Raw genomic sequence first — 144,179 nt, forward strand, 5'->3', positions numbered from 1 at the left:
CTAGAAATGGACCTACCCTATGACCCTGCAATTCCTCTCCTGGGGATATATCCTAAGGAACTCAACACATTCATCCAAAAAGACCTGTGTACACATATGTTCTTGGCAGCACAATTTGTAATAGCCAAAACCTGGAAGCAACCCAGGTGTCCAACAACAGATGAGTGTCTGAGCAAGTTATGGTATGTATACACAATGGACTACTACTCAGCCCTAAAAATGGTGACTTCACCGTTTTCAGCCGATCTTGGATGGACCTTGAAAAATTCATGTTGAGTGAAATAAGTCAGAAACAGAAGGATGAATATGGGATGATCTCACTCTCAGGCAGAAGTTGAAAAACAAGATCAGAAAAGAAAACACAAGTAGAACCTGAAATGGAATTGGCGTATTGCACCCAAGTGAAAGACTCTGGGGTGGGTGGGTGGGGAAAATACAGGTCCATGAAGAATGATAAATGACGTAGTGGAGGTTGTATTGTTAAATTGGAAACTGGGTAATGTTATGCATGTACAAACTATTGTATTTACTGTTGAATGTAAAACATTAATTCCTCAATAAAGAATTAAAAAAAAAAACCACCACTAGTATAGCTACAGGCCCTTTGAAATATAACTAAAATATGCCTACTAGCTATTTACAAAATGGAGGACCCCTCATGATTTACATGCACTATTCCAGCCTTTAGGTCCATGATTGTCCAACAATTTGTTTGGCTTTGTATATTAACTCTCTTTTCAGCCACCAGGTTACAGATGCTAGCAGGATGCAACCAGACTTCCCTGGACAGACAACCCCACCAATGTGCCTTGGAGCTCACTGCTTACCCAGAGCCCTTCCTCACTAGGGAAGGAGAGACAGGCTGGGAGTATGGATCGACCTGTCAACGTCCATGTTCAACAGGGAAGCAATTACAGAAGCCAGACTTTCCACTTTCTGCATCCCACAATGATCTTAGTTACATACTCCCAGAGGGTTAAAGAGTAGGAAAGCTATCAGGGGAGGGGTTGGTATACGGAGGTCTGGTGGTGGGAATTGTGCAAAGCTGTACTCCTCTTATCCTATGGTTTTGTCAGTTTCCTTTTTATAAATAAAAAATTTTTAAAAAATCGATGTTTGTTCTTTATGGGGCTAGGTGGTGGTGCACCTCACACATTACAGTATCCAAGGACCCAGGTCCTCACTTGTAGAAGGGAAGCTCCACAAGCGGCAAAATAGTGCTGCAGATGTCTCTCACTTCTACCTCCCCTCTACATTTCAATGATCTCTATCAAAAATAAAACTTAAAAACATCAAAGTTTGTTCTTTACCCTGTAACATTCATTTGTAGTTCCATAAACCTGTTATACTTAATAAATAAAACTGCTGTCCAGTGAAAACATACCTCAACTTGCGATTTCATAGGTTACTTGGCACAAAGACCTATTTATCACTGGGTACCGGGTCTACAGAGACCTACTCAGAAAGGTGGTAACGTTAAAGGAAGGGGTGGGGGGCTTAAGGAAATTCTTTGCATTTTTTGCCTCCAGGGTTATTGCTGGCTCTCCGCACCAGAAATCCACTGCTCCTGGAGGCTACTTTCCCCCCTTTTATTGCCCTTTGTTGTTTTATCGTTGTTGTGGTTGTTGCTATTGTTGGATAGGATAGAGAGAAATGGAGAGAGGAGAGGACAGACACCTGCAGCCCTGCTTCAGTGCTTGTGAAGCGACCCCCTTGCAGATGGGATGCCTGAGGCTCGAACCGGGATCCTTATGCTGGTCCTTGCACTTCACACCATGTGCGCTTAACTCGCTGCACTACCACCTGACCCCCCCAAAACCTGCAGGTGTTAATGTACTTTCTGGCACAATTCAGCTATAGCTCATCTGTTTTCCCCAACCCCAATTCTATTTTATTTGATAGGACAGAGGGAAATTGAAAAGGGAGAGGTAAGTTAGAAAGGAAGAGACAGACACTTGCAGACCTGCTCCACCCCTCATGTCAGGTGGGGAGCCGGGCTTAAGCCAGTGTCCTAGCACATGTGCTAAACTGGGAAAGCTTTGGCCCCACCCTGCTCCTCTGCTTCTAATAATCTTTAACAAACTATTAGGGACCAGGTGGTGGCACACCTGGTTGAGTGCAAACATTGCAGTGAAGCCCCTGGTCCCCACCTGCAGGGGGAAAGCTTCATGAGTGGTGAAGCAGGGCTGCAAGTTTCTGTCTCTTTCCCTCTCTATCTTCCCCTTCCATCTCAATTTGTTTCTATCCAATAATAAATTTTAAAAATTAAATTAAAAAAACAACACACTATCAGTCTTGGGCTGGGGAGACTTAAATGCCTGGAGCTCCAAAGTGCCAAATTCAATCCCTGGCACCACCATAAGCCAGAACTGTGTAGTGTTCTGACAAAAATTAATTAATCCTATAAATGCCTTGATGGAGCTAGTCTTTCAGTGCTTCAAAGAACTGCTTTTTAGTGGTCCAGGAGGTGGCACAATGGATAAGGTTTTGGACTCTCAAGCATGAGGTCCCAAGTTCAATCCCCGCCAGCACATGTACCAGAGTGATGTCTGGTTCTTTCTCTTTCTATCATTTCTCATGAATGAATAAAAAAAAAAACTTTAAAAAATGTACTCTATCCATTAAACCACCCCCCTTGCCCACCTCTTTCTATCTAATCCATCTGAGGAAAACCTGGGGCTGTTCATATAACGAAAAGGTATGATTTAGGCAGTTTCATTTGAGTGGAGAAATTTTCTACTGGATTTGATGTAGGAAAGTAGTTTGGGGCCAGGGAGACAGCACATTGGTTATAAAAAGAAACTTTTATGCCGGAGGCAACAAAGGTCCCAGGTTCAATCCCGGCACCACCAGAAGCCAGAGGTGAGCAGTGCTCTGATAAAATCAGAGAGAGAAAGAAAGGGGGGGGGGCAGGTTGAGAGGAAGGGGAGAGAAGATGATGATGAACAGGAGGAAGAGAGTGGATAGTAGAAGTAGGGAGTCGGGAGGTAGCACAGCGGGTTAAGCACACATGGCACAAAGCACAAGTACTGGCTAAGGATCCCAGTTCAAGCCCCCGGCTCCCCACCTGCAGGGGAGTCGCTTCACAATTGGTGAAGCAGGTCTGCAGGTGTCTTGTCTTTCACGCCCCTTGTCTTCCCCTCCTCTCCCGATTTCTCTGTCCTATCTAACAATGATGACAACAATAGTAACTACAACAATAAAAAGAAACAAGGACAACAAAAGGGAATAAATAAATATATAAAAAAAGAAGGTAGTCGGGCGGTGGTGTAGTGGGTTAAGCGCACGTGGCGCAAAGCGCAGGGACCGGCATAAGGATCCCGGTTCGAGCCCCCGGCTCCCCACCTGCAGAGGAGTCGCTTCACGGGTGGTGAAGCAGGTCTGCAGGTGTCTATCTTTCTCTCCCCTCTCTCTGTCTTCCCCTCCTCTCTCCATTTCTCTCTGTCCTATCCAACAACAAAGCAACGTCAACAATGGCAATAATAACCGCAACGAGGCTGCAACAACTAGGGCAACAAAAAGGGGGAAAAATGGCCTCCAGGAGCGGTGGATTCATGGTGCAGGCACCGAGCCCAGCAATAACCCTGGAGGAAAAAAAAAAAAAGTAGAAGACAGTGGAGAGTGGTTTGCACCAGAGGCAATTTTGGTTCACAGTGGCAGTGTTTTCAGGCATTTTTGGTTGTCAAGAGTCTGGAGGGGTTACCAGCACCTAGTGGTGAATATAGCCTGCTAGTGTATTTAACATTTACAAATACAGGACAGCTTCCCCCTGCCTGCCCAAACATCTTATCTGACCTAAAATGTTAACATCGCAGTGTCTGATAAAATGATTTAGGTTAAAAATTTATGAGGGATTACTGGCAATTACAGTATGGAGTTCCATCTATATACAATATTTTTTGAAATTCACCCCACTTTTTCAGTTATCTAATACATTTATAGACAGTGGGGTTGGAGGCCAGTTCACCCAGTAGGGTGTGTTAAATGTAATATGCAAAACCCTGGGTTTGAGCACTGATTCCGGAAACTCCACAGATGGAGCAGTGCTGTATTTCTTCCTGTCTCTAGCTCACTGACATTAAAAATAAGAACAGAAAGAGGCCCTGGAGAGATTGATGCTTGTGGAAGAAAACAAAATCCACCATACTGTAGACAACTGGTGCAGTTGTGAAGAAGTCATAATGTGAAGGATAATGTGAAGAGTCATTATCTTTTTCCAGAGAGACTTAATTAAAATCCTCAAGTTTAACTAGGATTAAAAAAAAAAAAAGACACCACAGCACTGAAGCTTGGGAGGGGAAGATAGAGGGAGAAAGAGAGACCTGCAGACCTGCTTCACTGCTTATGAAGCGAAGCCCCTACAGGTGGGGAGCTGTGGGCTTGAACTGGGATCCTTGAGCAGGTCCTTAAGCTTTGTACTGTGTGTGCTTAATCCGGTGCGCCACCAACCAGCCCCCTTTAAGATTTTAAAAATTTATTTATTAGAGACAGAGGAATTGAGAAGGAAGAAGATCGAGAAGGAAAGAGACAGACACCTGCAGCACTGCTTCACCACTCATGAAGCTTTCTCCCTGCAGGTGGGGACCAGAGGCTTGAACCAGGGTCCTTGCACACTGTAATGTGCACACTTAACCAGATGTGCCACTACCTGGTCCCTAATCTATTTTTCAGTGTTTCTTGTTTTCAGTGGTTAAATAGAACATGAATAAAGTTTTTTTTTCATGTTACAGTCACACTCTCTTCTCAAAACTGACCTAAATTATAGTATTTAATGCTAAGATATGTAGACAGGCATTAGAGTGATGCAGCTACAAGTTGAGGAACAGCAAGGATTGCCAGCAATCACAAGAAGCAAGAAAAGAGAAGGAAGATCCTGTCCCAGTCATTATCTTGATTTCATACTCTAGTTCTCAGAACTGTGCAACAAAATTTTTCTGTTGTTAAAATCACCTGCTTTGTTATTAAAGTTCAGGAAATTAATGTATAGATTTCTGTTCTTACTTGACACACAATTGTCTTTGATGTTTGAAAAGTTCAAATTTAAAGATACAAAAAAAAAACCCTCCAATAAATTTAACACTACATTAAAAAATTTAGAAATAGGTTACTTTTACAAATAAGTCCTTCAATGTTTTGTTATATTTGATAGCAGCTTTTTTTTTTATTGGTTACAAAACCTAAGCCCATATACAAAATTAAGAACACATTTAGATGCCTCTTTTGAGAGAATGTTTTAGTCTTATATAACTGAGTTAAAAAAAATAAAAACAATGCAATTTTCAACACTGTTTTGAAAACTTAAAAGTGCAGCAATGTACTTTGTTTTCTTATCTGAGAAAAGGTGCAATTCCAAACTGATAAGGTCACAAATTGAATCAAGCAAATGCACACATATGTCTGCACTACTTGATGCTATTGTTTACTTGTTAGACTGCTTTTAAAAAAACAAGAAGAAATAGGAATTGGCACAGTAGAGGCCTAATTTAATCTCAATGTGTGCAAAATTTAAAAGGTAACTGTTAGCAAGTATGGACATTCCAGGAGAAACTAAGCTGGAAGGGGTACAATTCACAATATCAAGAAGATTTGGACTTTAAGGGTTTCACTGAAGTTTGTGACCTTAATAGATTTGACTGTTAGTCCTAGTTTTAGTGAACACCACGCAGTTGCAAAATTTTAAGACTACAGTATCTGAACAGGATGCAGTTACCATATAGGAAGCTTTAACTCAAAAACTGGATAAAGAAAAAAAGGCACAATGAACTTCAACTCAATTTTATGTGCACAAGAGTTGAAAAATCTGAGCCACCTTAAAGAGAAATTGATTCTAAAATTTATAAAACCTATAAATAATCAGAGGCCAAACCACTATATTAAAACAGATTCTCTAGCAAGTAAAAATCTTGCAGTTTTAACATACTCTTGTATCTATTTTAGATACAAGACAAAACTCACTCTTTAAAGTGGCTCCACCGTGGCAGATACATATATTTGTAATGAATGCACACCTGCTATGTGTTGTTTATCCGTGAAAACACCCCAGCTGATTCACAAAGCTCTGATGGCATGTGTCTCATCTTCCTCACAGTAAATACACCCCCCTCACTGGATAACTAAATTAGTTTAGATTTTCTATCCCTTCACATCAATGTGTTGGGAAATTTATACTCAGTAAACAATAGCAACAAAACCATTTCTGTGATAGCACAAATAATTCATTTTAAAAAAATTCAAATCCATCCTTTCATTAATAACTGGGTCAGACAATTTATCAAAAGCAATGACTAGACAGAAATATCAGATTTTGCAGAATTACTCAAAGTTCACTGCAAATTAGGTTTATGTTAAATAAGTGTAGATTATTCCCCTATATAGATCCTTGTCTGAATCTTTTTAATATGTGAATAGCCTTTTAGAGTCAGATCTGAATTAATTTTCCCAATACTCAGAGAATGAAGTTTTATGACACTTCTTAATAGTTGCTGGTTTGTTGCCAACCACATTATCAAAAGCACTGGTTACTAAGTAAAAAAACATTTTAAGACTAAATTACAGTAAACATGAAAGCTCCACAGTTTAAACCCAATATAAATCAACCATATCCAATTATCAATTTTAAAACAGAAAATATTAACTACTGAAAGCTGAAAGCAAGATTTTCTTTATCATCACCAATGAGTACTTTAGACCTTCCCCCCACCCCCTCTATAGTCAGGGACTCTTGCTTTCAACTTTAACAGAAGTTCAAGTCCGTAACACGTTGCAGCTCAGGTAAAATACCATGCACAGCATTTAATTACTTCAAAACAGCAGGAACACACAGGCTGAAGTGAGTGGTCAAATAGGGCTTGCTGTTCTCAAAATTAGGTAAAATGGCGAAAGCATTACCAACCATCCATAGCTAAAGTTCTCCTTCAACCCTGGCTTCTGAGGCAGATAATAATAAACACATCAATCACTGGTAGATGAAGTATAGTTTTTTTCCCCAACTTATTTGTTTAATCAATAACCAAGTTTATTCATTTTTTAAGTTACTTTTTGCATGTGTGTGTCAGTTCCACCAATGAAAATCATTTGGCTTGTACTTTAAAATCTATTCTTCCACATAAAGATTATGAAAATATGTTTGTGGAGGATGATGGAGGCTCAGATTAAGACTGCACCTCTTTAAAGTCTTCCAATGTGTATATGCATCATACCAAAGTGTCTTGATCCACAGTGCACCATTTTCCAAAGGAATATCAAGTGGGCAGCTGACATGCCACCACTATGGAATATTCTAAACCGGAAACTGCAGTTGTCATCGTGTGGCACCAGGGAACAGGGGAAAATAGGGTAGTTGAGATTGTTAAGGAGAATTCTAAAACAGTTTAGGAAATCATGCATATGCATTTACAGTCCATGTGATAGTGACTTTTGGCAACTGCAAAGTGACTGAGACATGGCTTGCTTTAGAAGCATCAAAACGAAGAGGCATGTATGTTTTGGAGCCTTTTACTGTTGTTCTTGTCATTTGGTAGCCATCTGGTGGTGCTTCATATTGAACAAAGGAAAGATGCTGCGCTCAACTTAAAAATTAAATTCTTTAGTTTGAAGGTTGGCTGTTGGGTCAAAGTTGTAAGTACCTCCTTGTGTTGCTTCAGGAATGAGGCTAGGATCTTCATCAATCTATAAAAAGCAAGGGAAAATCATTATGCTAATATGCTACATTTGGTACACACAGAATTGTTTTAATTCGCTTCTTAGAAGTTCTTTTATGAATGTTTAACTATATTAAAATATTTAAGTAAATCAGTATTACAAAATTATCCTAGATTTACTTTAAATAAAGATCAGTTATTAATTTATTTATTTGCCTTCAGGGTTATCACTGGGGCTCAGTGCCTACACTATGAATCTACTACTCCTGGAAGCTAATTTTTTCCCTTTTTGTTGCCCTTGTTTATCACTGCTGTTGTTATTGTTTTCATTGTTGGATAGGACAGAGAGAAATCGAGAAAGGAGAGGAAGACAGAGAAGGGGGAGAAAAAGACACCTTCAGATCTGCTTCACTGCTTGTGAAGCGACTCCCATGGTGGTGGGGAGCTGGAGACTTGAACCGGGATCCTTGAGCCGGTCTTTATGGTTTGTGCCATGTGCACTTAACCCACTGAACTACTGCCCAGCTCCCTCAGTTATTAATGAGAAAGATAGGAGAGAGAGAAAGAACCAGCCATCAATCTGGCACATTTGCTGCCAGGGATTGAACTCGGGACCTCATGCTCGAGACTCATTGAGAGTCTAATGCTTTATCCACTGAGCACCTCCTGAACCATGTAAATCAGTATTACTAGAAGTATAACAATTTAAAATTAAACAGATATTTAGGACTTGCCATTTCCATAAGTTCCAATATCTGAACTTACATCATTTCTTTTTTTTTAATTTATAAAAAGGAAACATTGTGGGAATCAGGCGGTAGCACAGCGTTAGCTTAAGTGCAGGTTGCGCAAAGCTCAAGGACTGGCACAAGGATCCTGGTTCGAGCCCACCTGTAGGGGAGTTGCTTCACAGGCGGTGAAGTAGTTCTGCAGGTATCTTTCTCTCCTCCTCTCTGTCTTCCCCTCCTCTCTCCATTTCTCTCTGTCCTACCCAACAACGATGACATCAATAATAATAATGACTACAACAATAAAACAACAAAGGCAACAAAAGGGAGTAAATATTTTTTAAAAACTTACTTTTTATCTTTTAGACTCCAGGGTTATTCGTGGGGCTCAGTACCTGCACTACAAATCCAATGGAGGCCATTTTTCCCCTCATTTTTGCTCCCCCTGTTATTGCTATTGTTATTGTGGGATAGGACAGAAAGAAACTGAGAAGACAAAGGGGGAGAAAGATAAGACACCTGCAGACCTGCTTCACCACTTGTGAAGCAACCCCCTGGAAGTGGGGACCCAGGGGTTTGAACTGGGATCCTTGTGCCGGTCCTTGAGCTTAGTGTCATGTGTGCTTAACCTACCGCGCTACTGATCCCCCCTCCATTATTTTTTAACCAAAGCACTGTTCAGCTCTGGCTTATCGTGGTGCGGGGGACTGAACCTGGGACTTTGGAGCCTCAGGCATGAGTGTCTGTTTGCAGTAACCATTATGCTATCTATCCTCCACCCCCACCCCCTTCATTAAAAAAATTTTTTACCAGAACACTGCTCAGCTCTGGTTTATACTGGTACTGGGGAACTTGAGAACTTTGGTGCCTCAGGAATCAGTCTTTTCTTTCTTCTCTTTTTATCTCCAGGTTTATTGCTGGGCCTTAGTGCCTGTACCACAAATCCACTGCTCCTGGAGACTATTTTTTTCCCTTTTGTTGCCCTTCTTGTGGTTGTTATTATTATTGTTGTTGTTGTTGTTACTGATGTCATTGTTGGATAGAGAGAAATGGAGAGAGGAGGGGAAGACAGAGAGGGGGAGAGACACCCACTTGCGAAGCAACTCCACTGTAGGTGAGGAGCCAGAGACTTGAACCGGGACCCTTATACCGGTCCTTGTGTTCACGCCATGTGCACTTAACCCTCTGTGCTACTGCCAGATCTCCAGGAATCAGTCTTTTTGCATAGCCACCATGCTATCTCCCCAGTTCCAATTTTACCTTAAAATATTTAGACGCAGTATTTAAGAAAGCTTACTGATAAAAAATAACCATTTTTAAAATTTAGACATTTATTTACTTTTGCCACTGGGGTTATTGCTGGTGCTCAGTGCCTAATTTCATTACTCCTGGCTATTCAACCAACTGAATTTGCTAAGCTGATGCTAAATGAAAAATAAGGTGATTAAAACAGCCAATACCACATCCTCAGCTTGTCTGGCTTCTTGAACCCCCTTTTTAATCGTGTTAACATGATGAACTTCACAGCTAAAATACTATTTTTCTAAGACTTGGTCCAGTGGATGGTGCCCTGCCCTAGCCTGCCTGCAGCCTGTGGCCTCATTTAATTGTGGCTGAGCTCTTGATCAGCCAAAGACTGGCTCCCCTTTCTTAGCATGGAAGCCAGGATCACTTAGTGATGGAGCCCACCACATTTTCTCTGGCAGATGGATTATATGTGAAGTTGTTCCCAGGGCTGGCCTGATGCCAAGGGCCCATGCCAGCACTTACCTCACTAGTTTTCACAATAGAAAATTCAGATAGAATATATAATATTCAGTTTAAGATTTGAGGGGGTAGCGGGTTGGACAGTGGCATACCTGGTTAAGCACACATAGTATTAAGCACAAGGACCCATGCAAGGATCCCTGTTTGAACCCCCGGCTCCCCACCTGTAGGGAGGTCACTTCACAAGCGGTGAAGGTCTGCAGGTGTCTCGTCTCCCTTTCTAGATCCCTGTCCCCTCAATTTATCTCTGTCCTATCCATAAAAATGAAAAATGGCCTCTAGGAGCAGTGGATTTGTAGTGCAGACACTGAGCCCCAGTGACAAACCTGGAGGCAAAAACAAAGCCAAAAAAAAGATAAAGGGGTTAAAAAAAAAAAAAGAAGAAAACTTTGTAAGATTACTTATTCTATTTTAAACCTTCTTTTATTTATTTATTCCCTTTTGTTGCCCTTGTTGTTTTATCGTTGTAGTCATTATTGATGTCGTGGTTGTTAGGACAGAGAGAAATAGAGAAAGGGAAGACAAAGATAGACACCTGCAGACCTGCTTCACCGCTTCTTTTTTTTTTCCTCCAGGGTTATTGCTGGGCTTGGTGTCTGCACCATGAATCCACCACTCCTGGAGGCCACCTTTTCCCCCCTTTTGTTGCCCTTGTTGTTGTAGCCTCGTTGTGGTTATTATTATTATCACTGCTGATGTTGTTCGCTGTTGGATAGGACAGAGAGAAATGGAGAGAGGAAGGGAAGACAGAGGGGGAGAGAAAGATAGACACCTGCAGACGTGCTTCACCACCTGTGAAGCGACTCCCCTGCAGGTGGGGAGCCGGGGGCTCGAACTGGGATCCTTAAGCCAGTCCTTGCGCTTTGCACCACGTGCGCTTAATTCACTGCACCACTGCCCGACCCCCGCTTCACCGCTTCTGAAGCAACTCCCCTGCAGGTGGGAAGCGGGGGCTTGAAATGGGATCCTTATGCCTGTCCTTGTGCTTTGTGCCATGTGCGCTTAACCTGCTGTGCTACCGCCCAACTCCCTAAGCCTTCTATTCTAATTCCACTTCCAAGTGGCCAGGTGCTGGCACACCTGGTTGAGTGTACACATTTCAATGTGCAATGACCGAGGTTCAACCCCTGGTCTCCACCTGCATGGGGAAAGCTTCACAAGTGGTGAAGCACAGCTACAGGTGTCTCTCTGTCTCTCACCCTCTCTACCTCCCCCATCTCTCTAGATTTCTGATGGTCTCTATCCAATAAAGATAATATAAAAATAAAAAATAACTCCACATCCACTTGTATGGTTTCATTGGTGCAGCTTTTTTTCTTTTTCGTTTTTAGATTAAAGGGTGAAAGAGGGAGAAGGAAAGATATCACAGCACTGCTCTCCACCACACAAGAAGTTTTCCCCCTAAGACACTTACTTACACGTGGCTGGTGAGAATGTGAACCTGGGTCCTTGAACATGGTAAAGTGTGTGCTCTACCAGATTGAGTCTCTACACTTTTGGAAAAGAGAGAAAAGACCTGCAGAACTTGGTTTATTTTATTGGAGGTGTGGGGGAGAGAGGAAATGGGAGGGGAAAAAAAATCTACAAACATTACTTTGGTGCAGACAATGCCGGGAAGCAAACACTAGAGGACGTCAAGCTTGAAAGTTAATGCCCTAGTGGTCCTAGAGATGACACAGTGAATAAAGCACTGGATTCTCAAGCACGAGGTCCTGAGTTCAATTCCCAGCAGCACATGTACCAGAGTGATGTCTGGTTCTTTCTCTCTCGTCCTATCTTTCTCACTAATAAATAAATAAAATCTTAAAGAAAAAAAAGTTAATGCCCCATTCACAGTGCTGCCTCCTGGGCCACCTAAGACTGAACACACATGCAGATACAGCATAAGCTTATACTTACATCATCACCAGAGAAATACTGATCTATGATTTCAAATGCTAACTTATAGATGTCTTCGTTTTCATGTTGCTGTAAAACGTCAATTTTCTCCAAACCTAGTAAAAATGAAATAATCAAGATAAAGTAGGTGCCAATCAAAATTAGGCACTTTTAGTCACGGAAAATCCTAAGAAACTCAGAATACCCACACCCCATCCCCCAAAGATGATAATTTGTCTAAAAAACAAGATAAAAACCTGAGCTGCTCTGGTTGGAGGACCAGCATCCCACTAATTTCTTCCTCTTTAGAAGCCCCGAGGTACCCTGGTCCCTGAAGCAGGCAGTTTAAAAAACACCTAAACACTCCATTTGACAGATGAAGAAGCTGTGGCACAGAGATGTAAAGGGATTTATTTCAGGTTGCATGGCAAGTTAGTGACAGAACTAGAACCAAGATCTCCCCAGAATACTTAAATATAATCATAGGTTCTTAGAAATTAATGATTAACTGGTAGCAACAGAAAATAAAACTAAGTTTTGAAGTAATTCCTTTCTTAAAAAGTGAATAGGATGCTTATATTCTATAGTCACAAAAACTTGGGAAATAATTTTTCAGAACATGTAACTATAAAATGCCTAAGCTTTATGCTCAATATATTTATTCCATTTATCAGATGATCTGAAAATATTCTTCCTTAAAATGCATTTTCGGGCAGAGGGTAGATAGCATAATGGTTATGCAAACAGACTCTCATGCCTGAGGCTCCAAAGGCCCAGGTTCAATCCCCTGCACCACCATAAGCCAGAGCTGAACAGTCCTCTGGTTAAAAAATAAAAAATATGTATAAAAAAATGCATTTTCAGTTTGGTTATTGGGTTCAAAGTTACTCCATTATATAATAAAAATATGATCCTATTACTCTCATAGACACAAGAAACTATATTGATATATAAAGCAGAGCAGGGTAAATAGCATAATGCTATGCAAAGAGACTCTCATGTCTGAGTCTCCAAAGACCCAGGTTCAATCCCCTGGTTTATGCATCACCATAAACCAGAGATGATCTGTGCTCTGGTAAGGGGGAAAACAACAACAACAACAACAACAAAAAAAAAATGTTGAAGAGTAACTGTGTAGCTCACACTTTCTGTGTTAAGCTATTCTGAATCAGCTTAAAAGATAAGTTATTATAAAATCAGAACAATAAGTACTCCCAAAATCTGAACCTGAATTATGCTCCTATCCATTACTATTACTATTTCTATGGCCATGAACAAAAATCCTTAACATCTCTAGGATAATTTCTTTCGTTCCAAGCTAAAATTTTGTTGATTTGCCACTGGTTTAACATACTACATACATTTTGGAGTACAGCTTCACACCTCCATATATGTATAAATTGCACTGTAACCCACCGAAGCTCTCGTGTCATCATCATATTTCATACAGTAAAACTTTGATGATTTAACAGCTTTTAGAATTCTGGTGTTCAATTAATGATTTATCTCTAGTCAATTCGCTCTTACCTCCACATTCTTCTATTATTTCAGCTATTGTGCTTGCTTCATCACCAGCCATTATCAGAATGTTTTTCAGACCATCGAGAACCACCTGAACAACTTGAGAATCTTTTACAGAGAGTAAATTACAGAATGGAGGTATTACATTCTGCTGAACAAGGTACTCAACCTAGACAATAAAGGAGAATGTTTTTGTTATATAATTATCTCCCCCTCTCAAAAAAGCATAGTACAGGGTTTATAAATCAGCAACAACTAATCACAAAGAGAATAACCTAGGGTACAGTCAGGTCCTGCATATATAATGTAGATTAAAAGTACTCTAGCTCTGTGACTTAAGTATGGAGTTAATTCATTGTATACTATGGAACACCTCCCCCGCAATGGAATGTAAGTGTTATCAATAACAGGTAATATTAAAATTTTCTGTGAGTTGGGTGGTAGCGCAGCAGATTAAGCACAGGTGGTACAAGGACCAGTTCAAGGACTATAGTTCAAGCCCCCTGCTCCCCACCTGCGGTGGAGTTGCTTCACAAGCGGTGAAGCAGGTCTGCAGGTGTCTTTCTTTCTCTCTCCGTCTTCCCCTCTCTCCATTTCTCTCTGTCCTATCCAACAACAACGTCATCAATAATAACTACAACAATAAAACAACAAGGGCAACAAAAAAGGAATAAATAAGTAAGTATTAAAAAAAATTTTTTTCTGGGTTCGGGCAGTAGGTAGCGCAGTGTGTTAAGCACATGTGGCGTGAGCGCCCGGCTCCCCACTTGCAGGGGAGTTGCTTCACAGGCGGTGAAGCAGGTCTGCAGGTGTCTTTCTCTCCCCTCCTCTCTCCATTTTTCTCTGTCCTATCCAACAACGAAGACATAAAAAACAATAATAATAACCACAACAATAAAAACAAGGGCAACAAAAGGGGGAAAAAAGCAAATTAAAAAAAATTTGTTGATTTATTATCACATGCCTCAACTGCTAGGTTGGTTTTCCAATTCTACCTTCCTCTCTACCCTTAACTTAAAAAAAACAGTTGTAATTCAATTTGGGAATAATTCTGGGGGAAAATTTTTTTTAAAACACTTGTCTATTTTCTAGTATTATTAATTTTTATTTTATTTTTTGTAGTTTTTAAATAAGTAAATAAATATTTATTTATACCCTTTTGTTGACCTTGTTTTATTATTGTAGTTATTGTTATTGATGTTGTTGTTGGAGGACAGAGAGAAATGGACAGAGGAGGGGAAGACAGAGGGAGGGAGAGAAAGACAAGACATCTGCAGACCTGCTTCACCGCCTGTGAAGCAACTCCCCTGCAGGTGGGGAGCCAGGGGCTCAAACCGGGATCCTTACGCCAGTCCTTGCACATTGCGCCACCTGTGCTTAACCCGTTGTGCTACCGCCCGACTCCCAATTTTTAATTTATTTACTGGATAAAAGACTGTAAGAAATGAAGAGGGGGAAAGAGAGAGGCAGACTGGGAGTATGGACCGACCAATCAACGCCCATGTTCAGCAGGGAAGCAATTACAGAAGCCAGACCTTCTATCTTCTGCGACCCACAATGACCCTGGGTCCATGCTCCCAGAGGGCTCGAGAATGGGAAAGCTATCAGGGGAGGGGGTGGGTTATGGAGATTGGGTGGTGGGAATTGTGTGGAGTTGTACCCCTCCTACCTTATGTTTTTGTTCATTAATCCTTTCTTAAATAAAAAATTTAAAAAAAAATAAAGAAATCAAGAGGGAAGGGGAAGATAGAGACGGAGAGACAGCTGCAGCACGACTTCACCACTCGTGAAGCTTTCCCCCTGTGGGTGGGGGCTGGGGCTCGAACCTGGGTCCATGTGCTTTTTAACACGGGCACTCAACCAGGTGTGCCACTACCAAGTCTCTCAATTCTGAAACATTTAAGTAAGTTTATAAGAAACTGTTAATCAGTTCGAGCTACCTGCAGGGGAGTCACTTCACAAGTGGTAAAGCAGGTCTACAGGTGCCTTATCTTTCTCACCCCCTCCGCTTTCCATTTCTCTTTACCCTATCCAACAACAATGACATCAACAATAATAACTACAACAATAAAACAAGGACAACAAGAGAGAATAAATAAATAAAAGAAACTTAATCAATAAACAATTACCACCGAAAAAAAGAGTCTACTTTACAATATTTTTTATTTTTGCCATGAGGGTTATCACTGGGACTCTATGCCTACATAATGACTCCACTATTCCTGGTAGCCATTTTATCCTTTCTTTTCCGGAAGAAAAGAAAGTGAGAGAGAAAGAGACATATCTGCAGCACTGCTCTGTTAATTATGAAGCTTCCCCAATGCAAGTAGGAAACAGAGGCTTGAACCTTGGTATTTGTATGTGGTAACATGTACACTATACTGAGGGTGCTACCACTGGGCCCTTATATTTCAAACACCCCCACTCCTCCTTTTTGACAGAGAAAGAAACACCTGTAGCACTGCTTCACTGTTCATATGTATCTTCCCCACTTACAGGCAGAGACCATGGACCTGAACCCAGATCCTTGAGCATGGTAATGTGTGTATTTTACTGGATTGCACTAGTGCTCACCATCCCTCTTCAGTATCAACAACCACTGATTCCCCAACTTACTTGATCTTTTCTACCACTTATCGTTAAGTTGCTAATTGCCCATGCAGCTTCTTTTTGTGTTCCAAAGTCCCCCTAAAATAAGAAATCATAAAATAAGCTAATAAAGAATTATTGGTGATATGTTAAGAGACAACATATATATGTTACTGACCTTAGCAAGCTGATGAATAATCATAGGGATTAATCCAGCATCTATTACAGCTTGAACTTGTTGTTGGTTGCCTGCTGTTATGTTGGAAAGGAACCACACTGCTTCCTGTAATTAAATTAAATATAGAAAACCCTCATTTAAGAATTAGACCAAGTAGATCAGAAGCAACCAATAGCACGGCTATATATACAAGATACTGGGTACTGTACAGCAAACCCTAACAAAAGGACTTTTTAAAGTTAACCCAATTACCAAATAATGTGATGATAACATTAACTATCCATTGTCTTTTTGAACCCCAAGACAGCAGGAACCTCACATCTTCACTATAGAGCCTTTACTTCCCCCAGTCCTGGAACCACTGGATAGGGCCCACTTTCCCGTATGCCTCTCCCAGTCCATATCAAATAATATTGCATCTGCCAATCACAACCTAACCAACACAACGATTGCCACCTCAACATGCTTCACTTCAGACTGTGTCCAGAGACTTCACGTGTAGAATGACAACCCTTCAGCTTCATTACTCGGGTGAGACCTTTCCTTTCATAGTATATTCTAATTCCATCTCAGGTGGTTCACTTTCTAACAAAGTCCCAAAACCTAGATATATACCAGTTTCTGTGAGAGAGAGCATATGTTCACACGTATCCGTAAACTACTGCAAAATATATACCTGAAAGCAGAAGTACACTAGAGTTTGCAGTGAGTACCCCCCTAACACTTCCTCTCCACTATTCCAAGCTTTGGGTCCATGATTGCTTAACAATTTGTTTGGCTTCGTATGTTAACTCTCTTTTCAGTCACCAGGTTCCAGATGTCATCAGGATGCCGGCCAGGCTTCCCTAGACTGAAGACCCCACCAATGTGTCCTGGAGCTCCGCTTCCCCAGAGACACACCCTACTAGGGAAAGAGAGAGGCAGACTGGGAGTATGGATAGACCAGTCAACGCCCATGTTCAGCGGGGAAGCAATTACAGAAGCCAGACCTTCCACCTTCTTGTGGAAGCCAGACCTTCCACCTTCATTGTGGGTCATTGCAACCCACAATGACCCTGGGTCCATGCTCCCAGAGGGATAGAGAATGGGAAAGCTATCAGGGGAGGGGGTGGGATATGGAGATTGGGTGGTGGGAATTGTACCCCTCCTACCCTATGGTTTTGTTAATTAATTCTTTCTAAAATTAAAAAAAAAGAATTTGTATCTTTAAGGCTGAAAGATAGAACACTTCATAAAACTACATGTGCTAATAACTAAACACAAAGCTCTGCATCCACACTCAGCACCATACAGGAAAACCATGAATAGCAACAAGGGAGGTCCATAGATGGTGGATAGCACTGAGTTATTTCTCTTCTCTTTCCTCCCTCTAAAAATAAAAAAATTGGGTTCAAGGAGGCTGCTCAGCAGTAGTGAACATATATGAAGCACTAAGTGCATCCTTCTCCATTTGCACTAAAATATAACTTTAATGTATATTTACTTTAATATAGTAACCTATTTTAATAATATTATTATCTGAGTCACATTAAGTGAAATGCACACCTAAACACTGTTAAGAGATTGAAAGAAGAGACTCAATTAGATACTTGTATGTCAATATTCATGCCACATTATTCAAAACAATCAGAAGGTAGAAATAATTCAAGTACCCACCAACAAATAAGTGAATAAACAAAATATGGCCTGGGTTTCAGGTGGTGATGCCCTCAGCAGAGTGCACACATTACTGTGCACCAGGACCTGGGATCAAGTCCTGGTCCCTATCTGCAGGGTATGTATTACAAGTGATGAAGCACTGTTGCAGGTGTCTCTCCTTTTCTGTTTCTTTCTCCTACTCTATTTCTCTCTCTTGCCCTTTGAGTCAAAGGAGGGGGGGGGAGGTGGAAGGAAAGTGGTTACCAGGAGCACATGTGCATCCTGAGCTCAGGAACATAGAGACATTTAAAAAAAAGTACCCTATATATAATGAAATACTCTATATATAATGAAATATTTATTTAATCATAAAAAGAATGTTCTAATATAATCTAATTTCATAGTAATATTAAATTATAGTCTGTAATAAAAGAAATCAGCCACCCAATGGGTGATTTTGTAAGCACTCTCACCAACTGGCCACTAACTTACTAATTATTGCTACTAATAAGCTATGTTCGGTATAAATTCATTTTTTTCTTACTCAATCAAGAAATACTTGTAATAAGCAATTAAAAAGTGCAAGAAGCAGCCATGAAAGTGGTAGAGCACTGGAACAAGAAGGTAGAGTCCTGAATTTGAAGTCTAACACCACATATACCACAGTACTTCTCTCTCAAATAGTCTCAGCATGGTGGCTCACCTAGTAAGCACACATATAACCATGTGCAAGGACCTGGGTCCAAGCCCTTGGTCCTCCACCTGTAGGGGGAAAGTTTCATGAGTGGTGAAGCACAGCTGTAAGTGTTTCTTTCCCCACTCCCTTCTCAATTTTTCTCTATTCTATCAAATCAAATGAAAAAAAAAATTTAGGAAACAAAAAAAATTTAAAATAATAAATGTTTTTTTAAAAGGTGAAGTAAGGTAAATAAGAGGTAATCTGAAATGATTTTCATGTTTTAAAGTTGATATTAATTTAATTGCTGTGATTTTGAAGAAAATCACAAACAGTAACATAAATGACAGGGTAGCTACAAATGAGATCAGCATAGAAAAGTGAATGATATATGCCTTACCTTATTTATCTTTTCTTTTGGGTGTGATAAGAGATTTGGGAAATGTGAGAGCACATCACAGTTGAGTACAACCTGGGTCTGTTCATCAGTGCCAGTCACAATGTTGCCAACTGCTCTGAGTGCTGCTGTCTGGGATGAAGATAAAAGTATACCCTATAAAATTATTTGTTTATAATAAAACTAAATATACATTTTTCATAATTCAGACAAAATGTAAAAATATGAAACAGTAATATTTACTTTATTCTGATCAAAGCAGTACTGAGAAGCAATTAAAAAAAAAATCTTGTGAAGGGAGATGGGCGGTAGCGCAGTGGGTTAAGCACATGTGGCACAAAGTGCAAGGACCGCCATAAGGATCCCGGTTTGAGCCCCCTGCTCCCACCTGCAGGGGGGTCTCCCTACAGGCGATGAAGCAGGTCTGCAGGTGTCTATCTTTCTCTCCCCTCTCTGTCTTTCCCTCCTTTCTCCATTTCTCTGTCCTCTCTAACGACGACGACGATATCAATAACAATAACAATGAACAAAGGGCAACAAAAGGGAAATAAAGTTTAAAAAATTTTAAAAGTCTTATGAAAAATGGAACTATATGGAAAGATGTGTAAAACTATTGATTTTTTTTTTTTTAAAACCAGAGTACTGCTCATGGTGGTGTGGGGAGCTGAACCTGGAATTTTGGAGTGTAAAACTACGGAAAAAGTGTAAATAAAAAAAAGCTAAAAAGGTATTTTTTTATGTAAAGGTCCTATTTTAACAGTGATTTTAATCTATTGTTAAAGTGCAATTACAGAAATATTTTAATAATGAATAGGTACACACTCATATCTAGAGAGTCACTTTGTCAGAAGCTGGTGAACAGATTAATCAGTCACCAGAGAGATAGATAGGAGGAAAAGCAAGAAGGAGGCTACTGCAGTTAATTGGAGAAAAGAAATCTTGAAGTAAATGAGTATCTCTAGACACATAATGAGAATATAAATTTGAAAACTACATAAAAAATTTGGGGGTTGTGGTCTAGGAGATGGTGCAATGGATAAAGCATTGGATTCTCCAGCATGAGGTCCTGAGTTCAATCCCTGGGAGCACATATACCAGAGTGATGTCTGGTTTTCTTTTCCTATCTTTCTCAATAGCAATAATAACTACAACAATAAAAAACAACAAGGGCAACAAAAGGGAAAAAAAATATAAATAAATTTTAGGGGCCAAGTGGTGGTGCACCTGGTTAAGACACATAGTACATTAACTACAGTTCAAGTTTGCATTGTTTTCTTTCTGTCCTTGTTTATAGAGTAATTATGAAGAGATTTACTTACTAATAAGATAGAGACCAAAGCATTATCCTGCTATAAATGGTTCTAGGGCTTGAACTCAGGAACTCACACATGCAAGTCTGTTGCACTAGCTACTGTGGTTATCTCCTAGATAACTTAAAATAAATCTTTTAAATTGAAAAAAAAAATTCACCTAGCTTTAGCACATAGGCAAGTATTACTTGAAGAGCTTATAATTTGTCTAATTAAAAGTTAATCTAACAGGGGCTGACAGAGGTACACCACGTTAAGCACACATAGTACAAAATACAAGGACCAGCATAAGAATCCCAATTAAAGCCCCCTGCTCCCCATCTACAGGGGAAAAGCTTCACAAGTGGTGAAGCAGGTCAGCAGATGCCTACCTTTCTCTCTTCCCTCCTCTCAGCTTCTCCCTGTCCTATTCAAGAAAGTGGAAAAATTGGGGGCAGGCACTAAGCCCCAGTGATAATGCAAAACTGGCTGCCAGGAGTAGTGGAGTAGACTCATAGTGCTGAGTCCCAGCAATAACCCTGGAGGCAATAAATAAATAATAAAAATTGATGGAGAAGATTGGGGAGTAGTGTAGTGGTTATATAAAATGTTTTTTATGTCTGAAGCAACAAAGGCCCAGATTAATCTCCATCACTACCATTTAAATAAATAAAATTAATGCAGAATTACAAGGGTCCAGATCACCAAAAAGACTGTCTTCCTCTGACCCTGCAGTAACAACAAAGCTACAACATATAAGGAAAATGCCACACAGCAACAGGCTTGGAACTCCAACCAGAAATGTAAGCTCATATAGAAGGTGAAGATATAGAGTTCCATTTATAGAACTTAATCTGTTGAAGTCTAATCTTCCTCTAGACTGAAGAACTCCTGCAACTTTAAACTTCTGGTTCACTCAGTGCTAGTATTACGGCCTTATTCACACACTTTTGAGAATTCAAACCCCTGCACTATTCAGGCCCACTCAAACACAGACCCTGATTCTGATCCTTACAGAACATCATACATGAGAAGACAGAGGAAATCTACAACACTAATGGACCAAATAGCAGCATGACAAAAATCCCAAATTTAATAGAGGCATATACCTCCTAAACAATACTTCGAAGATATAGTCTAAGAAAGTTTACTGGGAGGGGCCAAGCCATATTGCACCTGGTTAAGTGCTCACATTACAGTGTGCAAGGAACAAGGTTCAAGCCCCTGGTTTCCACCTATAGGGGGAAAGCTACACAAGTAGTGAAGTAGGGCTGCAAGTATCTCTCAGTCTCTTTTCTCTTTTGTATCTCCTCCCCCCCAACAATTTCTGTCTCTACCTAATAAAAAAATTAAGTTAAGAGTTGCAAACAAAATATAACTAACCAGATGCACACTAAGACATAATATAATAATTAATATAGCAAAGACCAATGACAGAGAATTTTTTAAAAAAATATTTATTTTATTTATTTATTCCCTTTGTTGCCCTTGTTGTTTTATTGTTGTAGTAATTATTGTTGTTGTCGTTGTTGGATAGGACAGAGAGAAATGGAGAGAGGAGGGGAAGACAGAGAGGAGAGAAAGATAGACACCTGCAGACCTGCTTCACCGCCTGTGAAGCAACTCCCCTGCAGGTGGGGAGCCAGGGCTCGAACCGGGATCCTTATGCCAGTCCTTGTGCTTTGCGCCACCTGCGCTTAACCCTCTGCTCTACAGCCCAACTCCCGACAAAGAGAATTTTATAAGCAGCAAAAGAAAAAGCAGAGTCACATAGAAGGAAACTTCCATAAGGCTATCTGCTTTTCAACAGAAACTCCAAATACTAAAAAAATTTGCATATTAAATTCAAAGTACTGAAGGGAGAAGAGGTCCAAGTTGATTATCACTCAGATCTGAAGGAGTAATAAGGAGCTTTTCAGATAAGACAGTTAAAGGAAATGATTATTAGTAAACTGGCTCTACGAAAAAACATTAAAAAATTTTTTTTATATTTGTGTTTGTTTATTTTTCCTTTTGTTGCCCCTTTTTTTATTGATGTTGTTACTGATGTCGTAGTGGTTGGATAGGACAGAGAGAAATGGAGGGAGGAAGGGAAGACAGAGAGGGGAAGAGAAAGATAGGCATCTGCAGACCTGCTTCACCGCCTGTGAAGCGACTCCCCTGCAGGTGGGGAGCCAGGGGCTCAAATTGGGATCCTAAGCCAGTCCTTGCACTTCGTGCCACGAGCGCTTAACCCACTGCTCTACCGCCCGACTCCCTCTACAAAAATACTAAGGAACTTGTATAAAAGTAAAATACTAAAAGATCTATCATGTCTCAGTCAACAAAGCAAGGGAATGATGTAAAGTGGAAATGAACTCTGACTCAAGACTACAGAACTAGGGTCACCAAAGGGGGAGGAGGAGGGAATAAGCTGCAAAGGTAGAGATGATCCAACAGATTTGGTGAAGAGATATTGGTTCTTTCACAGTGATTATAGTGTGGTAAAATATTTTGAAGAATTGTGAAATTGCACTTCTAAGGCATACAGTTTTATGAACCAATCAAAACAGAAAAATCAATTTTAAAAGGATTGACAAAATCTGTAATGGAGGGCAAAGAAATAAAAAGTTTTATCCTGGACTACTACTTAACTGCTCACTGAAAGAGGATAAACAGGAAGAGCAGCAGTTTGTGGAAAAAAACTTACTTCACTTTTGGCTGCTTCAAATGATAATCAAATACCTGAAGGGCATCGTAGAGAGGATATATCCAAAGGCAAGGGATGTAGGTATTTAAAACTCTAAAAAGAACCTGCATAATACAAACTCAGATTCTGTAAAATATCAAGAGAAATAATGTGGCACATACAGACAAATTTAAAGCCTGGCTGAAAATGACTATAGCCAACACAGTTTTATACAAGAGAAACTTTGAAAGACTTACTTGAACTTTCACCTCCTGGTGGCTCAGAAGGGGCACTAGAAAAGGCACAACTCCTGAATCAATAACCATCTGTATTTGTTCATTGCCTCCATCTGTCAGGTATGATAGAGCCCAAACAGTATCTACAAGAATCTAAAATAGAAGAATTACCAGTTTAATATATTTGTCTGAACACATACATTATATATCATGAAGTTATCTAAATTTATTTTTAAAGATTTTTTTTCTTTTTAACATTATATTCATTTATTATTGGATAGAGACAGAATTGAGGAGGGAGGGAGTGGAGGGAGGGAGAGAGAGGGAGAGGGGGAGGGGGGGAGAGAGAGACAGAGACCAGGACCAAGACCTACAGCCCTGTTTCACTACTTGTGAGACCAGGGGCTTGAACCCAGGTACTTGCATACTTTATGTGTAAGTTTAACCAGGTGTGGCCCCAAGTTATCTAAATGTATGCTTTAGCTTATCAACAAAAAGTTCTAGCCACTTGAGAAATCTATTATGTAGTAGACAATTCCCTTAATCCCTACTGCGGAAAAGTGTTCATGAGAATGAGTTACACACGTCTGGGACAACTTTTATCCCAACTTCTGCATTTATATACTAGTTAGGTGAATTAAAAATAGGTAGGGGCTGTTCCCTTGTTCCTATAAACTAATTATCTAAAAATTACTAGGTAATACTTGATATACAAAATAACTGAAATATACTATACTACTTCCCAAGTATGGAATCAAAAAGATTATCTATCATGCTAATGGTTTTCAAACATGCTTAGCAATATATATGTATATATATCCTATTAAAACCTTCCCTGTGCTTTCAGAGACTGTAAGCACAGGTCTTAAGTGAAATCATAGGAAGTACATAAACTTAGTTGTCCTAAGACTGAATTCTTAATACTTACAATTTCTGAAACTTTGCGTTAAAAAAAAAAAAAAGCTAAAAATTTTCCCGAGCTTCATTTCTTTTTATTCTGTAAATGAAATATCGACTTTACCTTTTCTAAGAATTAGATAAGATTAAAAACTAGTACTCAGACCACTACCAATATAAATTACCTATATGATCATTTCTCTAAAGTTAGCATTTCTGCTATTTGGATAACTTAAGCCATAAACAAACAATTCTTCCAGTTCCATGAAGGAAAAAATTCAAATATGAGTTACTTACGTTTATGTCTGTATGGTATATGAGGACACATAATGCTGGCAAAATCTGAGGAAAGATAAAAAGTAACACTAGAGTTGATGAACAGGTTTTTGTAAAAATGAATTACTGATTTTCATGTCTGGCTCTCAGGTCCCTGGTTCAATCCCTAGTACCACCATACCACCATAAGCAGTTCTCTGATAAAAGTAAATATTTTTTAAAAAAATTAATTGCTACGGTACCAAAAAGTAGTGATTACTATTTGCAGGGCAAGAAAGACAATGTTAAAATTTGTTTTCATATTAGGAAAATAAAAGTTTAATATGAAAAACCAAAAACCCATCTAGATGTCCAATTAAAATAACCAAAGCACCTATCTAAGATTAATGTATCTTACAGGAAATAGATTTGCCAGTGATATTTTCTGTATAAACTGTATTTATTTTATTTTCTGTATAAACTGTATTTATTTGATAGAGATGGCCAGAAATCAAGAGGAAGAGGAATATAGAGAGGGAAAGAGACAGAGAGACACCTGTACCATTGCCTCACCATTTGTGAAGCTTTCCCCCTGCAAGTGGAGGCTAGGGCCTTGAACCTGGGTCCTTGCGCACTATAAAATGTGCACTCAACCAGATGCACCACCACCTGGTCCAATCAGTGATTTTCTTTATAGCATAATTTCAAATAGAAAGTTATAACATGTATATAGCATAGCTATTGGATTATCAGTCATGATGCATTTATGCATTAAAAAAAAACCCAAAAATATCTTACGGCTTTTCCCTTATTTTTAATAAAGTCCTACTCTTAAAACTGCCATTATTGTTTTTACTTACCTGTTTAAAGTAAAAACATCTTACTTAGTGAGCTACATGAGTCAGTTTTTATTTTTAAACCTCAGATTTAGTCAAGAAAATAGAATTAGTACAAAGCTGTTTGTTCAACTCAGCCCAAGAAATGCATAAAAAATAAAAAAAAAACCATAGAAGAAAGCAGTCTTGGAGATGGCACAGTAGCTAAAGTGCTGGGACTTGCAAGCATGAGGTCCTAAAGGTTAATTCCTGGCATGACAGATGCAAGAGTGATGCCATGGTTCTCCTTCCTCTATAATTAATAAATAAATGTTTTGGAAAACTAGGAAATGTTATGCATGCACAAACTATTGTATTTTATTGTCAACCATTAATTCCCCAATAAAGTAAGTTTAAAAAATCATAAATAAATAAGTAAATAAATGTTTTGGTTTTTTCCCAAAACTTGGGTGAAAGAGAGCAGTGGGAAATAGGGGAAATTACCCTAATTTCTTTCTGTTATAGCAAGAAGTAGCAGAAGCTGGCCAAAGGTCAATTTTTTTAAATATTAACTTTCCCTTTTGTTGCCCTTTATTGTTGTCGTTATTATTGTTGTTATTGATGTCGTTATTGTTGGATAGGACAGAGAGAGATGGAGAGAGGAGGGGAAGACAGAGATGGGGAGAGAAAGATAGACACCTGCAGACCTGCTTCACCGCTTGTGAAGCGACTCCCCTGCAGGTGGGGAGCCGGAGGCTTTAATGGGTATCCTTATGATGGTCCTTGTGCTTTGCCCTCCCTATGTGTGCTTATCCCACTGCCCAACCCCCAAAGGTCAATTTTTTTTATAAAGGCAAGGAGGCCAGGAGATAGCTCACCCTGTAGAGCACACACTTTATCATATGAAGACCTGAATTTGAGACCCTGGTTACCAAATGGAAGGATAATATAAAGGGGAAGCTTTTTGTGCAAAGCTATGGTATCTCTCTCCTGTTCTGTTTCTCACCCTTTATGGGAAGCGGGGATAGGAAGGGCATGTCAGTCAAGAGTACAGAAATCATGTATGCAGGCACAAAGTAAACATTTTCTACAGTCAAGTGATTAAAGGTTACATAGGATTTCTTGGAACTTAAATGCTCAGATAATTTACAAATTAGATTTAAAGTTCTTATTTAAAATCAGTAGTATTATTGATAACACAAAGTATGTCACAATTTTAAAAACATTGATTTTTATACAAAATTTCAAGTGGACTAAACACAAATTTACTCAAGAATATGTCCATAAAAGTACAATAATTTTTATCTGTAGTAATTCTTTGTCTCTGTTTTTAAACCAAAAGTGTAATACATTTTTAAAATACAAAACTAAATTGGGATTTTATTTTCTCTTGTATTTTTGTTTTCTCTTTATTAAAAGAGTCATTACAAGAGATTAGTGTGGACTAATCTTTTAGGTGCCATAAGACACTCCACTATCACTTCACAGGGAATCAAAATTCAATACAATGAATTATTTTTTAAGTCTTAAACCTACAAGGAAACCAGTGTATGCTATTTCTTCCTCTGTGCATGAAAATCTAAAGCATAAACATAAGGGAAATATATCATCTGGCCTTTGTAATTCTTCATTTACCTCCTGAACTGTCTCCATAGGCGGTGGGGGGTCCTTATTCCTGCAGAGATTGACAATGACCCATGTGACGTTCCGAAGGAAGGTGATGGGAATGGAGGGATTGATGAAGGACAGAAGAGGTTTGACAACTCCCAGTGATATGACATAATCTCTACATTGAGGACCATCACCTACAGAAATGAAAATTGTATTTAAAAAAAAAATTACATTCAGGATGAGAAAGTCTGAAATGTATGCAATGGCTTATGTTGGGGACACTGATGTTCTATGTTTCCTCACCAATAGTCAAGGGCATCAAGTGTTGCTGTTTCTCCAGATTTTGATTGGGGAACACAAATTTAACCTATTAATCTTGATAGCAAATGGCATATCCATTTTAAAAGTTAGTATTTTCTCTAAGGTAAGAAATTAGTTAACCCACATTAACATTAGAGGAAACATAGTGTGTAATGGCTATGCCAATGTAGGAAAAAAGTTAATTAATATTGCTATTTGGAGTCTCTTCAAACCTAAATGCCAACTTACCTATAATGTTTCCTAAAGCCCATACTGCCTGTTCACAAACATTCTGGTGTGGCGAGTGAAGCAGTCTCAGAAAAAGAGGTACGGCATCTATAATAAAGAAAAACCATTATTATTTATGTTTCAAAAATGATGTCATTTGCATATTTCAGCCTATATAGCTTAATGAAATATTCTGAGCCTGGCACACAGATAATCCCTCAGCTGCAATTTACTGGATGAACAAATGTGGTAAATATTTTTATCTTAAAAAAAAAAAAGCCAATGTTAGTACTTTCTCCTAGTAATATTTAAGTAACAAGCCCATTTGAGGATATCTAAAAATTGCCACTATTACTAACTAAAAACAGTGGCATGACTGATTCTTGAGTCATGTAATAAAGTCAGTTATTGGGTTGTTGGAAAAGTCATGATGCATTATTGCCTAAAAAAAACATAGGAATAATACATTAAGACTTTTCCAGCAATCCAATATATCTCTTAATATGGGGAGGCAGAATCATATTTTTCTATAATGCATTTAAAATTTTTCCTACTGTAAGCGTGTAAGTTTGGATATAATAGTTTATAGTCAATGTAACCCCAAATGCCAATAATGGATAAAATAAAGAACTAGCTATTGTTACTTGAGGCCTACTTCATATTTTAAAATAATATTATTATAGTCGATATTCACTTATATATCCCTAAACTCTAAGATACTGGTGGTTATACCCATTTCTAAGTAGATAACTAAACATAAACTAGATTACATTCTTAGATTTCAATCAATTGTGTACTAGTGCTAGACTTTTTTTTGCAGTGTCTGCACTAGCTGTTTATTTACTTAATATTTAAATTAAAATTAGCTTGGTTTAGATCAGAAGAGATAACACAAGTAGAACCTGAAATGGAATTGGCGTATTGCACCAAAGTAAAAGACTCTGGGGTGGGTGGGTGGGGAGAATACAGGTCCATGAAGGATGATAGTGGGGGTTGTATTGTTATATGGGAAACTGGGGAATGTTATGCATGTACAACCTATTGTATTTACTGTTAAATGTAAAACATTAATTCCCCAATAAAGAAATTTTAAAAAATTGGCTTGGTTTATTGAGATGTAATCTAATATAATAAAAGTGATCTAATGTACTGTTTTGATGCTTTTTAGTATTTAAACAGTTGTGTAGTCATTTGTTATTTCTATCATTTCTTAGAGAATCACCCACTCTTGTAGAACTAGACAGAGACAAAACATTTGCTTTCTGTCTCCACAGATATGCTTATCCTAGATATAAAAATGAATTGTACGATATATGGTTTTTGTGTTAATGTTACATCACATACTATCTAAAAGTCATCATGAATATGTGAAATCACTTAAGTATTCCAAACTTCAAAGGTACTTATCAATATCTAGGTTTGCTTGTTATTGATGTTTTAATTTTTTTTCCCATTTTGTTGCTCTTGTTGATGTTACTATTATTGCTGTTGTTGTTGGATAAGACAAAGAGAAATGGAGAGCAATGGGGAAGACAGGGGGGGAACAGAAAGATAAACACTTGCAGACTTGCTTCACCGCTTATGGAGCTACCCCCCTACAGGTGGGGAGCCGGGGGAATCAAACTGGGATCTTACTTCGGTCCATGCACTTTGCACCTTGTGCATTTAACCCACTGTGCTACCACCTGGCCCTGATGTTTAATGTTTATTTATTCACTAGTGAGGAGGGGAGGGAGGGAGAGAGAGAGTGCTGCTCAGCTCTGGCTGATGGTGGAGTTGAGAACTGAACTTGGGACCTCAGAGCCTTGGACATGAAATCTTTGGTGTAACCATTATGCTGTCTCCCCAGCACAGTATCTAGTTTTTTCAAAGAGGTTTTGTCAGTTTGGGTCAATTCACTATTAGCTGATCTACCTTGTGTGGGAGTAGTAGTCACTGTGCAGGTACTGAGCCTAAAAGATAACAGGAGGTGGGGATGGCCTGTGTGGTGATGCAGTGGATAAAGCATTGAACTCTCAAGCATGGCCCTGAGTTTGATCCCTGCCAAAGCTCTAATACTCTCTCTTTGTCCATCTCATTTCCCCCTCCCCAATAAATAAATAAATCAACTCCCCTCATTCCCACCATTACCGCTAGGGTTGTCCCTGGGACTTGGTGCAAAGAATGTACCACTCCCGGAAGTCATTTTTCCCTCTTCCCACCCCCATTTGATAGGATAGAGAGAAAGTGAGAGGGGAGGGGAAATGGAAGAGACACCTACAACACTGCTTTACCACTTGTGAAGCTTCCCTTCTGCAGGGAACTGGGAGCTTGAACCCAGATCCTAGTGCATGGTTATATGTGCACTCAACTAGATGGCACTACTGCTGGGCCCCATAATAAATCTTTTAAGTAAATGTATGTCGGGGCCAGGTGGTAGCACACCTGGTTGAGGGCACATTACAATGCACATGGACCTGAGTATAAGTCCCCAGTCCCCATCTGCAGAGGGAAAGCTTTGCAAGTGGTAAAGTAATGCTGCAGGTGTCTCACTCCCTATCACCCCCCTTCCCTCTCAATTTCTGGCTGTTTCTATCCAATAAGTAAGTAAAAATAATTTTAAAAAAAACTTAAAAAAATGTATGTTAAGGGCTAAAATGTATGAGCTATTTAGCACCTTTGAGGCATCAGAAAGCAAAACTTGAAAACCTGTTATTAGGAGATGGTCTAAACTAACGATAAACCTAGAAGATAAAACATTTAAAAAAAATAAAACTAACATCATTAAAAGTCACTTATAAGATTCATCAGTTTAAAAATGTCAAAAAAATTAGTTTTCATGATAAAATTCACTTGCCTTTATTTTTTTAAAATGTTCGGAAAGGATTGTTAATTTACTTACTAGACTGTACAACAGCTTGAGTCTGTGCAGAAGTTCCTGATGCTATATTAGTTAATGCCCAAGCAGCTTCAAACTGTAACGAAGGGCTGTAAAAATAAATAAATAAATAAATAAAAATCTTTTGGAATATATAAATAAAAACTTAAGTTTCTTACCTGAAGATCTATATGGGTACCCCTTGTCCTTGAACTTCATCTAGTTACTTCTATCTTACAATTGGATATTTTTACTTGATTGTCTCACTGGTTCTTTCTTTGTTTCCTTTTTTTCTTGAGAGAGATTCAGGGAGAGACACACACACACAGAGAAACACCAGAGCACTGGTCAACTCTGGTTTATTGTGGTGCAGGGGACTGAACCTGGGACTTTGGAGCCTCTGGCATAAAGAGTCTGTTTGCATAACCATTATGCTATCCCCCCCCCCACCTGATGGTTATTTAAAAAAAAAAAGATTATTATCTTTATTTATTAGAGACAGTTAGAATGGAGACAGTGGAGATAGGGAGAGAGAGAAACACCTGTGGCCCTGCTTCACCATTTGAAAGCTTTTCCCCTTGCAGGTGGGGACCAAGGCTCAAACCTAGATCCTTGAGCATTGTAGCATGTGCACTCACCCAGATGCACCACCACCCAGCCCTCCTCACTGGTTCTTAAAAGTCAGTTACATTTTTTTAAAATACCAGAGCACTGCTCAGCTCTGGCTTATGGTGGTGCTAGGGATTGAACCTGGGACTTTGGGAACCTCAACCATGAGAATCTCTTGTGTAACCATTATGCCATCTACCCCTGCCTCACAATATCTTTTTTTTATTCCTAGGTAACTGTATTTAGTCAGCCATTACTTTTTCTTGACTATTCCCTTACCCAGACATTTTTAATCAATGTCATGTCATTTCATATCTCCTACTAAATATTTCTTACTGATTGCATCAGTCTTTAGGTTAATGGGCTTATTGAGTACTTTTATCATCTCACTGTTATATAGCCTTACTCATCTTAAAGATGGGACTCTGACACTAGATGTTTTAAATAAGTGGAGATCTTATAAGGCTGAAAGGACAAGAGCACTATAATTTGGACTAATAACCCAAGACCTGACAAAGAAAGTAAAACAGGCCTGCAGATACCTATCTTTCTCCCTCTCTATACAAATAGTAAAAACAACAAAACAAACAAAAAAAACAAAACAAAGGAAGTAGACAATATGAAGCAAAAACTACCAGAGGCTAGGGACTTAGAATATTAATATCAAAAGGTTAGAGAGTTCCAAGAAAGAAAAGGTTTTAAGAAAAACAATTATCAGAGATACAGCAACCAACAAACTGAAAAAGATGAAACAGATGACAGAATAGAGGAGCATACAAGTACTACATGATGCATTTTGACAAAAGCAGTCAACAAGAGGGTATCAGAGGCAGTAGAGAAGTGATAAGGACAAACAGAGATGATGAGCACTTGATATGCTGTACAAGGATGGAAGGAGAATCATTTAGTCAGTCTAGGTAGTCAAGCAAAATACTGGAATGAGGCTCTAAGAAAGAAAAAGATGTAAAAAATGAATTCACCAAGCTATGTGGGGACCAGGTGGTGTTGTACCTGGCTAAGTAACCTAGGTTCAAACCCCTCAGTCCCCACTTGCAGGTGTCTCTCCTGCTTTCTCTGTATTTCTCCCTTCTATCTTTAACAAATAAATCTTGAGTGCACCACTGCCATGTGAAAGGACTGAGATTCGAGGTCTCAATCCCCACCTGCAGGGGGGAAACTTCACAAGTGGTAAAGCAGGTCTGCAGTTATCTCTCTTTCTCTCTACCTCTCAATTTTTCTGTCCTACCAAATATAAGAGGGAAAAAATGGCTTCTAGAAGTGGTAGATTCATAGTGCTGCTACCAAGACTCTGGTGGCAAAAAAAAAAAAAAAAAAAAACCACATATCTGAAATATTTTGTATATATTACATCTACTCTTCACAATCACCTGATTTTTATAGGTGATGTCTCTGAGACTCAAAAATCAATGGATTTTAGTTAAAGTGAATCCTAGATTTAAAAAAAGGTCTAGGGTGGGGGGTAGATAGCACAATGGTTATGCAAAGAGACTCTCATGCCTGAGGCTCCAAAGTCTCAGGTTCAATCCCCCACACCACCATAAACCAGAGCTGAGCAGTGCTCTGGTAAAAAATAAAACAAAGGGAGAGTCGGGCTGTAGCTCAGCGGGTTAAGTGCAGGTGGCACAAAGCACAAGGACCGGCATAAGGATCCCGGTTCGAGCCCTGGCTCCCCACCTTCAGGGGAGTCGCTTCACAGGCGGTGAAGCAGGTCTGCAGGTGTCTATCTTTCTCTCCCCCCCCTCTGTCTTCCCCTCCTCTCTCCATTTCCCTCTGTCCTATCCAACAACGACAACATCAATAAAACAACAAGGGCAACGAAAGGGAATAAATAAATATTTTAAAAAATTTTTTAAAAATAAAAATAAAACAAATAAAACAAAGGGAGTCGGGCTGTAGCGCAGCGGGTTAAGTGCAGGTGGCGCAAAGCACAAGGACCGGCATAAGGATCCCGGTTCGAACCCTGGCTCCCCACCTGCAGGGGAGTCGCTTCACAAGCGGTGAAGCAGGTCTGCAGGTGTCTATCTTTCTCTCCTCCTCTCTGTCTTCCCCTCCTCTCTCCATTTCTCTCTGTCCTATCCAACAACAACAACAATAATAACTACAAGAATAAAACAACAAGGGCAATGAAAGGGAATAAATAAATAAATAAAGTAAATATTTTAAAAAAATAAAACAAAATAAAAACATTAGAAGTCTTATTAAAAAAAAAAAGGTCTAGTTGGCCCCAATATCTGTAACTTTAAAAAAAAAATACCCTCTTTTAAATATTTTTAAAATTATCTTTATTTACTGGATAGAGACCAATAGAAATCAAGAGGGAAGGGGGTGATAGAGAAGGAGAGAAACAGAGACACCTGCAGCCCTGCTTCACCACTTGTGAAGCTTCCCCCCCCCCCCCCGACAGGTGGGGACCAAGGGATTGAACCTGGGTCCTTGCACACTGTAATGTGCTCAACCAGGTGCGCCACCACCTGGTTACAAGTCTATAATTTTTTTTAATATAATTTTCCATGATAAACTTTTTATAAAATCTAATTCAAACTACTACCAATTTTCTTGTCCCCTCCCCTTTAAAAAATATTTATTATTGGATAGAGATAGAAGTTGAGACAGAAGGGAAAGATAGGGAGAGTGACAGAGATACCGGCAGCCCTGCTTTACCACTTGTGAAGCTTTCCCCCTGCAGGAGGGGACCAGGAGCTTGAACCTGGTCCTTTGATGTGTGCACTTAACCAAGTGTGCTACCACCTAACCCCTCAACTTTCTACTTTTGTTTTGAATTGTACTTACTTAAGTCTATCTGTACATAGTTCAGTATACTTTTCTATAGTTGCTATTTTTCACAAACACACCTACACAAAGAAGCCAATGTCAAAGGCTGCTAAGAAAAAGAATAGCACTGCACCAAAGTAAAAGACCCTGCGGTTGGGGGATGGGGGATGGTTTTTGGGTCCTGGAACATGATGGCAGAGGAGGACCTAGAGGGGGTTGAATTGTTATGTGGAAAACCCAATAAAGAAAAAAATAAAAAATAGCTCAAAAACAAAAAAGGGGCTCCTAAAGGTGGAGGTTGAATAGAATGTTTTTTAAAACACCTGAAATAAAACTTACTTAAATATTGTTACAGAAAATACACGTAAGAGGAGGGTGGGGGAGACAGTATAATGATTAAGCAAAGAGACTCTCATGCCTGCAGCTACAAAGTACCAGGTTCAATACCCAATTCCACCGTAAGCCAGTGCTGAGCAGTTTTCTGGTAAAAATAAGTAAATGAGGAGGTCAAGCGGTAGCACAGCGGGTTAAGCATACATGGCAAAAAAGTGCGAGGGCCAGTGTAAGGATCCCGGTTCAACCCCTGGCTCCCCACCTGTAGGGGAGTAGCTTTACAGGTGGTGAAGCAGATCTGCAGGTATCTATCTTTCTCTCCCCGTCTTTCCCTCCTTTCTCCATTTCTCTGTCCGATACAGCAAAGACGACATCAATAACAACAAAAATAATAACTACAACAACAATAAAACAACAAGGGCAAAAAAAGAGGGATAAGCAAAAAAAAAAAATACATGACAGTACTATAGAGCATAATCTGTAAAAGTAGTCAAAAAAAGTACACAATGGGAACAAGAAAAGTATGTTTATTTTTATTTATTTTTTTAGATAAAGACAGAGGCAGTGAAAGAGACAACACCACCAAAACTCCATTCAATGCAGTGGGGTTCAGGCTCAAACCTGAGCTGTGCATATGACAAAGCACACTATCCAAGTATGCTATTTTGCTGGCCCGAGAAAGTATTATTATTATTATTATTAAATAATAAAAATATTTGGGGGAAACAATTATACATGACAATTTTTATCTAGGCAACTGAAAATCCCTTAGAAAACATTTAACAAAACACTTCAAATTTTTGTCTAAATGCTCCTAAGTGCAAAAACAATTTGTTTTGAAGTATTCTGGAGCCCAAACTTACATTGTCCACAACTAATTCAAGTTGATGAGGTTCAAGATATAGCATACACACTATCTTAAAGCACTGGTACAGGACTACTATAAATACCAAGAAGTGTTGTTCCTTTTGTGTTGTTATAGACATGGAAAGAAATTGAGATGGGGGGTGTCGGGCAGTAGTACAGAGGGTTAAGCACAAGGACCCGCATAAGGATCCCAGTTTGAGCCCCCGGCTCCCCACCTGCAGGGGAGTAGCTTCACAAGGGGGGAAACAGGTCTGCAGGTATCTTTCTCTCCCCCTTTCTGTCTCCCCCCCTTGATTTCTCTCTGTTCTATCCAATAACAATAACTACAACAATAAAACAAAGACAACAAAGGGGAATAAATAAATAAAAAGGAAAAAAGAAGAAATTGAGAAGGGGACTGAAAGGGGGAGAGAGAGATGAAGAGGGGAAGAGACTGCTCATGAAACTTTTTCCCTCTCCCTTTAGGTAGGGCATGGGGGTTTAAACCTGGGTCCTCGTGCAAAGTAACATGTATTCTACAGGGTACACCACTACCTAGTTCCAAGTTCTTCCTTTTATTTTGGGTAAGTAAAAGTTACCATTTTAGTTTTAAGTTATCACAAATCAAAAGCATGATGGCAGACAACTAATCATAGCCGGAGTTCTATTAAAGACTTTGCAGGAGATCTGTGGATCAGTTGGAATTTTTTCCAGGTTAAGAAAGGACTGCTCAGATCTGGAAACAATTCATGTTGACTCAGTCATGAGGCTAATCTATATATAGATTGATAGGCAAAAAGTGACTCAAACACTGAGTTGTTTTAAACAATTAATTAAACAAAACCTAAAATATATTTCAGATAAGTTAAAAGAAAAACAGAAATATAAATAAATTTTGTAAGCTAAAAAAAAACCAATTTATTTAGGTCTGTCTGATTCGAATCATAAGAAATGTAAATTAAAATGTATGACAATAATAGTGTAATAAGTGTAAAACTAAACCAAACCCATAGTTAATTTTCCATTTTAAGCTAACTGGAAAAAGTGAAGAGGGAGCCATATCCATACTTACTTATCATCCCTTTCTAGACATTTGACTAGAATTGGTAAAATGCCAGATTTTATTAGGTCATCAATTGGTGGGTTTCTGTCACTGGATAACAGCTTTCTATGAAAGAAATATTAGAAATTAGTTGTTATAATATTCAAGCCACGAGCAGAAGTGACAATGTACTACTTTAGCTAAGAGACATTAAGGTGACAAAATTCTCTCTGTATAAATTAATATTTACCTTGCAGCCTGAACAGCACTCAGCTGGACCACTGGGTTATCACTTGTGGCATTCTGCAATATCAAGTGTGAATTTTAGAAATTTAAAAAAAAATTAATTTCAAAATACTTCTAAGTGAGATTAAATTAATAACATACCTGCAAGATAGCTTCTAGTGTTACATTTTGCTTAAAAAGAAAAAAGATATTTTAGTAGAGAGTTTATTATAAAGCTAATCTTTTATTTAAAAAGAGGTTCTATGGTTATTACAGAAACTTTTTAAAAAACACTTCAACAAAAAGGAAACCTACTGCTTTAAAATCAGCATCAACATCTGAATCTTCCAAACTCTCTTCTTGAGGAACATTTCTTTTTTTCAGTAAATGTTCATCTCTTTTGTTCTGAAAAGAAACCAATATAGTTCAGAATTTATGACAGTTGTTGTTAATGAAAAATACACTTAAATTATTGTTATTTATCAGATAATTGTGCAATAAACATTGAATCTTTATATAAAGAAAGTATTAATTAAATATGCATACTGTAAAGCAGTGACAGGATACATTCTGGCTTTGAGAACAACAACAAAAAAGTATATAGTCCAGATTTTACATGTAAGCATATAATTTACTAAGCACTAATTCCACAAATGGCAGGACTGGGGACATCAGTGCTTCTATGCCCTTGCTTCTCTTCATCAAAATAGCAAATAAAAATTGGGCCAGAAGGGGGGGCAGTGGTGGCACATCTGGTTGAGCCCAGGTTCGAGCCCCCGGTCTCACCTGCAGGGGGAAAGCATTGCAAGTGGTAAAGCAGTGCTGCAGGTATCTGTCTCTCTCCCTATCACCCCTTCCCTCTTGATTTCTGGCTGTCTCTATCCAATAAATTTAAAAAATTTTTTTAAAAAAGGGCCAGAAGGCAATTCAGTGTCATCATGAATATGTAATGCTTTTAATTAATTCCCCTGCACTATATAACAACAAAAAATCTGAACTAAAATGCCCCTTTGTTTGACAATACAGATTTTTCTTTTTTATAGTTGATTTAATATTTCAAAGTAAAAGTCATTAAATGCTTAGATTGAAGAAGTATATACTCAGAACAGGGGTCTATGCATCAGAAAGTTTGAGACATTAAATCTATTTTCCTCTCTCCTATTGATTAGTGATTTATAAAACTGTAAGTTAATATGAGTGTCTATTAACACCATTCCCACCACCAAATGTCTATGTCCCTACCCCTACCACCCTATAGTGGAGCTGGAAATCTATTCACCCTCCACCCAAAGTTTTTTACTTTGGTGCAATACTCCAAATTCAGTCAAACTCTGCTTTGCATTTTCCTTTCTATTCTTCTTTCTTAACTTCTGTTTATGAGTGGGATCATCCCATACTCATCTTTGACTGACTTATCTCACTTAACATAATTCCTTCTAGCTCCATCCACGATAGGTTGGAGAAGGTGGGTTTATTATTCTTAATGACTGAGCAGTATTCCTTTGTGTATATATACCACAACTTTCTCAGCCATTCATCTGTTAGGCACCTAGGTTGCTTCCAGTTTCTGGATATTACAAATTGTGTTGCTATGAACATACGTGTACACATAATCCTTTTGGATGGGTGTGGTTGAGACCACAGGATATATCCCTAGGTGAGGTATTACTGGGTGATATGGAAGGTCCATGTCTAACCTTATGAGGGTTCTCCAGACTGTTCTCCACAGAGGTTGGACCTATTTACATTCCCACCAGCAGTGCAGGAGGGTTCCATTTCCCCAACAACCTCTCCAGCGTTTGTTGCTGCTTTCTTTTTTGATGTATGACATTCTCACAGGGATGAGGTGGTATGTCACTGTTATCTTTATTGACAAAATAGATTTTTACCCTTCTGGAGATTACATAATAACAAATTCATTATCTACAGCAAGTGTACCTTTCCATCAAAAGGGGAGCTCAGAGGACATAGGAACTACTTGAGTTGCAACATCCAAATAATCTCCACACACAATGAAATTAGATGCATTTCTTCAGTTTCTTAAAAATCCCTAATTTAGTGGTCTGGAAAGTTGCAAGTAGGTCAAGTCTTGGATTCTCAGAAGTGAGGTTCTGAGTTCAATCTCCAGCATATGTGCCAGACTGATGCTTTCATTTGCTCTTTCCTCCTCTCATATTTTTAAATTTATTGTTTTTGCCCCATATATATTTATCTAATCATTTCCTGACTACAAGGTTGAACCACACAACAAAGACCAAAACATTCTCTATCTCCTCTCCTCTTTCTTGAAATACATCTCTTTTAAAAACTGATATGAAGGTCCAGGTGGTGGCATACCTGGTTGAGCACATATGTTACCATGTACAAGGACTCAGGTTCAAATCCCTGGTCCAACCTGCAAGGGGGGGGGGAAGCTTCATGAGTTCTTTTTTTATTTCTTTATTGGGGAATTAATGTTTTACATTCAACAGTAAATACAATAGTTTGTATATGCATAACATTCCCCAGTTTCCCATTTAACAATACAACCCCCACTAGGTCCTCTATCATCCTTCATGGACCTGTATTCTCCACACCCACCCACCCCAGTCTTTTACTTTGGTGCGATATGCCAATTCCATTTCAGGTTCTACTTGTGTTTTCTTTTCTGATCTTGTTTTTCAACTTCGGCCTAAGAGTGAGATCATCCCATATTCATCCTTCTGTTTCTGACTTATTTCACTCAACATGATTTTTTTTCAAGGTCCATCCAAGATCGGCTGAAAACGGTGAAGTCACCATTTTTTACAGCTGAGTAGTATTTCATTGTGTATATATACCACAACTTGCTCAGCCACTCATCTGTTGTTGGACACCTGGGTTGCTTCCAGGTTTTGGCTATTACAAATTGTGCTGCCAAGAACATATGTGTACACAGATCTTTTTGGATGGAGCTTCATGAGTTCTGAAGCAGTGCTGCAGGTGGTCTCTATCTCCCCCTTCCATTTGTTTCTGTCTCTGTCAAATAAATAAATGTATACATGTAAAACTAATATGAAAAGGGGCACATACGGGGAACCAGGTGGTGGCGCACCAGATTAAGTGCACATTGTATAAAGGACAAGGACCTGCACAAAGATCCCGGTTCAAGGCCCTAGCCAGTTCCCCACCTATGGGGGGGGGGGGGTTCACTTCACAAACAGTGAAGCAGGTGTCGATCTTTCCCTCTCCCTATCTCTCCCTCCTCTCTCAATTTCTCTCTGTCCTATCCAATAAAATGGAGGGAAAAAATGGCTACCAGGAGCAGTGGATTCATAGTTCTGGCTCTGAGCCCCAGCGATAACCCTGGAGGGAAAGAAAAAAAAAAAAAAGGAAACGAAATGAGGGGGGGATGGAAGGGGCACTGGTAAGTTTGGGGCTTATGTTAAAAACCTGGGCTAAGAGGTTTAACTACAGGGAGATAAGAGCATACAGTTTGTATGCTTGTAAGATTCCAGTCTGATCTCTGATATTGCCAATAGCTAGAGTAGTGCTCTAGTTTTAAAGGGGGGGGGCAATAAAATAACTCAATACAATTTGTGAGGACCAGGTGATGGCGCACCCATATTTCCAAGACCTAGAAGCCCCGCCACCCCCTGCAGGTAGGACACTTCATGAGTGGTAAAGCAAATCTGCAGGTGTCTATCTTTCTCTCCCTCTCTCTATCATCCCTCCCTTCTGAGTTTCTATATATCTTATCCAATTAAAAAAAGTGGGGGGGGTGGTGGCTGCCAGGAGCAATGGATTCATGGTGCTAGCACCAAGGCCCAACAACAAAACCCTAGTGGCAAAAAAAAAGTGATTTGTCATGTGCACAACTCAAGTTTGAGTTTGGCCCTCAAGACATTGAAAAAAACTTCGATGTTGTGGTCTCTCTCTGCCTTACTGTCTTTATCTTTTTTTTTTTTTTTTTTTTTTTTGGTGGGAGGATAAAGGGGAAGGAGAAGGGGTGAAGGAAAGGGAGGAGGAGAAGAAGAAAAGGGCTTAGGAAGCTATCTATAGTAGTTATGCGCTAGATTTTCACATCTGAGGTCCCAATATCCCAGAGTCAATTCTCAGCACCACCATAGGGCAGAGCTAAGTAGTACTCCTTCTCTCCTCTCCAACCAAAAGGGGGGAAGAAAAAAACAAAAAAACAGATGGGGGCCAGGTGGTGGCACACTCAGCTGAGTGCACACATTACCTAATATGTGCAAGAACCAGGGGGAATATATTGCACCAAAATAAAAGACTCTGGGGTGGGAGGAGTGTTCAGGTCCCGGAGCATGATGACAAAGGAGAACCTAGAGGGGGTTGACTTATTATGTGGAAAAATGAGAAATGTTACACATGTACAAGCTACTGTTATTCTACTGTTGACTGTAAACTATTAATCCCCCCAATAAAGGGGAAAGATGATAAAAAAAAAAGTAAAGTGGTCTTCAGGTGTGCCCCTCTCTCTCCCTTTTCCCTCAATTTCTTTCTGTCCTATCTAATAAAAAAGAAAGGGGAAAAAACAAACAAATAATGACTGCCAGGAGAAGTGAATTTGTTCTGTAGGCATCAAGCCCCATTAATAACCCTGAAAAACAAAACAAAAGAGAGAGATGGTTCTGAATAATAACAGGGCTTGAACAAAAGCCTTATAGTTATAAAACAAACATGAAAGTTAAGGAACATTCAAGGTCCACTGACAGGGGTTGCCAGTATAATGTTTAAAGGATGACAATAAATAACTAATTCCAATTATCTTCATAAAAATACATTAATCTATTTATATACATTTAAATACACTGTACTATTTAGAAATTAGGATAGTAATTGCTTTTGGTGAAAGCAGTAATTGGGAAGGGACCTTGGAACACATATAATACTCTGTCTTGATTCAGGAGCTAGCTACACAGATGTGGTTACTTTGTGAAAATTCATCAAGTTGTTTAAGAAGTGTTGGCTTTTTTTGTATGAATGTCACATACTAACAAAAAGTTTTGATAATATGTTATATACTAACAAAAAGTTTTCATAATAGGGAGGAAAAGGAGGGGGAGAGTGGAGAGGAAGAGAAGGGTGGGAGAGGGGAAGGGAGGGTGGAGGAAGAGGGAAGAGAGGAAGGGGGAGGAGGAGGAGCAGCTAAGTCAATAGTGTTAAGATTGTCAAGAAGTTCACCTTACTTTTTTAAAGCTAGGGCTGAGGTCAGTCCTCTGGTCCAAATGACCCAAGGATCTGAAAAAACTTAAAATATTGCTGAATCACTCACTTAAAAATATTTATTATTTATTTATTTTCATATGAGAGATCAGGGCACTGCTCAGTTCTAGCATGTAGGAGTTCTGGAAACTGAACCTCGGACCTCTGGTGCCTCATGTATCCAAGTTTATTGTGCTGATGCTGTCTCCTCAGCTCAAGCTGTAGTTTTCTTTATCTTGAACTATCAGAAAATGCCCCTTCCCCAACTTTAATATCATTTTATTGAGGGAAAGTTGATGTATAGGACTTCTGTCACAGACTATCAAATCATTCATATTAATATGTAACTCTACATTAAGAAGTTAAGGAATTGAAAGGAGACTGAATTGGGGTCAGCAAGATATCCCATCTGGAAGAAAGTCTGCTTTGCTATGCATGCAACATGGGTTTGAGCCCACAACACAGCACATGAGAGCGCTACAGTACGGGGAGAATATTCAGTGTTGTTGTCGTCTCTCTCCCTCTCTCATCTGAAGAAGTCAGTCTGGAGTAGTGAAGCCCTCCTGATGATAACCCCTACCACCTAAGAAAAAGAAACAAAACTATCCCAGTAATCTTATAAATCATTATTAAATCATTAATATTTTTATAATTTCTTCATTTGGGAATGTTGTACATTTGACAGTAAATACACTAGTTTGTACATGCATAACATTTCTCAGTTTTCCATAACAATACAACCCCCACTAGGTCCTCTGTCAAAATCACTAATTTTAAAAAGAGCACTAAATTGGTATTTTTCAAATTTAATTTATAAGTGAGGGTGTTCAGGTATAACAGAATTACAGGTACTACACAAGACCAATGAGTATAATGCTGGTCAAAAATTCATGACACAATAAAGGGTATTATACAAACATGCATTAAGAAAATAAACAGGTCTATACTTAGTTCTAGTGACTCAATGAAAAAGGTACTCTTTAGAATCAAGACCCTACTCTTCTCTGAAGCTGAAAAATTGCTAATTTAACGCTTTTGAGAGTGAATTACATATAGGGTCTAAGATAATCAAAAAGATCTAACAATAAGATTTAAAATTTATTTAAATGTATACGTTGGCCAGGAAGAAAGCTCAGTAATAGAGCTTGTGTTTCTGCATGCACTGAAGTTATGATTTGATCCCTGGCATTATACAAGAACTAAGACAAAAAATTTAAAAAGCACACGAAGAGCTCCATGGATGGAAGAGCATGCATGGAGAAGCAGTGCTTTGTGCTTTCTCTTACCCTCTCTACTATATTATTCTCTCATTAAAAAAAAAAAAAAAAAAAAGGAAAGAAGGGAGGGAGGGAGAGAGAGGAAGGAAGGAAGGAAGGAAGGAAGGCAGGCAGGCAGGCAGGCAGGGAGGCAGGGAGGCAGGGAGGCAGGGAGGGAGGAAGGGAGGAAGGGAGGAAGGGAGGGAGAGAGAGAAGTTTAGCAGAAGACCATAGAACTTGCACACATAAGGCCCTATGTTTGATCCTTGGTACTTCATATGACAAAATGTAGTGGTACTCTGTCTCTCTTACTCTCAAATTAGATAAATAAATAAACATATGTTATTATTTTATTTATTTATTTATTTATCTAATTATCTACCATAGAACTTGCACACATAAGGCCCTATGTTTGATCCTTAGTACTTCATATGACAAAATGTAGTAGTACTCTGTCTCTCTTACTCTCAAATTAGATAAATAAATAAACATATATATCACTTTATTTATTTATCTAATTAAATAAACATATCTATTATTTATTAGATAAATAAATAAACATATATATCACTTTATTTATCTAATTAAATAAACATATCTATTATTTATTAGATAAATAAATAAACATATATATCATTTTATTTATTTATCTAATTTGAGAGTAAGAGAGACAGAGTACCACTACATTTTGTCATATGAAGTACCAAGGATCAAACATAGGGCCTTATGTGTGCAAGTTCTATGGTCTTCTGCTAAACTAGCTTTCCAGTCACTAACTCTTCCTTCCTTCCTTCCTTCCTTCCTTCCTTCCTTCCTTCCCTCTCTTTCTGTCTTCCTTCCTTTTTTTTTTTTTTTTTTTTTTTTTTAATGAGAGAATAATATAGTAGAGAGGGTAAGAGAAAGCACAAAGCACTGCTTCTCCATGCATGCTCTTCCATCCATGGAGCTCTTCGTGTGCTTTTTAAATTTTTTGTCTTAGTTCTTGTATAATGCCAGGGATCAAATCATAACTTCAGTGCATGCAGAAATACAAGCTCTATTACTGAGCTATCTTCCTGGCCAACGTATACATTTAAATAAATTTTAAATCTTATTGTTAGATCTTTTTGATTATCTTAGACCCTATATGTAATTCACTCTCAAAAGCGTTAAATTAGCAATTTTTCAGCTTCAGAGAAGAGTAGGGTCTTGATTCTAAAGAGCAGATATTCTTTTTCATTGAGTTATATTATTTTATTCATAAATAATATATATATGTTTATTTATTTATTTTTATTTCAAAGGTCAGTCCAGGACAGTGGTTTGGCAGTAGAGCATACGTATGAGCTTAATCTCTGGTAACACGCAAAATACATGTATATAGAGAGAATTAATTAAGGTTCAAAAACCTATTACACACAAGAGAGTTTGACATAGGGTAGAGAAAAGGAAACAGGAGGTGGTGCAGTGGATAAAGAACTGGACTCTCAAGTATGAGGTTCTGAGTTTGATCCCCAGCAGCACATGTACCAGATGTCTGGTTCTTTCTCTCCTTCTTTCCCTCCTATTAATAAATAAGAATATTAAAAATATATATTATTGTGTATCGCACCAAAGTAAAAGATTTTTTGGGGGGGAGTACAGGTTCTGGAAAAGGATGACAAGAGGACCTAGTGGGGGTTGTATTGTTATGTGGAAAACTGAGAAATGGTATGTATGTACAAACTATTGTATTCATTGACAAATGTAAAACATTAAGCCCCCAATAAAGGGAAATATATATATATATATATATATAAAAAAAAGAGAGAAAGAGAGAGAAGGACAGAAACAAACCAAAGCACCACTCTGGTACCTGCACCACAGGAGATCAAACTGAGAATCTTAGGCATGAAAGTTTAATGCTCTACAATTGAGCTAATGCTCTAGCCAATTATGAGCTTTTCTAATCAACAATTAAAATATATGCTTTAGCAAGACATACTTGGATAAAAACCCTATCTGATGAGGTTGCTCTAAAGTTCGTCAAAAATAAATGAATAGTAAAAATTATCAGCAGTTTCTGATAAGATAACTGATAAGGTTATTCTACTTCCATTTACTTAACAAAAGGATGTTTAATAACAACCTAACTTTCACATGGAAAAGGCAGAGGAATCCTGTGCAGCATACATCCACAAGAAAGTAAATTGGGGGGGAAGCACCTCGCTTCATTAGATATGAAATCTCAATAATAATGGTGGTAAAATACTTCACACATTACCCAGTACCTCAATTAATAGAAGCTACCACTATAAACTATTTAATGATTTATTTTTACACCGTGTTTTAGGGATAACTACTAATTTGCAATAGTATTTTCATTATTCAAGTTAAATAGAAAATAAATAGTTATTTATTTTTTAGTCTTTATTGAATAGAGACAGCCAGAAATTGAGAGGAAAGGGAGTCATGGATAGGAAGAGAGACAGAGAAACACCTGCCAACACTGCTTTACCACTTGTAAAGCTTCTCCCTGCAGGTGGGGACTGGGGACTCAAACCCGGGTCCTTGAGCATTGTAACACGTGCACTCAACCAGGGGCACCACCACCGGCCCCTTAAATATAATTTTAATATGAGAAAAAAACCTTTTGATTATTTTTACTAAATACAGGTCAACCATACCTTTCGAAGTTCAACTGTTACTTCATTTCTGTGTCTTCGCATTGTCTGCAAAGAAAAATAAAGATTACATAAATATCTAAATATTGATATTGCTATCATGTAGTAAATTGGGATCTCAGAGACATTTAAAATGTAGAATTTCTTGGGCAGGAGGGCTAACTATTGTTATGCTAAAAGACATTTGAGCCTGAGGCTCTTAAGTCCCAGGTTCAATCCCCAGAGCACAATTAAGTCAAAGCAGGTGTTGTGGTGAGAAAAAAATTTTTTTCTTTTTAATTCTTATATTTATTCTTTTATTTTAATTTATTATGTTTATTTATTTTCCCTTTTGTTGCCCTTATTTTGTTGTTGTTGGATAGGACAGAGAGAAATGGAGAGAGGAGGGGAAGACAAAGAGGGGGAGAGAAAGACACCTGCAGAACTGCTTCACCACCTGTGAAGTGACTCCCCTGCAGGTGGGGAGCTGGGGGCTCGAACCAGGATCCTTAGGCCAGTCCTTGTGCTTTGCACCATGTGCGCTTAACCGCTGCACCACCGCCCACAACCCTTATGTTTAATTCTTTTTTTTCCCCCTTGTTGCCCTTGTTGTCATAGTTATTATTGTTGTTGTTACTGACGTCGTCATTGTTAGATAGGACAGAGAGAAATGGAGAGAGGGAGGGAAGACAGAGAGTGGTAGAGAAAGGCACTTGCAGACCTGCTTGACTGCCTGTAAGGGACTCCCCTGCAAGTGGGGAGCCAGGGCCTCGAACCAGGATCCTTACACTGGTTCCTGTACTTCATGCCATGTGCACTTAACCCGCTGTGCTACCGCCAGACTCCCGTCTTATATTTATTCTTAATGACTAAGAATTTATCAGTTTTAAACTTTAAATGAACTATAAGAGATTAAAATCCAAACTGTCTGGGGGTGGGGTAGATTGCATAAGGACTACAAAGACACTCTCATGCCTGAGTCTACAAAGCCATAAATCAAATTTCCCCCCCTTCCATCAGAAACCAAAGCCGAGCAGTTCTCTGATAAAAATAAATAAACAAATGTCTAGATTGGGGAAAAATTACAATGAAACAGTGGCATTAAATGAAGACACAGAAAAATGGATACAGCCTATCAATACAAAGTTTTACCAGATAAGAAGCAAATATATAGGGCAACAAAAGGGAAAATAAAAAATAAAAAAATAAGTAAGTACATATTCTTCTCAAGTGCACACAGAACATTTCTTAGGGATGATCATATGTTGGGACACACACACTAAAAAAAAAAAGGCTTTTATAAGTGAAGACTGATATAATAGTCTCAGATCATGATAGTGTGATGCTAGAAATCAACAACAAAAATAACCTCAAAAATGTGGATATTAAACAACAAGCTGGACCTGTGTTGATGAAGAAATCCAAAGAGAATAAAATTAGCCAGAGGTTAATGAAAATGAAGAGACAAAAGTACCAGACAGTATGGGATGCCGTGAAAGCAGTATAAAGAAAGAACACAAAGATTCTAGTTTTACAACTGAGGAACTAGAAAAACAGCAACAAAGAGAACCAAAAGGCAGCAGAGTGGTGTTCTGCTATTCTCTCTCATTAATAAAGTCTTAAAAGAAAAAGTCTGGGAAGTCAGGCAGTAGTGCACAGGTTAAGTGCACATGGTGCAAAGTGCAAGAACCAGCGTAAGGATCCCGGTTGGAGCCCCTGGCTCCCCGCCTGAAGCAGGTCCGCAGGTGTCTATCTTTCTCTCCCCTGTCTTCCTTTCTCCATTTCTGTCCTATCCAACAACGGCGACATCAATAACAACTATAATTATAACTACAACAATAAAAAAACAAGGGCAACAAAAGGTAAAATAAATAAATATTTAAAAATAATAATAAATAAAAAGTCTGGGAGCTAGGCAGTGATACACCTCCTTAAGTGCTCACAATATGAATGCAAGGACACAGGTTCAAGCCCCTGCTCCCCACCTGCAGGGGGAAAGCTTCATGAGTGATGAAGCAGGGCTGCAGGTGTCTCTCTGTCTCTTTCCCTCTCTATCTCCCTCTTCCCTCTCAATTTCTCTCTGTCTCTAATAGTAAATATAAAAAAATTAAAAGTCCATCCTATTTCCAACCCTGACACTATCTCCCCAGACAATACCTTTGGCCCACCAGCATGTTACCTGTCAGGCTCAGGCAAAAATTAGTAAAGTCATGGGCCCAGCTTCCAGTGGAAAGGATGGGATGCAGAACTCTGGTGGTGGGAATTATGTGAAATTGTACCCTTCTTATTCTATGGTTTTGTCGATATTTTCTATTTTATAAATAAAATTTAAAAAAAATAAACAAAAATGGAGCTAGGTGATAGTGAAGCAGGTTAAACACACATGATGCCAAGCGTAAGGACCAGTGTAGGGATCCTGGTTTGAATCTCCTGCTCCCCACCTGCAAGGGGGGTCGCTTTACAAGCAGTTAAGCAGGTCTGCAGATGTCTTTCTCTCCCATCTTCCCCATCTCTCTCCATTTCTCTCTGTCCTATCCAACAACAATGGCAGCAATAGCAACAATAATAATAACAACAAGGGCAACAAAAGGGGAAAAAATGGCTTCCAGGAGCAGAGGATTCGTAGTGCACCGAGCACCAGCAATAACGCTGGAGGCAAAATAAAATAAAGTAAAATAAAAATAAACAAAAAGTCCATTAAGACCAAGTAGGATATATCCCAAGGATGCAGGCATAGCGTAATATATGTAAATCCATCAATTTTATACACATCAACAAGCAAAAAAAAAAAGCTATGTCAATAGACATTAAAAAAAAAAAGCATTCAGCAAGATTCAATACCCATATATGAAACTGAGTATAGAGGGTACATTTCTTTTTTTGGTTGCACTTGATTTTTTTGTTTTGTTTTGCTTTAATTTATAAGTTGGAAATACTGACAAGACCATAGGATAAGAGGGGTACAATTCCACACAATTCCCACCACCAGAGCTCCATATCCTATGCCCTCTCTTGAAAGCTTTCCTATTCTTTAACCCTCTGGGAATATGGACCCAAGATCATTATGGGGTACAGAAGGTAGAAGGTCTGGCTTCTGTAATTGCTTCCCTGATGAACATGGGTGTTGACAGGTCGATCCATACTCCCAGCCTGCCTCTCTCTCTTTCCCTAGTGGGACAGGGATCTGGGGAGGTGGGGTTCCAGGACACATTGGTGGGGTCCTCTGCCCAGGGAAGTCAGGTTGTCAAACTCAACAACAAGACAACAAATAACCCCATCCAAAAATGGGGGGAGGACATGGACAGAATATTCACCACAGAAGAGATCCAAAAGGCTGAGAAACACATGAAAAAATGCTCCAAGTTTCTGATTGTCAGAGAAATGCAAATAAAGACAACAATGAGATACCACTTCACTCCTGTGAGAATGTCATACATCAGAAAAGGTAACTGCAGCAAATGCTGGAGAGGGTGTGGGGTCAAAGGAACCCTCCTGCACTGCTAGTGGGAATATCAATTGGTCCAACCTCTGTGGAGAACAGTCTGGAGAACTCTCAGAAGGCTAGAAATGGACCTACCCTATGATCTTGCAATTCCTCTCCTGGGGATATATCCTAAGGAACTCAACATATCCATCCAAAAACATCTATGCACACATATGTTCTTGGCAGCACAATTTGTAATAGCCAAAACCTGGAAGCAACCCAGGTGTCCAACAACAGATGAATGGCTGAGCAAGTTGTGGTATATATACACAATGGAATACTACTCAGCTGTAAAAAATGGTGACTTCACCGTTTTCAGCCGATCTTGGATGGACCTTGAAAAATTCATGTTGAGTGAAATAAGTCAGAAACAGAAGGATGAATATGGGATGATCTCACTCTCAGGCCGAAGTTGAAAAACAAGAGTAGAAAAGAAAACACAAGTCGAACCTGAAATGGAATTGGAGTATTACACCAAAGTAAAAGACTCTGGGGTGGGTGGGTGGGTGGGTGGGGAGAATACAGGTCCATGAAAAATGATGAATGAAATAGTGGGGGTTGTATTGCTAAATGGGAATCTGGGGAATGTTATGCATGTAAAAAATAAAAAAGAAGTAGTAGAAACGCAAAGCAGAAATTGACTGAGTTTGGAGTATGGCACCAAAGTAAGAAAGCAGAAGTATACTAGAGTTTGCAGTGAGTACCTCCCTAATACTTCCTCTCCACTTTTCCAAGCTTTGGGTCCACGATTGCTCAACAATTTGTATGGCTTTGTATGTTAACTCTCTTTTCAGTCACCAGGTTCCAGGTGTCATCAGGATGCCGGCCAGACTTCCCAGGATTGAAGACACCACCAATGTGTCCTGGAGCTCAGCTTCCCCAGAGACCCATCCTACTAGGGAAAGAGAGAGGCAGACTGGGAGTATGGACAGACCAGTCAACGCCCATGTTCAGCGAGGAAGCAATTACAGAAGCCAGACTTTCTACCTTCTGCAACCCTCAATGACCCTGGGTCCATGCTCCCAGAGGGATAGAGAATGGGAAAGCTATCGGGAGAGGGGGTGGGATATGGAGTTGGGCGGTGGGAATTGTGTGGAGTTGTACCCCTCCTACCCTATGGTTTTGTTAATTAATCCTTTCTTTAATAAAAAAAAAATTTAAAAAAAAAAAAGAAAAATTCATGTTGAGTGAAATAAGTCAGAAACAGAAGGATGAATATGGGATGACCTCACTCTCAGGCAGAAGTTGAAAAACAAGATCAGAAAAGAAAACACAAGTAGAACCTGAAATGGAATTGGTGTATCGCACCAAAGTAAAAGACTCTGGGGTGGGTGGGTGTGGAGAATACAGGTCCAAGAAGGATTCAGAGGACCTAGTGGGGGTTGTATTGTTATATGGGAAACTGGGGGATGTTATGCATGTACAAACTATTGTACTTACTGTTGAATGTAAAACATTAATTCTCCAATTTAAAAAAAAGGAAAAAAAAAAAAAGAAGAGGAAGACAGAGAGGGGGAGAGAAAGGCACCCGAAGACCTGCTTCACAACTTGTGAAGCAATCCACCAGCAGAAGGTGAGCCTGGGGTTCGAACTGGGATAGGCGGTTCCCACTAGTGTGCTTATTAACCAACTGCGCTACCCACTCTTCCAAAGGGAAAATTCAATCTCTAACATCACCATAAGCCAGGGTAACATTTTCTCTGTAGACCTGTCCTTTAAATAAATAAAGAAAGAAAATACTAACCAAAAAAGAAGAAAGGAAGTAAAGAAAATCCTAAACACACACACACACACACCTAAAACTATTAATAAATTCAGTAAAGTTGCAGGATGCAAAAATCAATATACATGAAATCAGTGGCACTTTTTAAATATTTGTTTATTTTCCCTTTTTGTTGCCCTTGTTGCTTTTCATTGTTGTAGTTATTATTGTTGTTGATGATGATGCTGTCATTGTTAGATAGGACAGAGAGAAATGAAGAGAAGAGGGGAAGACAAAGAGGGAGAGAAAGATAGACACCTGCAGACCTGCTTCACCGCCTGTGAAGCAACTCCCCTGCACATGGGGAGCTGGGGGCTCCAACCAGGATCCTTATGCCGATCCTTGTGCTTTGCGCCAAGTGCGCTTAACCCGCCACGCTACCGCCCCACTCCCACACGTTTTTGTTTCTTTTTTAAAAGATTTTATTTATTTATAAGAAAGACAGGAGGAGAGAGAAAGAACCAGACATCACCCTGGTACATGTGCTGCTGGGGATTGAACTCGGGACCCTCATGCTTGAGAGTCCAAAGCTTTATCACTGTGCCACCTTTCAGACCACAATCAGTGGCACTTCTAAACCATGAGTCAGAGGAAAGGGAAATAAAGGAAACAATTCCATCCACAACTGAACCAAAAAGATAAAATACCTTGGAGTGAAACTAACAAAAGAAGTAAAAGACGTCTACAATAAAATAGGTCTCTGTTAAAAGAAATGGAAGAACATACCCTGTTCATAAACTAAGAATAAATATGGCTAAGGTGGCTAGTCTACCGAAAGCAATTTATATATTCAGTGCCATCTCTATCAAAATTCCAATTACATTCTTCAAGGAAACAGAACAATCCAAAACACAACTAGTGTTTCTATAAAACCTATGGGGGGGGGGGTAGGGTGGTAGATTAATTGCACATGCATTAAGTCCAAGGACTGATGCAAGGATCCCGGTTCGAGCCCCCAGCTCCCCAAGGGGAGGTGCTTCACAAGTACTGAAGCAGGTCTGCAGGTGTCTCTCTCCCCCCACCCCTCTTGATTTCTCTCTGTCCAACAATAACAGCAACGACAATAATAACAAGGATGGTGAAAAAAATAGCCTCCAGGAGAAGTGGATGCATCAGAGCCCCAGCAATAACCCTGGAAGAAAAAAAAAAAAAACCTGAGGCAGGGTAATCAAAATGCCTAATATCTTCTGGGTTTTAAATTCAGACCTTTAAAACCAATTATCTCTTCTTCCTTCTCCCTTTTCTGTTCTTACTGGAAGATAATTTTAGATTTCTCCAAGCTCTCCCAATCCTAGTCAAATATGTCCAACCTCCGTTCCTCCCAAGTACCTGTTTCATGAGTATACACAGTTTTCTCAAGTATTTACTCCATTTACAAGTATTATAAGCATTAATTACATTTACCAAGCGGAGAGCACATGGAAGGATAGTCTGCTGACATTATATTTAAATTTTAGTCAGGACCACAATCATTCATCCTTCTTTAGTGTCACCACATTCACAGATATGAAATATTAAAATAAAAGTAGGCCAGTCCCCTAATCACTGCATGGAACCACTAATACATTAGAAGATTCTGAATTGGCAACTAATACATATGTTATTAAGTTTATTCTAGCTATTTTTGACAAAAGTTTCTTTCACATGGAACATTCAGAAAAATATTTGTAAACCACACAGATTTAGCAACAAGATCAAAAGGGCTCTACCACCCATGCCTCTGGCTGGCTACCCATAAATCACTAGGTGTAGAAGATTCATCAAGCAGAACCTCATGGTAATGTTCTGGTCACTGCAACAAACTAGGTGGAAGTTCACTGTCACAAATTAGCATGAGGGGGAAAATGTGTTCATTAGTGCCATTATATAATTTAAGAGCCCTGTTCAAATGGTAAATTCATGCCATTTCCCTAAGAAGCCCTGCCAAACAAACTCTTAAAAGTTGGAATTCATCTGTCTCCCCTCTAATGTTCTCAAACCACCTTTACTCTTATGAAATGATCACAGTTATATTAACTGTACTATCTAGTAGATTAATGCTAGATTAAATGTCCCTTGAGTCAGGATCTTGTTTCCTTTCCTCCACAACGCTCCCCCAAAGGGGGGGGGTACTTAATAGCTTGCACAACTAGTATTAAACCTAAATGTGGGGTCATATTAAGTGACATATTAAGTGACAATACTCAGTCTATATATTCCACAGGTCTCTGAAAAACTCAACTTTGAAGTTTTCAAAAGCTGAGTTCAATCCCTGGCAGCACATGTACCAGAGTGATGTCTAGCTCTCTCTCTCCTCCAAGCTTTCTCACTAATAAAATCTTAAAAAAGAAAAAAAAAAGTATACATAAAAATGTTTGGTTATGTTGCTGTATTAGCCCAGGAGTGGGGCATATGACATCATTTGGTTTGGTCCTGCCAAGGCAATAAGAGCTTTGTTTCATAGCAGCATTAAGTATTAATTTTAAGTCAACAATTTTGCATAGTCCATGAGTGTTGGGTAGTATGCTAGCTTTCCCCCCCCCCACCAGCCTGTCTCTAATCCTGCTTAACTAAGCACCTCCATGCCTGCAGGGCATTAGTTTAATCCCACTTAAAACTGCAGTCTATTTACATAAACCACTATTAACTAAGCACCACCCTGCCTCCAGGGCATTGGTTTAATCCCACTGGTTCAAGATGTCTTTTTGCTCCGCCCCCTCTCGTAGTCACCCTGATTTCCACCAGTCTCTTTTCGCTCCACCCTCTCTACCTCACATCCTGTTTCTACTCTACTTGACGAGTATATATACAGCTGCTCTTCTGTTTTAACACACTGGGGAGTGCCTTCTGGCTCAGAGAGTTCCAGAGTCTATCTCCTGCAATTCTAGCTCGGCAGGAGTTCCTGATCCCTCTCCCATGCAGCAGTCTAGGTTGGCTCCAGTTGAGTTCTCACCAACCCAGAGAGGACTTGCTCAGGAAGAAGCACCCTCAGGCTCTCCCAGCACATGAGTAATATTACAAATAATCAAAAGACCCTTGTCCCTCCCTTGGTCAAGACAGAGATACCCATAGCACTGTTTCATCACTTGTGGGGACCAGAGGCTTAAACCTGAGTCCTTATACACTGTCGTATGTATGCTCAAACAGGTGCTCCATGTCCCAGCCCCTAGTTTTTTTATCTTAACAAGACAGATAGACACAAAAAAAGACTAGAGAACTGCTCAGTTCTGGCTTAAGGTGGTGCTGGGGACTGAACCAGGGACCTTAGAGCTGCAGACATGAAAATCCTTTGCATAAGTATTATGCTCTCTCCCCAGTTCCCCCAACAGACCTTTTAACATTGAAGCACCAATTATTGTACTGCACCAAAGTAAGACTCTGGGGTGGGGAGGAGGGTTTAGATCCTGGAAGAGGGAGGAACTAGTGGGGTTTCAATTGTTATGTGGAAAACTGAGACATGCTACACATGTACAAACTATTGTATTTTATTTTATTATAGACTGTAAACCATAATTCCCCAATAAGGAAAAAAAATTTTAAAGTACCAATTATTTTGAGAAAAATAATGTTCCCAGAACTCAAGCTATCACTGAAAAACTACATTGTTGCTGGGGGCAGGTGGTAGGGCCATGGGTTAAGCACACATGGTGCAAAGCGCAAGGACCTGCATAAGGATCCTGGTTCTAGCCCCCCATAGTTGGTGAGGCAGGTCTGCAGGTGTCTATCTTTCTCTCCCCCTCTATATTGCCTATCTCTCTCGATTTCTCTGTCCTATCCAACAACAGCAATAACAATAACAAGGGCAACAAAAATGGGGGGAAAAAAGAAACTACATTGATGCTATCAGCAACATAATTCCAGACAATAGTCCATGACAGTAACTTTAAAATGTTCAGGGGAAGTGAGGAAGGATTTCAGATTGTTATCACTTCTATGGGAAGATCTCAGTCAATGAAATGTATTTTATTCTCACAGTAAATTTATTATCATCATAATACATTATATATTAAATGTATAAGACACCTAATTAGAAATGAGCAGTTTAGGGAGTCGGGCGGTAGTGCAATGGGTTAAGCCCATGTGGCGCAAAGCACAAGGACCAGCATAAGGATCCCGGTTTGAGCCCCCAGCTCCCCACCAGCAGGGGAGTTGCTTCACAGACGGTGAAGCAGCTCTGCAGGTGTCTATCTTTCTCTCCCCCTCTGTCTTCCCCTCCTCTCTCTATTTCTCTCTGTCCTGTCTAACAACGATGACATCAATAACAATAATAACTACAACAATTTAAAAAAAAGGGCAACAAAAAGGAAAATAAATTTTTAAAAAAGCAGTTTAAAATGAGCAGTTTTTAAGTTCTATTCCTAAAATGTCTGGATGCTGAAACTGTCATAAATACAATGATGTGTATCTTTTTTTATTTTAAATATTTATTTATTCCCTTTTGTTGCCCTTGTTTCCTTGTAGTTGTTGTTGTTATTGATGTCGTCATTGTTGGATAGGACAGAGAGAAATGGAGAGAGGAGGGGAAGACAGAGATGAGGAGAGAAAGACAGACACCTGCAGACCTGCTTCACCGCCTGTGAAGTGACTCCCCTGCAGGTGGGGAGCCTGGGCTCGAACTGGATACTTAAGCCTTGCGCTTCGCGCCACGTGCGCTTAGCCCACTGCGCTACCGGCCAACTCCCAATCTATATCTTCACCTTTCCACCAGGGCTTCTTGCTGAGGTTTCATGTTTGTGCAATCCCACTACTACCAGGGGAATATATTTGTTTCTTTCAAACACAGACACCACAGCACTGTGCCACTGTTCTTGAGGTGTTCTCTGGTGCCATGTGTGGTGTACCCATGTGGTGCCAAGGGCTCAAACCCAGGTCCTTGATAATGGTAAAATAACAGGTGAGTTATCTCCAGTCCCCAGTCACTGATATTTTCATCTTCTCTTCCCCTTTAAAATATATTTAGCTTCTATTGGTGTATTGCACCAAAGTATAAGACTCTGGGGTGGGGGGAGCATTCAGGTCCTGGAACATGATGGCGGAGGAGGACCTATTAGGGGTTGAACTGCTAAGTGGAAAACAGGCAAATGTTATGCATGTACAAACTATTGCAGTTTATTGTTGACTGTAAACCATTAATCCCAAATAAATAAATAAAATATATTTAATTTCTAAGTAACAGTGAACAATCTAGGACAACTAATAATAGATAATTACTAATAAGAATTTGTAAATAAATTAATGTTACAAAACACCATTCCCAAATTATTTCAAACTATATTTATGCTTGAAATACCAGGTATAAAGACTAACAATTTATTGCTGGGGGTCTGGTGGTGAAGCACCTGGTTAAGTGCCCATGTTACAGAGCACAAGGATCCGGGTTCGAGCCTCTAGTGTCCATGTGCAGGGTAAAAGCTTTGTGAGTGATGAAGCAGTGTTGCAGGTGTATCTCTGTCCCTTTCCCTCTCTATCACCTCCCTCCTTCTTGATTTCTGGCTGTCTATAGCCAACAAATAAATAAAGATAATATTTTTTTTAATTAAAAAGGAAGAAAAAAGTTCAGGAAAGTGTTCTTCTCATTTAAAGGAAAATTGTGCTGCTGCCTGAAACATGATACAGTGGGCAGGGCATTTGTTCATTCAATTTCAGCCCCAACATTGCATGTGGCACATGATGCTTTGGTTCTCTTTCAGTAATAAATTCAAGAATTATTTTTTTAAGATTAAAAATAAGGGGGCCAGGCATTACCATGTACAAGGACCTGGGTTCAAGCTCCTGGTCCCCACCTGTAGCAGGGAAGCTTCAAATTGGTGAAGCAGTGCTGCAGTTGATTCTCTTTCTCCCCTTCCCTATCAACATTTCTCTATCTCTATCAAAAAATAAATAAAAAGGAAAATTAGGGGCCAGGCAGTGGTGTATCTGGTTGAGCACACATCTTACCATGTGTAAGCAATGGAGCTTCACAAGTAGTGAAGCAGTGCTGCAGGTAGATCTCTTTTCTCTCTCTCTCCTCTCTCAATTTCTCTCTGTCCTATAAAGTAAAAAAGAAAATGGGGGAGGAGGCCTGTCAGGAGCAGTGGATTTGGAGTGCATGGAATTAAGCCCCAAGCAATAATCCTGGAGGAAATAACAAAATAATAATAATAACTTATGTTTGCAACGTGTAAAAAGGAATAAAGGTTCCAGGGCCTGGAGGTGGCACACCTGGTTGTACACATTACAGTGTTCAAGAAACCCGGGTTAAAGCCCCTAGTCCCCACCTGCAGGGGGGAAAGCTTTCCAAATGATAAAGCAGGGCTGCAGGTGTTTCTGTCTCTCTCCTTATCTCCCCTTCCCTCTCGATTTCTGACTCTATCCAATAATAAATAAATATTTTTAAAAAGGAAAATAGGTTCCAATAAATGTCCATCATATACACTCCAGAACAATGATGTACAGGTATATTTGTGGAACTAGATTTAAGTTAATGAAAGTAGTACAAATTTAGAGCATGCTGTTATTGGAGATTTTGTTTAACATATACCTTTTTTTTTAAAAAAATATTTTTTATTCCCTTTTGTTGCCATTGTTGTTTTATTGTTATAGTTATTACTGTTGTTGGTGTTGTCATTATTGGTTAGGACAGAGACAAATGGAGAGAGGAGGGGAAGATAGAGAGGGGGAGAGAAAGACAGACACCTGCAGACCTGCTTCACCGCTTGTGAAGTGACTCCCCTGCAGGTAGGGAGCCGGGGGCTCGAACCGGGATCCTTATGCCGGTCCTTGTGCTTTGTGCCACATGCGCTTAACCCACTGCGCTACCGCCCTACTCCCTGACATGGACCTTCTAAGCAGTTTATCGTTCATGTGTGATTTCTACCACTGACTACTTAGTTAAAAGGATCATGCTTTTCAGGATAGCTAACTTCATTTTTCTTCAGATTTTAATTTTAATATTTATTCCCCTTTTTGCTCTTGCTATTTTATTGTTGTTGTTATTGATGTCATTGTTGGATAGGACAGAGAGAAATGGAGAGAGGAGGGGAAGACAAAGAAGGGGAGAGAAAGACAGACACTTGCAAACCTACTTCACTGCTTGTGAAGTGGCCCCCCTACAGGTGGGAAGCCAGGGGCTCAAAGAGATTTTAATTTTAAGAGAAGCCTTCCTGTGCTATGCTATAGAGCTTTAATTATTTCAACACTTGCCTTCCTCCGTCCTATGCTTAGATTTCTACACTTTCAATCTCTATTATCAAGAGAGTAAAAACGGTGACAATGTCTGTCTTAATAGCTATAGTACAAATTCACTCGTTATACTTTGTCTTTTTATAATTCTTATATATTATTATTACCTCTATTTTGAAATGAGAGCTTTTTGCTGACTGAAAGATGTTGCAGAGATGCATAAACTCTATAACACTTCTGATAATCTATAGCTTTTATCATAATAGCTTTTTTTTCTTCAAATTTTCTGATATGATAGCAATATACTAAGAAGGATGGGGGGGGGGAGAAAGAGACACTTGCAACACTGCTTCACTGATAGTGAAGTTTCCCCCTTGTCCCTACAGACGGGGACCAGAGGCTTAAACCCAGGTCCTTCAGCATGTTGATGTGTGCTCAGCTGGGTGTTCCACAGCCTGGCCCTAATTATAATTAATCATTTCACTCTGAAAAGTGCAAGAGGGCAAGGGAGATGGCTCAGCAACTCATACATGTCTTTGCATCTATAAGGACCTGAGCTCAATCTCTGACACAGCACAAAAAAAGGTACAAAATAGTCACTAAAACACACACACACACACACACACACACACACACACACACAGAGAGAAATAATTTTTAAAGGTTCTTTCAAATTTGTTTATATTTTATGTATTCCACTTGAGAGTTTCATATGAGACAAAGAAGAGAGACAGACCACAGCACCAGTCTGGTACATGTGACACTTGAGATAGGACCTGAAACCTCAGGCATGCAAGTTCAATGCTCTACCTACCAGTTGAGCTATTTTCCCAGTCTCAACAGCAGATTTTCTTACTTTGAAATTCCATCAAACAGCTCTTAGCTAAGTACTTAACAATTGGTGTTTGGATTTTTTTTCTTTTTGCCCCTAGTACTTGGTCTGCACCAGTCACTACCCTAACCCCAGAGAAAGGGAGAGAGAGAGAAGGAGAGCTGGGTCCTTGTTTCAGCTACTTTGCATTACTTAAGTATTTTTCAGGAAAAAAAAGTTTTATTCCCCCAAAACACCTTTTACCCCCTACAAATATTATCTCCCTTATCTCTCTTATTCTTTTATTTTATTTTTCCACCAGAATTCTGCTCAGTTCTGGCTTTCTGGCTTAATGGCACAGGAATGAACCTAAGAGCCTCAGGCATGAACTGTTTGCATAACCATTATGCTATCTCCCCCACCCTATCCTTTACTTTCTAGAGGTAACTTTGTCCAAGGAAGTAAAGATCACCACCTATAATCTGTTCTAATTCCCATAACCTGCTGCAGTCCATCATTATTTCATGTTCTTTCTAGCTTAAATCTCTTCAAAATCTAACTATGACATCTATCTCTTACCTCACCTCCTCAACAGCTCTCCATTTACCAAAGCTGCTGCTGTTGTTGGATAGGACAGAGAGAAATCAAGAGAGGAGGGGAAGACAGAGGGGGGAGAGAGGCAGCTGTAGACCTGCTTCACTACTTGTGAAGCGACATCCCCCCCTTTAGGTGGGGAGCCAGGGGCTTGAACATGGATGCTTATGCTGGCCCTTGCACTTTGCGCCATGTGCGCTTAACCCGCTACACTGCCACCCAGCTCCCTAAAAGAATTTTATATATATTAACTTTGGTTTACAAGATTATCTTTTTTTAAAGAAATGTCAAACCAAACATCAAAGCAGCAAAAGGCCTTCTATTAACTCTGCTTCTTTCCCAAACTAATTATATTAAGTTCCTCCTTTCCATGGCTATCAATTTTCTGATTCTTCTGCTTCAACTCCAACTCACGCCTTATATACCAGCTTTCATAATTTAGTTTTCCACTTCTCACCAGCACCCAACTGCCAAAAACAACCACTGTTCCTTCAGAAAAACTCTACTTCCCTAAGGTAAACCTCTTTGCAACAAACTTTCTTTTGTTTCAAAAGATTTATTTATGTATGAGAGAGAATGAACAAACTAGAGCATTACTTTGGCAAATGTGCTGATGGGGATCAAACTCAACCTCATGTCTGAGAGTCCAATGCTTTATCACCTGCACCACCTCCAGGGCAGCATTGCAGTCAGCTTCTTATTTTACTTTTTAAATTTTTAAAAAATATTTATTTATTCCCTTTTTTTGTTGCCCTTGTTGTTTTATTGTTGTAGTTATTATTGTTGTTGTTGATGTCACTGTTGGATAGAACAGAGAAATGGAGAGAGGAGGAGAAGACAGAGAGGGAGAAAGACAGACACCCACAGACCTGCTTCACCACCTGTGAAGCGACTCCCCTGCAGATGGGGAGCCAGGATCCTTCCGCAGATCCTTGCACTTTGTGCTACCTGCACTACCGCCCGATTCCCTTTATTTTGCTTTTTAATGCTTATTTTGGATACAGACAGAAGTGAGAGGGCAAAAAAAAAAAGTGAGAGGGCTGGGGTTGGGAGGGACAGACAGACATGTAGCACTGCTTTACTGTTAATGAAGCTTGCCCCCTGCAGGTGGGAGCTGGGGGCCTGAACCCAGATCCTTTTATACTGTAATATGTGTGTTCTACCAGGTGAGCCACCACCCCAGGCCCTGCAGTAAACTTTCTATAGTCATTCTTCAGTGGCATTCTTACTAGTCCCCAAAAATGATGTGACTTTTCTTTTCTTCCTTAGTTTTCTTTTCTTCTTATCCCTATGAGATCTTATCTATATTATTATCTTTATCAGTCTAATCTATATCATCATCTTTATCAGTCTAATCTTTGCTTGAACTACTTTCCAAATCTTTGCCACAGTCCACATCATCCAATCACATTGGTAAGCAAACTATGGCTATGTCAGCAAGACCCAAAATGAAAGAGAAATCTAGGCTTGCACCAGATTTTGTAAACAAAACCTTTTTACAGTCACACCCATTAGTTTATTTTTTGTCTGCAACTGTTCTGATCCTCACAGGAGACTTGAGTTATAGCATAAATAGTATGGCCTTCAAAGCTTAAAATATTTAGTAGGCTTTAAAACTTTTTATAATCATTTTCAGATTAAGTTTGCCAACTTCTGTTCTAGATGGCAAATATACCAAAGAAACAGTTCTAACAACTTTTCCTGCCTTTGGACCACAACGCCAGTACTATTAGATCATCAATCTCTCAGATTGCAAGGAGTTGTTTCTAACTGTTCCTTCTGAACTCCTTCCTCTCCTTCACCAATTTCTTTTTAATATAAGGGAATGAATCCAGGATTTTAGGTATGCATAATACTGTCAAGAGGTCTCCCATCCCAAATGGTTTTTAAATGTTTTTGTATTTATTTATTTATTAATGAATAGACAGCGAAATTGATAGAGGAGGAGGAGATAGACAACTGCAGCCCTGCTTTACCACTTGTGAAGCTTTCCCCCTGCAGGTGGAAGTCAGGGGCTTAACCCTCATCCCAAATGGTTATTCTATACTTACAGAGATATAGGGCAGAAGGTAGATAGCATAATGGTTATGCAAAGACTCTCATGCCTGAGGCTCCAAAGTCCCAGGTTCAAGCTCCCACACCACAAGCCAGATCTGAACAGTGCTCTGGTTAAGAGAGAGAGACAGACAGCAGGCAAGTCAAAGTAAAAATATCAGGGGTGGGGAGGTAGTATGATGGTTATACAAAAAGACACTCTTGCCTGAAGCACCAAAGGTTCCAGGTTCAATCTCTAGCACCACCATAAACTAGAGCTGAGCAGTGCTCTGGTAAAATAAGTGAAATGAAATAAAATAAACATAAGAGAGAGAATGGGGAGAATACAGGTCCAAAAAGGATGACAGAGGACCTGGGGGGGGGGGGTTGTATTGTTATATGGGAAACTGGGGAATGTTATGCATGTACAAACTATTGTATTTACTGTTGAATGTGAAACATTAATTCCCTAAGAAATAAATTTAAAAAAGAGAAAAAGAGATAAGAATGAATGCACCAATCCACCAACTGTGAAGTTCTCTTGGTGCTCTCCTGTGGTGCCAGGGAACCAGTCTAGGGTCTGTGGTATAGCAAAGTGCCAGTACTAGTCTTCTGAGCTCCACCAATCCATCTCTTGGGGTGCATTCAAAGCAATAGTTTTTAGTGTACAAAAATCCATTTTCTTACTTAAAAATTACCCTGGGGGCCAGGCAGTAGCACATCACATTAAGCACATATAGTAGAAGTGCAAGGACTAGCACAAGGATCCTGGTTCGAGCCCCTGGCTCCCCACCTACAGGAGAGGTTGCTTCGCAAGGGGTGAAGCAGGTGTCTTTCTCTCCCCATCTCTGCTTTCCTCTCCTTTTTTTTTTTTTTTTGGCCTCCATGGTTATTGCTGGGGCTTGGTACCTGCATTACAAATCCACTGTTCCTGGAGGCCATTATTTCCCTTTTGTTGCCCTTATTGGTTTTCATCGTTGTTATTACTGTCGTTGCTGTTGGATAGGACAGAGAGAAATCGAGAGAGGGGGGAAGACAGGGCTTGGGGGCAGAGAAAGATAGACACCTGTAGACTTGTGAAGCGAACCCCCTGCAGGTGGGGAGCTGGGGGCCCAAAACCGGGATCCTAATGCCGGTCCTTGTGCCTTTGCCCCATGTGTGTTTAACCCAGTACACTACCGCCTGGCCCTCTCTGTCTTCCTCTCCTCTCAATTTCTCTCTGTCCTATCCAACAACAACAATGCAAAAGAAGGCTGCCAGAAGTAGTGGATTCATGATGCAGGCACCAAGCCCCAGCAATAACCCCAGAGACAAAAAAAAAAAAAAAAAAAAAAAAGGTCCCCACAGGAGCGCCCCCCCCAATCTGGCCCTACCTATAAATATATCATGTAGTCTCTTCCAGACCATCAAAGATATTTATTTATTTATTTATTCCCTTTTTGTTGCCCTTGTTGTTTTATTGTTGTAGTTATTATTGTTGTTGTTGGATAGGACAGAGAGAAATAGAAAGAGGAGGGGAAGAGAAAGATAGATACCAGCAAACCTGCTTCACCTCCTGTGAAGCAACTCCCCTGCAGGTGGGGAGCTGGGGGCTCAAACTGGGATCCTTAATGCTGGTCCTTACTCTTTATGCCACCTGCACTTAACCCAACTCCCCATCAGAGATAGTCTTATCAAATAAATACCTATACACTTTTTCAATTTGACCTCAATTATAACCTCCACAAAGTCTTCTCTGATTTACCCAGATGGAACCTTTCACGATGAGTCCACTGTAATTTCATTGGCGGCAGGGGGTGGGGGTGGGGGCCTTGCATCTATATCAATTCCATTCTTGTCTACACATTCCCTGAGCAAGGTACCCGAGGCAGAGTAGGAGCAGGGCTAAAGGAAGTTAAGAAACTACAACGGGGAGTCGGGCGGTAGAGCAGCGGGTTAAGCGCAGGTGGCGCCAAGCACAAGGACCAACGTAAGGAACCCGGTTCAAGCCCCCGACTTCCCACCTGCAGGGAAGTCGCTTCACAGGTGGTGAAGCAGGTTTGCAGGTGCCTATCTTTCTCTCCCCCTCTCTGTCTTCCCCTCCTCCCTCCATTTCTCTCTGTCCTATCCAACAACAACAATAATTACAACAATAAAACAACAAGGGCAACAAAAGGGAATATTAAAAAAAAAAAAAAAAAAGAAACTGCAACAAACTGCCAGTTTACCTATTCCTAGTTTACATCACATTTCACCCAATAATTAAAATTAATTTCACCACATATAGTAAATATGACATTAAATCATATTTTTATAATTTGGACCAAATAACCAAGTTTAGCATCACTACTGAGATATATTTCAAATTATACAGTATCACCAACTAAAAGATTTATTTATTTTAATAAAAAAAGGTTTAAATTAAAGCTAATCAAGTCTTTAAAAATAACCTCCAACTTTTAGAGGATTAGGATGGTAAGAAATAGAAACAGAAAGCAACACCACAAGGTAACAAACAGATCCAGTAATTAGGACATTTTGTTAAACTTGGCTATTTTGAACCCTCAGAGATGAAAATTTTCATATGGCTAAATTTTATATAAGAAAACTGATGTGGGGGGTCGGGCGGTGGCGCAGTGGGTTAAGCGCATGTGGCGCAAAGCGCAGGGACCGGCGTAAGGATCCCGGTTCGAGCCCCTGGCTCCCCACCTGCAGGGGAGTCGCTTCACAGGCGGTGAAGCAGGTCTGCAGGTGTCTATCTTTCTCTCCCCCTCTCTGTCTTCCCCTCCTCTCTCCATTTCTCTCTGTCCTATCCAACAACGAACTGCGTCAACAAGGGCAATAATAATAACCACAACAAAGTTACAACAAGGGCAACAAAAGGGGGGGGGGGAGAATGGCCTCCAGGAGCGGTGGATTCATGGTGCAGGCACCGAGCCCAGCAATAACCCTGGAGGAAAAAAAAAAAAGAAAACTGATGTGGGGAGTCCAGTAGCACAGCGGGTTAAGCGCAGGTGGCTCAAAGCACAAGGACCAGCGTAAGGATCCCAGTTTGAGCCCCCGTCTCCTCACCTGCAGGGGCGTCGCTTCACAAGCAGTGAAGCAGGTCTACAGGTGTCTGTCTTTCTCTCCCCCTCTGTCTTCCCCTTGTCTCTCCATTTCTCTCTGTCCTATCTAACAGCGGTGACATCAATAACAACAACAATAAAACAAGGGCAACAAAAGGGAATAAATAAATAAATATTTTTAAAAAAAACTGATGTGGTTTCTTCACCAAATCAGATGTAATTTTAAAAAGCTGTACTTAATTGGGAGTCAGGCACTGCAGGTTAAACTCACATGGTGCAAAGCACAAGGACCAGAGTAAGGATCCCGGTTCCAGCCCCCTGCTCCCTACCTGCAGGGCAGTCTCTTCACAGACAGTGAAGCCGGTCTGCAGGGTCTCTTTCCCCCATCTCTGTCCTATCCAACAACAATAATAACTACAGCAATAAGACAACAAGGGCAACAAAAGGAAATAAATATTTTTTTTAAAAGTTGTGCTGGATAAAAGCAAAAAGGCTGAAGTGATAAAAATATGGCATTTAGAGGAAATGGAGATTCATACAACCCTAAAAGTTTTGACATTCTGCAACATGTATGAAATGTGAATGCATTATGCTATGTAAAATAAGTGAGTCACAAAAGAAAATTTTTTTAAATTTATTTAGGAAAGGACTACAGTTTAATAGGAGTGTGCATAAACACCATTCCCACCACCAAAAGACTGTGATCCATCCCACCCTCCCACCCCCAACCCCCACCAGCCCAGGAAGCCGCATGTCCACCCTCCCCCTCACCACAGGGTTTTTACTTTGGTGCCCTAAGGAAAAATATTTTGACTTCATTTATACTAAGTTTCTAGAGTAAACAAATACCTAAAGATTGAAAGTAGAGGACCTGGGAGATAGTTCTCACCAGTCAAGAGCACACTTTACCATGCACGATGATCTGGTTTTGAAATGCTGGCAACACATAGGTACACCATGCATAGGGAAAGTTGCATAAACAGTAGAGTTGTGTCTCTCCTTCTCTTGCTGTCTCCGTTTCTATCTAAATTCAAAAGGAAAAAACAGAGACAGATGACACGCCAACAGGAGCAGTGGATCATGCAGGAAAAAAATTCCAAAGACAAAAAAAAAGTAGAAGAGAGAGAGTAGGGACAGGGAATTAGAGTTGTTTATTTAGTACAAAGTTTCAGCTGTTTTATGCCTTACACATCACTTTTATTTCAAAATTCTGCCTTATTACTACTTTAGTGAGGGGTACAGAGACAGCTACCAGAATACTGCTCAGCTCCAGCTTATGGGAGTGCTAGGGGCTGAACCTGGGACTCCAGAGCCTTAGGCACAGAATCTTTTTTTTTTTTTAATCTTATTTATTGGATAGAGACAGCCAGAAATTGAGAGGAAAGAGGAGACAGAGAGGGAAAGAGACACGAGAGACACCTGCAGCCCCTTGCAAACACTTTGCAGACACTTGCAAAGCTTTCCCCCTGCAAGTAGGAACTGGGGTCTTAAAGCTGGGTCCTTGAGCACTGCAACATGTGCACTCAATCAGGTGCAGCACCATCCAACCCTAAGTCTTTATTTATCCCCCTCGCCCCCTCCCACTTAGTGTTTTCCCTTCTGATCTTGTTTTTAACTTGATTTTTTATTTATTATTTTTTAATATTTATTTTCCTTTTTGTTGCCCTTGTTTTTATTGTTGTTGTAGTTATTATTGTTGATGTCATCATGGATGGAGTGACCAGTGATAGGTGAAGAGAGTCTGTTAGAGGCCTAGGCCCACTGCATCTATGTAGGGACCCAGGATTCCCTGATTACTCAGCATTCTTAAATCGAAGGCTATCTGTTCTTCTTGGTACCTTATTCTTCAGTTTAATTGGTACAGGTTGCTCTGTGCTCAGTTTAGGGTTTGTTTGTTTGTTTTCTGCCTCCAGGGTTATTGGGGTTCAGTGCCTGCACTACGAACCCACTGCTCCAGGAGGCTATTTTTCCCCCTTTTGTTGCCCTATTGTTTATCGTTGTTGTTGTTATTGCTGTCATTGTTGGATAGGACAGAAAGAAATGGAGAGAGGAGGGAAAGACAGAGAGGGGAAGAGAGAGACACCTGCAGACCTGCTTCACTGCCTATGAAGCTACCCCCTTGCAGGTGGGGAGCCGGGGCTTAAACCTGGATTCTTATGCCTGTCCTTGTGCTTTGCACCATGTGTGCTTAACCTGCTAAGCTACTGCCCAGCCCCGTTTAGTTTTGCTATGTCAGTATCCATTAACCCAATCACATCTGTGAATACCATAGTAGTGTAACAATGACTAGATGGGGGAAAAAAAAAAGTTCTCTAGACATAGAAAAGTAAAGGTAAAAAAAAGTGGAGGTTTATAGTGGTGATAATCACTTATAGTTTTTTTTTCCCCTCCAGGGTTATTGCTGGGCTCAGTGCCTGCACCATAAATCCACCACTCCTGGAGGCCATTTCCCCTCCTTTTTGTTGCCCTTGTTGTTGTAGCCTCGTTGTGGTTATTATTATTGCCATTGTTGAAGTTGTTCGTTGTTGGATAGGACAGAGAGAAATGGAGAGAGGAGGGGAAGACAGAGAGGGGGAGAGAAAGATAGACACCTGCAGACCTGCTTCCCCACCTGTGAAGCGACTCCCCTGCAGGTGGGGAGCCGGGGGCTTGAACCAGGATCCTCACACCGGTCCCTGCCAGTCCCTGAGCTTTGCGCCACATGCGTTTAACCCACTGCGCCACCACCCGACCCTGGTGATAATCACTTAATGTGAACATACTAGCACTACAGAATGGTGTGCTTAAATGGTTAATGACAAGCTTTATGTTATGTATATTTGTTGGTATGCATGAGACCCCTTCTGTTTCATTTGGTTTAAATCCCCCCTGCTTAACACTATTCTATTTACATAACCACTTCATTCTATTTACATAACCACTGTTAACAAGTTCCACCCTCCCTCCAGGTCATTTGTGGTTCAGTGATAGGATTCTCGCCTAATCTGCCCCCTCTTTGTCACACTCTGATTTTCACCAGTCACTTTTCTCTCCACCCTCTCTATGTCACATCCTGTTTCCACCTTACTTGGCAAGTATATATAAAGACAGCATTGTGAGTTTTACAGTACTGTACTTTGAGTTTAACTTAGCTCGTCTAAGATTGTGCTGCGTCCTGCATGAATAAAGAGATACTGCCTACAGCTCAACCATGAGTCCCTGGTCGTCTGTTATCCGCCCGTGAAGCCAGCCCAGTGAAAACAACATAGCCCGTCGAAAACAACATATATTTTACAATACAATTAGAAATGGTGGGAGGGGCCAGGTGGTGGGTGCTAAACCCAGTAGAGGGTACATATTACCATGTGTGTGGACCAGAGTGCAAGCCCCTAGTCCTCATCTGCAGGAGGCAAGCTTCAAGTGTGTAGGTAACTCTCCTTTGTCTCTTACCCCATATAAAAAAAGTAAAGGCTGGGAGGCACATTGGGTTAAGCATACATAGAACTAGGCGCAAGGACCCAGGTTAGAACCCTAACTCCCCAACGGCAGAGGGAATGCTTCATAAGCCAAGAAGCAAGTCTACAGGTATCTCTCTGTCTCTCAATTTCTCTGTCCTATAGAATTAAAAAAAAAAAAAAAGTCGGAGTCTGCCGGTAGTGCAGCAGGTTATGCGCAGGTGGCGTAAAGCGCAAGGACCGGCATAAGGATCCCGGTTCAAACCCCGGCTCCCCACCTGCAGGGGAGTCGCTTCACAGGCGGTGAAGCAGGCCTGCAGGTGTCTTATCTTTCTCTCCTCCTATCTCCATTTCTCTCTGTCCTATCCAACAACGATAACAACAATAATAACTACAACAATAAAACAACAAGGGCAACAAAAGGGAATAAATGAAATATTTAAAAAAATGAATTAAAAAAAAAAAGAGGGGAAAAGTCTGTTCTAGATTAAAGAAGACTTAGGGGACATGACCAAATATGATCAATCCTTGTTTATTCATGGCTCTAATAATTCAAATGTGAAAAAAAAAATTGAGGGCTGGGCAGTAGCGCAGAGGGTTAAGATCACAAGCAGTGAAGCAGGTCTGCAGGTGTCTCTTTCTCTCCCCGTAGTCCCCTTCTCTCTCGATTTCTCTCTGTCCTATCCAACAAAGATAGCAACAACAACAACAACGATAAAACAACAAGGGCAACAAAAGGGGGGGGAAAATAGCTTCCAGGAGCAGTGAATTTATAGTGCAGGCACTGAGCCCCAGCAATAACCCTGGAGATAAAAAAACTGGAGGGGAGTGGGGAAATTTAAATATGCACTGAATTAGAAAAGTATAATTGTACCAAGGTAATATGATAACTATGTAAGATTGGGTTCTAAGTTTATAGAAGCAGACTTGAATATTCAGAAATAAAATGTGATTATTTGTGGCGCAAAGCGCAAGGACCTGAATAAGGATCCCAGTTTGAGCCCCCAGCTCCCCACCTGCAGGGGAGTCACTTCACAAGCAGTGAAGGAGGTCTATAGGGGTCTATCTTTCTTCTCCATCTCTCTCGATTTCTCTGTCCTATCCAACAACAGCAACAACAACAATAATAACCACAACAATGATAAAACCAGGGCAACAAAAGGGGAAAAAATGGTCTCCAGGAGCAGTGGATTTGTAGTGCAGGCACTGAGCCCCGGCAATAAGCCTGGAGGCAAAAAAAAAAAATGTGATTATTATATATGGATGAACAAAAGTGAAGCAAATACAGCACAATGATTACACTTAAGGGATGTATATAGGGGATTACTCTTGTATTCTACTTTTCTACATATGAGAACATTTTTATGGTTAAAGTTTTAAAATTACTTTGTTATTAGGCATGTCTTAACATCATAATGATTTATTAATATCCTAGTGCCTGTGACCAAGTTCTGGACCGCATGTATGAATTATTAATATCCTAATAATACTTAAACTTTTTGTAAAAACAGAAAAATAATTAACAGATTAAAAGGTTTAGTTCAAAAATGCACTTAAGGAAAAATATACTATACTACTAGTGCACCTAGTATGGAAGTATGAGAAACATTAAACTGTACTTTTGGGAAGTCAGGCAGTAACGCAGCAGGTTAAGCGCAGGTGGCGCAAAGTGCAAGGACCAGCGTTAAGGATCCTGGTTTGAGCCCCTGGCTGGGGAGTCACTTCATAGGCAGTGAAGCAGGTGTGTATTATCTTTCTCTCCCCCTTTGTCTTCCCCTCCTCTCTCCATTTCTCTCTGTCCTATCCAACAACGACGACAATTGTAACTACAACAATAAAACAAGGACAAAAAAAGGGAATAAATATTTTTTTAGAAAACCATCTTACAAAAAAAACCTGTACTTTTGTTTCAGTCACTATACTAAGGAGATAGACAGTAGAAATATATTGCCCTCAACTTAGTAGAAACAGCACAGTAATAGGCATAATGAAAAATAAGTATTCAGAGTTCTTCCAAGAGGAAAGAAAGATACCTAACTCAATCTGAGAGGACAAAGATTCAGAAAAATTTCTCAAAGTAGCTAAACCCCAAGCTGAGTGTTTAAGAGGAGTAGGAATTAGCCAGGCAATGGGAGGCAGGGGAGATATTCCAGTCAGAGTCAGCAAGATAGACCTGAGAATAGAAATAGCATTGGCAAGCAGGGAAAGGCGGAATTCCAAAGTATGTATAAGCATGTAAGAAGTTCAATGTTCTTGTTTGTACTTAAAAAGACAAAGGGGCAGGGGAAACAAACTTAGAAATAATTTAGCACCAGGCTCAGAAAAATCTCATGAATTAAAGGAAAAACTTTAGAGGCAAATTTTAAACTGATAAATAATAAAGCCAAAATTAGGCTGGAGGCAGTGGAACAGAGATTCAGGGCCAAAATGTGAAGACAGCAGAGATTCAAGCTACATGACTAGCATCTGACTGAATGTGGGAGATGAGGACAGAGTCCAAGAAGCCTCTCAAGTTACAAGTTCAGATCACAGTGAGAGTGATGATGCCATCAATAGAAAAAAGAAAAAAAAAACAAAAAACAAAAGCAGAACATGGCTTTAAACACTACGTTTGAGAGGCTAGTGTGATGCTTGCATGTTTAATTTCCAGCAGATGATTAAAAGAGATTTAACTCCCCCATGTGGAAAATGTGGTTTACTGAAGGAACCACTAATGAGGACAACAAAAACTGTCTATAGAGAAAAGACAATTACAAGACATGCCTATAACCAACAGGTTATAGAGTCAGTTGACCAAGTCAACTAAAAAGAATAATCAATATAGCAGAAGGACTAAAGTTTTTTTTTTTTAATATTTATTTTATTTATTTATTCCCTTTTGTTGCCCTTATTGTTTTATTGTTGTAGTTATTATTGTTGTTGTTGGTTAGGACAGAGAGAAATGGAGAGAGGAGGGGAAGACAGAGAGCAGGAGAGAAAGATAGACACCTGCAGACCTGCTTCACGGCCTGTGAAGCGACTCCCCTGCAGGTGGGGAGCCGGGGTTCGAACCGGGATCCTTATGCCGGTCCTTGTGCTTTGCGCCACCTATGCTTAACCGGCTGCGCTACAGCCCGACTCCCGGACTAGAAGTTTTTAAGCCTTGTAAGTGAACTTAAGAAAAGATCACTATGTGAAAAAAGATAGCTTAAAAAAAAAAAAAAAGAGCAGAGGGTACATAGCATAATGGTTATGCAAAGAGACTCTCATGCCTGAGGCTCCCAAGTCCCAGGTTCAATCCCCCCGCCCCCACCACCACCATTGGCCAGGTCTGATCAGTGCTCTGGTAAAAGAAAAATAAATCACTGGGGGAGTCGGGCGGTAGTGCAGCAGGTTAAGCGAACATGCGAACTACAAGGACCGGGATAAGGATCCCGATTCAAGCCCCCAGCTCACCACCTGCGGGGTGTGTGTGTGTGGTGTGTGTGTGTGTGTGTGTGTGTGTGTGTGTGTGTGTGTGTGTGTGTGTGTGTGTGTGTGTGTGTGTGTGTGTGTGTCACTTCACAAGCAGTGAAGCAGGTCTACAGGTGTCTATCTCTCCGTTACTCTCTGTCCTATCCAACGACAATAACAGCAACAAAAAGGGAAAAATAAAATAAAATAAAATCACTGTTAAACAAAATTGAGGAAAGGGAAATTTATCAAGATGGTTGGGGCACAAACCACCTTTATGACAAAGCACAGGGTTAAATGGAGCCAAGAGGTAGGATATGGGTGAATAGGCAATGTGCTTACTCCCAGCCTGCTGTGTTCAACTGTCTCTACACTTCAGTGTGTTCAACTGCTATTACTTGGGAGTGCTAACCAACTAATGTGCTATTAAAAATCAAGTATGAGCTATCTTCTAATCCTGAAAACCATTCTTAAATCACTAATAAAAAAATCAAATATGAACCATCGTGAACTGAGTTAATTAACATCTTTCCTCTCTATATTCAATTATGAATTAGTTGGTGTTACAGAAATACACCATGGCAGAATCAAACCTGTCAAAGGAGATACAGGCAACATTATCAAAGCTACAATCAACTCAAATTAATATTTTAGAATAATATTGTATCCTTTACTCCCAAATGCAGAATGTTTTCAAATATACTCTCCACTCTTCTCAAAGAGTATTTATAGTGGTCAGAAGATGGCATAGTTGGTAGTGCACAAGACTTATAATGTAGAAGGTGACAAATTCAATTCCTAGCATTGCATATGCCAGAGGAATGTTCTAGTGTTTTCTCTCTCCAGTTTTTTTTTTTTTTTAAACCAGAGCACTGCTCAGCTCTGGCTTATGGTGGTACGGGGGGATTGAACCTGGGACTTTGGAGCCTCAGGAATGAGAGTCTCTTTGCATCTCTCCAGTTTTTTGTTTGGTTTTGTTTTCATCTGCCAGAGCACTCTGATTTATAGTGGTTCCAGAGATTGAACCTGGAACCTTGAAACCTCAGGCAACAAAATCTTTTACATAAACACTATGCTATCTCCTCTCCCCTAAAAAAGCATGTATTTTATACAGTGGACATTAAATAAACAGCCATAGTCCAAAAACAATCTATCCCTCAGTGGACTCCTTCCCAGAACCCACATAATTTAATAGGTATCACATATGGAATTTGTTGTACAACACAGCAATTTAAAAACCCACTTAAAGGATAGCATAATGGTTATACAAACAGATTCTCAAGCCTGAAGCTCCAAAGTCCCAGGTTCAATCCCCTGAACCACCATAAGCCAGAGCTGAGCAGTGCTCTGGTAAAAAAAAAAAAAAAAAAAAAAAAAAAAAAAACAGCTCACTTAGGAAACCTTTAGTGTACAGGAATAGAAAAGGAACTAATAGTACTAAGTATTCTATTACTAAGGAGAAAAAAGGCCTTAGGTAGAACTTCTGAAGGGGGGTTTGGAACTAGAATGATACAGCATGGCAGAACTATAATCCAGAGATAAACACAAGTGGCCCCCACTAAAAAACAAAATAAACTGTATAAAACAAAGACACTAGGAGAGAATAATACTGTTATTATTGAAATATTATGTCAATATTTCAAATACTTTATCATGGTTGGTATAAAGGAGACACATGGAAAAATGATAGGTGAAATAGAAAGGAAAATTCCTTTTGTGGGATTATGTATGACATGCTAAGAACTTTCAGTTTTATCCTAAAGACACAGGGCCAGGCGGTGGCACGTCTGGTTAAGTGCACATATTACATACAGTGTGCAAGGACCCTGGTTCAAGCCCCTGGTCCCCACCTGCAGGGGGAAAGCTTCATGAGTGGCAAAGCTGAGCTGCAGGTGTCTCTCTCCCTATCTCCCCCACTCCTCTCAATTTCTCTGTCTCTATCCAATAACATAAACTATATATATTATCCTAAAGGCACTAAGAAGATTCTTACTGGGGAAAGAAAAAAAGATTCCAGGGAGCCAGGTGGTGGTTCATCTGGTTGGGTGCATACGTTAACCATATGCAATGACCCAGGTTTGTGCCCCTCTACCTGCAGGGGGAAGCTTCACTGGTGGGGAGGCAGGTCTGCAGGTGTCTATTTTTCCCTCTCTCTATCCCCCTACCTCAATTCCTCTGTGCTAGCAAATAAAAATGGGAAAGAATGGCCACTGGGCGTGGTAGGTTCATAGTGCTGGCATCGAGCCGTAGTGATAATCCACAAACTACATCATGGAGGGAATATAGTGGAGACAGGGAAATTAAGTGCACACTCACATTTGTACAAATGAGAATGGGACCTTCAGCTACAACAGTGCTATAAAGCTGGTTAATGACAAAGGTAAAAATACGAGGGTTCTTCAGATAACAAGAGAGCAAAGGGAAAGGAGTCATGGACGAAGTTTCAACTTAAACAATGAAGTAATACCACTTGCCAATAGATGTTAAAGAAAAGCAGGTTTGTTAATATTTGCTGAATTTGCAGAAGAAAAAATGCATTGTGCCTAGCATTAGAAACTAAAGCACAGGGGTGTCGGGTGCTAGCACAGCGGGTTAAGTGCACGTGGCATGAAGTGCAAGGACGGCATAAGGATCCTGGCTCGAGCCCCCGGCTTAATGCCCAATACCCACCTGCAGGTGGGTCGCTTCACAGGTAGTGAAGCAGGTCTGAAAGTGTCTGTCTTTTTCTCCCCCTTTCTGTCTTCCCCACATCTCTCCATTTCTCTGTCCTATCCAACAACATCAATAACTACAACAATAATAACTACAACAAGGGCAACAAAAGGGAAAATAAATAAAAATTAAAAATTTAAATATAACAAAAAAAAGACACCTGCATCCTACGACGACATCCTTATGCCATAACAAGAAAACAAGGGCAACAAAAGGGAATAAATAAATAAATAAATATTTGAAAGAAAGAAAGAAAGAAAAAGAAAGGAAGGAAGGAAGAAAAGAAAACAGACATCTGCAGTGGTCCGGGAGGTGGCGCAGTGGATAAACATGAGGTTCTGAGTTCAGTCCCCGGCAGCACAAGTACCAGAGTGATATCTGGTTCTTTCTATCTTCCTCATAAATAAATAAAAAATATTTTTCAAAAAATTTTTTAAAAAGGACACCTGCAGCTCTGCTTCACCATTCATGAAGCTTTCTCCCTGCAGGTGGGGACCAGAGGCTTGAACCAGGGTCCTTGCACACTGTAGTGTGTGTGTGTTTTGTTTTGCCTCCAGGGTTATTGCTAGGATTCATTGCCTGTACTATGAATCAGGGATCCTGGAGGCCATTCTGTTGCCTTTGTTGTGGTTGTTATTATTGTTACTATTGGACAGGACAGAGAGAAATAGAGAGGAGGGGAAGGCAGAGAGGGGAGAGAAAGACAGACACCTGCAGACCTGCTTCACCTCTTGTGAGGCAACCCCCCCTGCAAGTGGGGAGCTTCGAGCTGGAACCAGGATCCTTATGCCAGTCCTTGTGCTTTTGCTCCATGTGCGCATAACCCGCTGCACTACTGCCCAGCCCCCACAGTTTGTGTGCTCTTAACTAGGTGCGCCACTGCCTGGCCCCTCCATCTATAAAGTTTATCATCACCTTTATGCCCTTTTTCCTTCACACTGTGTGCTTTACACAGAAGAAAGAAAGAGTAGGGGGAGTACGAGGATGAAGGGAGGAGGATCAAACCCTCCTTTCAGGTTATAACAAATCTCCAGTCTCAACATTTTGGGAAAACTCCTCCTTGTGTAAGGAATAACACTATTCCTCCAGAATTTATTTTTAAATACTACTACCAGTCTTTTTTTCATTGTTCTAAGCATGTCACACCTTCTAGTTCTTTCTGTAATTCCTTTAGATGTCCATATAAAGAAATTTCCAAGGAATATTTTGTTGAGATATATTCTCAGACCACCACAGGTTATCTGAAAATAAGGCATGGTGTTCCTAGTAATACCTAAATCTACAGTAAAGACACTTAATTGGATTTAACCCCAGTCACAAAGCTGTTTGTTAGCTCTCCCTTTTCTCTCAGCAGTACTACTATTAATACATTCTCTCAGGACTTTTCAATTATTGCTCCAGAAGTCTGGGGTGCCCTTCCTTCCACATCCCTTTTCCTGCCCTTTGCCAGGTGAATTTTTTTTCATCCTACAGGACCAGCTCATTTCCACTCACTCACAAGGAGTCAATCATAAATCTCCCTTCACAAGTCAGTTCCAAGTTAAGACTCTTCTCAAGCACTCTTAAATTATACTCATTAATATACTGCATTGTAATTATCAGCCTTTTTCTTTTAACCAGAGTACTGTTCAGCTCAGGTTTATGTTGGCGCTGGGGGTTGAACCTGAGACCTCTGGTGCCTCTGGTATGGAAGTCTGTTGCATAATCCCCTGTGCTATTCTCTACCCCCCAGTTTACTTCTGTCATTCCTACTAACCTGTAATCTACTTGAGGTAGAGTGAGTATATTCCTTTTGGATTACTACACAACCTAACACTGTTAGACATTCAATAAACAACTATGAATGTTCACACTCATGTCAAGGTCTTGTATACTCTACATTAAGCATTCCTGAGTTTCTTCATCTAAAGTTTTTTCTTAAGTGGGAGTATTACATTTAGCTTTAAGAAGTTGTTACAGGGGGGGAGATAGCATGATGGTTATGTAAAGGACTTTCATGTCTGAGGCTGGAAGGTAGTTGTTACAAAATTAAATAAGGTATCAAGAACCCCTTAATATAATGCCTGGGATATATCAACAGAATGTCATTTGAATGCCCATTTCATGCCTTACTTATCATAATGTATCTAGGAGATGTAATATAAGCAGTATGTTCTGGCTGAAAACTAGCAACCATGCTCTCTACTTTGCGTTTTGAGAAGGAGGGCTAGGAATTATGCAAAGACTTTCAGGCCTGGGGAGTTGAGCAGTAGCGCAGCAGATTAAGCGCACATGGTGCAAAGTGCAAGGACAGATCCCAGTTTGAGCCCCCGGCTCCCCACCTGCAGGGGTCGCTTCACAGGTGGTGAAGCAGGTCTGCAGGTGTCTATCTCCCACCCCCACCCCCGTCTTCACCGCCTCTCTCCATTTCTCTCTGTCCTATCCAACGACAGCAACAACAACAATAATAACCACAACAATGATAAAACAACAAAGGCAACTAAAGGGGGAAAAAATGGTCTCCAGGAGCAGTGGATTCATGGTGCAGGCACGGAGCCCCGGCAATAACCCTGGAGGCAAAAAAAAAAAAAAAGTAAAAGACTTTCAGGTCTGAGGCACCAAAGGTCCCAGGTTCACTTCCCCAGCACCACCAGCAAGACCTGAGCAGGTAAGGAGAAAAAAAAAATGTGGCAATAAGTCCCCAGGGGATAGGAGAGGTACAGCAGTGGAAAAGGCATTGATCTCTCAAGCCTAAGGTCCTGGAGTTCCATCCCAAGCATCATTATCATGCCAGAGTGACATTATGGTTCCCTCTCACCTCTATTCCCTCTCAGAAGTAAATCTTCAAATATTTATTGTGGATTTATGTGCATGAGCTTTTACTAGGTACGAGCGAAATACAGCTCTATTACATAAATTTATTACTGTGTTCTAAAACCTTGCACTAACATCTGACAGAGGAAAGAACAGACTGGGGAGACAGCATAATGGTTATGCAGAAAGGCCTTCATGGAGTCTAGGAAGTGGCACAGTAGATAAAGCATTACTCTCAAAAATGAGGTGCATGAGGTCCTGAGTTCAAGCCCTGGCAGCACACACACAAGTGTTCTCTCTATCTTTCTCACAAATATAAAAAAAAAAGAAAAGAAAAGAAAAGCCTTCATTTCCATGGCACAGAGTTCAAACACCAGTACTGCCAGAAGCCAGAGTGGAACAGAGATCTTATAAAATAGAGGATCCAAGAGGTGGCACACCTGGTTAAGCACTCACATTACAATGCACAAGGACCCAGGTTCGAGCCCTTGGTCCACACACCTGTACCGGGAAACCTTTGTGAGTGGTGAAGCAGGACTGCAGGTGTCTCCCTCTCCCCCCAATAATAAATAAAAAATATATAAAAATAAAGCTTTGGGGGAGAAGTGTTGTTTATGCTGGACAGAGAAGGGCGGTAGCGCAGTGAGTTAAGCGCATGTGGCTCAAAGCTCAAGGACCCACATAAGGATCCCTGTTCCAACCCCCGGCTCCCCACCTGCAGGGGATTCGCTTCACAGGCGGTGAAGCAGGTCTGCAGGTGTCTTTCTCTCCCCCTCTCTGTCTTTTCCCTACTCTCTCCATTTCTGTCCTATCTAACAATAACGACATCAATAACTACAACAACAATAAGAAACAACAAGGGCAACAAAAAGGAAAATAAATTTTAAAAAAATAAAGCTTTGGGTATGGGAGATAGCATACGGTTATGCAAAGAGACTCCAAAAGTCCCAGGTTCAATTCCCTGCACCCTCAGAATTAAACCACCACAGCTGACTGTGTTTTGGTAAAAAAAAAAAAAAAAAAAAAAAGGAGTCGCTGTAGCAGTGGGTTAAGCGCAGGTGGCGCAAAGCACAAGGACCAGCGTAGGCATACCGGTTCAAGCCCCCGGCTCCCCACCTGCAGGGGAGTCGCTTCACAAGCAGTAAAGCAGGTCTGCAGGTGTCTGTCTTTCTCTCCACACTCCTCTCTCCACTTCTCTGTTCTATCCAACAACATCAATGGCAGCAGCAATAATAACGACAACAATAAAACAACAAGGGCAACAAAAAGGAATAAATAAACTTTTAAAAAGTTAATTAGTCCTTCTGTTCAAACAACTAAAGTCGTTTTATAATAATAGTTATTGGGAATCGGGCGGTAGCGCAGCGGGTTAAGCGCAGGTGGCGCGAAGCTCAAGGACCAGCATAAGGATCCCGGTTCGAGCCCCTGGCTCCCTACCTGCAAGGGAGTCGCTTCACAAGCGGTGAAGCAGGTCTGCAGATGTCTTGTCTTTCTCTCTCCCTGTCTTCCCCTCCTCTTTCCATGTCTCTGTCCTATCCAACAACAACATCAATCGTAACTACAACAATAAGACAAGGGTAACAAAAGGGAATAAATAATAAATATTTTTTTTTAATTTTAAATATATATATATATAATAATGGCTATCATTAGGTGAACCAATAAGGAGGAAACCCCGAAATTTCTAGTTGCTACTCCTACAATTCACTTTTGCCTAGAAGTATTTCCCAGCAAAGAAATGTAACCAAGTGACAACCTTTATTTGTTTAAGTCAAGTGGGTTTTCACAATATGTCCCGAGCCCCCTAGCCGCCATTAGCGTTAATTTGGTAGCTCTAAAAAATGGTCCGAGTTTTGTGTAATCCTATTAACTAGAATGCTGACTGGTATATTTTCCCCTCCACACTCCTTAGAGGCAGACTTCTAGGCCACACTGATTCCCCCGTCCCGCCCCCCACACTCCTGGCAAGAACCACACAACTGCAAACCATGTCACCTAGTATCAGAAAAGGAGGCTGTGGACTTTTTAAAGCCACTTTTCTCCTGACAAAGCCAGAGGTCAGAGTCCCAGTGAAGTTTGCGCATAATACCACATTGCTTTTAGTAGCTGCAGAGAGACCTCTAGCGCTGCCTCCGTAAGCCGAGTTTGCAAATAGTACCTGCTAATGTCACCTTAATGAGACAATGGCAACATGCTGAGTGGCAACAAACTGAGTAACCAGGTGAATGTTTACAGTTTTGCAACCACTTGGGAAGTCTACCGGCCTGAAACCAGAGGTGTGTACACCAAGTCCTAGGAAACCTCTGTACTCCAAACGAATTCAGCCAAAACGTGTTCAGAAAAAGATGACGGTGTGCACACCCCCACAACGAGAAAAGCTTATTTAAACAGGTCCTGCGAGCGGAGGTGGGAACATCGTCTCTTCCAAAGCCTCCCTCCACACAATAGATGGAAAACTATTGTCCACCTCCCGCAGGAGCAGGAGCAGGAGCAGGAGCAGGAGCGTGAATGTCTCGGGCCTGAAGGACAGCGCTGGAATATGGGGGAAATGGTGCTGGCGCATCCTACCCTCCCCCCTCCACCACCGTCAAACAAGTCGGTTACCCGGCTGGTCCCCACCCCCTCTGCGGGCCGCCACCGCCCGCCTGGGCCCCGCCGGCTGGAGGCTGCGCGAACCCCGCGAAGCCGGGCTCCATGTGCCGCCGCGCGCGAGGCGGCGAGGGGGCCGCGCCGGCCGCGAGGCTGCAGGGCCAGCCGGCGGCTCCCGCGGGCGCCCCCACCCCCGGCCGGCACCCGGCCCTCCGCGGCCACAGCATCCCCGGCCCGCGAGGCCCCCGCCGGCGGACCCCGCCTCGGCTCCACGTCCCTTCCCCGCCGACAGCAGGCCGCGGCCGCGTGACGGGGCCGAAAGCCCCGGTATTTCCCGGTCCCCACGCCGACGGCTCCGCGGCCAGGCTGCAGCCCGCCCCGCGCCCCGCGCCCCACGCCCGCCGCACGACCCCCGACCCCCGGGCCGCGGCGACTGGAGGCGGCGGCAACTCCGACCCACAGCGAGCCGGCGAGAACCAGCCCGGCGCCGGCCCCCCGCCCCTCCTCGCCGCCGCGGGGCCGCGGGGCCGGCATAGCTGGGCGGCCGAGAGCGACGGGGACCGGCCGCGGCCGCGCACTCACTTCCACATCGCGGCCCTTGTTCTTAAAGCTCTTGATGCGGTGGTTCTCCAAGCCAGGGTTCTCGGCCATGGCTGCGGGCGGCTCCGGCGGCGACTCCTCCTGCGGCGGCGAGTCAGCGCGGGAGGGGGAGGTGGGGACTGGCGGGAGGGGGAGGAGAGCACGTTCCGTGACGCCTCCAAGCGTGAGGTGGCAGCAGTGCCGGGGGAGGCGCAGGCCGCTGACGGGCGGGACTGGAACGGCCCTCGGAGCCGCGCGGCCTAAAGAGCGGCGGCCACGTGATCGGGGTGGCCGGAGGCCTGAACGCTAATCGCACAGGCGGTGCCCAGTGGCTGTCGGGGTGACCCGCACCCCCACCCAGCCGGGCCTCCCCACAACCCCTTGGGGCTGCAGGTCATGTGCCAGCAATGGCAGCGAGCTGAGGGGCCTCACGGGTCGCAGAGGCCGAGCTGCAAGCGGGAACTACAGTTTCCAGCATGCCCCGCGGCGGATACCGCTAATTCCTCAGGCCTTGGGGAAGCGAAATGGATGCCGGGAACCTTCCCTGCGCTGGGCTTTCGGCGCGGAAGGCGAAGCCCCGCCCCTAAGGCGGCCCCTGGGCGGGGAGGGGGAGGGGCTTCCCCGAGAGGCTCCTAAGCCCTATTGGTGGGTGGGGCGGGGCTTTGTGGGAGGCTCACCGCGCTTGGCGTTAGAAACATAGAAACCTAGCAGCGGCTGCTGCTTTGCTAGCTTGCTGCTTTGAGTTTTCCTGAAATAGCCTCCCTCATTAGCTGTCCCCTTGCTCTGCTTTGGTCTTTAAATAGCATTTATTTCCACTTGACCTGTACCTGTGCGTGTATAGGATATGTCTGTTTATGTGTGTGTTGCCTGGCTTCCTGCACCTCATTTAAGGTCACAGACTGCTGACTGGTACTTGGCCAACAAGGCAGCTCACTTGGCTAGTGCACCTGCTTTGACCCAGGTTCTGCACAAGACCCAGGTCTGACGACTGCCCCACCATACTGAGTGAAGTTTTAAGTGCTGTGGTATTTTTCTCTCGCGCAAGCGCTGTCTCTCTCTCCCTCTCCCTTTCCCTCTCCCTCTCCCTCTGTCTCTCCCTCTGTCTCTCCCTCTGTTTCTCCCTCTCCCTCTGTCTCTCTCTCTCTCCATACACACACACACACACACACACACACACACACACACACATATATATACTCAACCTGGATCAGTGAAGTCACAACGATGACAGAAATAAAATTAGAAGTCAATGGGGCGGTAGAGCAGTGGGTTAAGCGCACGTGGCGCAAAGCACAAGGACCTGCGTGAGGATCCGGGTTCCAGACCCCAACTCCCCACCTGCAGGGTGGGGTCTCTTCACAAGCGGTGAAGTAGGTCTGCAGGTGTCTTTCTCTCCACCTCTCCGTCTTCCCCTCCTCACTCGATTTCTCTCTGTCCTATCCAACTATAACAACAACAAACAAAAAAAAAACAAGGGCAAGGGGTTGGGCAGTAGCGCAACGGGTTAAGCACACGTGGCGCAAAGCACAAGGACCCGAGTAGGGATCCCGGTTTGAGTCTCCGGCTCCCCACCTAAAGCGGAGTCACTTCACAAGCAGTGAAGCAGGTCGACAGGTGTCTATCTTTTTCTCTCCTTCTCTGTCTTCCCCTCCTCTCTCCATTTCTCTCTGTCCTATCTAACGACATCAATAACTACAACAACAATAAAAAAAAAAGGGCAATAAAAGGGAAAATAAAATTTTAAAACATTTTTTAAAAATGTGAAAGATGGGCTAAGCGCATGTGGTGCAAAGCACAAGGACCGGCATAAGGATCCCTGTTCAAGCCCTGGGCTCCCCACCAGCAGGGAAGTCGCTTCACAAGTGGTGAAGCAGGTCTGCAGGTGTCTATCTTTCTCTCCCCCTCTCTTTCTTCCCCTCCTCTCTCCATTTCTCTCTGTCCTATCCAACAACGACAACATCAATAACCACAACAATGTTAAACAACAAGGGCAACAAAATGGAAAATAAATAAATATTTTTTAAAAATTTTAATGTAAAAGATGAACTAGGGAGACAGCATAATGTTTATGCAAGAGGCTTTCAGGCCTGAAGTACCAAATGCCCCAGGATCAATCCCCTGCACCACCAGCTGAACAGTGCCCTGGTAAAACAAATAAATAAAATAAAATAAAAATAAATAATAAGTGGTAGGGGCCAGGCAGTGGCTAGCGGGTTAAGCGCACATGGTGCAAAGCACAAGGACCAGCACAAGGATCCTGGTTTGAGCCGCCAGCTCCCCGCCTACAGGGAAGGTCGCTTCACAAGAGATGAAACAGGTCAGCAGGTGTCTATCTTCTCTTCACCACTTTGTCTTCCCTGACTCTCTTGATTTCTGTCTGTCCTAGCCAACAACAAGGGCAACAAAATTGGGGGGGGGATGGCCTCCAGGAGTAGTGGATTCGTAGTACAGGCACTGAGCCCCAATGATAACCATGAAGGGAAAAAAAAAGAACAAAAACCAAACAAACATGTGGTGTATTGCACCAAAGTAAAAGACTGAGGTGGGGTGGTGGTGGTAAGGTTCTGGTCCTGGAACATGATGGCAGAGGAGGACCTAGAGGGAGTTGAATTGTTGTGTGGAAAACTGAGTAATTTTTTTTTTTTTGCCTCCAGGATATCGCTGGGGCTCCTTGCCCGCACTATCAATCCACTGCTCGTTATTATTATTGTTGTCATAGTTGTTGGATAGGACAAAGAAATGGAGAGAGGAGGGGAAGACAGAGAGGGGAAGAGAAAAACAGACACCTGCAGCCCTGCTTCACCGCCTGAGAAACGATTCCCCTACAGGTGGGGATCGTTACTCCAGTCCTTTTGCTTCGTGTCACGTGTCATGTGCAGTTAACCCGCTGCACCACCGCCTGGCTCCGAAAACTGAGTAATGTCACACATGTACAAACTACTGTATTTTACTGTTGATTAGACCATTAATCCCCCAATAAAGAAAGTAAGTAAATAAATAAAATGAAATTATGAGAGAATCTTTCAGAGCAAAGGGGCCTTAAGGTTCAAGGTCTGCAGCTTGTAAATTCAGATGCCTTGCCTGTTGAGGGGCTTTTATATTATGAGTGTTCAGCCAGTTGCCTGCTGATAAACAGACCCATTTAAAGGCAATTATCGTTATGTTCTCTGTAAGCCACTGTAACTAAAGACCCACTTTTTCAAATAAAAAATAAAAAATGCGGTGCTGGCCAGGTGGCTCAGCAGAACTCATGTGTATTGTGTTGAAAGGACCCAGGCTCACTCTCCACATGAGTGTGCCAGGGTGAGAAATGTGTGGAATTCCATGGCTGATAGTGGGTTGCTTTGCATTCTCCCTCCGTCTCTCATAAAAATATGCAATATAGGGAAGTCGGGCGGTAGCACAGCAGCTTAAGCACACGTGGCACAAAGTGCAAGGACCAGCGTAAGGATCCCAGTTCGAGCCCCCGGCTCCCCACCTGCCGGGGAGTTGCTTCACAGGCAGTGTCTATCTTTCTCTCCCCCTCTCTGTCTTCCCCTCCTCTCTCCATTTCTCTCTGACCTATCCAACAACGACAACAACAATAATAACTACAACAATAAAACACCAAGGGCAACAAAAGGGAATAAATTTTTTAAAATGCAATATAGGAGGTCGGGCGGTAACGCAGCGTGTTAAGTGTAGGTGGCGCAAAGCGCAAGGACCGGCATAAGGATCCTGGTTGGAGCCCCCGACTCCCCTCCTGCATGGAGGTAGCTTCATAGGCGGTGAAGCAGGTCTGTAGGTGTCTTTCTCACCCCTTCTCTGTCTTCCCCTCCTCTCTCGATTTCTGTCCTATCCAACAGCAAGGACATCAATAACAACAACAATAATAACCACAACTATTAAAAAAAAAAAAAAAAACAAGGGCAACTAAAGGGAGAAAAATAGCCTCCAGGCACAGTGGATTTGTAGTGCAGGCACCGAGCGCCAGCAATAACCCTGGTGGGGGGAAATATATATATATGCAATAGAGAGCCTGGGCAGTAGTATACCAAGTTAAGTATGTAGACACATTACCATGAGCTAACACCTGGGTTCACACCCTGGATCTCCATCTGTGTGTGGGAAGCTTCACAAGCAGTGAAGCAAGTACTGTAAGTATCTCTCTTTCTCTTTCCTTCATTATCTTCCTCTCCCCTCTCTGTTACTGTCCTATCAAGTGAAGGGGGTAGAATATGGCTGCTGGGAGTGGTGGATTAGTCATTCAAGCACCAAGCCCCAGTGATAACTCTGGTGGCAATTAAAAAAAAAATTGTGGTCCAGTAGAAGGGTTGGAAGTCCCAAGTTCAATACCTGGCAGCACATGACCAGAGTGATGTCTTTCTCTCATCCTTTCTTTCTAATTAATAATAAAACCTTAAAATAAAATAAAATAAAAATTTAAAGGTGGGGGTATAGCATAATGGTTATGCGAAGAGACTTTCATACCTGAGGCTCTCAAGTCCCAGGTTCAATCCCCCACACCTCCATAAGCCAGAGATGAGCAGTGCTCTGGTAAAAAAAATAAAAAAACTTAAATGTTAGGGAAAAATGCAACAGGGGAGATAACATAATAGTTATGCAGTAGAGAGAAAGAACCAGACATCACTCTGGCACATGTGCTGCAGGGGATCGAACTCAGGACCTCATACTTGAGAGTCCAAAGTTTTACCACTGCACCACATAAATTAAAATTAAAATTAAAATTAAAAACCACATGGTCATATCAATAGATGCAGAGAAAGCCTTTGACAAAATACAACATCCCTTTTTGATCAAAACACTACAAAAAATGGGAATAGATGGAAAATTCCTGAAGATAGTGGAGTCTATATATAGCAAACCTACAGCCAACATCACAGTCAATGGTGAAAAACTGGAAGCATTTCCACTCAGATCAGGTACTAGACAGGGCTGCCCACTATCACCATTACTATTCAACATAGTGTTGGAAGTTCTTGCCATAGCTATCAGGCAGGACCAATGAATTAAAGGGATACAGATTGGAAAAGAAGAAGTCAAACTCTCCCTATTTGCAGATGATAAGACAGTATACATGGAAAAACCTAAGGACTCCAGCAAGAAGCTTTTGGAAATTATCAGGCAATACAGTAAGGTGTCAGGCTACAAAATTAACATTCAAAAGTCAGTGGCATTCCTCTATGCAAACACTAAGCTAGAAGAAATTGAAATCCAGAAATCAATTCCTTTTACTATAGCAACAAAAACAATAAAATATCTAGGAGTAAATCTAACCAAGGAAGTGAAAGACTTGTATACTGAAAATTATGAGTCACTACTCAAAGAAATTGAAAAAGACACAAAGAAGTGGAAAGATATTCCATGTTCATGGGTTGGTAGAATTAACATCGTCAAAATGAATATACTACCCAGAGCCATCTACAAATTTAATGCTATCCCCATCAAGATCCCAAGCACATTTTTTAGGAGAATAGAAAAAATGCTACAAATGTTTATCTGGAACCAGAAAAGACCTAGAATTGCCAAAACAGTCTTGAGAAAAAAGAATAGAACTGGAGGCATCACACTGCCAGATCTCAAACTGTATTATAGGGCCATTGTCATCAAAACTGCTTGGTACTGGAACATGAACAGACACACTGACCAGTGGAATAGAATTGAGAGCCCAGAAATGAGGCCCCACATGTATGGACATCTAATCTTTGACAAAGGGGCCCAGACTATTATATGGGGGAAGCAGAGTCTCTTCAACAAATGGTGTTGGAAACAATGGGTTGAAACATGCAGAAGAATGAAACTGAATCACTGTATTTCACCAAATACAAAAGTAAATTCCAAGTGGATCAAGGACTTGGATGTTAGACCACAAACTATCAAATACTTAGAGGAAAATATTGGCAGAACTTTTTTCCGCATAAATTTTAAAGACATTTTCAATGAAACGAATCCAATTACAAGGAAGACTAAGGCAAGTATAAACCTATGGGACTACATCAAATTAAAAAGCTTCTTCACAGCAAAAGAAACCACTACCCAAATCAAGAGACCCCTCACAGAATGGGAGAAGATCTTTACATGCCATACATCAGATAAGAGTTTAATAACCAACATATATAAAGAGCTTGCCAGACTCAACAACAAGACAACAAATAACCCCATCCAAAAAATGGGGGGAGGACTTGGACAGAATATTCACCACAGAAGAGATCCAAAAGGCCGAGAAACACATGAAAAAATGTTCCAAGTCTCTGATTGTCAGAGAAATGCAAATCAAGACAACAATGAGATATCACTTCACTCCTGTGAGAATGTCACACATCAGAAAAGGTAACAGCAGCAAATGCTGGAGAGGGTGTGGGGTCAAAGGAACCCTCCTGCACTGTTGGTGGGAATGTCAATTGGTCCAGCCTCTGTGGAGAACAGTCTGGAGAACTCTCAGAAGGCTAGAAATGGACCTACCCTATGACCCTGCAATTCCCCTCCTGGGGATATATCCTAAGGAACCCAACACATCCATCCAAAAAGATCTGTGTACACATATGTTCTTGGCAGCACAATTTGTAATAGCCAAAACCTGGAAGCAACCCAGGTGTCCAACAACAGATGAGTGGCTGAGCAAGTTGTGGTATATATACACAATGGAATACTACTCAGTTGTAAAAAATGGTGACTTCACCGTTTTCAGCCGATCTTGGATGGACCTTGAAAAATGCATGTTGAGTGAAATAAGTCAGAAACAGAAGGATGAATATGGGATGATCTCACTCTCAGGCCGAAGTTGAAAAACAAGATTAGAAAAGAAAACACAAGTTGAACCTGAAATGGAATTGGAGTATTACACCAAAGTAAAAGACTCTGGGGTGGGTGGGTGGGTGGGGATAATACAGGTCCATGAAAAATGATGGATGAAATAGTGGGTATGTATTGTTAAATGGGAATCTGGGGAATGTTATGCATGTAAAAAAAAAAAAAAAAAAAAGAAACAGCACCACCAAGTTAGAGAACCTGGAAGAAATGAATGATTTCCTAGATACCTACTAACTTCCAAAACTAAGTAAAGAGGAAGTGGATAACATGAACAGGCCCATCACAGCTAATGAAATTGAAACAGTTATCAAAAATCTTCCCAAAAATAAAAGTCCTGGACCAGATGGTTTTACAAATGAATTCTACAAAACTTTCAAAGAAGAACTAATACCTCTACTTTTAAAAGTCTTCCAGAAGATTGAAGACACTGGAATACTCCCTGCCAGCTTCTATGAAGCCAACATCACCCTGATACCAAAAGCAGACAGGGACACAACCAAAAAAGAAAACTACAGACCAATATCTCTGATGAACATAGATGCGAAAAAATTGAACAAAATTCTAGCCAACCGGATACAGCAGTATATCAAAAAGATTGTTCATCATGACCAAGTGGGGTTTATCCCAGGCATGCAAGGTTGGTTTAATATACGTAAATCAATCAATGTGATCCACCACATCAACAAAAGCAAGACCAAAAACCACATGGTCATATCAATAGATGCAGAGAAAGCCTTTGACAAAATACAACATCCCTTTATGATCAAAACACTACAAAAAATAGGAATAGATGGAAAATTCCTGAAGATAGTGGAGTCTATATATAGCAAACCTACAGCCAACATCATACTCAATGGTGAAAAACTGGAAGCATTTCCCCTCAGATCAGGTACTAGACAGGGCTGCCCACTATCACCATTACTATTCAACATAGTGTTGGAAGTTCTTGCCATAGCAATCAGGCAGGAGCAAGGAATTAAAGGCATACAGATTGGAAGAGAAGAAGTCAAACTCTCCTTATTTGCAGATGACATGATAGTATACATGGAAAAACCTAAGGAATCTAGCAAGAAGCTTTTGGAAATCATCAGGCAATACAGTAATGTGTCAGGCTATAAAATTAACATTCAAAAGTCAGTGGCATTCCTCTATGCAAACACTAAGTTAGAAGAAATTGAAATCCAGAAATCAGTTCCTTTTTCTATAGCAACAAAAACAATAAAATATCTAGGAATAAACCTAACCAAAGAAGTGAAAGACTTGTATACTGAAAATTATGAGTCACTACTCAAAGAAATTGAAAAAGACACAAAGAAGTGGAAAGATATTCCATGCTCACGGGTTGGAAGAATTAACATCATCAAAATGAATATATTACCCAGAGCCATCTACAAATTTAATGCTATCCCCATCAAGATCCCAAGCACATTTTTTAGGAGAATAGATCAAATGCTACAAATGTTTATCTGGAACCAGAAAAGACCTAGAATTGCCAAAACAATCTTGAGAAAAAAGAACAGAACCGGAGGCATCACACTGCCAGATCTCAAACTATATTATAGGGCCATTGTCATCAAAACTGCTTGGTACTGGAACATGAACAGACACACTGACCAGTGGAATAGAATTGAGAGCCCAGAAATGAGGCCCCACACCTATGGACACCTAATCTTTGACAAAGGGGCCCAGACTATTATATGGGGGAAACAGAGTCTCTTCAACAAATGGTGTTGGAAACAATGGGTTGAAACATGCAGAAGAATGAAACTGAATCACTGTATTTCACCAAATACAAAAGTAAATTCCAAGTGGATCAAGGACTTGGATGTTAGACCAGAAACTATCAGATACTTAGAGGAAAATATTGGCAGAACTTTTTTCCGCATAAATTTTAAAGACATTTTCAATGAAATGAATCCAATTACAAGGAAGACTAAGGCAAGTATAAACCTATGGGACTACATCAAATTAAAAAGCCTCTTAAAAAAAAAAAAAAAAAAAAAAAAAAAAAAGAAGAAGTAGAAACGCAAAGCAGAAATTGACTGAGTTTGGAGTATGGCACCAAAGTAAGAAAGCAGAAGTACACTAGAGTTTGCAGTGAGTACCTCCCTAATACTTCCTCTCCACTTTTCCAAGCTTTGGGTCCATGATTGCTCAACAATTTGTTTGGCTTTGTATGTTAACTCCCTTTTCAGTCACCAGGTTCCAGGTGTCATCAGGATGCCGGCCAGACTTCCCTGGATTGAAGACCCCACCAATATGTCCTGGAGCTCAGCTTCCCCAGAGACCCACCCTACTAGGGAAAGAGAGAGGCAGACTGGGAGTATGGACCGACCAGTCAACGCCCATGTTCAGCGGGGAAGCAATTACAGAAGCCAGACCTTCTACCTTCTGCAACCCACAATGATCCTGGGTCCATGCTCCCAGAGGGATAGAGAATGGGAAAGCTATCGGGGGAGGGGTGGGATATGGAGATTGGGCGGTGGGAATTGTGTGGAGTTGTACCCCTCCTACCCTATGGTTTTGTTAATTAATCCTTTCGTAAATAAAAAAAAAAGAAAAAAGAAAAAAGAAAATTAAAAATAAATAAATACATAACTATTGTATTTACTGCTGAATGTAAAACATTAATTCCCCAATAAAGAAATAATAATAATAATAATAATAATAATAATAATAATAATAATAATTTTTAAAAAGATCTTATAGGGGCCAGGTGGTGGCAGACCTGGTTGAGTGTATGTTACAATGTGCAATGGGCCTGGAGTTAGGCCCCCTGTCTTTGCCTGCAGGGGAAAAGCTTCGTAAGTAGTGAAGCAGTGCTGCAGGTGTCTTTCTGTCTCTGTCCCTTTCTATCTCCCCCTTCCTTTCAACTTCTAACTATTTCTATCCAATAAATAAATATTTTTTAAAATTGAAAAAAAAATTTAAAAAATAAATCAAAGGTTGGGCAATAGTGCAGCAGGTTAAGCACACATGGTACAGAGCACACAGACCGGCTTAAGGATCCTGGTTCGAGCCCCCGACTCTCCATCTGCAGGGGAGTCACTTCACAGGTGGTGAAGCAGGTCTGCAGATGTCTGTCTTTCTCTCCCCTTCTCTGTCTTCCCCTACTCTCTCCATTTCTCTCTGTCCTATCTAACAATGACGACATCAATAACAACAACAATAATAACTACAACAATAAAACAATAAGGACAACAAAAGGAAAAAACATAAATAAATAAACCTATATCATGATGGCAATTTTAAAAAATAAGTCAGTAGGGTGCTGGACAGTGGTGCAGCACATACATTACCACACGCAAGGACCCTGGTTCAAGCCTCTGCCCCTCACCTGCTTGGGGGATGCTTCACAAGTAGTGAAACATGTCTCTCTGTCCCTTTTTTTTTTTTTTTTAACCAGAGCACTACTCAGCTCTGGATTGAACCTGAGACTTTGGAGTCTCAGACATGAGAGTCTCTTTGTATAACCATTATGCTATCTACCCCTGTCCTCCCTCTCTCTCTCTATCCCCCCTGCCCTCTCAATATCTCTGTCCTATCCAATAAACTAGAAATAAAGAAATAAAAAAGAAAAAAATGCACTTGGGAGCAGTGCCCCAATTTCCATCCTTTAAATTTAAGATCATGTGAATCTTTTAAACTTTCAAAGTTTCAAGCTAAGCAATAAGAGTAGGGATATAAACTTCATATCCTATCCCATCCCCTGATAGCTTTCCTATTCTTTTTTTTTAAATTTCTTTATTGGGGAATTAATGTTTTACATTCAACAGTAAATACAATAGTTTGTACATGTGTAACATTCCCCAGTTTCCCATTTAACAATACAACCCCCACTAGGTCCTCTGTCACCCTTTTTGGACCTGTATTCTCCCCACCCACCCACCCACCCCAGAGTCTTTTACTTTGGTGTAATACTCCAATTCCATTTCAGGTTCGACTTCTGTTTTCTTTTCTGATCTTGTTTTTCAACTTCTGCCTGGGAGTGAGATCATCCCATATTCATCCTTCTGTTTCTGACTTATTTCACATAACATGCATTTTTCAAGGTCCATCCAAGATCGGCTGAAAACGGTGAAGTTACCATTTTTCACAGCTGAGTAGTATTCCATTGTGTATATATAGCACAACTTGCTCAGCCACTCATCTGTTGTTGGACACCTGGGTTGCTTCCAGGTTTTGGCTATTACAAATTGTGCTGCCAAGAACATATGTGTACACAGATCTTTTTGGATGGATGTGTTGGGTTCCTTAGGATATATCCCCAGGAGAGGAATTACAGGATCATAGGGTAGGTCCATTTCTAGCCTTCTGAGAGTTCTCCAGACTGTTCTCCACAGAGGTTGGACCAACTGACATTCCCACCAGCAGTGCAGGAGGGTTCCTTTGACCCCACACCCTCTCCAGCATTTGCTGCTGTTACCTTTTCTGATGTATGACATTCTCACAGGAGTGAAGTGGTATCTTATTGTTGTCTAGCTTTCCTATTCTTTAATCCTCTGGGAGTATGGACCCAGGGTCATTATGGGGTGCAGAAGGTCTGGCTTCTGTAATTGCTTCCCCAGTGAACATGGGTGTTGACAGTTTGATCCATACTTCCAGCCTGTTTCTGTCTTTCCCTAGTGGAGCAGAGTTCTGGGGAAGTGGGGCTCCAGGACACATTGGTGGGGTCGTCTGGTCAGGGAAGTCAAGTTGGCACCATCGTAGCATCTGAAAATTGGTGACTCAAAAAGAGTTAAGATATAAAGCAGAATTGTTGACTAATCTTGAACCTAAAGTCTGGAATATTGCAGATGAAGATTTGGGGTCTCCGTTTTGGAAATAACTACTAGGTCTATTTTAGTTATATTCCAAAGTGCCCATAACTTTACTACTGAGACTGACATCTGATATGCAGGTGGACCCAAGTTGTTACTTAGGGAGATGATGTCATGGCTGGAAAAAGGGCTAGAAAGCTGGATTGGGGAAGAGAGTAGCTCCCAAATATGGGAAAAGTATATATATATATATATATATATATATATATATATATATATATATATTGTTGACTGTGATCCCCATCAATTTGATCTGGGGCCCATATTCATCATAGGAGCCTATGTAACCTCTGCATCCCTGTAGATCTGAGCTCACATTCTGTGGTCATGAGTAGGAACATTCCAAGTTGCACCAATTTCAGGACCCATCTTCCTCAGGTGGTAGATAGAGTATGTTATCCAATGTCCCTCCGGAGGATGGAACATTCTCTACCACTGTTGATCCACATTGAGGGCCAGGTCCTATAGGGGGCCCAGAACGGGGTCCACTGTGTTGTTCCTGATGGAGAAGATGAGTGACAATGGAGAGAGGGATCTATTTGAGGTCTAGGCCCATCATGTCTGCGTGGGAATCGCAGGATTTCCTGACTAGGAAACATTTTAAAATCTCACCCTTAGAGTGGTGAAATAGCTCACTTGGATAGTTTACTGCTTTGCCATGTGCACAGTCTGGGGTTAAGTGAAACTATTCTTTTGCAGGTGGGGAGCCGGGGGCTCTAACCATGATCCTTATGCCAGTCAGCAGCACAGAATTTAAATGACTTGCCTGAGTCAAACAACTACTGAATGGAAAATCAGTTTTTGAACTCAAAGTTGTCTGGCTCTAAGATTCTTGCTGCTTGTGAAAGCAGAACAAAGAACCAAAGAAGTCACAATAGGCTTTAAATTTACCACCAGTGTAAACTTCTTGGCCCTGTGGCAATTGAAAACCAGTGCAGGGTATTAAGGAGGAATGCAATTTCTGCCCTTGGCTATCTTTAAAAGATAATGTAGAGGAGGACTTTTAGTTCTTGGCTAAGGACAGGGAGGCATATTTTAGTGTCTGAATGAATGAGCACAAGTCATGCTTCTGAGTTCCTGACACCCAACCCTTTAAGTGGTGCCTAGGGAGCACTTCACTCAACAGCAAATGTTTACTGAGGACCTGGGCCCTACCACAAGAAAGGGGGTCTGAGATGAAGTTGGGGAAACATATTTTTGTCAGTGTGGTAAGTGCTATTATGGCATTATGAACAGAGGACTGCAGGAGGGTTTGTGGGCAGTGGGGGTGGGAGGATTGATGTTAGAAAAACCAAGCTTCTCATTGCCCTGACTGAGGTTACTTCTGTATTCCAGGCCTCATGCTTAAAGTAATGTCTCTGAGTTAAGAGGAGAAACCTAAATTGTATTTTGTGTGCAGAGTCACACAAGGTAGATGATAAGGAAAGTTTTGCAAAGATTTTCTTCATAAAAGTGTTTACAAGAACAGTGGTCTTGGACTTGGCACAGTGAATAAAGTATTGACCTCTCAAGCATGAGGTCCTAAGTTCAATCCCCAGAAGCACATGTACTAGATGTCTGGTTCTATCTCTCCTTCTTTTTATTTATTTTTTCAAGAGGAAAGAAAGAACCAGACATCACTCTGGTACATGTGCTGCCGGGGATCAAATTCGGGCCCTCATGGATGAGAATCCAATGCTTTATCCACTGCGCCACCTCCCGGACCACTAGTTCTATCTCTCCTATCTTTCTCATTAATAAATAAAATCTTTAAAAAAAAATAAACAGAAAGAAAGAAAGGAAGAAGAGAGAAAAAAAAAAGAAAACACTTAAGCAGAGCTGGGGAAATGGCATAATGGTTATGCAAAGAGACTTTCATCGCTGAGGCACCAAAGGTCTCAAGTTCAGTTCCAAATACCACCAATAACACCATGAGCCAGAGCTAAGCAGTGCTCTGGAAAAACAAACAAACAAACAAAAAACACTTTAGCAATTCTAAATATAAATCTCAGGGGGTTGGATGGTGGCTCACCTGAGAGGGCACAAGTCACCAAGTTATCATGCTCACACCTACATGCACCTGTAGGAGGAAGCTTCACAAACAGTAAAGCTCTTTCTCTATCTTTTTGTCTCCTCACCCTCTATCAATAAAATGAAATAAAACCCCAGGTTTTTGTTTGTTTTGAAGTTTGGCTTAATAGAACACTTTACATGCCCTGCTGCTGGGAAATTGTGCAGATGCATTCACATCTGCCATGTTTTCCCCTCAGGCTACTGCTAGTTCCCACAAGAGTTGGGACATTCTCGGAGTGCCTGTTCCACCATGTTATGCCCTCAGGGCATTGTCTATATCCTGCGATATCTGGAGTGCTTTGGTTACTCCTCCCCCCTCCCATTCTCACGAGAGTTATCATCCTATCCTGGAGTGCTGTGGTTACTCCTCCCCCTTCCCATTCTCACAAAAGCTACTCCTATAAAAACCCTTCGTTTTCCACACCTCACTCTCTTGCCAGCGCTTCACTCTGGTGTTCAGACGCAGGAAAGGTTACTGTGTGAGGCAGCCATTTTCGCTACCTCCACGTGGCCCAACCTGCTTCTCTAGCACCCAACTCTGAGGTGCCAGCACAAATAAAGATTTGTGTTTCCTCTTCGCTCCGGACCCCCTCTCTCTTCTCCGCGGCCTGCGCACAACAACATCTGGCTCAACAACATCTGGCGCCCAACGTGTCCCGCACTCACGCCCAGCCTGAGGTCCAGAAAGGCCGCCCAGACACAGGTAAGTGGCATCCACCCGCCTCTGTGGCCCCGTGTTTCCCTCCACCATGGGAATTTTTTCGTTTTATGAGGAGGTGTCCCAGTTATTATCTCCTTCTGCCCTGGGACAGATTCACGCTCTCACAGACGGTTTAATTTTCACTACCCCTTGGATTTTTATAACTGTGGTTTCCACTTACAAGATATGTACAACATGGTCTGCCATGAGGATAAGTGACCTTGAGGCTGAGATACGAGAGTTAAAGCACATGTGCTTAAGACTCAGATGCTCTCAGCAATCAGCAGATAGACCCAGAACTTCCGTTCCCACAGACACGTACACGTGTTCGGAAGCTCCTCCTCCGACCCCGCCCCCTGCCACCCAGGGTTCAGCTTCTCCTGAGATACAAGAGTTAAGAGATATGTGCTTACAACCTAAACGCCCTAAGCGATTTGCAGTCAGCACCCAAACTTCTGTCCCTGCAGACACGTGCTCAGTTCCTTCTGCGGCTTCCATGACCCCTTCACCCGCTGTCCCTGCAGACACGTGTTTGGCTCCTGCAGACACGTGTTCAGTTCTTTCTGTGGCAGACATGTGTTTAGTTCCTTCTGCTTCTCTGGCCCCGCCCCCTGATTCCCCTGAGGCTTCCGGTTCTCTAGCCCCTCCTCCTACTGCCCCAGTTTTGGCTTCCCCTGAGGCTTCTGCTTCTCTGATCTCACCCCTGCTGATACGTCATCATTAAGAGACCTAGTGGCTGAGGTATGGGAGTTAAAGGCAGCATTTAAGGACTTTAAACCATGTGCAGTCCACCCCAAGAGCTCCGTACCCGTAGATATGTGTGCAGTTTCCCCTGCGGCCACTACAGCACGGCACCTTCCACTTCTGTAGCTCCCTCTCCCATGCCATCGGACCAAATCCACACCTTCCCGGTAAATGTGGCCCCTTCTAAACAAAACCCTCAGCTGTGGCAGCCATACTCCTCTACAGAACTCGGAGCACTCAGGCATGCGGTCAGGGAGGATGGTATGCACGCTCCATGGACCAAGTCCGTTTTAAGGAGTTTTTACCAGCATCTTAACATGCCCCAAGATTGGAAAGATCTGGCTCGTGCTGCACTCCCAGACCCCCTCTCCCTACAGTGGAAGGCATGCTTCCACGAGGAGTGCTCTAGACAGTTGCAGGAAAATAGTAACAAACAGGTAGAATGGGATTCTGATGCTTTGTTTGGAGAAGGAGCTTATGAATCTGGAGCTCAGCAGGCAGAAGCCAGGTTTCCAACCGGTTATTTTGAACAGGTACGCATCTGCGCAACACAAGCATGGGAAAGGGTGACCCCACCCGATGTAGATTCGTCAGTTCCCATTAACTCTCTTCGCCAAGGCACTGATGAATCATTAGCGAGCTTCATCTCAAGGGTGAAGACAAGTTTAGAGAGAAAGGTTTATAATCCTGATGTCCACTCAGTACTCCTGCGCTCTATTGTCTGGGAAGGCATGATACCACAATTCTGTCAGGCATTCCTTAATCTTAAATACCTACACCCAGATAATCGGATTTTAGTGACACAGGAACTTACATCAGGCAATTATGGGGCATCTGCTACGACACAGGTTTATGCAGTTACCCCACGTAATCAAAACGGGGCCTGCTTTCAATGCGGTCACCAAGGACATTGGCGTAACCAATGTCCTGATAAGCTGCGACCAGGCCTCCAGTCAGGGAAACCCCGCCTCCACTTAGAGTGACCACGCCTCCAGTCAGAGCAACCCCGCTTTCAGTCAGGGAGCCAGAGGCCACGTACTGTTTGTCCAAGATGTCGTAAAGGGTTTCACTGGAAGAGAGATTGTTGGTCCAAATTTCATAAAGATGGCATGCCCCTGAATGGTACAAATTTGGGGCCTGAGATTTTGTGGACCACTCCTGTTTTAGAACGAGGTCACCCTTCTATGACAGTAAAGATTGGCAATATTCCTTTTAAATTTTTGGTTGACATGGGGGCAGCAAAGACGATTTTAAGGCAAGAAGAGGTTCCCCAAGATTGGGAACTCATCCCTGGACCCAGTTTACATGGAGTAGGAGGGGTGACCCCATCATTTCGCACACGAGATTCGCTCATGTGGGAAGATCCAGAAGGTTCTACCGGACACTTCCGCCCTTTGGTAGCTAATATTAGCACCAACCTATTGGGCAGGGATATTCTGGAATGTCTTGATTTTAGGATATCCACAGATCTCTGCAGAGCGTAACACTCATTCCCGCGAGACCAAGTCTAATCAGCACCCCCAATACTAAATGCCACTGTTTGTAGCCAAACACCCCGCTTAAGCTGGCTTTCTAATGAGCCTGTCTGGGTGGAACAGTGGCCTCTACCTAGGGATAAGCTAGAAATTTTACAATAGCTCGTCCGAGAGCAGTTGTCCTTGGGACACATTTGTCATTCTCGAAGCCCATGGAATACTCCTGTCTTTGTGATTAAAAAGCGCTCGGGAAAATGGCGCCTCCTCCAAGGTCTCCATGCAGTTAATAAAACCATGCAGGTCTCGGGCTCCCCCCAAAGGGGTTTGCCTCTTGCTTCTGCAATTCCCACAGGAATTCCAATCATAGCTATTGATATACAAGATTGTTTTTTCTCTATTCCCTTGCATCCGCAAGATTGTAAACGTTTTGCCTTCTCTGTTCCTTCTATTAATAACGCCAGCCCTGCTGACAGATTTGAATGGGTAGTGCTGCCCCAGGGTATGGCCAATAGTCCTACAATTTGTCAAGAGGCTGTTAAATCTGCCCTTGTCCCATATATTAATAAGGGCCTTAATGTTTTTCATTATACAGATGATATTTTAATATGGGGAAAATCAGATACAGATCTCTATGCCTTACGTGATTTTCTCATTCCTGCATTAAAGAAAAGCGGCCTTAATGTAGCCCCTGAGAAGATACAGCTAATCCCTCCAATATCTTTCTTAGGTTCAGAGATTTCTTTAATGCAAATTCGTCCCTTAAAACCTAATGTCACCTTTCCTTCTAACCTTACTCTTGCTTCTTTACAAAGTTTTCTAGGAAATTTAAATTGGCTTAGGCAGTATCTCTATCTGCCTGCAAGCTGCCTCCAACCACTGTTTGACCTGTTAAAAGGAAACAAACAGCCCTCCTCAAAACATAAGTTAACTCCCGAGGGCTCCTCGGCACTGGAAAGGGTTAACAAGGCCCTCCAGGACATGCACCTTGTTTGATTCTCTCCCTTCTCTCCGGTAAACCTTCTAATCTTCAACTCCACCCCCACAGTAGTAGGGGTATTGTGGCAAGACCATGGGGTTCTTGAGTGGCTTCACATGCCAGTAGGAGGAACTCCAAGACTCCTCACTGAGATAGACGTGTTAGTATTCATGGTTCGCCAAGGAAGAAATAGGTCTCTGCAGGTCTTAGGGAAAGAACCAGATTTAATTATTCTGCCCTTTTCTCTCACAGATACAGAGTGGCTCAAATGCCATCATTCCCACTTTGCCATAAGCTTCATGGGGTTTCCAGGACAAATAGATAACCATTTTCCTTCTAATAAATTGATAGGTTCTTTACCTCTTTTGCCTCTACTAGCACCTAAACTTTTCTCTCGAGATCCCATTCCTTCTGCTCCTACAGTCTTCACTGATGGTGGAAAAAAGGGAGCTGCTGCCCTTATATATTACCCAGACAATCTTCTAAACCTCTCTTTACTGAGCTTCCTGAGAATTCCCCTCAGTACAAAGAACTTTATGCTGTTTTCCATTCATTAAAAGCTGTACGAGAATCCTTCAACCTTTTTTCTGACAGTGTGTATACTGTTAACTTACTTCCATGGCTTGCTCGTTCCTATGTGAAAATTGATGACAACCCACTTTCCCCTCTCTTTTTTTTTTTTTTTAATTTTTTTTTATTTAAGAAAGGATTAATTAACAAAACCATAGGGTAGGAGGGGTACAACTCCACACAATTCCCACCGCCCAATCTCCATATCCCACCCCCTCCCCCGATAGCTTTCCCATTCTCTATCCCTCTGGGAGCATGGACCCAGGGTCATTGTGGGTTGCAGAAGGTAGAAGGTCTGGCTTCTGTAATTGCTTCCCCGCTGAACATGGGCGTTGACTGGTCGGTCCATACTCCCAGTCTGCCTCTCTCTTTCCCTAGTAGGGTGGGTCTCTGGGGAAGCTGAGCTCCAGGACATATTGGTGGGGTCTTCAATCCAGGGAAGTCTGGCCGGCATCCTGATGACACCTGGAACCTGGTGACTGAAAAGAGAGTTAACATACAAAGCCAAACAAATTGTTGAGCAATCATGGACCCAAAGCTTGGAAAAGTGGAGAGGAAGTATTAGGGAGGTACTCACTGCAAACTCTAGTGTACTTCTGCTTTCTTACTTTGGTGCCATACTCCAAACTCAGACAATTTCTGCTTTGTGTTTCTACTTCTTTTTTTTTTTTTTTTAACATGCATAACATTCCCCAGATTCCCATTTAACAATACAACCCCCACTATTTCACTCATCATTTTTCATGAACCTGTATTCTCCCCACCCACCCCAGAGTCTTTTACTTTGGTGTAATACTCCAATTCCATTTCAGGTTCAACTTGTGTTTTCTAATCTTGTTTTTCAACTTCGGCCTGAGAGTGAGATCATCCCGTATTCATCCTTCTGTTTCTGACTTATTTCACTCAACATGATTTTTTCAAGGTCCATCCAAGATCGGCTGAAAACGGTAAAGTCACCATTTTTTACAGCTGAGTAGTATTTCATTGTGTATATATACCACAACTTGCTCAGCCACTCATCTGTTGTTGGACACCTGGGTTGCTTCCAGGTTTTGGCTATTACAAATTGTGCTGCCAAGAACATATGTGTACACAGATCTTTTTGGATGGATGTGTTGGGTTCCTTAGGATATATCCCCAGGAGGGGAATTGCAGGGTCATAGGGTAGGTCCATTTCTAGCCTTCTGAGAGTTCTCCAGACTGTTCTCCACAGAGGCTGGACCAATTGACATTCCCACCAACAGTGCAGGAGGGTTCCTTTGACCCCACACCCTCTCCAGCATTTGCTGCTGTTACCTTTTCTGATGTGTGACATTCTCACAGGAGTGAAGTGATATCTCATTGTTGTCTTGATTTGCATTTCTCTGACAATCAGAGACTTGGAGCATTTTTTCATGTGTTTCTCGGCCTTTTGGATCTCTTCTGTGGTGAATATTCTGTCCAATTCCTCCCCCCATTTTTGGATGGGGTTATTTGTTTTCTTGTTGTTGAGTCTGGCAAGCTCTTTATATATGTTGGTTATTAAACTCTTATCTGATGTATGGCATGTAAAGATCTGCTCCCATTCTGTGAGGGGTCTCTTGATTTGGGTAGTGGTTTCTTTTGCTGTGAAGAAGCTTTTTAATTTGATGTAGTCCCATAGGTTTACACTTGCCTTAGTCTTCCTTGTAATTGGATTCGTTTCATTGAAAATGTCTTTAAAATTTATGCGGAAAAAAGTTCTTCCAATATTTTCCTCTAAGTATCTGATAGTTTCTGGTCTAACATCCAAGTCCTTGATCCACTTGGAATTTACTTTTGTATTTGGTGAAATACAGTGATTCAGTTTCATTCTTCTGCATGTTTCAACCCATTGTTTCCAACACCATTTGTTGAAGAGACTCTGCTTCCCCCATATAATAGTCTGGGCCCCTTTGTCAAAGATTAGATGTCCATACGTGTGGGGCCTCATTTCTGGGCTCTCAATTCTATTCCACTGGTCAGTGTGTCTGTTCATGTTCCAGTACCAAGCAGTTTTGATGACAATGGCCCTATAATACAGTTTGAGATCTGGCAGTGTGATGCCTCCAGTTCTATTCTTTTTTCTCAAGACTGTTTTGGCAATTCTAGGTCTTTTCTGGTTCCAGATAAACATTTGTAGCATTTTTTCTATTCTTCTAAAAAATGTGCTTGGGATCTTGATGGGGATAGCATTAAATTTGTAGATGGCTCTGGGTAGTATATTCATTTTGACGATGTTAATTCTACCAACCCATGAACATGGAATATCTTTCCACTTCTTTGTGTCTTTTTCAATTTCTTTGAGTAGTGACTCATAATTTTCAGTATACAAGTCTTTCACTTCTTTGGTTAGATTTATTCCTAGATATTTTATTGTTTTTGTTGCTATAGAAAAAGGAACTGATTTCTGGATTTCAATTTCTTCTAACTTAGTGTTTGCATAGAGGAATGACACTGACTTTTGAATGTTAATTTTATAGCCTGACACATTACTGTATTGCCTGATGATTTCCAAAAGCTTCTTGCTGGATTCCTTAGGTTTTTCCCTGTATACTATCATGTCATCTGCAAATAAGGAGAGTTTGACTTCTTCTTTTCCAATCTGTATGCCTTTAATTCCTTGCTCCTGCCTGATTGCTATGGCAAGAACTTCCAACACTATGTTGAATAGTAATGGTGATAGTGGGCAGCCCTGTCTAGTACCTGATCTGAGGGGAAATGCTTCCAGTTTTTCACCATTGAGTATGATGTTGGCTGTAGGTTTGCTATATATAGACTCCACTATCTTCAGGAATTTTCCATCTATTCCCATTTTTTGTAGTGTTTTGATCATAAAGCGATGTTGTATTTTGTCAAAGGCTTTCTCTGCACCTATTGATATGACCATGTGGTTTTTGGTCTTGCTTTTGTTGATGTGGTGGATCACATGGATTGATTTACGTATATTAAACCAACCTTGTATGCCTGGGATAAACCCCACTTGGTCATGATGAACAATTTTTTTGATATACTGCTGTATCCGGTTGGCTAGAATTTTGTTCAATATTTTCGCATCTATGTTCATCAGAGATATTGGTCTGTAGTTTTCTTTTTTGGTTGTGTCCCTGTCTGCTTTTGGTATCAGGGTGATGTTGGCTTCATAGAAGCTGGCAGGGAGTATTCCAGTGTCTTCAATCTTCTGGAAGACTTTTAAAAGTAGAGGTATTAGTTCTTCTTTGAAGGTTTTGTAGAATTCATTTGTAAAACCATCTGGTTCAGGACTTTTATTTTTGGGAAGATTTTTGATAACTGTTTCAATTTCATTAGCTGTGATGGGCCTGTTCATGTTATCCACTTCCTCTTGACTTAGTTTTGGAAGTTGGTAGGTATCTAGGAAATCATTCATTTCTTCCAGGTTCTCTAGCTTGGTGGCATATAGTTGTTCATAGAAGCCTCGCATGATATGTTGAATTTCTGCAGTGTCTGTTGTGATTTCTCCTCTTTCATTTACTATCCGATTTATTTGGGTCTTCTCCCTTTTTTGTTTTGTGAGTCTGGCTAAAGGTTTGTCGATTTTGTTTACTCTTTCGAAGAACCAACATTTACTTTCATTGATCTTTTGTATGGTTTTCCTATTCTCAATGTTATTTATTTCTGCCCTAACTTTAGTAATTTCTGTCCTTCTGGTTGCTTTAGGATTCCTTTGTTGTTCTTCTTCTAGGTCTTTAAGATGTGCAATCAGGCTGTTTATTTGTGCCTTTTCTTGTTTCCTAATGTGTGCTTGTATAGCTATGAACTTCCCTCTTAGGACTGCTTTAGCTGTGTCCCAAATAATTTGATAGCTTGTGTCTTCATTTTCATTGAACTCTCGAAACATTTTGATTTCTTCCTTGATTTCCTCTTTGACCCAGAAGTTGTTAAGAAGTGTACTGTTGAGCTTCCACATTTTGGGACTGTTACTAATCTTTTGTTGATTGTTAAGTGTTAGTTTAATTCCACTGTGGTCTGAGAAGATGCTTGGGATGATTTCAGTACTCTTGAATAGGCTGATGCTGTCTTTGTGGCCTAACATATGGTCTATCCTTGAGAATGATCCATGTGGATTTGAGTAAAATGTGTATTCCAGTTTCTTGGGATGAATGACTCTGAAAATGTCCAATAGTTCTAGTTTATCTATCTCTTCATTTAGCTCCCTTATGTCTTTACTGATTTTCTGCCTGGATGATCTGTCAAGTTGAGATAGTGGGGTGTTGAAGTCCCCTACTATGATTTTGTTACTTTAATATATTGCTGTAGCTCTTTCAGTAGAAGTTTGATGTATTTAGATGGCTTCTCATTGGGTGCATAGATATTAATAATTGTTAAGTCCTCTTGATTGACTGATCCCCTGAGCATTAAGTAGTGTCCGTTCCTATCTTTTTTAATCTTATCTATTTTAAAGTCTATCATGTCAGATATGAGAATAGCTGTTCCTGCCCTTTTTTGTGGGCCATTGGCTTGAATGATAGTTTTCCATCCTTTCACTTTAAGTCTGTGTTTGTCTTGTTGCGTTAGGTGAGTTTCCTGTAGACAACATATTGTTGGGTTGTGTTTTCTGATCCATCTTCCTACTCTGTGTCTTTTAATAGGTGAATTCAGGCCATTGACATTTATTGATATCAAAGATTGAAGATATTTTAACGCCATTCTTGTAGAGTTTTAGAGTGTTTTGATATATGTCCTGTTTATGGTGGTCTGGTTGTTTATAGGAGACATTTCAGAACTTCTTTCAGGGCAGGCTTGGTGATGGTTGCTTCCTTCAACTGTTGCTTGTCTGAGAAGGTTTTGATGCTTCCATCTAGTCTGAATGACAATCTAGCAGGATATAGTATTCTTGGCTGAAAGCCTTTCTCATTGAGCACTCGATAGATATCTTGCCATTCTCTTCTGGCCTGTAGTGTTTGTATGGACAAGTCTGCTGCTAATTTTATGGGTTTTCCTTTGTAGGTGACTCTTTGTTTTTCTCTTGCAGCCTTGAGGATCCTTTCTTTATCCTTATTCCTTTCCAATCTAAGTATGACATGTCTTGGTGTCTTTAGGTCTGGGTTAATTCTGTTTGGGACCCTCTGGGCTTCTTGAATCTTTATGTCTTTGGTGTTGTCTAGACTAGAGAAATTTTCAGCTATTATGGCCTGGAGAACGCTTTCTTCCTCCCCTTCTCTTTCTTCCTCTGTTAAGCCAATAATGCGTATATTGTTTCTTTTGAAGTCATCCCATAGGACTCTGTTGTTGTTTTCAGCATCTCTTAATCTCTTTTTGAGATCTCTTACTTCTTTTTTAGTTGTCTCTAATTCATCCTCAATCTTGCTAATTCTGTCTTCAGCCTCATAGATTCTATTCTCTCTGCCCTCTACTGCTTTCTGGAGTTCATCTATTTTGTTGCCCTGCTCTGATACTGTTTTAGCTTGTTCAGCTAGTTGCCTTCTTAGCTCAGCGATTTCAGTTTTCAGCTCTCTAATAACCATGAGATAATTAGAATTTTCTTCCATATTCTCATTTGTTGTTCCTGCATTTCTGATTACAATTTTTTCAAATTCTTTACTCACTCCTGTTATTATTTCCTTAGCTAATGTTTGGATATTGAACTCGTTGTTTTGTGCTTCACCCTCTGGAGGACTTTTAGCTGGACTCTTCTCCTGGTTCGAGTCTCCAATATTTTTTCTTGTTGTTTTAACCATTTTATATAAGTTAACATTTTTTTCAATCCCTGAGTTGGAGTTCAGTGGTGTAAAAGCCTTTTTTTTCTCCCTGTAGGCTATGGGAGCCTGAGGGCTTTTAAACTATCAATAGGCTTCTTAGCTTAATCACTGACTCCTGACCAAGAGATAAAGCAGGGTGTGGCAGAGATAATCCAGTGGTTATGCAAAGAGACTTTCACAGCCCCTCAGCTATGCCACCGAGGTATAGGTCTTCTCTTGAGTTTCCCGGTTAGATCTCTGTACCCTGGTGTCCCTCCCTGTTGCTGCTCCAGATTCTGAGGGTAGAAGCAATGGAGACTCAGAGTTGCACTTGGTGAGTCTCTGGGGAGTCCTTTCCTCCCTTCAGCTGTCCCCTTGTTGGTGGAGCAGACTGGAGGTGGTGTCTCCACTGACAAACTGTCGAATTGTTAGCAGTCACTTAATCTCTCCTTAGCCCCCTCTCTCCTCTCTGTCACCAGCCACGCGTGTTTGTACTCATGGTTGATTTACTGGGTTTCTGTGGTCATTCTAGTCCTGTCTTGTTTCGGTCCGGGTAGTCTTCTTTGGTATTCCTAGTTGATCCGGGAGAGGAGAGGAGAGGAGAGAAAGCGATCTGCTGCTCATAGCTCCGCCTCCAGAAGTTGAATCTGCCAAAACATTCCCACTTTCCCCTCTCTTGATTCAAATCACCTCTATGCTCTCTTCTCGAACCCCACCACTATATATTCAGCACCTTTGTTCCCACAGCCCTGTTCCTGGTTCCCTGTCCGAAGGGAATGCTGCAGCTGACCGCCTTACCTCCACAGGAGCTCTCCTAGTCTCTGTCTCTGATCCTGCCGACTTTCATTCCCTAACCCATGTTAATCTTAAAGGCCTTCGAGCTCGATTTCCTGATGTTCCGTTACCACAATTAAAACATATCCTAGCTACATGCTCTTCCTTTGCAAGTCTCATAAAAACACCTGCTATTCAGACTCTTGGTGTTAACCCCCAAGGCTTAAAAGCTAATGCTATTTGGCAAATTGATGTCACCCACATACCAAACTTTGGCAAACAAAAATATGTGTTTGTCTCAATTGATACCTTTTCTAAATTTATATGGGCAACAGCTCAGACAGGAGAGAGCTCTAAAAAGCTTATAAACCATATGCTCTCCTGTTTTGCTGTGATGGGCTTACCTCTTCAAGTGAAAACTCACCGTGGACCAGCGTTTACCAGCAAACAATTTAAAGATTTTTGTTCCCTCTGGAACATTACTCATACCACAGGCATTCCCTATAATCCACAGGGACAAGGCATTGTCGAGAGGGCCCATCAAACCCTTAAGGCTCAATTAAATAAAGATAAAGGAGGAATGTATCCCCCCCAACATCCAGCTAGCAAAAGCCTTAACTACATTAAATCTCTTTAATATTTACAATAACTCGGACTTACCTCCTATTATTCTTCACTGGCAAACACCATCTACTCTCCCATCTATTAAGGTCAAATGGAGAGACCCACTAGATAAAATTTGGAAAGGGCCTGACCCTCTATTGACCATGGGAAGAGGTTTTTCATGAATTTTCCCTCATAATTACTCTAAACCTGTCTGGGTTCCTGCCCGCCATGTCCGACAATACCCTCATGATGGCACTGTTATCCCTGAAGAACAAGAAACACAAGAGGACTAGATGCAGGATACATCCCAGGATCCATAATATGACATGGCAGAACCTACAAAAGTTGGCTCACAGAGCCCTCTCTCCTACCCCTTCCCTGAATGTCTTATATTATGACTGGCCAGTTGTGTTTTGTGAGTGAGTGTGTTGAATGACCAAAAATTTTTGTATGACCCATCTGCTCAGAGTACTCTAAATGTTAAAACCATTGTCACTAACATGCGTTAACTCTCTAAGTAACCTGAGTCTGCTTATAGTACAAAGTCAATTATAGTAAACCTCTAACTTGTTACAAGTTTTTTTTTTTTCATAAGTAAGTGATTACAACTATCAAACCTTCATATGAGAAATCATCTGTTCATATGGTAAGGTATTAAACTGTAAGAAGTTCCTCCATATCCAACCTATGTGAATTAACAACATTCACATATTCTTGTAAACTTAACTGGGGTATCTTGTCTTGCCACCATAAGCCATGCCTTTGTCAACCAACAATTTAAAGATGTTTCCCTCTATAATATCACCCATGCCACAGACATTCTTTACTACCCCCAAAGACAAATGGCTGTTCCCCTAGACATCACATACACTGACTGCTTCCCTTAGACTTAAGATGTGATCCTACCTCTTCATACCAATAGATACATTCCCCCTTCCTTACCTGTCTACCCTTAGTTATAGGACCCTGGTTTGTTTTACTTCTTCTGCTCACAATAGGTCCTATAATTTTTTTTAAACATTCTAATTAATTTATTAATGAGAAAGAGAGGAGGATAAAGAAATAACCAGATATCTTTCTGGTACACATGCAGCCAGGGATCGAACTTGGGATCTCACACTTGAGAGTCTAACGCCTTATCCACTGCGAAACCTCCCAGACCACGGTCGTATAATTCTTAACAATCTCATGTCCTTTTTGCAGCAACAGATTGATGCCATAAAGATGCAACCTATACAACTCACTATCATAGGCTGGACATGGCAGAATATTGAGTTGCTGTGGAGGATTTGCCCCCCTCCATCAGAACATCCACCATGTAGCCAATGACGGGTAAGAGGAAACTAGCGCTATCCAGTCAACCTAAGACAGGGCACCTGGTACTACTGGGCAAAAATGACCAGGTGTTCCAATGACGGGTAAGACGGAAGGCTGATCCCCAACCTAAGACAGGCACAGTCCACCCTGCCACAAAACAAAGTCTGCCAAACATCAAAACATGACATAAGACAGAGGGACATGTGGGGAGCCACATGTGCCCTCAAGGTTGCTATTGGCATGGCCATAGAGTTTATGTTAAAAGATAGTTCCTGGGAATCGGGCGGTGGCACAGCGGGTTTAGCGCAGGTGGCGCTAAGTGCAAGAACTGGCTTGAGAATCCCAGTTTGAGCCCCTGGCTCCTCACCTGCAGGGGAATCACTTCATGGGCGGTGAAGCAGGTCTACAGGTGTCTTTCTCTCCCCCTGTCTTCCCCTCCTCTCTCCATTTCTCTCTGTTCTATCCAACGACCACAATATCAGTAATAACAACAATATAATTACATACAATAAAACAACTAGGGCAACAAAAGGCAAGACAACAACAACAAAAAAAAGGGATAAGATAGTTCCCACTTCCCTACACCTTAGAGTCTTTGTTAAAAGATAAGTTCTTTTTCCCCATGAATCACCCAGAACCTTCCAGATAATGGCTGACTACCATGAAAAATAATATAAAATATAATCATAAATGAATAGGAAAGATACATCCCCCAATACTCAGTTGGTCAAGGCACCAAACCTCTTTTTCTATAAAGCAGTCAAATCAGATGCCCTGCTAACCACGAGAAGCAGATTGTTTGTGTTTCTTCCACAGGAATCCCAGAAAAAAAAACATCTGGACCCCTGCACACCCTGACATCACCCACTAGATGGCATGACTACAGTGGCAAACCCCCCAAAACCCTAGATGTCACCTGACGCGATCTGAAGAACCTGATTCACAGACTCCAAGGACAGAACTTTTTTTACTGCCTGTCTGCCTTTCCTGCTTCTGCTTTGACCTGTCACATTTTGGTGGTTCCAACTCACTCTCTACAGAAAAGCAGAATTCCAGAGGCTGACCTTCCTCATGCAGCATTTCATCCCCTGCCATTTCTCCCCCTAGTCGCCTACTTTGGACTGAGACTTTTATCGGACTTGCTGGTATACCCTTTGGACACTTTAGACAATTTTACAGCAGTTTTCTTCCCTTCACGTTGCTGGTTTTTCATAGACTGACCCTGAGTAGTTCACAGACTTTACACATTGTTGCCCTGGGCATTAGATAAAAGGAAAGGGGGAGATGCTGGGAAATTGTGCAGATGCATTCACATCTGCCATGTTTTCCCCTCAGGCTACTACTAGTTCCCACGAGAGTTGGGACATTCTCGGAGTGCCTGTTCCACCATGTTGTGCCCTCAGGGCATTGCCTATATCCCTGCAATATCTGGAGTGCTTTGGTTACTCCTCCCCCCTCCCATTCTCACGAGAGTTATCATCCTATCCTGGAGTGCTGTGGTTACTCCTCCCCCTTCCCATTCTCACAAAAGCTACTCCTATAAAAACCCTTCGTTTTCCACACCTCACTCTCTTGCCAGCGCTTCACTCTGGTGTTCAGACGCAGGAAAGGTTACTGCGTGAGGCAGCCATTTTCGCTACCTCCACATGGCCCAACCTGCTTCTCTAGCACCCAACTCTGAGGTGCCAGCACAAATAAAGATTTGTGTTTCCTCTTCGCTCCGGACCCCCTCTCTCTTCTCCGCGGCCTGCGCACAACAACATCTGGCTCAACAACACCCTGCCTCCACCAGCCCCATATATGGAGATCTTATTTAACTGAAAATAAAGTGAAATTGTCATTCACATTTTTTTGTTGGAAATGTAGTCATAAGTTAGTGAACTTGATCCAAATAGACAATAGGTGTTCCATACATACAATTCAGCAGAAAATCAACAAAAGTGGTAATGTGAGGGTTCTGCTAATGTCCTTCTTCCAGAAGAATCTTTCCCTAAGCAGACTCATAACTTTAGGGGAAGACTCCACTGGAGGAAGGACATTAGCAAGCCCCTAACAGTAATGAGGTTGAGTGATCCATCAGTAGAAAGAAGGATCACTTTTGAAAATGCTTTTGTGAAATGCTGTTTTCACATTTATTTCTCTAACCAAGTATTTACTAAGAACAAATTGTTTTAAGAACAATTTGCCAGGGCCAGGTGGTGGTGCACCTGGTTGAGTGCACATGTTGCAATGTACAAGGACCCCAGTCCCCACCTGCAGGGGGAAAGCTTTGCGAGTGGTAAAGCAGTGCTGCAGATGTCTCTCTCCCTCTCTATCTCCCCCTTCCCTCTCAATTTCTGTCTCTATCCAATAAATAAATAATGATAAAAAAAAAAAAGAACAATTTGTCACCCTGATCATCTGTTGAGACTTGTTTTCTGAAACTTGGGTAAATTTACATATATATGCTACACTGAATCCAGACTTTCTTTTTTCAAGTGAAAGTGTGTTATTAGAGTGTCTAGAAATGGAATTGCAGAATGCTATGGGATTCCCTTACGGAAAGAGGACCAGGAAAAAAGCAGCTGCAGGTCCCTTGATTGTTTTTCAGAAATGCAGATTTGGGGATCCCTCCCTAGATTTACTGAATCATAACCTGTGTTTTTACAGGATCCCTAGCTGATTTGTGTGCACATAAATTTTGGTGAGCATGCTGTTAAGTAGTAACCTCACTGACACTCACTGGTATGTTATTTCCCATATATGCTTTTAATATATTTACATATTTATCTATTTTGTATTAGAGACAGAAATTAAGAGGGGAGGGGGTGGTAGAGACACCTACAGCACTGTTTCACCATTTATGAAGCTTCCCCTCTGCAGTGGAGGGCCAGAGACTTGAACCAGGGTCCTTGTGTAGTATAATGTGTATGCTTTGCCAGGTATGCCACCATCCAGCTTCTCCATATTTTATTTTATTATTAACTTCATTTATTTATTGGGTAGAGACAGCCAGAAATCTAGAGGTATGGGGATGACAGAGAGGGAGAGAGATAGCGATACACCTGTGAAACTGCTTCACTAATTGCAAAGCTTTCCCTTTGCAGGTAGTGACTGGAAGCTTGAACCTGTGCCTTTTTTTTTAATTAAAAAAATTTTTTATTGGGGAATTAATGTTTTACATTCAACAGTAAGTACAATAGTTTGTACATGCATAACATTCCCCAGTTTCCCATATAACAATACAACCCCCACTAGGTCCTCTGAATCCTTCTTGGACCTGTATTCTCCCCACCCACCCACCCCAGAGTCTTTTACTTTGGTGTGATGTGCCAATTCCATTTCAGGTTCGACTTGTGTTTTCTGATCTTGATTTTTCAACTTCTGCCTGGGAGTGAGATCATCCCATATTCATCCTTCTGTTTCTGACTTATGTCACTCAACATGATTTTTTCAAGGTCCATCCAAGATCGGCTGAAAACGGTGAAGTCACCATTTTTTACAACTGAGTAGTATTCCATTGTGTATATATACCACAGCTTGCTCAGCTACTCATCTGTTGTTGGACATCTGGGTTGCTTCCAGGTTTTGGCTATTACAAATTGTGCTGCCAATAACATATGTGTACACAGATCTTTTTGGATGGATGCGTTGGGTTCCTTAGGATATATCCCCAGGAGAGGAATTGCAGAATTACAGGGTAGGTCCATTTCTAGCTCTCTCCCGCTCTCTCGCATCCTTCCCTCTGGATTTCTAGCTGTCACTATCCAATAAATAAATAAAGATAATAAAAAGTTAAAAAAAAAAAAACATAAAATGAGAGAGATACTTGCAGCTTTGCTTCACTGTTCATGAAACTTCTCCTCTGCAGGTGGCTTGAACCTGTCTTTGTGCTTGGTAACATGTGTACCACAAACCGGGTGCACCACTGCCCAGCCCCACTAAGTATACTGTTGTTGACGTATACAGTGTAGGGGGGGAAGGTGTTTTAACTAAGTAATATTGCTGGAGATCTTGTTAAAGTCCACCCCCCCAGGAGAAATGTAATACTCTCTTTAACATTATTCAACACTTACTAAAGCTGAATTGGAAATCCCTGCCCTAGATCTCTCCATGTGTGATAAATAGGAGTTGCTAGAATAGAGTTACTAGGCAGATTTTTAACATCTTGTCAGAATAAGTAAGCTATTCAAGGGCCAAAACTTGGGGTGAGCACTGAAGCCTAACTAGTAAGACAGAATTTTGCTGGAAAGTAGTTCGTAAACTCTGTCCTTGGTTTGGGTCAGGGATCCTATGATGGTTATTTTAAAAAAAATATTTATCCCCTTTTGTTGCCCTTGTTGTTTTATTGTCATAGTTATTATTGTTGTTGTTATTGATGTCATTGTTGTTGGAAAGACCAGAGAGAAATGGAGAGAGATGGGGAAGACAGAGAGGGGGAGAGAAAGATAGACACCTGCAGAAGACCTGCTTCACCACTTGTGAAGTGATTTTTTGCAGGTGGGGAGCTGGGGGCTCAAACCGGGATCTTTATGCTGGTCCTTGCACATTGTGCCACCTGAACTTACGATGGTTAATTTTTTGTATTGGCTTGGCTGGGTCATGAGATATATAGTCAAACACTATTCTAGATGTTTCGGTTTGGATGCTTTCTAATAGGATTAACATGTAAATTGGTGGGCTTTGAGTGAAATTGCCCTCCATAATGTGGGTAGATTTTGTTCAATCAAATGAAGACCTATATTTAACAATAACAACAAACTGATTTCCTCCAAACAAGAGAAAGTTCTCTGGCATAACAGTCCTTGGACTTAAAATGCATTATCAGATCCTCATGGCCTTCAGTCTTCCAGTCTACCATCTCCCCTATAGATTCTGAATTTGTATATTTGCTGCTGAAGTGAGCACAGATTTTGAATTTGTATAAATGACTTCCTTAAAATAACTATCTACACACACACCACACCTTATTTGTTCTATTTCTCTGGAGAAATCTGAGCAATATATACACCCACTTTATGAATAATTATTGAATGACTATGCATTCAAGCTCTCTAGTTTCCTAGAGTTGTACAGTGCACAGCCTGCCCCATGTACAAAGCAGCCCTTGTCCTTGTTTAGCGCCAGTCCTTGCGTTTCATGCCATGCAGGGGGGGGGAAGCTTCCTGAGCTGTGAAATAGTGTTGCAGGTGCCTCTCTTTCTCTCTTCCTCAATGTTCCCTCCTCTTCTTTTTTAAAATATTTACTTATTTTTTATTTATTCCCTTTTGTTGCCTTTTTTATTGCTATAGCTATTATTGATGTCCTTGTTGCTGGATAGGACAGAGAGAAATGGAGAGAGGAGGGGAAGACAGAGAAGGGGAGAGAAAGATAGACACCTGCAGACCTGCTTCACCACCTGTGAAGCAACTCCCCTGCAGGTGGGGAGCCTGGGGCTCGAACGGGGATCCTTAGGCCGGTCCCTGCACTTTGCGCCACATGCCCTTAACCCACTGCGCTACCGCCCGACTACTTGTTCCCTCCTTTATGTTAACTAGCTCTCTCTCTTCCTTTACTAGAGCCCTTATTAGCTCTAGCTTATGGTAGTGTGGGGTATTGAACCTGTGACTTTGGAGCATGAGAGTCTCTTTGCATAACTATTATGCTATCTACCCTCCAACTTCTCTCTTTATGTATGTGATTGTTCACCCCCACCTTTTTTTTTGCCTCCAGGGTTATTGCTGGGGTTTGGTGCCTGCATTACGAATCCACTGCTCCTGGAGACCATTTTTCCCATTTTGTTGCCCTCGTTTGTTGGTATGCTTCTGGATTCTGCTTGTGAAGCCTTCTGTTTTGATCATCACATTAGGTTTGCTTTGTATTGCTTGCGATGTGTTCTATTTGCATATCTACTGTTGGTCCTCACTCCCCCTGCCTCTGGGACATTGGTTTGGTCCTCACTCTCCATGCCTCTGGGACATTGGTTTAGTCCTCGCTGGTTCAGGCTTTTTTCCTTCTCCCTGCCCCCTATCATAGGTACTTCCTTTGTTCCTGACTCTTACACCACAGGAGGGAGGTAAGAGAGATACAGGACAGAATTGTGTTGTGGTTAGGTTGTTGGACTGCATCCCTACGTTCTCAGCTCAGTCATGAGTCCCTGGTCGTCTCTGTCTCCCGCCAGCGAAGCTAATCTGGCAAAATGGCGCCTGAACAGGGACTCACACCAACGTGGGACCTAACCCACCCATCCACCAGATAAGTAAAGCCATTTGGCGACCTATCCACTATGGGTTGCAGTTGGCGAGGCCTGTGCGGCACATGGTCCTGCTGCTCTCTGGCTCTCCATGTCTTTCGGCATCGCTGCTGGAGCCGCTGCCTGACCTGCGGGCTGCTGCAGGCTGCAGAGTCCATGAGAATGCGGGTCTCCGCCTCCACGGAGTCACTCTGGGCCACACTTTGGTTCCCTGACCGGGAAACTTTGGTTCCTTGTGGCTGTGATCGTGGAGCTTGGGGGATGCATGGAGGTTTCCCCTGGGACTTTCTGGACTACCTCTCACATGTTTCCCTCTAAGAGAGACTACTCTGACTTGGGGAACATTCTCCATTGCCCTGGTGGTCCCCAAAAATGGAGACACGTGGTTGGTTCTGCCCTCCTGATTTGGTTCTTTCTTCTATGGGAAGATGTTTTTAAAAATGGGTGCCGGGTCAACAAGGGCAATAATAATAACCACAACGAAGCTACAACAAGGGCAACAAAAGGGGGGAAAATGGCCTCCAGGAGTGGTGGATTCATGGTGCAGGCACCGAGCCCAGCAATAACCCTGGAGGAGGGGGAAAAAAAATGGGTGCTGGGAGTCAGGCTGTAGCGCAGCGGGTTAAGCGCAGGTGGCGCAAAGCACAAGGACCAGCATAAGGATCCTGGTTTGAACCCCAGCTCCCAGGCGGTGAAGCAGGTCTGCAGGTGTCTATCTTTCTCTCCCCCTCTCTGTCTTCCCCTCCTCTCTCCGTTTCTCTCTGTCCTATCCAACAACGACAATAATAACTACAACAATAAACAACAAGGGCAACAAAAGGGAATAAATAAATAAAATAAAATAAAATATTTTTAAAAAATTAAAAAAAAAATGTGTGCCTGCAGCAATCCAGCAAAAACCGCCAGAAGCACCCTAAATGGAATTTCAAAGAGCTTTTTGGACTAGGACACCCTCTAGGGACTCATGATGCTACATGGTGAGATCTCGATAATCTGATTCAAGAAATCCATTTGGACCCCTGTTCTCTGACATCGCCCACAAGATGGCATGACTACAACGCACCCCCCGAAACCAATGACGTGACCTGGCACAACCTAAAGAAAAAGATTCACAGACTCCAAAGCTCACTCTCTACAGAAAAGCAGAATTCCGGTGGCTGATCTTCCCCATCGAGGCAGATGTGCATCATTTCACCCCCTGGCGTTTCTTCTGTGGTCATCTTCTTTGGACTGGCACTTCTATCGGACTTGCTGGTAGACCTCTTGGATACTTTACACAACTCTACAGCAGCTTTCCTTTACGCTGCTGGGTTTCTCAAAGACTGACTGCAGCCAGCTGCCTTGGGAATCTATAGGCCACCCCCCTCCTTGCTAGGTGCTGAGGCAGGAAATGCCCTTTGAGGCATGAAGTGCCCCCAGAGGCAAGAGATGCCCACAGAGGCAGGGAATGCCTATTGAGGCATGAAGCGCCCCCAGAGGCAAGAGATGTCCACAGAGGCAGGAAATGTCCTTTAGCCTGATAGGCCTTGCCCACAGAGGCAAGAAATGCCCCCCTCAGGCCTTCCCTTGGCATCACACTGGTTCTTTCTGCTCTCGTACTTGTTCTTCCATGTCTTGTGCCAGTTTTTTTGAAAATGCTTGTACAATTTAGGTTTCTGTTCACCCCACACTCCTGATACTATGGCCATTAGTTAAAAAGAAAGGTTGGTATGCTTCTGGATTCTGCTTGTGAAGCCTTCTGTTTTCATCATCACATTGCTTTGTGTTGCTTGCAATGTGTTCTGTTTGCATGTCCACTGTTGGCTGGGCACCCCCTACCTCCGGGATATTGGTTTGGCCCTCACTGCCCCCTGCCTCTGGGACATTTGGTTTAGTCCTCACTGGTTCGTGCTTTTTCCTTCTCCCCTCCACCTATCATACGTTTTTTCTTTGTTCCTGACTCTTCCGCCTCAGGACAAAATTGTGTTGTGATTAGAAGAGATTAGATTGTTGAACCGCATCCCCGCTCATCAATAAAGAGATACTGCTTCCCAGGTCAGCCATGAGTCCCTGGTTGTCTCTCCTGCCCGCCTGCAAAGCTAGCACGGCACGTGTTATTGTTGTTATTGTTGCCATTGCTGCTGTTGTTGGATAGGACAGAGAGAAATTGAGAGAGGAGGTGGAGACAGAGAGGGGGAGAGAAAGACACCTGCAGACCTGCTTCACCGCTTGTGAAGTGAACCCCCTGCAGGTGGGGAGCCAGGGGGTGGAACCGGGATCCTTGTGGCAGTCCTTTCACTTTGTGCCATGGACACATATCCCACTGCACTATTGCCCAGCCCCCTTAATTTATGTATAATTTAAAAAAATATTTATTTATTTTCCCTTTTGTTGCCCTTGTTTTATTGTTGTAGTTATTATTGTTGTTATTGATGTTGTCGTTGTTGGATATAACAGATTCAAATGGAGAGAGGGGTGGTCTGGGAGGTGGCGCAGTGATAAAGCTTTGGACTCTCAAGCATGAGGTCCTGAGTTCGATCCCCGGCAGCACATGTACAAGAGTGATGTCTGGTTCTTTCTCTCTCCTCCTGTCTTTCTCATAAATAAATAAATTATTAAAAAAAAAAAGAGAGAAATGGAGAGAGGAGGGGAAGACAGAGAGAGAGGAAGAGAAAGATAAACACCTACAGATCTGCTTCACTACTTGTGAATCGACTCCCCTGCAGGTGGAGAGCCTGGGGCTTGAACCGGGATCCTTAAGCCAGTCCTTGCACTTTGCACCACCTGCACTTAACCCACTGTGCTACAGTTCGACTCCCCTTAATTTATTTTTTATTGCCACAAGGGTTATTGCTGGGGCTTGGTGCTGACTATGAATCCACCACTCCTGGTGTCTAGTTTTTTGTGTTTTTTTTTTAAATATTTATTTATTTATTCCCGTTTGTTGCCCTTTTTTTTATTGTTGTTGTAGTATTATTGTTGTTCTTACTGATGTCATCATTGTTGGATAGGACAGAAAGAAATGGAGAGAGGAAGGGAAGACAGAGAGGGGGAGAGAAAGATAGACAACTGCAGACCTGCTTCACCACCTGTGAAGCGACTCCCCTGCAGGTGGGGAGACGGGGGCTCGAACCGAGGTCCTCATGCCGGTCCATGGCTTTGTACTATGTGCACTTATCCCACTGCACTACCACCTGACTCCCAGTGGCCAGTTTTCTTTTTCTTTTATAAGACAGAAAAAAATTAAGAGGGGTGGGAGGAGATAGAGAGGGAGAAAGACAGACACCTGCAGATCTGCTTTACTGCTTGTGAAACATCCTCCCTGCAGGTAAGCATGGTAACATGTGTGTTTAACTGGGTGCTCTACTATCTGTTTCCCAAATCTCCCCATTCTCCCCCCCACCCCAGCTTTAAAAAGGTTTGTAAAGATTAGTATCCAAGTGATTGGGGAGGTGGGGAGGTGATAGAATTTTGAACATACAAGCATGCTTTTCTGAGTTTGAGACCCAGCATATGAAGAATGATACTTTGGTTCTTTCATTAAAAACAAACATTTATTTATGAGGAAGATAGGAAAAGAGGGAGAAAAGGAACCAGAGCATCACTTGGTATCTGTGTTGCCAGAGTCTGAACTCAGGACCTCATACTTGAAAGTCTAATCATTCATTCCCTGTGCCACCTTCCAGATTACAATACTTTGGTTATATATGTATGTCTTATGAAATTAAAGAAAAAACAATATCAGGGCTGGGCAGTGGCACACTCAAGTGAGCACTGTGCACAAGCACCTGGGTGCAAGCCCCTAGTTCCCACCTGCAGGAAAGGAAGCTTCACAAAAGTGGTGAAGTAGTGATGCAGGTGTTTCTGTTTCTCTCCTTGTATCCCCCCCCCCTCAATTTCTCTCTGTCCTATCAAAATAAAAGGGAAAAAATACTGCCAGGAGCAGTGGACTCATTGTGCAGGTAGTGAACCCCAGAAATAACCCTTCTGGTAATTAAAAAAAAAATCAGTGTCCAAATATGATCTGTACACTGTAATCAATTCGTCTCCCAGTCCTCTTTTATTTTGCAGATTCCCTTGCCATCGTTACTTTTACCCTTATTACTTATTTGTTGGAGAAACTGAGTCATTTGTCCCACTGTGTTTCCACTTCCAGAATTTTACTGATTGCATTTCTGACTGAACTGGTGTCATTCAATGTGTTTCAGTATTTCCTGGAAAGTACTAGATCTATAGCCTTTATTACTTCAGATTCTCCTCCTTTTCCTCCTCTTCCTTCTCCTCCTCCTCCTTTTTATAAGCAGGTTTTTTTTTTAAAGATTTTATTTATTGATTGATGAGAAAGATAGGAGGAGAGAGAGAACCAGACATCACTCTGGTACATGTGCTGCCGGGGCTTGAACTCAGGACCTCACGCTTGAGAGTCAAGCACTTTATGCACTGTGCCACCTCCCAGACCACACAAGCAGGCTTTATAGATGGTTCTGTGAACTTTCTCTCACATTAAATCAGGGGCACGTGTTGACTGGTTGCCTCATCTTTGATGGTGCTATGATTAATTTCTTGCTTTAGGCATTATCAATTTGATCTGTGTATGTATAAGTCCTCCAAAAGTTTTCCCCCTGAAAAGTTTCAATAGCCACAAATGATCATTGCTTGTTCTATTGTATCATCAGAAGTTGCAGTGGGAGGGGGTCGGGTGGTGGTGCAGTGGGTTAAGCACATGCGGCGCAAAGCACAAGGACCGGAGTAAGGATCCCGGTTTGAGCCCCCGGCTCCCCACCTGCAGGGGAGTCACTTCACAGGCGGTGAAGCAGGTCTGCAGGTGTCTATCTTTTTCTCCCCCTCTCTGTCTTCCCCTCCTCTCTCCATTTCTCTCTGCCCTATCCAACAACAATCAACATCAACAATGGCAATAATAGTAACCACAAGGAGGCTACAACAATAAGGGCAACAAAAGGGGGGGGGGGGGGAAATGGCCTCCAGGAGCGGTGGATTCATGGTGCAGGCACCGAGCCCAGCAATAACCTGGGGGGGGGGGAAAGAAGTTGCAGTGGTATTCTGATTCTACTATTCCTCCTCCATTTCTTAGCTAGCATGCTTCTAAAAGAAGAGCTTTTCCTCAGCAACAACACAGCTATCCTGAGTTCATCTAGAAAAGACAAGACAAATGTTACTTATTTCCCTTTTTAAACCAGTTTTCAGAGTAATGAGTTGGTTCCCTAGCAACCTATGAAAGTGACCTCCGAGGGTTTTTTCCCCAAGTATAAACTCATGGATTTTTAACATATTTGATGTATTTTAATCCATTGTAGATGCTCAAATTATCCCATCTCTGAACACTGAGAACCTCTGCATTGGTTCCTAACGAGGTTTCTTTTTTTGTTTGTTGTTTTGTTTTGTTTTAACACAACTCAGTTGCCTTTGAAAGCTTCTTTGCTTTCTAGTATGCCAAAATGTCCATTTCTTGTTCAACTCTAGAAAATGTAATTACCCAATGAAGCCCTAGTTCCTTCTAGGGACAAACTGGAATGAGAGACCATATTCTGAATGAAATGAGCATTTATTGATTCTGAAATAATCACTGCTTATCATTTTTTTTTCCAGTGGCAGAAGGAAAGTGGCCCTCTTTCTGATCTCATCTCTCCAGCTGACAGGCAAAGTGGAAATGACTAAGAGTGTTTTGTGCCTTACACTACCCTATTTGCATCCCTGCACTGAGTGCTCTTCCCGATTTCCCATTCCCTTGTACCTCAGAGCTGACAGATAGCCTTCATGCCTGGGAAGGTCACAACATCACAATTCCACTCCCCCACCCACACACACTTTAACTGCCTCAGTCTTTCCACAGAGAGCAAAAGGTCAGTAACTTAAAGAAAACACATAAGACAATATTAACTTGAAACAGGCCTAGATGGAGATAAAGCTCTCCTCCAATGGACCACTGCTAATTTTCTACCTGGATAACATACCCACCTCTCTCTTGGACATAAGGACCTACCTGTAGGCACCACAACTAAGAGTCATGGGGTAAAGAGGTGGGGACCTTGACTCTGACCGAAGTGAAATTCAATATAAAATGCAAGTACAACGACTTCTTTCACTACAACTCTATTTGCTTCTTTTTTTTAAATTTTTTATTTTATTTTATTTTCCCTTTTTTTGTTGCCCTTGTTGTCTTTTTATTGTTGTTGTAGTTATTATTGTTGTTATTGATGTCGTTGTTAGGACAGAGAGAAATGTAGAGAAGAAGAGAAGACAGAGAGGAGGAGAGAAAGATAGACACCCGGAGACCTGCTTCACCGTCTGTGAAGTGGCTACCCTGTAGGTGGGGAGCTGGGGGCTAGAACCGGGATCCTTACGCGGGTCACTTTGCACTACGTGCACTTAACACGCTGTGCTACCGCCTGACTCCCTAAAACTATCTTTTTAATGCTCTTACAATCACATAATTGTAGGATTATATATATTTATATATTTTAATTTATTTTGGATAGAGACAAACAGAATTCAAAGGGAAGGGGTAGATAGAGAATGGAGGAGAGAGAGAAATGTGTAACACTATTTTACTGCTTGTGAAACTTTCTCCTGTAGGTAGGGATGGTGGCTAGACCCCTGGTATGAACACTATAATGTGTGTGCTCAGTCAGGTGCACCATCACACGAGCCCTGGATTGTATGTTTGTTTTTTTTTATCAAGTTTTTTTTTCACATTAAAATTTTGCCCACACATCTATTATTAGATAGTGGAGAACTGGCAAAATAACTCATTTGGATAGTGTTCTATTTTGCCATATTCATGACCCAGGTTTGAGTCCATTCCTCATCAAATTGGAGGAAGTTTTGATGGTGCTGTGGTCTTTTTATTCTCTCTGCTCTCTGGTTCTATAAAAAAATAATAAAAAAAATAGAATATGTCTTCAACTCAGACACCATCTTCCCAGACTAACTAACTAAATATATACACCAGAGCACTACTCAGCTCTGGCTTATAGCTCTGACTTCAGGCATGAAAGTCTTTTGCATAACCATTATGCTATCTCCCCAGGACCCCAGACAATATTTTTAGTCCACCTCCATGTTAGCTGTTAAGTTCAAGCAAAAATTACTAAAGTCATGGGCCCTTAGAACATACCTAAAATAGACTTCCTAACTTCTTTCCACCCTAAAATTCCTATTCTCATCCGTCTATTCCTACTTTTTGATTCCTATTTATTACATTTTGTCCTGATTTCCATCTTATCATCTTTTAGCCACCAAGTACAGATACTACTATGATTCCATCCTGACTTCCATGGATGGACAACCTTATCAATGCGTTTCAGAACCTCATCTCTCCAGAGCCTTAGCCTTAGCCTTAGTCGGGAAAGACAGAAACAAGTTGGAGATATGGATTGACCTGCCAATGCCTGTGTCCAGCAGAGAAGCAATTATAGAAGCCACCTTCTGTACCCCCAAAAGAATTTTGGTCCATACTACAGGTGAAAATTACCAGAGGGTTCTGAAGTCAGATTCCATCAGGACCCAGAGAGAGAAGAGGAAAAAAGGAAGGACTTTCAGAAGTAGCAATAGGTTTAGGTGTGACTTAAAAAAGAGAAGGCAGGACCATAGAAAAAGTGGGCAAATATGTAATATATATATATAAATATAGATACTTATAAAATTAATAGTTGACCCATATCTGTGACCTTGGGAAAACTACTAAAATTTCCAGTGGAGGAAATGGGGATACAGACCTCTGGTGGTAAGAACAGTGAGCAATTGTACCCATTATCTTATAATTTTGTAAATATATATTAAATCATTAATTAAAAAATCTTCAAAAAAAAAGTTGCTAAAATCTTCTGAAATCCTAATTTAAGAAGTTATTGACCTCAACCCCACTGGTCTATTTAATAAATATAATACCTGGGTGGAGCAGATAGCAAAAAGGTTATGCAAAGAAACTCCAATGCCTGAGGCTAAGTCCCAGGTTCAATTTGCCTGTACCACCACAAGCCAGAACTGAGCAGTGCTTTGATTAAAAAACAAATAAACAAAAAAAATAGGGGCTGGGTGGTGGCACACCTGGTTGAGCACACATGTTACAAACAAAAATAATACTTTTTAGCCACAAAGCCATTAAGTATCTCCTGAACAGAAGTGAATTTGTTATTTTAAAAAAAATTTAAAGGGGGATCAGGTAGTGGCACACCCAATTAAGTGCACACAGTGCTAAGCACAAGCACCCACTCTCCACCAAGTCTATCTACCCCCACCCCATCTCAATTTCTCTCTGTCCTATCCAGTAAAATGGAAAAATGGCTACCAGGAGCAGTGGATTCATAGTGCAGGTACCGAGCCCCAGTGATAACCCTGGAGACAGAAAAAAAAAAAAAGATAGTATTATTTCTTTTTCTTTTTCCACCCTCAGCACCCCTAAAGATATTATTTATGTATTATGTTACAATTTTTGTAAAAGAAAAAGGATTTAAATGTGTACAAAATATTTCTTTTTTTTTTTTTTTCCCTGCAGGGTTATTGCTGGGCTCGGTGCCTGCACCATGAATCCACCGCTCCTGGAGGCCATTTTTTCCCCCTTTTGTTGCCCTTGTTGTTGTAGCCTCGTTGTGGTTATTATTATTGCCATTGTTGATGTTGATCGTTGTTGGATAGGACAGAGAGAAATGGAGAGAGGAGGGGAAGACAGAGAGGGGGAGAAAAAGATAGACAACTGCAGACCTGCTTCACCGCCTGTGAAGCGACTCCCCTGCAGGTGGGGACCTGGGGGCTCGAACCAGGATTCTTACACCGGTCCTTGTGCTTTGCGCCGCATGTGCTTAACCCACTGCGCCAACGCCCGACCCCCAAAATACTTCTCTTTCTTTCTTTCTTTTTCTTTCTTTCTTTCTTTCTTTCTTTCTTTCTTTCTTTCTTTCTTTCTTTCTTTCTTCTTTCTTTCTTTCTTTCTTTATTTCTTTTTTTTTTTTTTTTGCCACCAGGGTTATTTATTGCTGGGGCTCAGCGCCTACAGTATGAATCCACTGCTCCTGCAACCATTTTTTTTTTTTTTGTAGAAGACAGAAATTGAGAGAGGAGGGGAAGATAGAGAAGTGAGAAATTGAGAGAGGAGGGGAAGATAAAGAGGAAGAGAGAAAGAAAGACACCTGCAGACACTTGCTTCACAACTTGTGAAATAACCCCCTACACACACAGGTGGGGAGAGTTGGGGAGCTGGGATTTGGAACCAGGATCCCTGCCTGGGTCCTTACCCTTTGTACTACGAGTACTTAATTCAGTGTGCCACCAGCCAGCCCCTCAAAATATTTCTGAATCTTTAACAGTTGGGCGTAGTGATAGAAAGAAGATGAAATGCACTACATACCTTTTTGTAGTTTTGAAAATTTTAGAATGAACAAAAATAATTTATTTAAAAATTAATTTTAAAAAACTAGAGCAAACAATTACATCTGCGGTTCCTACGGAGGTCTTCCGGGTAGGAACGGAAGGAAGAAGTGCTTTTTTCCCTCTAGGGTGATTGCTGGGCTCGGTGCCTGCACCATGAATCCACGGCTCCTGGAGGCCATTTTTCCCCCCTTTTGTTGCCCTTGTTGTTGTAGCCTCCTTGTGGTTATTATTATTATTGCCATTGTTGATGTTGTTGGATAGGACAGAGAGAAATGGAGAGAGGAGGGGAAGACAAAGGGGGAGAGAAAGATAGACACCTGCAGCCCTGCTTCACCGCCTGTGAAGTGACTCCCCTTCAGATGGGGAGCCGGGGGCTCGAACCGGGATCCTCAAACAACGGGACCCTCACACCGTCCTTGTGCTTTGCACCACGTGTACTTAACCCGCTGCGCTACCGCCTGACTCCCATTATTTTTTTCTCTTTTTATGGAGATATAAATAGAGAGGGTGAGAGACAGGGAGAGATAAAGAGAGACACCTGTAGCAGCACTGCTTCACCATTTGTAAAGTTTGCCCCTTGCAAATAGGCATGGGGGCTTAGAACCCGGGTCCTCAAACATGGTAGTATCGTGCACTCTACTTGGGTGCCCCACTGACCAGCCTCCATGCACATCTTTTAACAGTGATTACTGAATTAATGTAAAATTAAGGAAAGAATGAGAGGTTTTGAGATTCTAGGCTCTCTCACAGCTCATTTCCTATCATGGGGTTCTGAGGGTGGGACTCTAGAGAGTAGAATATCTAGATGGGGAGTTGGTGAACAAAAGCCATGACACCAGGGGTACAGATAAACAGAATTTATTGGTGCTGACCGAGAATTAGCTCATGGTTGATTTTTTTTTAATTTGTTTACTTATTTACTCATGAGAAAGATAGGAGAGAAAGAACCAACCAATCACTCTGGTACACGTGCTGCCAGGGATTGAACTCAGGACCTCATGCTTGAGAATCCAATGCCTTATCCACTGCACCACCTCCCAGACCACCTCTTTGTTTGTTTGTTTTTTAACAGAAATCAACAAGACCAGAGGATCTTGACAAAAGACAGAGTTTCTTTTTTATAGTAAAACAGTACACAAAGAAAGGTTAGCTAATGATTCACAGTTAGGTATGCAAGGACTAGGAGATGGGCAGAGGTAATAAAACAGTTAAAGCTTTCAGGGCCATACAAACACCAGAAGATGGAGGGGGGATTAAGCTTGGAATTTATAGATGTCCTAAAAACCTGGTAAAAATATTTGCAATTAATTTTTATATACTACTTGAGAATGAGTTTGATTAATTCTCAAGGAAATGTCCTTGAGTTGATCCACAATCTTGGGTCAGTCTGAACTTGGGAATTAGTTTTAATAATTTAGGATTTATTTCTTATTCTAAGAAGCTATTTTGTTCTAGTATTTGCTTTCTGGTTTTCATTCTAGAATTTCTTCAGCCACATCAAAAACAAGCTTGTCATGTCATTGCCTCCAACAAAAAGAGTTTTTAATGGAGAAAGAAAAAAAAAGAAAAAGGGGGAAGTTATTAATTCATTAAAGAGAAATTACTGAATGTACTGATTTACAGAAAGGTCTCTGTGTCAGCAATTAAAGTATATTCCCTATGCCTAAAACCTTCCACTGCAATACCCTATTTCATCTTCATAGCAACCTTGCTAAAGTCATAGCAAATATATATATATTTTTTGCCTCCAAGGTTATGGCTGGGGCTTGGTGCCTGCACTATGAATCCACTGCTCCTGGAGACCATTTTCCCCATTTTTGTTGTTGTTGTTGGGTAAGACAGAGAGAAATTAAGAGAGGAGGGGAAGACAGAGAGGAGGAGAGAAAGACAGACACCTGAAGACCTGCTTCACGCTTGTGAAGCAACCCCCCCTGCAGGTGGGGAGCTGGGGGCTTGAACTGGGATCCTTGCGCCAGTCCTTGTGCTTTGCACCATGTGCGCTTTGCACCCACTGCATACTGCCTGGCCCTCAGCAAAAATTTTTGGAGAGTGACCTTCAATTTCAGATTCTCAGTTTGTTCAGTTTTCACCTTTTTATTAGCATACTACCTCCTACTTCTCCAAACTCTGTTTCACAGTAAGGTGAAACCTCTTTGCCTCTCATATGCCATCTTACAAGACCATTCTTATATGACATAGTCACCAAAGTGTAAAGACAGTCTCACAAATGTGTTTACATTTATTCCATAGGGCTTTCTATATCCAGTTATGTTAAATAAAAACTTTTTTGTCATTGTTGTTGGATAGGACAGAGACAAATAGAGAAAGGAGGGGAAGACAGAGAAGGGGAGAAAAAGATAGACACCTGCAGACCTGCTTCACCACCTGTGAAGCGACTCCCCTGCAGGTGGGGAGACAGGGGTTCGAACCCGGATCCTTACACTGGTCCTTGCGCTTTGTGCCACTTGCGCTTTGTTCCACGTGCGCTTAACCCGCTGCACTACCACCCGACTCCCAAAAACTTTTTTTTTTTTTTTTTTTTATCAGAGCATTGATCAGCTCTGGTGCAGGGGATTGAACCTGGGACTTTGGAGCCTCAGGCATGAGAGTCTCTTTGCATAACCATTATGCTATCTACCCCTGCCCAAACAAAAACTTTTAAAAATATTATCTTTTCCTGTATGACTTGCATGAACAGTCCAAGCCTTTTGAAAAAAAGAAAAAAGTGAAAGGTAGAATTTAGGGAGGAAATAGTAGATGAGTAAAGACCACATAGTACTAAACCACCTCTATAATTTTCCTGAAATTACATTAATTTTCTTATGAGCATTCTTGGGGAGAGGAGACTGGGTGATACAAATGGACACATTCATCATATGGTCTGATCAATAACTCCCCAATAATGTGTAAAGCCCATTAGTTATTCATCTTGTGAACATTAAGGATTGTTTCTGAATTCATTCAGGCAAAGGAAGTATACCACTTAAGTTTCTCACTCTATTTCTGCCACTGATCTCTTAGTAACTCTGGGAAAAATAGATAACTCAAATTATCTGAGCCTCATAAGACACAACCACAAAGTTAAGGAGTTACTCTAGATAATAATCACTTAGATTCATCATGTGCTTACTATATGCTTAATACTGACCTAAGTTGTCTTCATAAGTTATTTCAATTAAGCAGAGATGACTATTTATTCTATTAAAGAGTTATTGTGATCAAGGAGGTGACACCGTGAATACTATATTGGGAAAAATAGATAACTCAAATTATCTGAGCCTCATAAGACACAACCACAAAGTTAAGGAGTTACTCTAGATAATAATCACTTAGATTCATCATGTGCTTACTATATGCTTAATACTGACCTAAGTTGTCTTCATTTATTTAAATTAAGCAGAGATGTACTGCTTAAGCAATTAAGCAAGGGAGTACATGTACCAGAGTAATGCTCTGTTTCTCTTTCTCGCTCCTATATATCTTATTAATAAATAAAATCTTTTTAAATTAAAAAAAATTTATATATTTATTTTTCCTTTTGTTGCCCTTTTTATTGTTGTTGTAGTTATTGTTGTTGTTTTTGATGTCATCGTTGTTGGATAGGACAGAGAGAAATGGAGAGAGGAGGGAAAGAGGGGGAGAGAAAGATAGACACCTGCAGACCTGCTTCACCACCTGTGAAGCGACTCCCCTGCAGGTGGGGAGATGGGGGCTCGAACCAGAATCCTTACACTGGTCCTTGGGCTTGGAGCCACATGCGCTTAACCTGCTGCTCTACCACCCGACTCCCAAATAAAATATATATTTTTAAGATTTATTTATTTATTCATGAGGGAGAGGGAGAATTAGAACCTGAGCATCACTTTGGCATATACAATACCAGAGATCCAACTCAGGACCTCACGCTTGAGAGGCCAATCCTTTTTTTTTTTTTTTGCAACTGGGGTTACTGTTGGGACTTGGTGCCTGCACAATGAATCCACCACTTCCAGAAGTAATTTTTTCTTTTTCCTTTCCTCTCCTCTCCTCTCCTCTCCTCTCCTCTCCTCTCCTCTCCTCTCCTCTCCTCTTTTCTCCTCTCCTCTTTTCTCCTCTCCTCTATTTCTGTCTCATTAGGACTCTCTCTCTCTGACCTACACACACATGCTTGGCTAATTTCTACACATCCTTCATTATGTCACCTCCTTCAGGGAGTCCTAAGGGTATCCAGTAACTGTGTTTGATGACTGTATGAGTAGACACAGATTTTTTTATTTTCATTTTTTATGCAGTGCAAAGGAATGAACTCAGGACCTCATGCTTATAAGGTATGTATTTTATTGCTAAGCCACATCTGATCCAATTTTTATTTTACTTTATTTTAAAGATGTATTATTATTTTTTTAAAGATAGAGACAGAGAGGCAGAGTTAAAGAACACAACACTGAAGTGTCCTTCACTGAGATGGGGACTGGGCTTGAACCTGGAGATCTACTTATTTATTTATAGAGAGATATAGAAGGAGATAGAACCAGAGCCTCACTCTAGCACATGCAATGTCAGGGGTTCAACTCAGGATCTCATGAAACTAAGTTCAATGCTCTAAGAGCCACTGTGTCAGTTTCCAACCCACTTTAGTTGTTTGTTTAATGAGAACAGACCCAAGCTTCTTCCAGCTTCATGGCCCCTAAGATTTAAATTCTTTTAAAAAATATTTATTTTATTTATTCACTTTTGTTGCCCTTGTTGTTTTTTTATTGTTGTAGTTACTATTGTTGTCATCCTTGTTGGATAGGACAGAGAGAAATGGAAAGAGGAGGGGAAAGACAGAGATGGGGAGAGAAAGACACCTGCAGACCTGTTTCACCGCCTGTGAAGCAACTCCCCTGCAAGTGGGGAGCCGGGGGCTGGAACTGGGATCCTTAACCCGGTCCCTGCGCTTTGCACCACCTGTGCTTAACCCACTGCGCTTAAGCCCAACTCTTTGCACCACCTGTGCTTAACCCACTGCGCTTAAGCCCGACTCCCAAGATTTAAATTCTAACGTATCTGGTTTTTTTTTTGTAACTTAAGGGCCCAGGCAGTGGCTCACCTGGTTAAGCACTCACATGGCTCTGAGATCCCAGATTCAATGCCCAGCACTACAATAAGCCAGAGCTGAGCAGTGCTCTGGTGTTTCTCTTGATCTGTATCTCTTTCATTAAAATGTGTAAATAAAATATTAAAAAGGAAGAAAAAGCAACTTAGAAACTCAAAATGTGCTCCACAGACGGTGGAATGTTGCTGTAGTTCTTCTCCATATCTCTAAAAAAAATTATACATACATAATCCCTTGCCATTTCCTTTCTAATAATATTACAAATGGAAGGACTATTATAATGTTTACTCATGTTTGGATTTCTGAGTTCAGAGAGATGGAGAGAAATGACCTAGGGCTGAATCCTGACCTTCCTGACAATGGTCCTAAATGTGCCCTTGTGAAGAAGCATGACAGCTGCAGGCCATAATGACTGCCAGTCTATAAGTGGCTCACAAATCCCAAATGCCAGGAAGTTAGCCAGGTGCAGTGTATCCACTGAGCAAAGCTCTCTCCAAAGTCATTTTTAATTGTAGAGTCACTTTATTAACAACAGACCATGAATACCTAATTCTGTTCTGGTCAACAGCAGAGTCTAGAAAAGGAACTAAGTACTAATTTACAAACTGATAACTGGGGCCAGAGGGTGGTGCACCTGGTTCTTCTTCTAGCGTTTGCCGTGCACCTGGTTAAGCACACACATTAGAGTGCAAAAGGATCTTAGTTCAAGCCCCTGGTCTCCTCCTACAGGGGGAAAGCTTCACGAGTGGTAAATCAGGCTTCAGGTGTCTCTCTGTCTTTCTCCCTATTTCCCCCTTCCCTCTCAATTTCTGTCTATCATATAAATAAAGATAATAAAATAAACAAATAGATAACTTATAAAAATAAAGCAAGTCTCTTAGGAGACTACAATCTCTTTGGAGAGTAAAAATTTCTAAGAATGGGGCCGGGTGGTGGTGCACCTAGTTGAGTGCACATGTTACAGTGTGTGAGGACCCAGGTTCGAGTCCCTGGTATCCACCTGCCGGAGGACAGCTTCACGAGTGGTGAAGAGTACTGCAGTTGTCTCTCTGTCTCTCTTTCTCTCTATCCTCCTTCCCTCTCGAATTCTGGCTGTTTCTATCCAATAAATAAATAAATAAAGATAATTTAAATTTTTTAAAAAAATCTCTAAGAATTTTGGTACCAGAAGGGTTAAGAACCCTGTTTTTCCTACCTGTAGGGGAGTCAACTTCACAAGCAGTGAAGCAGGTCTACAGTTGTCTGTCTTTCTCTCCCCCTCTCTGTCTTCCCCTCTTCTCTCCATTTTTCTGTCCTATCCAACAACAATGACATCAATAACAACAACAATAATAATTACAACAATAGGTTAAGTGCAGGTGGCACTAAGCACAAGGACCAGCATAAGGATCCCGGTTCGAGTCCCCGGCTCCCCAACAAGGGAGTCGCTTCACAGGCAGTGAAGCAGGTCTGCAGGTGTCTATCTTTCCCTCCCCCTCTCTGTCTTCCTTCCTCTCTCCATTTCTTTCTGTCCTATCCAACAACGACAGCAACAACAACAACAATGATAAACAACAAGGGAAAATAAATAAATAAATGTAAAAAAATAACCACAACAATAAAACAACAAGGGCAACAAAAGGAAATATTTTTAAAAAAAGAACCCTGTTTTTAGGGCTGGGGAGATAGCAAAATGATTATGCAAAAAGGCTTCCATCCCTGAGGCTCTGATGTCCCAGTTCAATCCCCAGCACCATCTTAAACTAGAGCTGAGCTGTGTTCTCTGGTATTTCTCTCTCTCATTAAAAAATAAAATAAAATAAAGTAACTTAAGGGGGCCAGGCAGTGGCTCACCTGGTTAAGCGCACATAGTACTAAACACAAAGACCTACTCAAGGATCAAGTCCCAGGCTCCCCACCTGCAGGGGGGACACTTCACAAGTGGTGAAACAGGTCTACAGGTATCTTTCTCTCACCCTCCCTGTCTCCCCCTCCTCTCTCAATTTCTTTCTATCCTATCCAATAAAATGGAAAAATAGCCTCCAGGAGCAGTGGATTTGTAGTACTGGCATTAAGCCCCAGCGATAACCCTGGAGGCAAATAAATAAAAATAATAAAATAACTAAAAAGAAAAACTGTCTTTGAACTAGGCAGCTTTCCTCTGCTATTGTGGTAGACAGGTGGCTTAATGTGTCTAAATTTTCATTTTCTCATAATGTTGCTTCTAGAGTTAAATGACATAATATGGAGTCTCAATTGTAAACATAGTTCCTAGTTCTACGTACCTGTTGTGCAAACTGCCTGCATTAATTTATTATTGGATCCAGAGGTATTAAGAGGGGATAAAAAGATAGATGGGGAGACACCTGCAGTGCTGCTTCACCACTCATGAAACTTTCACCCCAACAGGTGGAGACCAGGGCCTTGAACCCAGGTCCTTGAGCACTGTCATGTGTGCACTTAACCAGGTGCGCCACTGCTGGGCCTCTATCTCTCTCTCTTTGCCTCCAGGGTTATCACTGGGGCTCCGTGTCTGCACTATGAATCCACTGCTCCTGGCCGCCAAAGAGAAATTGAGGTGGGGGGAGGCAGAGAGAGGGAGAGAAAGACACCTGCAGACCTGCTTCATCCTTGCAAAGCAGTGAAGATCTTGCGGGTAGGATCCTTGTGCAGGTCTTTGTGCTTCGCACTATGTGCTAAGGTTAACCTGGTCCTCTACCTCCCATCTCCCATCTATCTCTTTTTATTAAGAAGATATTTATTTTTTTGGAGGAGACACACAGAAGTCAGAACAACACTGCAGCACCTGTGGTGGCAGGGAACCCAGAGCCTCAGGCATACCGACCTGAGGCATTCTCTATTGGCTGAGCTGCTCCACCTGTCACTCTTCAACTCTTTAAATGAAAGAAAGCTTAAAAAAAAAAGTTACAGGGAGTCGGGCGGTAGCACAGTGGGTTAAGCACAAATGGCTCGAAGTGCAAGGACCCGCTTAAGGATCCAGGTTCCAGCCCCAGGCTCCCCACCTACAGCTTTACAGGTGGTGAAGCAGGTCTGCAGGTGTCTATCTTTCTCTCCCCCTCTCTGTCTTTCCCTTCCTCTCTCCATATCTCTCTGTCCTATCTCACAACGACGGCAACAACAATAAAAAACAACAAGGGCAACAAAAGGGAAAATAAATAAATATAAGAAAAAAGTCAACTGATTGGATACTTCATTAAGAACAAGTGCGAGAAGGGGGTCGGGCGGTGGCTCAGTGGGTTAAGCGCATGTGGCGCAAAGCGCAAGGACCGGCGTAAGGATACCGGTTCGAACCCCGGGCTCCCCACCTGCAGGGGAGTCGCTTCACAGGTGGTGAGGCAGGTCTGCAGTTGTCTATCTTTCTCTCCCCGTCTCTGTCTTCCCCTCCCCTCCTCTTTCCATTTCTCTCTGTCCTATCCAACAATGAACAACATCAACAATGGCAATAATAATAACCACAAGGAGGCTACAACAACAAGGGCAACAAAAGGGGGAAAAAATGGCCTCCAGGAGCGGTGGATTCATGGTGCAGGCACCGAGCCCAGCAATAACCCTGGAGGGAAAAAAAAAAAGAACAAGTGCGAGGGAGTCGGGCGGTAGCCCAGCGGCTTAAGCGCACATGGCGCAAAGCAGAAGGACCAGCAGAAGGATCCCGGTTTGAGCCCCTGGCTCCCCACCTGCAGGGGAGTCGCTTCACAAGCCATGAAGTAGGTCTGCAGGTGTCTTTCCCCCTCTCTGTCTTCCCCTCCTCTCTCTATTTCTCTCTGTCCTATCCAACAACAGAGACAGACAACAATAATAATTACAACAGTAAAGCAACAAGGGCAACAAAAGGGAATAAATTAAAAAAAAAAAAGAACTTAAAAAAAAAAAAAAAGAACAAGTGCACAGGAAGAGAAAGCTTACAGACAACCTGTATTGCGGTGTTATGTCGCCGTCTTCTGGACACAGAGTAGAATGCACCTTAGGAGGGAAGACTTCATAAACTCCAAATGTAATCTTGTTTTATATACTAACATGTAATATATTAATAATGAATTATTGTAGTAAAAATGTAACTATAGTAACCATAGTGTACCTGCATAATGTGATAAAGATAGAGACATATGTATGCATAGGATAAGACGTCAACACGAACCTGATTAACCAATGAAAATGTAACTTTGAAACCAGAGGCAAGCTAAGTATAAGTAAAGGCTCAAAAACCAGCTGGATGAAGCGCCTTCACCATTACTGACCGGGATGCTGCTGAAAACTTAAAGCACAAGCAGCTAGGCTAAGTAACTGCTTCCCCAGCTTCCAGGGACCCTCGCTCATGGGGTTGCACCAGCAGACCAAGGACCTCCTCCCCCAGAGTACAGTGGGTGGTGAGCCTTACCTGGTGAGCCTTACCTCCGAATAGCTATTAAGTAAGGATAAGGTTAGGGTTAGGATTGGGTTAACTGTGTGTTGTGTGAATTGTGTGACTTTTCTCTGGCATCTAAAATAAATTTTTTAAAAAATTATTGCTTAACTCCAACACGCTCTCCGAGTGAATCCTCGCTCTTAATTCCTCGCTCAAGACAATTATTAAGTATATATTTAAATTCACTGAAAAGAAGTAGAGCATTTGAGGAGGATGTAACTGGTGGAGAGCAAGACTTACATGCCTGAGGTCCCCAGTTCAATGCTGACTGCTACTATGGCCTGTATCTCCTCTGCTAAATACAGAAACATCATTTTAAAATAATGAATACATGCCCAGTGTGGGAAAGGTAGACCATCCAGAAATGTAGAAATAAATGAGAACATGGAACACCTCATTCTGTCGTGGACTTCAGAGCTCCTGGGCTGGCAGGTACATTGTACAAAGAACAGTGGTCCTCACCTCTCAGGCAGCTTTTCTGGAGGGATAACCTTGCACCTGGTTGCAATGGCTTTATATAATGTCCTAAAGCAATGTCACTGCAGTTAAAAAAACAGATTAAAATAGACAGATCCAGGGAAAGATGGGGCCTCCTTCTTTCCTGAGGCTGATATGGAGGTGTCTGTGACCAGGACTGAGATGTAGAGCATGGAGATTAAGAAAAAAAAAACATGAGAACTGTTTCTCCAGGAGCAGTTAACAACTCACGGCCAACATATATTTGCTGAGCACTTTGTCCCCGGATAGGGCAGTAGACGCACACAGGTGAGATTTAAGAACCAGAGTTTCTGGAGTCATTACTGTAGTGGAAGACTAAATGAATGCAGAGTGCACACTCTCCTGATTTACCCTATGTGGATTTAATCTATGTGTCTGGTGGAGAAGTGCCTTTCTTCTCTGATATGGAGACATAAAGCCTAAGAGTGCATTTCCTTTGTGCTTGGTCTCCTGGTGATTAAAACAGTGACTGTAGTTGCTACCCCTCCTCCCTTCCACATTCCTAAACTTCTTCTTCTAGCGTTTGCCCTTCTTCCTTAGCCAGTCAACAGCGTCAGGTTGAGCCTGATGTAAAGTTTCGAGACCTCCTTTGAATCTGGAGAGGTGGCAGTCGTTGACTATGTGGGTTATAGTCTGTCTGTAGTCGCAGAGGCAGTTCGGGTCGTCTCTGGCTCCCCAGCGATGGAACATAGCGGCGCACTGGCCATGGCCTGTTCGATAGCGATTGAGGAGGGCCCAATCATAACGTGCTAGGTCAAAGCCGGGTTGACGCTTGCAGGGGTCTGTGATGAGGTGTTCGTTCTTTACCTCAGCTGACTGCCAACTCTGTTTCCAAGAGTCTGGAACAGAGAAGTTCAGTGTAGGCGTAGGAGACCAGATTGGGTGACGAGACGTCAAGCGTTGGACAGGGTGGGCGAAGATATCCGCGTATATTGGCAGGTCCGGTCGAGCGTAGACGTGGGAAATGAACTCAGATGATGCCACATCCCGACGAATATCTGGCGGGGCGATGTTGCTAAGAACTGGCAGCCATGGAACCAGGGTGGAATGGATGGTTCCAGAAATTATCCTCATGGAGGAATATAATTTGGAATCGACCAGTGGACATACAGAACCATACTGGGGCACAGTATTCTGCAGTGGAATAGCATAATGCCAGAGATGATGATTGTAGTGTGGAAGCGCTCACGCACCATGAGGAGCTGGCCAGTCTTGCAATGATGTGATTCCTCCCGGCCACCTTTGCTGCATTTTTATGAGATGTTTGTGAAATGACAGAGTGCGATCGAGAGTAACGCCAAGATAGACTGGCTGGGCTTCATGCCGGCTTCTCGTATCGCCAAGCTGCACATTAAGCTCACGCGAGGCCGAGGCATGGTGTAGATGGAAAACAGATGATACCGTTTTTGCAGTGCTAGGGATTAGTCGCCATTTTTTACAGTAATCAGATATCAAAGACATCACTTAAAGTATGCTTCAAAGCTTGAAAGCTGTCAGTACTGCCTGGGGATTGCCTGAGGACATGGTGGAAGCCCATTGTGAGCCAATCCCAGGGGCCATTAACTGTACTCCTGACCCAGTCATTTACTGACCTGTCACCTCTCAAAAATTAAGTTGGGGTTGGGGAGAGAGCATAATGGTTATGCAAAAAAGACTCTCAAATCTGAGACACTAATGGTCGGTCCCAGGTCCAAACCTCAGTACTGCCATAAACTAGAGCTGAGCAGTGCTCTGATTTGAAAAATAATGGTGATGATTTGGAATTTGATATGATACTTAAAAAGAAAGAAATATAGGCAAGGAGTGGGGTTTTCTCAGCGTCAGAACATAGGACCTTCATACCAGTGGCCATATGTGTGGTCCATGGCAAAGCCATAAATCTGAACTGAGTCACTCTCTCCCTTGGTTAATACATAAGTAAACAATCTATTTGAAGAGAATCCTACAAACTAGTTTGAAGGAGCAGGAGAGACAACATAATTGTTATGCAAAAGACTTTCATGCCTTAGCCCCTAAGGTCCCCAGTTCAATTCCCAGCACTATCATAAACCGGAGATGAGCAGTGCTCTTCTTTGTCCCTTCCTTCCTTCCTCTATTTCTTTCTTTTTCTCTGGTTTTTGTTTTGTTTTGTTTTGTTTTTATGCCTCCAGTGTTACCACTGAGGCTCAGTGCCTGTGTTGGGAATCTACCACTCCCAGAGGCTTTTTTTTTTCATTTTGATTGATAAGACAGAGAAAAATTGAGAAGGGAGGGGGGTATAGAGAAAGATAGACACCTGCAGACCTGCTTCACCATTTGTGAAGTGTCCCCCTGCAGGTGGGAAGCCAGGGACTCTAACCTGAATCTTTGCTCTGGTCCTTCTATTTAGTACTTCTTCTTCTAGCGTTTGCCCTTCTTCCTATGTGAGCTTAACTGGGTGCAACACCTCCCAGCTGCTTTTTTTTTTTCTGTATCTCTCATTAAAATAAATTATATATATATATTTATGTTTATTTAAAACTTGAAGGAACCACACTATGCAAGCAGAGTCAAATTGTAGAGATTTGGGAGTCGGGTGGTAGCGCAGTAGGTTAAGCGCATGTGGCTTGAAGCGCAAGGACTGGCATAGGATCCAGGTTTGAGCCCCTGGCTCCCCACCTGCAGGTGAGTCGCTTCACAGGCAGTGAAACAGGTCTACAGGTGTCTATCTTTCTCTCTCCCACTCTGTCTTCCCCTCCTCTTTCCATTTCTCTCTGTCCTAACAATGACAACATCAATAACAACAACAATAACTACAACAACAATAAAAAACAAGGACAGCAAAAGGGGAAAATAAATTTAAAAAATAAATAAAATATATTTTAAAAGTTGTAGAGATTTATATACTTAAGAGTAGTTTGGGGAGCTGAGCAGTAGCACAGAGAGTTAAGCACAGGTGGCTCAAAGCACAAGGACCAGTATAAGGATCCCAGTATAAACCCCAGCTCCCTGCCTGCAGGGGAGTCGCTTCACAAGTGGTGAAGCAGGTCTGCAGGTGTCTATCTTTCTCTCCCCCTCTCTGCCTTCCTCTTCCCTCTCCATTTCTCTCTGTCCTATCCAACAATAACGACAACAATAAAACAAGGGCAACAAAAGGGAATAAATAAATAAATAAATATTTTTTAAAGTTAAAAAAAAGAGTAGTTTGATGACAAAGAATGCAACTCTCAACTAGCATAACCAAGTACAAGTGTAGCTTCCAGAGAACTAAAAATCTTGGATCAACAACAGCTGAGAATATTCCATCCTCCAAAGGGAGGCTGGACAACATACTCTATGTTCCACCTCAGCAAGATGGGTCCTGAAATTGGGGCAGCTTAGAACATTCCTACTCATGACCACAGAATGTGAGCTCAGATCTACAGGGATGCAGAGGTTACATAGGCTCCTAAGCTCAATATGGGCCACAGATCAGATCAAATCAATGGGGTTTACATTCAACAATATTTATACACTTTTCCCATATTGGGGAGCTACTCTCTTCCCTGATCCAGCTTTCTGGTCCTTTTTCCAGCCATGACATCATCTCCCCAGACAATAACTTGGGTCCACCTGCATATCAGATGTCAGGCTCAAGAAAAAAAAAAACAAACAAACAAAACTAGTATAGTCATGGGCTCTTTGGAATATAACTAAAATAGGACTACTAAATATCTACAAAACAGAGACCCCCCCAACTCTTCATCTGAACTATTGCAGTCTTTATGTTCATGATTAGTCAACAGTTTGTTTGGCTCTGTATGTTAACTCTTTTTTCAGCCACCAGGTTCCAGATGCTACCATGATGCCAACCTGACTTCCCTGGGCAGATGACCCCACCATGTGTCCTGGAGCCCCACTTCCCCAGAACCCTGGCCCACTAGGGAAAGAGAGCGACAGGCTGGGAGTATGGATTGACCTGTCAATATCGATGTTCATGTTCATTGGGGAAGCCATTACAGAAGCCAGACCTTCCACCTTCTGTACCCCATAATGACCCTGGGTCCATACTTCCAGAAGGATAAAGAATAGGAAAGCTGGAGCCTGGTGGTAGTGCACCTGGTTGAGTGACATGTTACAGTGCAAAAGGACCTGAGTTCGAGTCCCTGGCCCCCATCTGCATGGGGAAAACTTTGCAAGTGGTGAAGCAGGGCTGCAGGTGTCTCTCTATCTCCTCCTTCCCTCTCGATTTCTGGCTGTTTCTATCCAAAAAATAAAGATAATTAAAAAAACACACTTTAAAAAAAAGAATAGGAAAGCTATCAAGGGAGGGGATGGGATACAGGGTTCTGTTGATGGGAACTGTGTGGAGTTGTACCCCTCTTATCCTATGGTTTTTGTCAGTGTTTCATATATATATATATACATACCCTAAGAAGCTGACCTCTTTCTCCAGCTTAAGGCACAATAAGAGACAACAATCTGTGAAGGGGGCAGTGGATGCACCTTAGACATTGAGTCTTCAAGTATCTTTATAGAGGACTTTGCAGGTTCCAGAATACTGAGAAATAAAAGTTTGTCATATAAGGCAAAAAGAAGCTAGCTATTTTTAAATGATTTCATTTGCTCCTTTAATTATGGCCGTGTATAACAGGAGAATATGCTGGTGGTGTAGGTTATGACTCCCTGTTTGTCAGGAACTTCCTGGTTGTTGCATCATAGAAACAAAGGGACCTAAATCGGGCTGTAGTGCAGCGGGTTGAGAGCACGTGGCGCGAAGCACAAGGACTGCGCATAAGGATCCAGGTTTGAGCCTCCAGCTCCCCACCTGCAGGGAAGTCACTTCACAGACGGTGAAGCAGGTCTGCAGGTGTCTATCTTTCTCTCCCCCTCTCTGTCTTCCCCTCCTCTCTCCATTTCTCTCTGTCCTATCCAACAAAGACTACATCAATAACAACAATAATAACTACAACAAGGGCACCAAAAGGGAAAATAAATAAATAAGTTTATATTAAAAAAATAAACAAAGAGACCTCAAGAATAGGGAAGCTATCAGGGGAGGGGATGGGATACAGAGTTCTGGTGGTGGGAATTGCGTGGAGTTGTACCCCTCTTATCCTATGGGTTTTGTCAGTGTTTCCTTTTCATAAATAAAAATTAAAAAGAAAAAAAAAGAAGAAAAAAGGGACCTCAAAGTCTCAGGTAAGAAAGGAAAACAGGTAAGTAAGGGAAAGTTTACTAGCAAAGGACACACACACATACAGACATGGGTCCACTGGAGAGGTAGAAAGAAGCCTGATACACTTGAACACTTGCTTTTTATATGATTCTGAAACTATACGCGTGCATAAAATGATCTTTACATATATGGTGTAAAGTTAAAGGTTGGAGTGGAAAATGGTTAACACTGGAATCAGAAAGGATGATTGATACTGTTGCAGAAATGATCCCCAAAGCACAAGACTAGAGCCGGTTCTTGGTTCAGAGAGGAGTTTATTACACTGGTGTTTAGGAGACTCTGGATCACTCCAGGAAGTTCTCCACACCTTGAAAAAGCCCAGTTTTATTGCCGGCCCCCTCCCAAAATGGGCAGAGAGAGCAGGTTTATTTCACTATTACAAAGTAGACAGAAACGGACAAAGGCAATCTTTCACATAATTGCTATACATGCTTCTTATCTGTGGCCTTGGTATGGGCAGAAAAGGGGAGGCCTAGTGCCTGGTATGTATCAGCTGGATTCCTCCCTAGTCATCTTTACCTTGGGCCTATTAGCTTAGGAATTATATTCCTCCATGAGGATAATTTCTGGAACCATCCATTCCACCCTGGTTCCATGGCTGCCAGTTCTTAGCAACATCGCCCCGCCAGATATTCGTCGGGATGTGGCATCATCTAAGTTCATTTCCCACGTCTACGCTCGACCGGACCTGCCAATATACGCGGATATCTTCGCCCACCCTGTCCAACGCTTGACGTCTTGTCACCCAATCTGGTCTCCTACGCCTACACTGAACTTCTCTGTTCCAGACTCTTGGAAACAGAGTTGGCAGTCAGCTGAGGTAAAGAACAAACACCTCATCACAGACCCCTGCAAGCGTCAACCCGGCTTTGACCTAGCACGTTATGATTGGGCCCTCCTCAATCGCTATCGAACAGGCCATGGCCAGTGCGCCGCTATGTTCCATCGCTGGGGAGCCAGAGACGACCCGAACTGCCCCTGCAGCTACAGACAGACTATGACCCACATAGTCAACGACTGCCACCTCTCCAGATTCAAAGGAGGTCTCGAAACTTTACATCAGGCTCAACCTGACGCTGTTGACTGGCTACGGAAGAAGGGCAAACGCTAGAAGAAGAAGAAGTGATGGGCCATGGAGTCTCCTAAATTGCAAACATAGTTTCCCAGTCAGTACTACTTGCTGTTCAGTTTCCTATACTACTTTCCATCTTTTAAGAAAATTATATATATTTTTATTGTCATCAGGGTTATGGTTGGGGCTTGGTGCCTGCACAACCAATCTACTATTCCTGGTGACAGTTTTTTATTTTCTTTTTTTTTGTTTTTATAGAGACTGAGAGAAATTGAGAGGGGAGGAGACAGAAAGGGAAAGAGTATGCCTGAGACTCCAAAGTCCCAGTTTCAGTTTCCTGCATCACCACAAGCCAGAGATAAGCAGTGTTCTGGGAATACGAAAGAAAGAAAGAAAGAAAGAAAGAAAGAAAGAAAGGAAGGAAGGAAGGAAGGAAGGAAGGAAGGAAGGAAGGAAGGAAGGAAGGAAAAAAAAAAGAGAGAGAGACCTGCAGCACTGCTCCACTAATGGTGAAGCGTGTGTCCCCCCCATAGGTGAGGACTGGGGCCTTGAACCCCAGGGCCTTATGCATTGCACATGGTAACATACCTTCACTACTTTATATCTCACTGTATACTTATTCCAGAGGAGACAAACAAAGAGTTACACAAGAGATTTACTCAGAGAATCCAGAGTACCACTGCAGCACCGGTGTTAGCTGGGATGAAACCTGGGGCTTCAAACATGCAAGCCTGCATAGTGGGGAAAAGAGAGATGTTCTCAAATGAACTTCATAGCAAGAAGATAGCAACAAAAGAGGAAGACTTCTTTGAAACTTTTTTTTTTATTTCTTTATTGGGGGATTAATGTTTTACATTTGACAGTATTCTTTGAAACTTTGAGCCTGAGTCTGAGAGCTGACTATTGAACCACCACTTCACTTATAAACACAGTTTCCCTGTTAATTCCTCCTGTGCAGGTTCCTGCATATTATTATTATTATTATTTAGTAGTAGTAATATTTTAACAGAGCACTGATCAGCTCTGGTTTATGGTGGTATGGGGGATTGAACTTGGGACTTCAGAGACTCAGGCATGGGAGTCTCTTTGCTATCTACCCCCACCCCACTATATTCTTCTTATCCCTCTTTTCTTATTTATTTAAGAGGTATTCACTTATTCTGCGGGAGACAGAGTTACACAAAAGGGAGAGACAGAGAATAAAGAGGACTGCTGCAGGACCTGTGGTAGAGGGGATGGAACCTGGGGCCTCAAGCATGCACGCTCTACACTCTGCCAGTTGAGATATTCCATCTGACACTCTCTGTATGTTGAAATTAAGGAAAGTTTTTTGTTTGTTTGTTTGGTTTTGTTTTTTTCCTCCAAGGTTATCGCTGGGGCTCGGTACTTGTGCTATGAATCCACTGCTCTTACAGCCATTTTTTTTTTTTTTTAATTTTTGGGGCATAAGAAAGAGAGAAATTGGGAGTTGGGCGGTAGGTAGCACAGCAGGTTAAGCGCACATGGTGCAAAGTGCAAGGACCGGCCTAAGGATCCCGGTTCGAGCCCCAGGCTCCCCACCTGCAGGGGAGTCACTTCGCAGGCTGTGAAGCAGGTCTGCAGGTGTCTATCTTTCGCTCCCCCCTCTGTCTTCCCCTCCTCTCTCCAATTCTCTCTGTCCTATCTAACAACCATGACATCAATAATAATAATAACTACAACAAGGGCACCAAAAGGAAATAAATAAATACATATTAAAAAAATCTTTAAAGTGGTCCGGGAGGTGGTGCAGTGATTAGGCTTTGGACTTTCAAGCATGAGGTCCTGAGTTCAATCCCCGGCAGCACATGTGCCAGAGTGATGTCTGGTTCTTTCTCTCTTCTCCTATCTTTCTCATTAATAAGTAAATAAAATCTTTAAAAATAAATAAATAAATAAATAAATAATAAAAAAATCTTTTAAAAAAAAGACAGAGAGAAATTGAGAGAGGAGGGGGAGAGGAAGTGGTTCATTATTTCTATGATACATCAAGCAAATGAATTTTTAACATTAAAAAAAGAAAACCTTGGGGGTGGTGACACACTGGGTTAAACACACATAGTACTACTAAGCACAAGGACCCGCCCAAGAATCCTGGTACAGCCCCTGGCTCCCCACCTGTAGGAGGGGGTCTCTTCACAAGCAGACCTACTTAGTACTATGTGTGTTTAACCCAGTGTGTCACCTGATGTATCATAGAAATAATGAACAGCTGAGTAAGAAGCAGGGCAATGAAAATGGAGGGAAGGTCGTGTTATGCCGCTGTTTTGTGGACACAGTAAGAAAGCAGTGCAGGAGAGATTACTTCCTAAAATCCAGATGTATTCTTTAGTATTAAATGCACACGACTTTTAGGTGAACATGCTTGGCAAGCTCCTCTGGATGAGAACCCAGAATTACAAAATGTATACAAAATGTACTGACAAACTAATGTATATGACCTGTTTATAATCTTTTAAACATGCTACCGGCTAAACAACATATTTGTGTGGCCACAGCCTGGCAGTGGTGAGAGTGAAGCTTTTATTTTTATTCCTATCTATACAACTCTACTCCTTTTTCAGGCAATCCAAGTCTCCCACCTCTTCTATTAAAGACCCATATATTACCTGAGAAAGTTCTATAGCACCAACAAAAAAATTCTCATGCTTACGTTCTTAAATGATATGTGAGGGAGGAGAGATATAAAATGTGTATGTGTGTGTATGTGGGTTGTTCTTTAAGTATTATCTCCATCAGGTTAATATTGGGGATACTTCATTCCTGTCCCAAATCTTGGAATCTGAGTCTATGCCCAAAGTTTGGCGTCGTGCGAAGATTATAGTGGTTTTGAAACCAAAGAAAGACCCAACACTGGCCGCCAGCTATAGACCAATTTCTCTCCTCTCCGTGTGTTACAAACTCCTTGAGAGGCTGCTTCTGTCATGTATTTCTCCTCTTACAGAGAAATTCCTATCACCCGCCCAAGCTGGTTTCCACCCAGGAAGATCTACCTGCGAACAACCCCTGGCTCTCTCAACTTACATTGAAAATGGATTCCAGAAGAATTTAAAGACGGGTGCTGTCTTTCTTGATCTCACAGCAGCCTATGACACGGTTTGGCACCGTGGTCTCCTAGTCAAGATCTCAAGGTGCCTGTCTCCATGGGTGGCCAACACTATATCGTTTCTTCTCCAAAACAGAAGATTCCGGGTACATCTGGGTGACAAGTCTAGCAGATGGAGACTTGTCTCAAGTGGCCTCCCCCAGGGCTCTGTTCTGGCTCCTACACTATTTAATATTTACATCAATGACCTCCCAGAAACTTCTTCAAGGAAGTTCATCTATGCCGATGACATCTGCTGTGCAACTCAGGCATCAAAGTTCGACATGATCAAGGAAACACTCACGAAAAACATTGTCTCTGATATCTGATTACTGTAAAAAATGGCGACTAATCCCTAGCACTGCAAAAATGGTATCATCTGTTTTCCATCTACACCATGCCTCAGCCTCGCATGAGCGTAATGTGCAGCTTGACGATAGGAGAAGGGGTCTCATGCATACCAACACTTCCACACTACGATCATCATCTCTGGCATTATGCTATTCCACTGCAGAATACTGTGCCCCAGTATGGTTCCGTAGCCCCCATGTCCACTTGGTCGATTCCAAATTATATTCCTCCATAAGGATAATTTCTGGAACACTGAATTGTCATGGTGGGAATTTGCAAAATTTGACAGTTTGATACCTCACAGACCTTGAATTTCAGTTCACAGTACATTTTATGGTAAAGGAAAGAATGTAAGAAAGAGAAGGTAGTGTACTTCTCACAGTTTTCTCTCATCCTACATGTAAACCAAAGCAAATGCTCTTTATAAAATGGTATTTTGTCATGCTCAGAAATTTTGCTATAGGGATAGTCACTGCTACTGTTTACAAGAGACATTCCTAATCTGACAACTAAACTCTGAAGCATTTACTGTGCTTAGCTAAACTGCATATTTTTCCTTGAGAGTACAGCCTGTTCATATTTATACACAGCACTGTGTAATTCTTCAAGTACTTTCCCCAGCTTAAAAGCATAACACTGGATGCATTTATGGAAATTAAATGTAAGATTTTGCTCTTTTAAAACATTGGCTAACCTGGCCAGATAAAAGTATGACTTGTTACTTGGTTTTGATCAGCAGAGGCTCCAGGAATATAGATAATATCAGGGGCGGGGCAGTGGTGCACCTGGTTAAGCACACATAGTGCGAAGCACTAGGACCCACACAGGAATCCCAGTTCGAGGCCCCAGTCCCCACTTACAGGGGGGTGAAGCAGGTCTGCAGGTGTCTATCTCTCTCTTTCCCTCCTCTCTCAATTACTCTCTGTTCTATCCAACAACAATAGCAGCGGCAACAACAATGGAAAAAAATGGCCTGCAGGAGAAGTGGATTCCTAGCATAGGCACCCAGCACCAGTGATAACCCTGGAGGCAAAAAAAAAGAAGAGAGAGAGAAAGAGAGAAGTTAGAGAAATCAGATTGTTTTTCTAGAATTTGAATAGTGAGACCCAAGACTAGGGATGGGAAGGCTGTCATCATGAAGGAAGAATCTTAGAAAGAAGAGATGCAAATGAAAGCAGCTGAGGGACAGAACTTAGTCTTTTCTTTTTTCTTCTTTTCAGGTGGGGAGCCAGGGGTTTGAAATGGGATTCTTATGCCGGTCCTTGCAATCTGTACAACGTGCACTTAACCTGCTGTGCTACCGCCAGGCCCCTGACTTCATCACTTATAACAGAAGTATGGTTATGCTCTTTAGTAGGCCAGGTAGAACATACCACAATTGACATGAGATCCACAATGCACAGTGGAAAAGAATGGGATCTCAGAGAGGCAAAGGTAGTAGCAATTATTCATCAGAAGCCAGATAGATGTATCTAGAAACAAAGTCAAACAAAAATAAACCCTTAGACTTGAACTGTAGAACTGAAATAATCAGTAGGGCTTAGGAGTGAAGTGGACTGGTGAGGGAAGACTTTGTTGAAGGGATATGGCTACCTTGGTGTGTTGGGATAATACATATTTTGAAAAGGTGTGAAATTGTATCGCTAAAACATACAAGCTCTAACTAATAACCATAATACATGAACAAATAAATGAAGACACTAAATATTTACAGGTTTTTGTGTGCATATAAGTATTTAGTTCATTTGGGTAAACATCTAGGAATGCATTTGCTGGAGAGTATAGTACAACTATGTGTGATCTTGTAAACTGTCTTCCAAAGGGACAATACCACTCTGGGTCCTGAATAGCAACGGATGAGTATTTCTGTTGTCAACGTTTTGGATTTTAGCACTACAGCAGCACTACACCATCCATGGAATTCTATCTGTCTCTGATTTTGGCACTCTCATGTGATATGGGGATTAAATCCAGGACTTCACATATGAAAGGCATGGGCTTTGAGTCATTTCCCCAGTCACTTTTTTTTTTTTTTTTTTTTTTTTGCCACCAGGGTTATGTGAGAGCTTGGTGCCTGCACTATGAATCCACTGCTCCCATGCCCCCCCCCTTTTTTCTTTCTACGTTTGACAGGGCAGAAAGAATTTAAGAGTAGAGGGGAGAGGGGGCTGGGTGGTGGCGCACTGGGTTAACTGCACATAATTCAAAGCTCAAGGACCCACTTTGCAAAGATCCCTGTTCAAGCTCTAGCTTCTTACCTTCAGGGGGCCACCTCACAAGTGGTGAAGCAGATCTACAGGTGTCTCTGTCTATCTTCCCCTCCCCTCTCAACTTCTCTCTGTCCTATCCAATAAAACATGGCTTCCAGGAGCAGTAGATTCGTAGTGACAGTACTGAGCCCCAGGATAACCCCGGTGGCAATTAAAAAAAAAAGGAAAAAAGAAAGATCCAACAACAATGATAGCAATAGCAACAACAACAATGATGAACAACAAGGGCAACAAAAGGGAAAAAAATAGCCTCCAGGAGCAGTGGATTTGCAGTGCAGGCAACAAACCCCAGCAATAACCCTGGAAGTATTAAAAAAAAAAAAAAAAAAAAGGAAAAAAGAAAGAGGGAGTTGGGCGGTAGCGCATCGTGTTAAGCACAAGTGGCACAAAGCCCAAGGACTGGCGTAAGGACACTGGTTCAAGCCCCCGGCTGCCCACCTGCAGGGGAGTTGCTTCACAAGCAGTGAAGCAGGTCTGCAGCTGTCTATCTTTCTCTCCCCTTCTCTGTCTTACCCTCCTCTCTCCATTTCTCTCTGTCCTATCCAACAATGATGATAACAACGATAACTACAACAATAAAACAAGGACAACAAAATGGAATAACTAAACATTAAAAAAAAAAAGA

At 41.6% G+C, this 144,179-nt stretch overlaps 1 protein-coding gene across 1 annotated transcript; it reads right to left on the reverse strand.

Annotated features, from left to right (window-relative positions):
• Positions 1-5,129: 5,129 nt before the first annotated feature.
• Positions 5,130-79,992, reverse strand: KPNA3 (karyopherin subunit alpha 3). Its single transcript, XM_007535062.3, has 17 exons — positions 79,492-79,992; positions 45,102-45,146; positions 36,332-36,421; positions 36,179-36,208; positions 36,042-36,094; positions 35,822-35,917; positions 30,193-30,278; positions 27,333-27,419; positions 26,808-26,977; positions 24,400-24,444; positions 23,227-23,358; positions 19,016-19,144; positions 16,302-16,406; positions 16,151-16,222; positions 13,541-13,703; positions 12,035-12,129; positions 5,130-7,668 (listed from the first exon to the last, which is right to left on the reverse strand). Exons 1-17 carry the CDS (start codon positions 79,558-79,560, stop codon positions 7,570-7,572), a joined length of 1,566 nt encoding a protein of 521 aa, XP_007535124.1. The 5' UTR covers positions 79,561-79,992; the 3' UTR covers positions 5,130-7,569.
• Positions 79,993-144,179: the final 64,187 nt, after the last annotated feature.

The sequence above is a fragment of the Erinaceus europaeus genome, chromosome 7, assembly GCF_950295315.1.
Source record: "Erinaceus europaeus chromosome 7, mEriEur2.1, whole genome shotgun sequence".
NCBI classification, from domain to species: Eukaryota; Metazoa; Chordata; class Mammalia; order Eulipotyphla; family Erinaceidae; genus Erinaceus; species Erinaceus europaeus.

Bases quoted from the DNA above. Each gene is read 5' to 3' on its own strand.
- KPNA3 (XM_007535062.3), bottom strand. From the start codon at position 79,560: ATGGCCGAGAACCCTGGCTTGGAGAACCACCGCATCAAGAGCTTTAAG. The intron at 45,147-79,491 runs GTGAGTGCGCGG...TTTTCTTTGCAG, and splicing joins ACAAGGGCCGCGATGTGGAA to ACAATGCGAAGACACAGAAA. The intron at 27,420-30,192 runs GTAAGTAAATTA...TCTTTATTATAG, and splicing joins TCAAGCTGTTGTACAGTCTA to ATGCCGTACCTCTTTTTCTG.